General features: G+C 37.6%; 3 protein-coding genes across 3 annotated transcripts; 1 reads left to right on the top strand and 2 right to left on the bottom strand.

The window, feature by feature from the left end:
• Nucleotides 1-3,450: 3,450 nt before the first annotated feature.
• On the bottom strand, nt 3,451-71,132 carry P3H2 (prolyl 3-hydroxylase 2). The gene is made up of 15 exons (XM_053461149.1): nt 70,673-71,132; nt 24,256-24,399; nt 23,008-23,197; nt 15,092-15,223; nt 14,562-14,704; nt 13,657-13,746; nt 11,540-11,580; nt 10,849-10,943; nt 10,159-10,286; nt 8,848-8,943; nt 8,379-8,529; nt 8,026-8,143; nt 6,604-6,679; nt 4,873-5,013; nt 3,451-4,034 (listed from the first exon to the last, which is right to left on the bottom strand). The coding sequence occupies exons 1-15, from the start codon at nt 71,081-71,083 to the stop codon at nt 3,933-3,935; spliced, it is 2,058 nt and encodes a 685-aa protein (XP_053317124.1). The 5' UTR covers nt 71,084-71,132; the 3' UTR covers nt 3,451-3,932.
• Nucleotides 71,133-95,844: 24,712 nt separating this feature from the next.
• Nucleotides 95,845-105,685, bottom strand: CLDN1 (claudin 1). The gene is made up of 4 exons (XM_053461157.1): nt 105,399-105,685; nt 98,365-98,529; nt 97,693-97,777; nt 95,845-97,318 (listed from the first exon to the last, which is right to left on the bottom strand). Exons 1-4 carry the CDS (start codon nt 105,619-105,621, stop codon nt 97,156-97,158), a joined length of 636 nt encoding a protein of 211 aa, XP_053317132.1. The 5' UTR covers nt 105,622-105,685; the 3' UTR covers nt 95,845-97,155.
• An 18,778-nt stretch (nt 105,686-124,463) lies between these two features.
• On the top strand, nt 124,464-135,988 carry CLDN16 (claudin 16). The gene is made up of 5 exons (XM_053461156.1): nt 124,464-124,674; nt 130,930-131,032; nt 132,189-132,353; nt 133,406-133,594; nt 135,147-135,988. Exons 1-5 carry the CDS (start codon nt 124,561-124,563, stop codon nt 135,278-135,280), a joined length of 705 nt encoding a protein of 234 aa, XP_053317131.1. The 5' UTR covers nt 124,464-124,560; the 3' UTR covers nt 135,281-135,988.
• The last annotated feature ends 4,932 nt before the right edge of the window (nt 135,989-140,920 follow it).

Below are 140,920 nucleotides of genomic sequence, written 5' to 3' on the forward strand. Positions count from 1 at the left end.
TGCCCCTCCACTTCTCCATAATGTCTAAGAGGAGGGTGCTTGCAATCACATTTCCCATGATTGATATGTTTTGATAACTGATGAAAGATGATGTACTTCCTGGACCCATGCTGACAGCCGTCCAGGAAGTACACAGCTTTCCTGTAATTACTTTCGATTTTTCGTAAATCAAGATGAACGATTTCAAAACACATCATAACAATTTCTTCCAGGTGTGATTTGTAAAGAAGGGACAACACCTTCCTTATTGTGACAACAACATAAACACATAGAAAACAGGATTTACTATTCTGACAGCTTTATGGTATGAAACTGTGTATAAAAACACAGTCCCTAGTTTTAAATCTCGGCCCCAGTATCTAAGTTAGTTTCCAAAAAATACCACATTCAATATTTTTCCAGATTTTTTTTTTCTGAGATTTTAACAATGTATAAAAGCAAGAGACTGTATGAGATATGGTGCTAACAAACTGTTTATGGAAATTTCTATTTACATTTAGGTGTCCTGAGTGCAAATAGTGTGTGACATATACATAGTGATGTATTTATTGCCATACTTACAGGAAATCATATCTAAATTTTAGTCGCATTTAACAGTGTGTGTTCTGTACTGAGAGGGGTGTAGATCAGCTGAACAGCCTCCCATCAGAAGTGGTAGAGGTTAATACAGTGGGGGCATTTAAACATGAATGGGTTAGGCATAAAGCTATCCTGAATCTAAGCCAAGATCAAACACTGATTAAGGTCTGGGTCCTTTATAGAAGGAAAATCGGGCAGACTAGATGGGCCGAATGGTTCTTATGCAGTCATATTCTATGATTCTATAAACCGAATAAACTACTTTTTTACATGTAATTGTGTGTAATCACGGCCATGCAGTAATAAACAGAAAGTGTGGCTCATACCTTCATAATCCCTTTAATGCGATGCTATTACAACAAATGGTTCATGATATAGTAGTATATAGCGTATGAACCAAATCCACACCGCACCATTACATGGTACTGCCAGGATAATGGAAACAAATGAGACCAGAGTGGGCAAATAAGAGATCGACAAGAGAACACAAATATTAAGATTTCTTTTATTAACTTTGTAAAAGACAACACATTTTTCAGATCTGTCAGAGCTGCTTTATATACAATGCATATATCATATGCCTTAAATATATCACAGATGTATAAGCCCAATCTTACATGCACTTATTTAATGGTTATGGGGCTGCTGTGTCATTTTAATGAATTTGCTGGTATAAAATCGAGCCACACAACCAATATAAATAAAAATTCTGGTCATTTTATCTCAATACCTGACTTTATGAAAGTTACGAGTGTGGATGAGCTGAGCACAAAATGTGTAACAGCTGCTGTAAAACAGGGAAGAGCGTGAAGTTGTGTTCACATTTGTATATCTATTAAACTCTCAGCATCTCACAGATTAATTAAATGTTATATGAAAAGTTACAATATTGTAGAGGGGTTTCAAGCAATGACTCTTCCCTTGGTGACAGATACTGTATACTGTAAAGCTTTTCCAGAAAAACTAGTTTTGAATGTTTATTTACTCTCATGATTGCTTAAGAACAGTTTATAGATATGTTACCGTTTGTGTTGGTGATTGAAAACTCTCAAGGGTGACCTTAGCAGGACAGAGGACCTTCATTTCCATTAAACGCATGCAGTTCCTCCAGAGCCACTGGGTCTAAGAATTAAAATGCGAGCGAGCTTTGAGTGACCACCTGCAAGAGGATTTTTTTGCTATTGATCACAAAGTGGAAAGTTCTTGGAAAACGCATGTTTTTACTTGTGTTTAGTGTGTGATAGGAAGGTAATGCGTTTCTCTCATTCCGTTATCACTTGAAGGATAAAGGGCCCATGCCAAGTGAATACAGAGTGCTAAGCCCTCTAAACAACACTCAGAGCAACACTGCAAATAATCCAGTGTGACCAGAGAGTGGGATCTGGACTGAGAACATTTTCCCGTTTCTCTCATTCTTGCGTACAACATCTCCAGTCATCTGCTAATCTCGGCTGGCGTGTTTAGGAAATGCTCGGTCAACGACAGCAGGCGAGCCATATAGCAGCTACCTCCAATATTGTCTGATAATTACAAATGTAAATATTGGGTGCGTAATGAAAACCAGTGTATATGACCTGACATACATCTGAAAAGGAATTCAAAAATAAAAGTTGCTTTCCTGGAAAAGGACTCGATTCAATACTGCTGAGAGCATGAGAATTTTGATTCTAGCATCTAGTCAATCACCAAATACATTGTTTCAGGGTTCACTCAAGGTGGGGAGATTGTAAATATAGCGATTGCATTTCTTTAAGGTGTGGTAATTGTATTCTCAGGCTGAACAAGTCAGGCAGGAAGGAGATTAGGTTTTATTAGCACAACTTTGTCTCGTCCAATGTGAACATCTGCTCTTTGAGTCGTTTTATAACCAAAATGATTTATATGAAATTTTTTTAATCTCCAAATGGACTTTTTTTTTTTAAACAAAGGCTGAGTAAAACAACAAAACCTGAGAATCAATAAAGAAATGCATTCATGAAGGGGACATTAAACTAAAGCGTAGTTCTAAAACAAATATCCTGAGATTTGCGTTGAATGAAGATGGTAAATACAAGAAGGCATTGAGATGGACAACGTGGAAATGGGAGGACATGCAAGGAGATGCTTCATACATGATGATTTATAGGGCCACAAAAAGATTGGGCATAGATATGTCATATGTCTGAGGCATTAGGCATAGTAGATGTTTAAATTCATAGAAATCAAAGACCACATGAATGCTTGGGGAGGTTTGGGGCGAATCGAAAGGGCAGCAAGAAGCTAGTGAGTGGGGGGATTTTCTAAAGGGGCGAGAATGAAGTGATAGAGCCTAAGAATGAATTGAAGAGCAGGAACGTGCATTTGCAGCAAGGGCAGGTAAACAAAGTGGTCTTGCACTGTCCAAAATAATTATTGCAGTACTCAGCACCTGAGAAATGCAATTCACTAAGAACTTTAGTTTTAACTTAACTCAGCAGGCTATACATAATACACAGTGAGAGGAATACAGAATATAGTCACAAGCACTGGATTCTGTGACATCACTGGACATACTATCAAAAAAGCCAGTACACGGAGAGCCAGAACAGTAAAAATCATTTACACAAGTGAATTGTCAGTCATCACTAGTGTGAAAGAAGGAGCGCCCTGTGGATGGGTGAGAGGATCAGAGAGGATCATTAATGGAGTCCCTTGAGTCTAAGAGATCTGGATTGTGAGAGGTCTAAGATTTTTGGTGATAACGTTGTAACACATTAGTGTGTGTCTGCTAAACTTTTCAGCGGTATCAGGATGCATTCCCTATGTAAGTTTGTTTTTTAGAAATAACTTAATAAATGGCAGTGAGCAAATAAAGAAAAATAGGGGAGTAGGGGTTGGGGATGGTTTGGAACTAAGCAGAATGGCTGCCAGCACATACTTTGGAACAGTAAATGCAGGGCACCACAAATAAATACTTGTATACAATTTTATAGAACATGATGGTTATGTATAAAATGTGATTTTGGTGCAAAGTGGTCCTGAGTAGGCTATCCTTTCACTGCAATCGTGATAAGGCTTTTCAAACTTTGCAACCACATTACCTTTAATTAGAAAAACAATGTCTAGATTATATAAAATAAACCAATTTGCCTTTTGGTTAATAATCCCTTTACTTTACAGTAAGTGCTAAAGAACAGTCCTATACTCCACGGTATTTGTTTACCTCTCAGACAGTAAACAAACGCTAAGAATAAAACTCACACGCTTTAGAAGAGAAACATTCAGTATTTTAAGCACATTGTTTTCCATTTAAATTACAATTAATGCTTTGTACAAAAATAAAACTGTCTAATAAGATTATTAATAATTAATAAATACTTTGTTAAATAGCCCTGTTATAGTTCATCTCTTGGGTTGATATTCAAATCTTCGCTTAATCCTCCACCCTGACTTTCCTGGTCCAGCGCTCTTATAACTTCATCTGCCTGTAGCCGCTCCTGAAATTATAGGGGAAAAAAAGTACTCAGCCGGCATTCCACCATTATTACTAGTTATTTAGTATTTGCCGCAACCCAGAGGTAGGGAATACCAATAATTGTTCTAGTTTTTTCAAGCTTGAACACAGTAGTGTGACAAAACAAAACAAAAACACAACTTTGCATTATTAGTTTAAATTAAAAGAACTGAGATTTAAGGTTAAAATGTGACTATAGAGTCTTTTAGGCCCAAAACAGTAATAGTAATGGATAGACTGTGAAAATACATATACACACTCGCGCATTCATGCTTGCCCTTGCACAAACATCTGGCTTACACTAACCACAGCATTCACACACTTACATGCCCCTAGACATACTTTCCCTACTATACAAACACGTTTCAAACACATACTCTCTCTCTTCCTTTTCTCACAATGTCTCCCCTATTACAGTATCTTTCCTCTTTCTCTCCCCATCTTCTCTTTTATTCTCTCCTTTCTCATGATCTCTTCTCTTTCTCTCATTTTTTGGCTTCCCTTTATCACCTCTCCTTTCTCCTTATCTCTCTTTTTGTTTTCATCAGTCCGTCACAGACACCAAGAGGGTGGTGAGAGATAAGAAATCTAAACCATACCCAGTACAGTATAGGAAATGTTTAAATAAAATAGGAAATTGTGATTACAAATGAGATTCCAATAGAAGGAACAGAAAAAGACTTAATTTTGCTGCCCTCTGCTGGTGATTTTGTATATGTCTTATCGCTGCCCATCCAGGCTCCTAGGCTTCATCTTACTCTTTTCCATCGCTGCCTTTGTTCTCGGCCACTGGCTGAATAAGAGAAGGGATGGCGACTCACCAGTTCACGGTTCATTGGATCTAATGTGAACCACAGAGCAACAGCACATCTCTGTCCTCTGGTCACAGCTTTTACCCCATGGGGATTCTCTCCTCCAGAAGAAAAACCAACCAGACGACCACACCTAGGTTTTATGGAAGCCTGTAACAGAAACCCAAGATGGCAGATGTCAAACAGGCAGTGTCTTTGTAACAAGTACACATGTATATTTCACATATTACTGACCAGTACATGTTCGGTGCTGCGCTGGGGTATTTGGTACATATAACTGAATAAGTGATTCCCTTCTGTGAGGTTTTAAATCCTACCTACAGCATGCCAGCACTTTATATGAGCGGGTTTCAATATATGAAATGTATATGTGTCCATTCAAAAATGGTTATATACCCTATGGTTCAAATACATTCTAACACAATAAAATACGCCTACATTAGTATAGGTAAGAATCTCAGCAGTAAAGCAAAATATAACAAAAAAAGGGAAAGTGTCAATATTGCATGTTTCTGCTCACCATAAGGCATTTATTTACAAAAATCTAAGTATACTGGAAAGTTATGATTTCTACTCCTCCGTGCCTTAATTAAAAAGATGAATGGTCATACCTGGCAAGTTTGCCTTTGTGGAAGGGCTTGGTTGGCCCCGCATAATGCATACTTAAAACAGTACATTGATTTTTTTAAATAAACTGCACTGATAAGACCAAGTGATTAAGGATTAAATTCGACTGAATAAGCCGCTTGCACGTGTCATTGATTTGTTTATCTTGCACTAATGACAACTAACAAGATATAAGTGGAACTCTGGCTCATATAGTTCTTACCCTATGTTGTGCTCAATGCTATATACGCAGTGCTAACATGCAAATGAAGTAACAGTTTAATAGGCATGAACAAAATAGCATGATGTGTGTCCTTTTAGTTCCATGTCTCTACCTAGAATTCTTAAAGTGCAATGGAAACTTAAGAGCAGAGTGTTTCTCCCCATGCTGTCCATACTGATATAAGTATTTGGTTTTTTGCTGGCTGTGCTCTGTATGGTGGTGGGCTTTTTTACTATTTTTAATATTACCGGGACTTAGAATATTTGAAATAAACAATAATCTTCTGGCCACTAGAGGGAGCAAGTCAAATATTTATAGTATGGGTTTTAATAACTCAGGGTGTAAAAAGCACGTACAGCTGATAAGTGGACATGGTTTTAAATAGCTTGTAAATGTTACAAAGAACGTTTACGACTTTAATAGAAGTAACAGTTAATGAGGCACTTAAACATTTTTAGAAAGCATGTTGTCTGCTGACACTGTCTGCTCAAGACAGAAAGTCATGTCTACCTGTAAGTCTGTGCTAGATGAGAACACAGGAGGCACTTAATAAAGATGTTGCAGGTAATAAGAACAACATTTGCAATTTGGACATATGTAAAAACTAAATGATCAAGCTTTACACATCTGGCACAGCTGCAATATCACAACATCTGACATCATTTTTTTAGTTGCAAACAGGCAAATGATTATATTTGGGATGCAACACTTTTTATGGTGAGGTCATGCGAGTTTTCATTTGTATTCTCATATTCCCCAAAAGTGTTATAGCTATAATATTTATACATTGTTGCCATTTGTGTCAAGGCTATCATATACATCGCCCTCAATGAGTCTTCAAAAGTATGCTGCATTTCAATGGATGGATATGGACATACAGTGTATATATAGTGCTATTGACATGAACTCACAGTGACGGTTTTGGCATCCATTTCAGTAAACACAAATTCTCCTCCGTCAAAATCTCCATTTAGATACAGGAGAGCGCTGCAGAGATACATGGAGAAATTGTTATTCGGAGGGAAGCGCAGACGCAACAATAACAGACTTTCAAATACTTTCGTCTACACAGATAATGAACATGGATTAACCAGGTTACATTTTTTGTATATGATGTTTATTTTCTTTTTTTAATAGATCCTTAATTTTTGCGGCTATGGAATAGCCCCGGAAACTCGCTAAGATATAGAAACTTCTCAAACACTCAAAGCTGTCTAATATTAATGATAGATACTCTCACTTCCAATATAATTACAAGATGTTTTCTGTAAGATTAATACATGGAAAAATCACCTCTGCTATTACCTCCAAACTAGCTAAAATGATGGGTGGTGTCAGACAGAAAGGAAGGGCAGGGAATATCTGGCTCCTTGCAATAGACACGCTGACATCTGATGTTTATACAAGAAGATAAGGATAGATAAGAGAACTTGGAAGATGATTTTTGCCATGTTTCAGTACAAATTACTACCATATATAAGGCATTTCCAGCTGTCTGTCAATGCGCAGCAACATCTTGAAATAGTTTCTCTTACAACAGACAGAAGTCTTAGAACAAGGCACTTTCCATTGTTTTTAAGTGGCAGCTTCTTGTGCAGTGCTAATGATACCTTTGGAATATAAACATAATGTATGCTGAAGCCTACCTGTTACCTCTCTGTGTATAGTCTGGAATGTAGCTGTAACAGGTCTCCATAGACGCTTAAGACTACATGTGATGTCTGCGCATTTAGACTGGCACCCAATTTGAATGTCTCCATGTATAGTATGTTTGCAAGTACAGGCTCAATTTTACCTATAATCTCCACATGTATAGTCTGGAGCCTAGCTGTAAACTATGTACGGTATATATACAAATTGCAAAACACCTATACACTTTGTTTGAACAGTATATGAAGGAGCCTGTCTGTAAACTGATTTATTTATAGGTTGGGGTCTAACTGTAAAATCTGTATGTATCTGGAACCTACCTGTAATCTCTGAATGTATAGGCTGGAACCTACTTGTAAACTCTGTATGTATAGGCTGGAACCTACCTGTAATCTCTGAATGTATAGGCTGGAACCTACCTGTAATCTCTGAATGTATAGACTGGAACCTACTTGTAAACTCTGTAGGTATAGGCTGGAACCTACCTGTAATCTCTGAATGTATAGACTGGAACCTACCTGTAATCACTGAATGTATAGGCTGGAACCTACCTGTAATCTCTGAATGTATAGGCTGGAACCTACCTGTAATCTCTGTATGTATAGACTGGAACCTACCTGTAATCACTGAATGTATAGGCTGGAACCTACCTGTAATCTCTGAATGAATAGGCTGGAACCTACCTGTAATCTCTGAATGTGTAGGCTGGAGCCTCCTTCCAACATTCATTGGCCTCTGGATCCAGTAAACAGTTGTCAGCATGAATTGGGTGACTCAGGTCATTTCTGTTATCCTGTTGACCTACATTTTGAAGACAAAATCCACCTTGGCATCAATTCATATTAGACTGTGACTAGCTAGTCCATAACTCATTGAATGTATGCATTTTACTGACTATGATAATATGGAGAATATTCTATAGGTAATAGAATCCAGCAGTGCATTAAAAATCAAATTATAGGGTATATGTATTCACATCGTAGTATGAAGCAGAATGGAACGCTTAGAGATAATACTAGAATATTGTTGTACTCACCCTGTAGAGCTGTCCTGCAAACCAGATGCGTGTAGGAGAAAAAAAGTGTTGTATTGAGCATGAAATATGACTGCACAATACTTCTGGCTTTTTCACTGACATCATAAAACAAGCGGGCACTCTTCATTGGTACATGGCCTTCATACCCAAGCTTTCAGGAGAAGAGAAAAAAAGACTAAGGGCAGGTTCTTACTACATGGTTTCGACCATATGTATATATGAAGGACATCATAATGTGGCTACTGCTAGGATAAAACCCCCAAAACTCACTGGAAGTGGTTAACCAGTAATAATGGACAGATCAGAAAGATTTCATCCACGCAGACGTGTCCCACTGACTCACTGTAGGTGGCAGGGTTTAGTTACACTGTATTTTGTTTTTGGTTAGATTATGAAGAATGTAGGTCTTTGTGTGAATTGGCGCGGTATAACACCATCAGAATCCCCCACTCCAGCATACCATCCATACCTGTAATGCCTTTAGAACTGTGGCCCCTTGAAACTTCTCATTTGGAGTATGGGGAGAGGTTTTCCCTCGGTATCCATCACCAGCTATTGTTATGATCTGATAAAATAATCTGGTTTAGCAGAATGACAAAGCCAACAAGATGCTATATCCACAAATTATGAAATGCAAGTGAATGACTTGTGTTTACAGGGGAACAGTTACTTTCATGATCTCTAGCATAACTATTTACCCAGATTAAGAAACCTGCTTTAAGTCAATTTAGTTATTTTGGAGATACACGATTTAAACACAAAGAACTATTACAGTTTAAGGGAACACATCTAGCAAAAAGGCAGAAAAGGTTGTATTGTTTAATCAATTTCTCTTTTCCTCAGTCCACCCCTGCAAAATCTGCCTAAAGCAATCAATAAAAATCAATAGGGGGTTCTTAATCATACAGATCCTGACAACAGGAAGTCAGATACTTCATCTCTTGGTATGATTTATTTACTTACTAAAATGTAAAATGAAGGATTTGGGGAAAAACATTAAAATGTGGGTTTTATTGATAATACTTGTGTGAGCGTTGTACATTCTAATTATTAGAAACACATGACTCCACAGAAAGGACTACACATGGCAAGTAAAGCCAGGATAATACTTAAGTCTCCCAGTAGAGACCATCTTGTATGAAATGTAATCATTTTTCAACTATTCCTTGTCACAGGAAGTTTAAAATCGTGTTTGTCTCAGATAACTAATAGCACCTGCCGAAAGTTGGTGTGACAGAATGCAATGTTTAGGCTCCTTATCACCAAAAAAGGTCAATTTCTGTGCCTCAGAGTCACTTTAGCCCTACAGATGAAATAGCTGAGACACCTTCTATTACATAACATGCAATGTCAAAAGTACTTAATTTACCAAATCCCATATTTACACAAAATACCAGGTTAACAAATAATTTGGATATCCTCTTAAAACGGCAACAACTTGTTGGTTCATAAGGTCTACAGAGTTCCTTAACAGGAAACAGAGAGGAAGATCATATATGGAACATGGAAACCAATAGAATATTAGCATGAAGAGACTTGCACAGACTATTCCACTAAAACTATGTTTCTACACAGAATTCCTGGAAATCCTAAAGTCAAAGCTTAAACCCTCAGCCAGGAATCTTTCAGTATACTAAAGAAGTGGAATGTTCTATCATGTTGATTAATAAGAATGTATCGAGATGTCCTTGAGCTTTGTGCTTTCCACTTTGAGGATTAAAACGGTATACCGCCTCACTAATGGATGTTCAGTCATGGTGTGACTTTATGTGATACATACATTGGCAAGTTTTTGCAGCTCTCTGCACTCCTCATCAGATATAACGTTGTCCAGCTGTACCCTCTGTGTGCCATTCAGGTGTGCAGAGTTATAGACAAGTTTAACGTCTGGATAAATCAGAGGACCTCCTGAAGAGGACAGACAACAACATTTACATTTAATAAGTGTCATTTTATACAGGCCTATATGTAGAGGACAACCAACATGCAAGATATACATTAAATTGGAAAAAAACAATTTAGGACTGCTGAATGATGGTATACCCACATTAAATCAAACATGGTAGTTAAAGCAGCAACAGGAAACCTAGGGGGGATTGTAACAATGTCAATATTGCCAACTTGTCTCACATAAAGTTTGTGTGTAAAGTTATAGATCTGGCAACAACAGTACCCACCCATACAAGCTTTTATCATCTTAATGTTTACAAAGATTAAAAAATCTGTCCACATGAATATAACAAATAAGTATATTAAATACAATACTAATCCAGGTAACAGTTCAATACATGAAGCCGTTACTATATAAATCGCTGGCCAGTGCTTCATTTGGTTGTGACCACTAGATGGCAACAAAGGAAAAAACACGACAAAATTACAAAGATATAGGAAAACTGATTTATTTATACCCCATAATTATTTTGGTACACATCTAAATTTCTTAGCAACTCCTAACAATTTGGAATCTTACCCTCTCTTAGCTCTCGGTCAATTTTCTGAACAGCCTTCTTTCCAGATAAGAGTCCAGTGACACCTGTCAGTTCATCATTCGCCACAGGGGGAACACTGTAACACCAAAACAAGGATTAAAATAATCTATGACACGTAATATTATATCTATAACAGTAAGAAGACATAACCAGAAATTTCTGATAAGACCCTTGTTTTTGACTGGTGTGAATTGGTTTCATGACTTTACTAATTGTATATGACGGTGTAGTAATGTAATGTACCAGGTTTACAACTGGATTCTTCAGTATTTGGGCAAATCATCCAGGAAAACCCTATTTGGACTATTCAGTTTGCAATTTGCCAATGGTTTAGGACAGTAATCAATGTTTTCATCCCATGTGAATTGTTTGTACAGGGCTCTTGGTACAAGAACTTGGTTTTCAGACCACACCAATATTTGTACTATAGCAGCCTTAAGACATGTTCCTTAGATGGTACATGTTTATTCTGCATAGCTAACATACACCAGCATAACTTCTACCTGCCTATAACTAGTCTGTGATGATATAATAAAGTATTAAAAGTAAAGACCCCATGAGTGGCCCGGATACATCGATGACATTTTAGGCCACCAATATAATCAGATAGGCTCTCAAGAGCAAACTGAAAATGTATTGTTGTGCACCGGTAACTTTCACCCTTGTGCATACCTGTTTTCATCTTGCCGATCTCCGCCAGTAACCCAGAACTCCTGTAACAAGATAACAAAATTACATTTCTCCTGGTTCACAGCAACTTTATTGCTTTTCCCCTTCAGTGCATTTCATAAATCAAACACTACAATCTCATTAACTGCTTGCAGGTATTGACCTCTGAATATTTTTTTTTTTTTTTTTACAGATTATGCATTCAGAGGAACTTGAGTAGAACAAAATGCTTAATCTATGTTTCATGTAAATAAACAAAAAAAGCACAAGCTTGAAAGAATCTTAATGTTTGTTCTTCAGATCAGTGTAAAACAAATGATGTCCGAATAGTATAAGCATATGGAACAACTTAATTACACATTCCCATTAACACAATGCAACCCCCCAGTGCAATAGGGTTAGACATGTCTTAAAGGAGATATTAATTATCTATGGTGAAACGTACTTATTTTATAGCAATTCTTTATAAAATGAAAGAATAATCGCATTGTCTCTGCACGTGCAGACATTTAGCCTGATATAATATTTAAAATAATTTCAGTATGCCTCTTCCTTGGTTAAAAAACAGATTGATCCCTTTTTTTATTGGCTGGGATTATGTCAGTCAACCAACACACTAAACGAGACGTCTGAGGTCATTAACATGGTTTAAAATCGTTTTAAAAGATTACAATGACTCCTCCTAAGGAAGAAGTGCCTGAACAGAGCCCTGTAGGTACGCAGTACAAACTCAGTATTTTATTGTTAAGATTTGGTAATTCTTTACCCTCTCTGACTCTGCAAGACCCATGTTGGCCTCATGTATTTTAAGACACAAATACCACACTGGAAGTTTAGCAACCATCTATTATCGATCATCTTCAAAGTAATGTTTCTTACTTTATGTATGGCTTCCGATAAGCCAAATCTTACCTAAACATGTTTATCTGCCACAATGAACGAGAATAGTTTCAAACTAAATGGCGAATGGCACAGAATTTAAACAAGCAAGTGATAGGCATAAATCGATCATGAAACTAAGACAAAATCAAGGACTGATTGATGTTTGAGTTTTTACATCAGAAAAAATGGGCAGACTGGATGGGCTGAATGATTCTTATCCGCCATCAATCAAGTTCTAAGTTTCTATGATTATGCGTAAAAGCCATCCTCTACATTGTATATAAAATACATTTTATGTCATAAGTAATTTCTACGCTAGAGACAACATTGCATATGTGTATATATATATATATATATATATATATATTTGGATAAAAAGTGAAAAAAACACCCAGCTAAATAAGCCTCTACACTTCTTATGTATGTAGGATTTGTAGGTGCTATATAAAGGAGAGGTGTCACAGGGGCAGTAAGTGTGCCTGTTCATTCTCCTTGAATAGGCACATGGAAGTATTTTCATTAGTTACTCAGAATTATGTGTTATGCCAGCGGAAGCAGTCAAGAAACTTAGGTTTATCACAGCTGGTTCTGCTCTGCTGATCAAATAACATTTAGAATAGAACTATTGAGTGAAATCATGCATTGGTGTGGAGAGGCCTCTCTCACCAAAGTTCTTTTATGGAAGAAAGCACTTCACTGCACTGCAGGATTTTATTTTGTGGAAGAACCTCGTGTTATTATATTTAGTCTTAAAATTCTTCCATATTCGGTATCAGGTGAGTCATGATATCACATTCTCTAAGAATTTGGCTTTTTGTACATTACATTTTTGCTTTAAGACAATGGGTTTGAACTTGTTGAAATAGTGGTACACATAATTTTAGGCTGGAGACCAGATGCTATCAATGTAATAATATAACATCATACAGTATATGAGATTCGCTGTCATTCATTCATTCATTCATTCATTCATGTGCAACAAATGTTTAAGAGGGCAAATCTTGTTCCCAAAGATTTGCTTTCATCCCCTAACTCCGTCTAGATTGTAAGCTTGTTTGAGCAAGGCCCTCTTGTTTCTGTAAATGAAAATTGTAATGTTATTATTATTAATGTATTATTTGCTATGTCCCGTTTACCCTTTGTACAGCACTGTAGAATATGATGATGCTTTGTAAATCACTAAATAATAATAAAAAAATATAACACACAGAAAGACTAAGAAAACATTGAATACATACCGGTTCATCATATGAAAACCCCAAGCCAGCAGCTGCGGCTTGAATGATTTCAGACTCAAAAATATGATGTTTAACAAACTGAGCAGCTTCCTGGAGATAAAAAATGGAAAAAGACACTGTCAAGAACTGTCATAGCGACAAGATACAAATACTGCAATAGACATTTAAATGTCAAACATTTATTACTCCTTTTCATCTTAGTTTTTCTAACATGTGGTTGGAAAATCTCCAGATTTAGAATAAATCTGTAACAGAGTTATACATGTACTCACCGTGAAGAACTGCTTTGATTTGTTACAAACCAAATATTGTACAGTCTTAGGAGTCTTTAATATTCTTCAATGAAAATAGTTTTTTCATGCATAAAATGCATATACAGGCATAGGTTAAAGTCCAATTGAGTCTTTTTCTACGCGTTTCGCCCTTAGGCTTCTTCAGGAAATCAATTGGTACAGGTCTCTGTGTGTGTCGGCAAAATCAGCAATCTGTGTGTGTGTGTGTGTCAGCAAAATCAGCAATCTGACAGAAAAAAAAACTATTTTCATTGAAGAATATTAAAGCCTCTTTACAGTCCATGTTGATGGGTTGGATTTGCCTCTTTCACTTGTGAGTGCAATATATCACTTAATCACTAATATTGGAAGTACAATCTACACTATATTGTGTTGTTTTTATTTTATTTTTTCCTATATATGTTCCTGCGCCCCATACATTCCTGGTTTGTTTGCATTCTAACACTTTGAGGAAGAGTGTTGTTTGGGTAGCTGCGGTCCAATAAGGGAAGTATTATTATAATTTTGTTTTTTATTTGCACCTTACCTGAGTGACACGTGATTTTGGTTTTTTCGGTTCATGATACAGTCTTAGGAGATCCAGCATTGCTTGTTATCCATACTAATACTCACTTTTCTAGGTTTAATATCCTCTGGACGCACATGCTCAGGTAACAGGCTTTCATAAAAGCTCACATTTTCAGACACATCCGTGTCCCCAGGATGGAAAAGCAGATAGGACTTGGCACATTCCAAGGCTTTTATGATATCACCAACTACAAAGAGATACAAAGTGAATGAAACCTGTTAGAAATAACCATATAACCTATATCTCCAGGGTTATGGGAGACCAGAGTACGTCAGCCTATGTCTTACTGGCTTTTACTTTTGCATAGAGAAAATAGTACAATAGGAGAAGACTTTGGGCCATGAACATTTTGGATCTGGTATCACACACTGTAAAACCTCTTATATAATCCACACGTTTAGAGCACAAATATATGTATTACCGGTATATATATATGTGTATAGAACCGTATTTTTTAAAAAATACAAAAATCAAAAGGGAATTTAGGAAAATCATACACGTTAAATAACTGAAAATATTATCCACAGAAATGTGCGATATGTATAAAGTTATAGAAGTTATATAAAGTTATCACCTCTGTAGTAGCTGAATTGCAGGAAGTCATAATGCAACGGAAGAAAATTCTCAATAGGTGATAAGCGCCCAGGGCGTGTGGCAAGCTCCCGCACACACTCATGCTCACACGCTAGTATCTGGATGTAGTGATCTGAATTTGGAAAACAAACACTACTTTATAACACAAACAACATACCCTTTTTATGTAACATCGCTGTTATGTGAACAAACAGGTATGTTATCCATGCGTGTCTCATCATACCCAGGTACGTGCAACCAGCAATAAATTATCTTACTTCACATCAAGAGATACAATCAGACAGAAAGGTAAGTTTCGGTTTGAACTTCAGATTGTTTTTATAACTGTTCTTACAAATAATACATATATTAATCTGGACAGTTTAACATATAACAATGACGTGACATTCAAACATGAGTCTGTGTAGCACAAACGTTGCTAGACTGCAATTAAAAGGTTGTTCGCAAAGTTATTTCCAGATGTTAATTTCTATGTTTGTTAAAAATCACAGGTACAGCTGGCCTGGAGCCATGAAAGGGGAATAATAAATCAGCTAAAGAGATGAGAGCTCTGTAGAAAATGTATAATGTTCCATCTGGAACACATCATTGTTATCAGTGCCATGTGTCACAAAGATACACATTACACATGTATGCCAAAATATGATTAGAAGCATTACAAAATACGATTATGTCACACAAACTGTGTAATCACACATACACGATACCCTGTCAAAAAACAATAATCATGATATATATGTAATACATATATTATGTACATGATTTGTACCATCTATACAGAATGGTCCCTGAGATTCCCATCTCTGCCTTGAAATATTCCCCAAGGGTGGCTAGAATTCTCAGGTGTTCATGCAATGAATCACTAAACATTTTCTGTTAGTATTCTTTGAGGTTTGGTCGCTGAGCAACAACCTGGATACAAAGAGTAAGCCTGATAATATTTTTGTATAAAAAGAACCACTCTTGAACAACGTGATCAGACTGAGAGGAACGAGTGCTTGTCTCCCTCCTTCTAAAAGAAATAGGAATGGCCACAGACTTCAAGGTGGGGATATAACGGAATAACAACATGGATGCAAATGGCTGGAAAGAAAATTGTAATGATGTAAGAATAATTGGACAATTAATGTAGGAATCGGAGCATTGTAAGCAATTGCTTTATTGGCTGGTTAAGATATATTACATTTGCTTTGATAAAAAGGATCATGTGGGAGTAAAAAAAACAAAAAGAAGAAGACAGAAACAAGAATAACCTAAACTAAGTGCCAAATCCTGGGCTTTCCTCACAGTGCTTCATTGTAATGGGAATCATATAAGATCGAGCTAAACTAGGCAAATGTGGACATAGACAGTATAAAAAAAAACACAAGAACCAGGTCACAGCTGAAATGTGTTGCCCATCCGTCTGGCACAAATACTTTATCTTTTAACACGACACATTTGGCATATCCTATTACCGTAATGTGTAACTTCCTACATCTATCCAGGAGATTATTTTTACAGTCGTAGATGAAGTAAGCTGCCAGATATAACCTTTCAAAGCATGCTGTTCCAATTCATGCGACCACAGGCAGCAGCTGAACAGACACCCTTATGCCATTAGTTTGTGCTGAATGTTAATAGAACTAAAAAAATCAATATGTCAAGAGTTAAGTCATATATTGTGAGTCATTATGTCAATTACAAACAACCCCCCCCCAACAATTTTATTGTTGAGAGAAAACAGATGCGCTGGAAACACTGATCATAAAATACATCATTTCTGTGGAGTAAACAAAATGGGCATGGAAGATCTGATTGATCTGCTAATATAAAAAGTTGGTTAATAGAATGATATGTGTGGTATAATTATTTTTAAAAAAAGCCAAATAATATATATAGTGGATTATTAATTCTGAATATAGTTCTTAGTGCCAGATGGTGTAGTCCAGTGTGTTAACTCTCAGACCTGTATGTCCTCGGCATTTATGGATCATTGCAGGGTTTAATCATGCTCTACAATGAAGAATTAAAACCATACTAGTAATTCCTTGCAATTCCCCATTTAGCTACACTGACTTCTATAAGGAAGAATAGTGATCAGATTGTTCCAACAATGAATTCTTTAAATGCAATTTCTATGAAGTCTATTTTAGAGAGTAGAAATGCTTTATTGGCTGGTTAAGATATATTACATTTGCTTTGATGAAAAAGATCATGTGGGAGTAAAAAAAAAAAAAAAAGAAGAAGACAGAAACAAGAATAACCTAAACTAAGTGCCAAATCCTGGGCTTTCCTCACAGTACTTCATTTTAATAGGAATCATATAAGATTGAGCTAAACTAGGCAAATGTGGATAGAGACAGTATAAAAAACACAAGATTGAACATTTCATTGTTGGGAGGTCCATGTACCAATCACTAAACCAATTAGTTTGCTTGGACTTCAACTTAAAGTAGTCAACCGATTAATTGTTTTGCCTGCATCTCCTTTAGGCCATGGAAGTTAAAATAAACTGTACATACAATACATATTCTACTAAATGACAAAGTAAAACTGCATTTGAGAATCCTTTGATCCCGAAGTTTATCAAGTGCATCTGTGTATAAATAAAGGTATGATGACAAGTCTCTGCGAGTGACCTATTGGCAGACACTTTGCAGCTGGGAAGATACTAACAAACCAGCATGCCCATCATATCTACGTCTCTGCAGCACGCAGAATACTACTAAAGTATAAATAAGACTTGAAGAAGGAAAGCATATGCCTGTTACTTGATTGTATTTTCAAAAACGAAGCTTTTTGGCTAGAATGCAAGCCTTACTGTGGTCATATAATCAAGCTTCCAGAGAAAAGGATATAGAACATCTGTGGGAAATCGTATACAAGACTAACAACTGTTGTCTGCACCACAAAATATGTCCATAACATTCTGACTGGTTGTAATCATGTGCAAGAAGCAATTTTCTGTTATTGAGTCTAAGGAAATGAGTTATCTGTTTGCTTGGATAGTTTATGGCTATTGTGGAATGTTTTCACTTGGTAGGGTGTTTTAGGCTTTCACCCTTAACTAAAAACTTTTACATTTGGTGGTTTCCATTCCTAGATCTCAGTCAATATTAATGTAATATGAAATATAATTAAATATGTTAAATTACATTTATTTATAGGAATTTCTATGGTAGTGAGGACATGATCTTTTTTTCCAGGATGCAAGTTAAGGGTAGATTGTATGCTTTTCCGAATAGGTAGGTTCATAGTAAGCTTTTAACATTAGAGTAAGTGGGAGAGAGTCTGACAGAATGGGAAAAGCCATTCCAAGAAACAGGTACAGCTTGAGTAAAATCATAGATACACAATCTGGAAGAGGAGATAATGATAAAAGAGAGACATGGGAAGAACAGCGAGGTAGATAAGAAGTCTACTTGTAGTATGGGTAGAGATGCAGGGGCTGCAGTGTTGTTAAAGGCTTTGTAGGTCAGGAGTTTAAATGTAATTCTGGAGGGTATGAGAAGCCAATAGAGGTCCAAGATGGGATTGCATTAAGACAAGAGTTAGAAGAGAGGGTGAGGGGTCAGTATAAAAAAAAGTAAACTAGTGCATTCTCAGGGTAGAAATGGTACTGAAATCCAATAGAACAGAGGATGAGATGTGGCTAGGGGAGGGTAGAAGGTCAGAACCAAGCCTTGATGCATACTAACAGAGAGTGGTGGGAGAGAGGAACAAATGATAGAGAATCGATGAAAGTATAGTCAGAACGGTAGGACTTTACCCATGAGAGATCCATGTCACAGATGCCATGAGAATAAAGGGCTTTCAAAAGGGGTGGTCAAAAGTGTCAAAGGCAGCAGAGTGGTCCAATAGGAAAAGTGTTTTAGCGCTGAGATCATTAGTAATTTTGGTGAGGGTTGTCTTAATAGATTGTTGTGCGAAGGAACTGGATTGTAAAGGGTGATGTAAAGGGTTAGAGGAAGGAAAGTTCTCTATGATAAAGTACTGCATTCTTTTACACATTGCTGTACAATTAAACACATCCTCTTACTCGTTTTTCCAATGAAGTCTGTTTTCTGTCTTCAGCAAACTAATCCTAAATAAACATTAAGTACTTGCTAACCTGAAAGCATGTAATGCTTACTTGTCCCCTGGTGTGATGTTCTACAGCTTGGATATTTAGCTTTCTACCATTCTTCCTACTGATACCACAACATTTTTAACTGAAAAGCCAGCTTTTATCAGAATAGTTGGTAGATTTTCACTTTATTACCAATAAGGGTATTTTAATAAATTTGTGGGGCTTTAACTCATTCATTGTGTGGGAGTGCTGCTGGTGGAAATTTTAGCATTCAGTCCAGCCCGCAACAACCCCCACAACATCATTTTTGCTGTTGAGAGTGAGATTTCCAACACTAACTAATAGCTACCCAGAGCAAAAAGCCAAGATGGCGTTGCTAAGCTCACATAATATTTCTGGGTTACATCCAATGTAAATGTAAGAAGTTGAATGACTTTCTTAATATGCTAACATACACATACAACCAATATCTGCAAGTGAAGAATGCACAGTAAATTTTGTTGTAAATACCTTATTATGCGTTCTTTACCTGTGAAGGAGGACGAGAGCGAAAGTGAGAGAGAAAGGCTGTATGGGACATTAAACTGTCTCTTTTATAACTGACTGACTTTCCCTTTGATCAAGTATTAAGGTTATTAAGCTATCAAAATTAGTTTTTTTGTCCACAAACGCAAGATGCACAAATATTTCAGAAAACATTCAACAGATACATAGACCCAAACTATTACAAGCTATGCCAAATATCCGCCAGCTGGGCTGTGACGGCTGTATTCTTATACTCTATTTAAGCATAATTTACCTTATGGGAATAACTGTTTTGCTTAGTAGTGTGTGGGCTTCATACCAAGTCTAATGCTCCAGTGACATACAACACAAAAAAGGGTAAGCTACACGGAGAAAGAAATTAGTACGGATTCCCATTAGCGTAATGAGATAACTTTCAGGCTTTTTGTTATAGCTCTCTCTGGAACCTTTATTATTTTTAAAGAGCTTTTACACGTTAATGCCAATGGAAATAAGTCATCCAAACAAAGAATCCATACAAATGAATTTACTATATTTGGCCCCGAGACAAGAAAATAATTTTCATAGTACTCAGTTACCATAGCACTGGAGTTATACAGATCCAAACACTTTTTTTAGTTTAATGAATAAAGTAATTGTGAAACTTGGCAGGTTTCAGAAAAACAAATTCTTTTCACGGGATGAGGTCACCTCAAATGGTTACTCCCACTTGGAATCCCTCTTTTCTCATTTAGATTTATAAGTCCCAGAATGGTCTTTTTTGGCATGTCAAAAACAGTTTAAAATCTTCCATTAATTTACCACTTTTGACAGAAACACCTCTCCGAGTCATTAATACTAGAATTTGAATGGTAACTGCAGACTCAAGTAACTACCTCTGAAAGAGAAGTTGATGGTCAATTATATACCAAGTGTATCAGGCACAGTACACCATGGACAGGCAATCTGAAATTCCCTTTAATTCAGAGAATAAGTTATATTTTTTATATCAGGTTGCCCTAATGTGACTATTTCTGGGTTGCTGTGGATCACCAAGAGGTAATTCTCAATGGTTGGTGACCTCTACCTTGATCTTCAGTGAGGTCTTAAACCACAGCAGGACTCCAGCTGCCAAAAAACTGACCTGCTCAAGTGTACATTTGTGAAAGTTTCTTCTTTGTTTATTCATGGCAAAATTACTTGGCAAATCTTTATTTCAGTTTCTGCTCTCCATAGAGGGAATTGCTTTTTCGTTGCCTGATATAATAACATCATATTCTTTCAATTAGTCATGTTACTGACTCCAAGTACTACTACCAAACACTTAACTTCCAGAATGCACATTCCATGAACCTGCAAAGCTTTCTCCCAGAAGGCTCCTTCAGGGAGTTGTAAGAGGTAACTTTCTCATTGTATAACAAAAAACTTTTAAACTTTTAATTGTTGAGTGTCCAAAATCTCCAATAATGCAGTTTCAATACTGTCCTTTGCTTTAGGGGTTATATTCTATAATGGGTTATTAATAGAAAAAAGAAAACAGTATCTTGTAAGGTAACAGTACTGTAAGGATGGTCAAACTGGGTTATCCAGATGGAGGCCAGGTCTGGGAATGAAGAAACAACCAAGCTGTTCGATGATGACATATATATGGTAAGACCCCCACGCACAGAAAACTCCCATTGACTCATCAGACCACCGAGGAGGAGGGGAGCTGCAGTTCCTTAAGCATATTAACTCCTTTGGGACCAGGGCTTTTTCATAACTTAAGTACCAGAGTTTTTTGGCATTTTTACCATATGTTCCCCTTTTCCATATATATATGATAAACCCACACAAATTATACAGCATTTTTTCCAAGCGAAGAAGGCCCTTTTTTAAAAATAATAGAAATGCATTAAACATAATAGTTATTTGTGATAGTAGCTAACAAAACCTATACTAAGATTCTTTGTAAAACAGGAGGAAAACGGCAATGCTGGCTTCTGCCGACAGGGGAGAGTCCAGGCTGCCGTAACAAAGTAAGGACGTACTTATTTTCTAATGGGCATTAGAGTGCTTTAATAGGCATTCTTCTTTATAAAAGGCTGTCCCTTTTTAAATGACAGTTTTGCAGATAAGCCTATTGAGGTGATACACGTACCTAGTGATATGCTCAAAGGAGCCCATAGCTTCTGGTATTTTTATCAGCCATTTGTAGCCTAATGTAGGAGGAATGTCAACGCATGTCCCTTGTGCCTGGTACATTCAAGGCAAGGGTTGCTGTTTTTCGACAGGAGACTATATACTTATAGACTCTATATAATATCACAAAGTAGACAGACAGAAAGAAGTTGTTTTTTTGACAGGTGAAGAATAATGTTAATAGCCACGCAAACCTATAGCTTTTACAATTTACATCACTTTATCAAATAGATGCATATAACCATCAGGGCCTCCACTGGGGTAGGCCATCTAATTACATGTGTAGCCGCAGCAGCCAATGCACCTGCATTGGTGGCCGCATCCACATGTATAATTAGATGGCCGGTCTTGAGGGTGGCCAGGGCCAGCAATGCAGCTGCAGGGGGCAAAAGAGAACCGTGTGGGCTGATGCACAGATTTCCTACTCAAACTCCTACAGCGCATCTGCCACGCAAAGCAAGACCGCGTTGCGGATTGCCAGAGGATGAGAACGAGGGTGTGAGGTGGGAAGAGAAATATGCTGAATTGTATGAATTACTGAAAATAATTGTGAAATACTGCATGAATATGCTCATGCATCTCACACACGTCACCCTCCCTCAGGAGAGCTACACATTTATTTGCACTATTTATTACATACTGTGAAAGTAATTTTTCTGTTTTAAATAAATTTGTTTTCAGTACTTTATTAAAATAAATTTGAAAATGGTTAATTTCATACTTTGATAGTTCAGGGAAAGATTTCTTTTAAAGATGGCTAAACACTTACTTAAAGGACCATAGTTTTATAGGTGCTGTGAAAAATAAATTGGGCAGCTCTTATGGAATATCAAGCTCCATCCATTTTAACCAGTTACTGCTTTCCATGCATTTTTGCATTTTGTTCCATCTATTCTATTTCATAAAAGAGGTCTTCATTCCCATGAGTGGGTCTTATCTGCCATCAAATTCAATATTTCTATGTTTCATAACACTAACATTAAAGAATAAGATGCCAGATCTGCTAAGGTTTACTTGATTAACATACTAGAGTGCAAATAACGTTTGTGTTTCAAGTGGTAGTGCACATTGAAACACAAATGAAATTCAGTAGACATCGTCTTATACACCCTTGTCCAAAGATGTTAAAAGTTATACAAATTAACTGTAACCAAACTAACCTGCAATGGCTTCATAGAGAGTAGCGCTATATTTCACATGTTCATATTCATCAAACTTGTGAGGACCCAGACACATTGCTCTGCACTCAACATCGGCCCTGTAATACCCTTGGAGTGCATCCTCTAAGCGATGGATCGCCAGCTCATACTGCTCTGCATCGTACAGCTTCACCCCCGCATGGTAATCCTCCTAGGAACAGAACATAGAAAAACATGTTAACATAAGTAAAGAGGGCAGCCATCTTGGTTTCATCAATACAAAGTATCATACAAAGAAAGTTTTTTTTTTTTTAAATAACAGTAAAAACTTGAGATACCCCTCTGATGTAATTTGGTAAACAAAAATGATGGTCAGTTTACATACGGTGTGAAAAAGGTCACTCTACAAAAAAGAAAAAAGAAAAGAATAATAAAAATGCAGGCAAATGGGGCAAACGTCCAAAGGTGGTGGTCAGTTTAATGTGTAAAGAGTGTAAAAGCCGAGCATGCAGCAGCATGTATGCTATTTATTGGCTGCAGAGTTGACACAATTCACCCCCCAACATATACGCATACATATTGCAAATTCTAGAGTTCAGTCTATTTAGGGTGGCATTAAAGACAGTGGCCCACTAGTTATTTTCTGTGGATATCCAAGGCACATTTCTAAGAAATTGGTATCCAACCTACTGTTTTTAGAGGCCTTTCGTTGCAATGTCATTCTGGGATTTGCTCATTCTGTCATAATAGGCTGAGTGAAGGAGTGAATGGTTACACAAAACTATAGTTTTGGTATATATTTTTAATCACTTCGTTACAAAGTACATATTTTTTTCAGGGAAGATAATGTGCCAAAAGAACATGCTTCAATTGTTTGTTTTTTCCATTTAATTTGCAAATGTGATTTCAATAGGAAATGTAACTTCCATCTGTTAGACCATTTGCACATATTGTGTTTACAGGCAATGAGCAGTAAAATGTATTATATTGCATCAAAGAGCAGAGTCAGCTAGGTTCTTGACAATATTATGCTTCACTTCACTGCTTAGCTCAGTCTGAGAGAATGCTAATATGCTTTAGTAGCTGAGAAATCATATTCCTTCTGTGAGGTTCTGGCTCATGACACCATTGACACGGAAATAGCCACTTGTATGACATCAAAAGCTTATGAATTACTGGAAATAGATTTTCAGTTTGATAAATAATATTCCTTCAGCTGGTGTCCTTACTGGTATCACTTTAATGGTATCAACCTGTCTGTACTCTCACCATATGAATGAGGCGCTCCCTATCCACCAAATGGACATCTGAATTCTTGTGGTAGTCCTCTAGATTCTGCTGCATTTCCATGTGCTCAGGATTGGCCATGAAGAATGTATGGGCAGCTTCTGCAGCTTTATCCAACTGGTTTAACTGCAAGACAAATGTAGGTTCAGCAAAGTGTTTAACAAAGTGTTTAACATGGACAACAACTTCAAAATGATTTCATTATTATCATCTTCCTTCTCCTCATCTTCATGATATATAGCTATTTAAGCATACCGGCGATAGAATAATGGCTATTGCTTTGATCAGCTTAATGTTGGCATTGCCATGGCGCAGCATATTGAATGATGCTGTCAAAACTTGAAAAAGACCTCATTGTGATGTTGAAACGTTGTTTTTTTTGTCTCAATAAATCTGCCTGACGCTAGAACTCTTGAGTGCCTGGAGCCTTTATTTACCTGCTGTCAAAATGAAGACATAAATACAAAAGATTTTGTGATATCACACATGATAAACACCTGAAAATGTCTACACGAGAGCTTGCAGTTGAGAAGGACATAGAAAATAACAGGTTTGAAGATACAATCGAAAAATATATAACTAACAGAACAACATCAAGTAACAACAGAAGACACACAACTGAAAGATAAGCACAATTAAGCAGACCTTCGGTAGTGTGTTACAGAATGTTTGTTGCTAATAAAGGGTCAGTGTGAGCATGGTAACAGTTGTTGATGGTAGTCTAGGTAGTATTGGCCACATGTTGAACCAGGCCATCCATCATCTATATATCACAAAATCAGCCATTTTAGCTGTGTCTACACCAAAAACTATTGTTAAGAGTATGGATTATTATATGATTATAAACATTTGAAGGCCCACAAAGTGAAAACAAATTAGACAGTATTATACTATAAAGAATGGAAAATATTAGAACTTTCTTTAAGGGCCACAGCCTAGTTGGGTTTATATCCGAATAATAGGACTATGCTATCTACGAATTAAAGCAGCAATTTACATAGTTTCAGACATTAGCCTAGTTTGTTATCTTAAGAATATAATGAACATTGTAGCCGGTTAAATAAGTAGATTAACCTATTTTTACATTGACATTTAAGTGTACACAGTTAATTGTATTCCACATAAATCAGTATCCCTGGGTATTAAGAATACAATAACATTTTTAAAGCTGTTTTTTTATAGAATTCCAAAAGGTGAAATACAAGGGTTACAAGTCTGGGAATTACATCACCATCCCACAATGGTTTTCTTGTTTGTGGGTGACGTTGCTTAGAAATCAAATTTTCCCCTTGAGCACTAAATGCCATTGCTATGAATGCCTCTGTATTGCTCTGTGTTCCCTGCTGAATGTGGCTATTTTACTACGTTTGTGACATTTTTAAAAGGATGGCTTCAGGGGCAAAATATTCTTCATACCTTCACGGAAAGGCTTCCTCTCCTAACATAAATGCCTGGGTCAAAGCTAAACTATCAATTGTGGCTACTTCTGCGACAATAAATCAACATACGTTAAAATGTAAAAAATGCATTTATGATTATCAACATGGTGGGGAACTGTCATGGCTTATCTCTCTGCCTGCAGACATGAGGATTGTTTAGACCTGTTTTATTGGTTAAAAGCTGTATGATGTCATGCCATACCTGTGAAATGAAGACAGCAGACCTGTATGTACTAAAAGTCATAAGGCTTTAAAATGTACATCTGTGTTCACAGGGCCATGGGGATACATTTTTGTTTATAGTGTACACAAGGAAGAATATGACCAACTACTCCCACAGGCAGGGGACTTTTCTATAAAAGAATGCCATATGTCCCTTAAACCCTTAATCACGGCATATATTTATAAAGCTATCATAATTGCTAAATACACAGTAAGTATGCATATGGAAGCAGTATAGGTTTCCTAAGTAAATATGTCTGCACCCGACATGATGTCACCCTAGCTACTCACATCATATTTTACATACGCTGTTGGAAAGTTTAGAGTAATTTAAACTCAATAGAGCCGGCATCTCATTTCATTCGGTTCATATGCTTTCTCTGATGCTCATATGTTTATATTAAATGCATGCATTCACTTTAAATGAAAAAAAATTAACCACAGCTCCTTCTTACATATGAGACAGATACCATTATGCCACATCCAGGGTTTGGAATCTATGACTGCTACAACGGGAATTGTGAAGGGTCTGTGACAAACATAAAGCATGTTTAGAGTAAACTACTTATACGGGATAACTACACATTTTAGAAAATGTTTTAAATAAACATTTTCACACTCATTATATTAAACTCTTCCAAAACTATAGGTATTATGCTAATGTGCAGAATGATACAACGTACCTTTGGACATATTTTTCATTCAAAACAAACTAAGAGAACATTGTATTTAAAAAAAAAAAAATACATTACCCCCTTAATGACAAAGCCTGTACATGTACGGGCTCAAAATTTATTGTTTTCAATGGGTTTAGGGACCGCCCATTGTCCTTAAGGGGTTAAAAACAGAACTGAACATGTTTGGGAACACCCTTATGGATATTTTCTACCTAAGGTCTATAAAATAGTTATCTAATTATAAAGCTAATTATGAAGGGTGTTGCTAAGAGAAGCATCTACATTTAACAATATCCCTTGGGCTATTATGTTAAATAGGCTTTTCTCAATAGCTAATACATCGTGCGCTCCGGTTTACGTTATGCATGGCTTAAATAAAAATACGTAGTTTAAAATGTTTATACTGTTCTGTCAAAGTGGTGGACAACTTGAGGCCTCGAGGGATGAAAACATGCCAGGAATTCTGTGTGTCGATGATTGCGCTCAAACAGGGATATCCAAAAATTGTGGCCTGTTAGAGGCTCTTGAGGCCTGGGGTGACCTGCATCACCGTGATAGAGCATTATTTAAAAACATCTTTAAAACGATGAATTTGTATTAAAACTATCCACAATGGGTTTGCTTCAGTGACCTGTCTAAACTTTAACTGAGGTGAAAAGTGAGTGGTTTATGATTCAATGACATGTCTGAAATCAAATTCTCAGGGGTAAAACTGATAACAGCCACTACAAAAATGCTACAATGGAGACTAATGGAAATATCTGCTCTTAAAAGCAGCCTTTGGTCTCGTTTTACAGTCAGGATAGCCATATGCCTAGCCCATGCAAGCTTAAATTCCCTCTCTTTATTAACTTCTACAATTATGTATGTTATCCTCGCAGATACGGTATATCTGATCTTATTATAGTTTTTAAACAGAGAAAATTATGTTGTGTGTGTACTGTCTGGAATGCGAAGATTGAGATAGGAGATGAGATGACAAACAGAAGGTTGTCTTCATTAGTGTGGATAAAGCCCCCCGAGCTATGCCCTACAAACACAGACAGGTTCCAGGGCACGCACACCTATCTGTCCAGTTTGATGAACAACTATTCAGTAGGAGGATGAAAGACAGACCTGTTACAGATATGTTTTCAAAAGAATACAAACACATTACTTCAAATCACAAACATTACGGCCAAAATGTAAGGAGTTATATTTAATAATAATAATTTTATTATTATTATTATGTCCTTTATGGTATAAAGAAGTGAAACTTGTTCTGACACGCTCAATACAGGGGGAAGAACTGACTTTTCTCAAAGACTTTGGAAATTAAGCCTAACACTAAAAGCTCAGCCACAAGAAAGGGTAGGAATGCAGAGAGTTAGACATGGCAGAAAGAGAAGGCTAGCATTTGCTAACCATTTACAAGACTCCATGTAATAGGAATAGAATTAGCGGGATAGAATAGAATAACATGTGGGTATCTGCACCGCGTGACCATGGCTTAACAGAGATGGTATAGTATAGCAAGTATACTCCCAAGAACTTGCTTATGGATGGGGTAAGAAAGAAATGTCTTGTATTAAAAAAGTATTGGCATTAGTCTTTAGAATTATAGCTTTGAAAAAAAAGGTTAAAATATACACGTTTGAGAGACATCTTCCACCTCAGTGTTTATGCTCTACTCTCCTCATTAATATTTATTAGTCTTTTTCCTGCACTTTAATCCCTGGTATGCTTTTGATACATTGATGCTTGCATAGCTGTAGACAACAGCTTGTGAAATATGGGATACATAATATTGACTATAGTTTCTGAAACGTTTTATTTGCGGTACACAAATGGTATGTTCCCCTCTGTTTCATTTCAAATACAAGTATCTTCACACACACATATAAAGCACCCCATGGGCCAACAAACCACACATAGGAAACACTGATATAGGAAGCCAATTCACAGATGTTAATACCTTGGTTTTTGTACCATGTTGACAGATGACCTACTTTTATAGAAATTGACATTGGCAGTACATGAAATGTTGCTGTTTTTGTACTACGTAGATAAAATTCAACATAGTTAACTACCATCAATATCAACTTGAATGCGGGCCTTATATATATATGCTGTTGGATTCCAGAAAAAATATAAATATTTTCCCCGGTAAACACTGAGTAACACTCTTGACGTGTGTATAAAGTCCTCTGATGTCTTATAAATGCTAAGTGTGACAGCTGCTTACGGAAAAATGTGCCTCAAGTAGTACCTGATTAAAATCAAGGGAGCACGGACAGGATAGGGAAAAATGTATCTTCAAAGCCGGGAGTTAAGCAAACTGCTAAAATTTGATGTGCCCCTGTCTTGATTGACTTAGCCCATGTGCTAAAATAGCATGTTGAAAGACTTATTGATCAGAAGAAAATAAAGATGAATGGAGGGGTGGATAATACAGACATGCTTTCATTCCTCCTGTTGCTACAGAAGGTTGTTGTCAGTTCTGAGGCTGACATATTCACAGAGCATAACTAAGTCTGTTAACACAAGTTCATATGAAGCAAAGCACCACCCATAGGTCAAGGCATTTTAGTTGTACACCACAAACAAATTGTACATTATACAGCACTACCAGGAATTGATGTGAATGTCTTTAGAATGTATGCTGAAAACATGTGGCTGGGAGAGTAATATATATGACAGGAATTAGTGGTTTTGAAGTCTCCATGAAGGACATTGATATAGGTCAAATCTGTTCACATTAGATGACAATATTCAGTTGAGTGATGGATATAAGGCCATGGCAGCTGAATGATTGAGGGTTCGCCACTACTGTCAGGTATGGCTCAAGTAAATTCAAACACCAACAGTAGGTCTAAAACTTACTGACTAGTAAAAGATTCTATGTTAGACTATGTATCAGTGTCCAGTGCACATTAAAATAGAGTTGGTGAATCCGATAGTATCTTCTCTCTTTGAGATCACATTTTCCTAGTAAACATACCAACATAGATAAGATGCAAACCATTCTGTCCATTTGGTCTGCCCATTTTCTTGACGTCATTGTCTCATCTTAGATTTAGGATGGCATATACCGTACTTTAAATCTATTGAAAAGTGTGTCATTTCTTCCTAACAGGAGATGTTGTGAAACATTGGGAATGTGGTGTAGCTGAATGTGGTTGCTATTTAACTATGTAATCCAGTAAAAATGTAAAGTCTTCACGTAGATGGAATAAAAAGGTTGTGAAAAATCTACCAATAACCGCATAGATAAATATTTTTTTATACCAATTGTTTTACTGTTACCCAGAGGGCTAGAGCTGGGGACTGTTGTTGTCTGTTAAATTCTTAGACAATTATTTTTACAAAGCCAATTAAGGAACCACTGTCATGATTTCTGCAATGCCCTGCTGTTTTGAGTAAACCTGGTGTTTTGCAAGGCTTTTGCAACAATATTAAAGGCAATAATTATATACAGTACATGTACAGTGGAGATTTGTTTAGGGTCTTGGAAAACAGAGGGTGTATAGAAGATGACTGACTTCCACTTTGGAATGTATTTTCTGGCATTAGGATTATAAACCTGCAAAGTGCTGGTAGCCAGAAACAACTTAGAACTTGGAATGAAATCTGACATTAAACTGTACTACTGCCCCCCAGGCCCAGTAATGGAAAATGAGAGTCGTTTAGAGGGAACTGGTGAGGAAACAGAGGCATAGTATCAATTACTCACCAGAACAAGTCCCTGGACTAAAACCATAGGTCTGTGGACACAATACTGAGAAAAATCCACATCATTCTTCTGCCATGATGCTATAAGGCTAATGAAAAAGACAGCTGTATATCTGAATACCCATTGCACAGTATTATTGTGTGATTCAATTAGGATTTCTTATATGTATCAATAGAGCTTAAATGGATGCAACCGCCACCAATCCCAAGACCACTATAGCTCTGCAATCACTGCAGCTTAATTTACTGGTGATTTAGCGAAAGGGTACATAAGATATGTGTGTTGGGTTGTCCTTGTATAAAACTACTTCGTATCAAGAAATAAAACAGACAGTAACATAGCATAATATTCTAACCACTGCCTTGGAGCATTAATTGCTTGCGGGAAAGAGAAATAGCTTCTTGATTATATGAAGGAGGTTCCTGGAGCTCCAGCACACTATAGACATCTCAAAGCTAAACCTGGTAGCCCAAGAGGATTGTATGTAACAACATATGGGGAAAGCATACATGAGCACACATTGCACGAACCATAACCATATGCACATGTGTTTTGTTTCAGGATAAAGTTAAATCTTGCTTATTATGCTAAATCATTAACACTAATTTATCACCCATACGTCATTCACTTCCTACTTCTCTGCGTCCAATTACTCAGAAGGGTCTAAAGATGTATGAACATAAAACTCCAGTTGACATACGTTTGAAATATTCTGCCTATAATTTTTGCTATTTCTCTTGGAAATGCTGCTTATATTGCACAGAAACAGGACCACTAATCTTGAAAACATGGACAAGACTGTGCTTTTAAAATAATTACATATTTGATTAAAAACTGTGACATTTAGACAAATCTGTTATGATTATGTTGTATAGAAAATAGGAATATACAAAAATAGAATATTGATGCAAACTAATAAATATTGAAACAACAGTGTTCAATGGTCAGGACAGTGTCAATGACCTGAAGGTCAGGAGAAAGGGGTCCAGTTCATGTAGGACAGTTTTTATGGATAAGGTCAGGAATGTAGTGGGGGAGCAGGACTGCAATGGACTTTTTATGTTATGATACTTTAACAGTTTTGTACAAATGGTGAGAAATATTGTGCTTAATTTGGTCATTAGACCCCATGAAAAGAGTTCTATCATAGATTGCTTATCAGGCTGCTAATGTTCCAAGCAGTGTCCTATCTTTAATTGGATAGAAAAGTAGAATTGACAGGATGGAAGATGGTCAAGGCACGTGATTTATAAGTGAGGTGTCTTGCTCATTACTGAAACGTAACTACTGTTCTCTGTCTCCTGTCTAATAGAGTCAGGAGAGCTCAGCAGGATGCCTGGCAGTTCACATCTGGTCATAACTGCAGGAACTGTCATGATGTAAACTAGAAATTATGTCAGAGCATAGCTGAAGGGTCTTTCCATTTGGATCTGCAACAACGAAAGCAAATATGTAACACTGCAAATAGTTGTATCAATGAGAGTAAGAGGACAAGGCAAAAGGCATGTTTTTTAATGTTTTGCTTTTCATGCCAGAGACTATAGATTCATGTAAATAGAGCATATCAGTAAAGAGCTCCTTTCCATATAGGGTTCTCAAGAAAAAATAGCAATGGTGGTTTCTGCTGCTTACCCGCTATTCTAAGACTATAATATATATTTTCAGGATATTTTGTAACTGCTAACTTCTTTATGAAGCATGACAGTAGAAAAATAGGGAGGAGACAGACAATAATAAAAACAGATATTATGAAAGTTGAAGAAATTGTCATCTATGCAGCTTTTGTTATCAGCATATTCATTTATCAAAACTGCCTTAAGGCTTGTGCCCTATTTTACCCTACAGATTTACACCTGATATTGGTGAAAAAATTGGGGCAAACTAAGTGCTCAAATTCTTTCTATTCCTTTCCTAACCTTTACAAATCATGTGACAACCATACAGCTTCCAATGAATGGGAGCAGAAATGTAACAAATGTAACACATGCAGATATTAGGCAAACAATTTAATGGGGAGAAGTAATCATACAAATTCGTAGAACATAAACATAATTTGGTTGCCCCATGGTGTACACACAGAGGGGATTCCAACACATACACATCACTTGTATTTAATCTGTTAAATTAACACCATCAAATATCTGTATATCACTGCTATAAAATATATTCTTTTTATGGGTAGAGATCTTTTACCCAGAGGTTCAACAGGGAGGTGGGTTGCATGGGACAAAATGCAGCTCTAGAAATGGGACTTGGGGCCTGGTGTATGTTTTCTCTGTAACCTCTCTAAATATCTCTGAATACTCTTAATAAAGAGCATATTTCAGTCCCAACAATTTATCGTGTATGTGACAACCGGCAGTACAACATGGTTGTTACAACAACTAATAGGCCACTACATAGAATCTTCTAGTATAGGATACTAAAGGAACATATCTCCCTATATCTTACACAATTTTGTGGTGTACTCATGATGCATAACCAAAAACAAGGGTGGCCATGGTTGTCATAGGGTCTATTCACCACCCAACATAACATCTACTCTATTACAAGAAACAAGGAAGACATACTGTACCGTGTCATTGAGAGGGAAAGCAAAAAGTAATTGCTCAATTTATGTATATTTAGGGCTTCATCCCAATTAAAATATTGTACAAAGCATATTTTCCCAGGACCTTCAAATCTCTGCGAGTAACATCAATAAGGACTCTTAGCTGGTCAAAAAGTTAATGAAAAGGCTCTAAATTTTAAAATCTGGCAGCAATACAGTAAAAGGTCTTTGTGATTTTCCAAATGAATTTTCCACTCATTGCAAATTATTTAAATCAATTATATTCTGTGGGACTATGTCATATTTATTTGTAGTGTGGCTTTGATTTGCTCCAAGAGATGGATGGCATACTCACAGAGAGACAGAGCTCAGAGATAATGCATAGAAAAGAGATGTTTAACTGTATTTAACATGATCACAAAATCAAATCAGTGCTGGCATGTTCACTTTGAATAATACAAAGTCTAATAAAACAGGTCTAATACATTTAATATAAAAACAAAACATTGAATAATTGAATGATTTGAAAATGGACATTTTAGAAAAATCACGGTCAAGTGCTCCAGAAACTCCTCATAAATCTATAGATGGTCCTATATTGGGGTTTTCCAACTGAGGTCCAACAGATCTTACCCTCTAGATTGTAAGTTTGCAAGCGGGACCTTCTTTACCTAATATATATGTCTTAGTCTGTCAATTCCAGTATTGTATTTTCCCTTTGAATTTATCTAACGCAAGAAGCATTGCATAAATTGTTGGTGCAATATACAATGGCAAGAAAAAATAAGAGAACCTTTTGGATTTACCAGAGTTTATGTATAAATGTGTCTTAGAATATGATACAATCTTCATCTAAGTTACAAAAACAAACACAATCTGTTTAATTGCACCTCCCCCAACACATTAATAAGGTTTTGGTAGCAGTATGAACCGCTTTGTGTGCCCACTATGTAGGAGGTGAGAGTAGGTTCTGACCCTATTGAGAGTGTGCCTTGACGTGGCGGGTGAGCTTAATTATGTTTTGGCCAATTCATATAACCAAAACCTCTCATTTATATTATGTTTATATATTTGTTGCCAACTTTATTAGGGTAAGAAGCGCAGACAGTATTTTGTTTTTTGTATACATTGTACAGCCAACACACTGTATTTGCAGCATGCTCACACTGTTTGGTAGGCCTCACATTATACATTTGTATTATTTGAGCCTGAGACTAGCTTAGCGCACCGACATTTTTTCTTTTCCCTGTTTAACCAATAACACACAAATTATTTGCTATTTGCAGGAAGCATCTGCTGAGGAAAACCGTACCTTACAAAAAACCAATCTCCAAAGACCAACAATCAAGAGTTGTTGATTTGCATAAAGCTGGAAAAGCCTACAAAGTAATCTCAAAGATTTTACCTATTCGTCAGTCCATAGTTATGAAAATTTAGTACTGTGGCTACTCTCCCTAGAAGTAGGTGCCCAGCCAAGATGACTCCAAGGGTACAAAGAATTCAGAATGCTCAATGAGGTACACAGAAGAACGCTAGATCAACATCTTAAGGCTAGAAGGAATATTTGGAACTGGTTAACATCTCTGTTCATGAGTCTACTATATGCAAAACATTGAACATCCATGGAGTCACGGCTTCTGCTCTCCAATTTAATATCGCTGTTCTCCTAAAGTTTGCCAAAGAGCACCTTGACACTGTTTTGTGGACTAAAGGTTGAATTGTTCGGGAAAGGTGTAAAAAGGCCACCATCCCGACATCCTGGGAATATGGCTGAGCTTAAGCAGTTCTGCATGGAAGAATGGTCTAAAATTCCTCCTAAACGTTGTACAGGTCTGATCTGAAGTTACTGGAAGTACCTGTTTGAGGTTATTGCCGCCAAATCCAAGAGCTCCCTTACTTTTCTCACCAGCACTGTGAATGTTAATGGGTGTGTTAATCGGGGCCTGTGCATTTAGCGGGCATCCAAGGCTTTCATACTTAAATGAAGTCTCATGTCTGCACGAAATTGTGCAAAACCCCCAATGCAGGGGGCTCAGTGATGATTTACGCAGACTGCCTCTGATAAACCTTTTTTTTTTTTAAATGAATTTACTTTTTTTTCTCCACATGACACATTATGTCACCATAAACAGTTTAAAAGCCACTCTTTTTATGATGACATGGTACGTCCTCAAGGGACGGAAGGTGTTAACGTTGAAAGAAAAATATTGGTTTCTCCACGGGAGTTCCCCTTTGAGAAGGAAAGCCTCTTGTTTTAATATAACGAAGTAGGCCATAATTTTTGTGCCTGTGATCCTTTGAGTGACAGCACAATTTAACACATTGCTTTGTGGTGTTTGTCTATGTATGCTCAAAACCTTGAAACCTACTGGGCAGACATCTTAGCGGCCCACTGACCGCAGACTCTCGAGAATCAGTAGAGCAAATGGATTAACACGCTCTGCGGTGGCTGTACTTCTGTTTACACTGATCTCATCACAATGCTATTTTACTGAGGTTTCTCTGTCTGTCTCCAGCAGCCAGAGGAAGAGAATTCACAAATATTATGGAAAAATCTGAGGAAAATTAACAACACAAAGATGGGCAGGAATGGTTTCCAAAAACTGTCAGTACAAATATAATTGAATGCTGCTACGAAAAGTTCATTGGACAGATTCAAATATCCACTATGCTTAAGCAGCTGCAAATACTTCATTTCACATAATAGATGAACTCAATTGGTGGTATTCTATATTTTCCAGGATATAAAAATTACCCTCTGTGAAGTTATTTTAATAATTTTATTGTAGCATAACAGAAGATCATGAAAATATACAGAAAACAACAATTATAATGGGGAGTGCCGCTTCTCCAGATCACAGCTGAGAATCTGAGCGCTACAGGAGCAGCGATGAGGCAAGCCCCACTCCCTGCCCCCACTTCCCCTCCTATCACCTTCAATGTTGGGACCACCCACTGATGTCAGCAGGCCGCCCACAGATGTCATTAGACCCACCTACCCACATCCCGAAGAGTGCTCCAGAAAGCTGGGATGTTCCCAGGTATGACAATAAGAAACCAATAATGTTAGAATTTGCATCAATTACAAGAACATTGATTGGTACTTTAGTAAATCAGCACTCCATAGTTCCATGATACTTTACGACAGAGGATAAATAACAAGTGGGGCAGGAGGGAAATTGTCCCTTGGGCTTCTCTGATGAAATTATTTTTAGTCCAATGCTTGGTGCTTAATAATGTGTTCTACTTGCAATCTCACATAAAGCCATATTCCTGTGTTTTTATGCATCCCTGTTTATTAACCCCTTAAGGACAATAGGGGTTATTACTCGTAGTATATTGTGGGACAATGGCTATTTTAACATTTTTCGGTGTTCCTGTTTAGCTGTGATTTTCTTCTTTCTCATTTCGTGCTCCCACACATATTATATATTGTTTTTTTCAGGACAAACAGGGCTTTCTTTAGATACCATTGATTTTATCATATCATCTAATTTACTATAAAAAAAATGATAAAATATGGGGATTTTTTGTTAAAAAATTACTTTTTCTCACTTTTTAAACAAAAAACTTTTACTCATCTGCAAAAACGAATGAAAAAACCTGCTAAATAGATTCTACTATTTGTCCTGAGTTTAGAAATACCCAATGTTTTTATGTTTTTTTGCTTTTTTCTGCACGTTATGGGGCAATAAGTACAGGTAGCGTTTTGCTATTTCAAAACGTTTTTTTCCAAATCTAGTAATTCTTCCCCCCATGTGCCATTTCGGGTATCTTTGAAGCCGGCCAATGCAATTTACCCCATCAAGTCATATATTTTTAAAAACTAGACACCCCAAGGTATTTTACATGCTGGTAATTTAACCCTTTCCATGCACTAATTTTACCACCAGCCTTTGTGAAACTTTATGGTAGTACATTTTTTTGTATTTTTTTCACACACGTTGTACTTCAGGTATAAATTTATCGCTCCTGGTATATGTCCCTGTCAAACAACACCCCAATATGTGTTCAGTAACATCTCCCGAGCGCAGTGATACCCCACATGCATGGGTTTGTTGGGTTATTTGGGAGGTAAAAGGCCGCCTTTGTGAGGTGTGTATTTTTTGGCCATTTAGACATCTGATCCTACTGCCCCCATGTCCCATATTTGGGACACCTTTGAACCCGGCCAATTCAATTTATCCCATCCACTCATTTTTTAATACGAGACACCCTATGGGCATTTGTAATGCCAATATTTTAACTCTTTCCATGCTGGAATTTTTGTAAAGATAAAGAATTTTAGGACTTGCTTATTAATTTTTTTTTTTTTTTTGGGTGACAGTGTGGATTTTTATATGTTACCATATTATTTTTATTTTTTTTAAAAAAAAATTTAAATTTTTTTTTTTTAATTTTTTTTTAATTTTTTTTTTTTTTTTTTTTTACTAATCACTCATTAGTGAGCTGGGCTCCATTGACCTTGCATGGTTGGATGCAGTACCTGCATTCAACCTGCAGGAGGAGCTCGAGAGTTCTCAAGAGGGTCTGGATAGACCCTCTGTGAACTCATATCTATTGTTGATGCCATCCTGTGAATGACGGCAACGTCATTCACAGGATGGCACTTGTGGTTGCTCCTCGGAGCAATCACAAGGTGATCGGGGTAGGGGGGTAGTGTTACTGACATGCCGCGATATCGAGGCATGTCAGTAACACCGTTTATGCTTAGGAAGCGATTCAGATCGCTTCCTAAGCTGTTTTAGCCGGACGCCGCCCGGGGAGGGCTGCCAAGGGCTGCCCTCCCCGGATCCACGGTCAGCCTCACTTGGGAGGCTTCCGTGGATGCTGCAAAGCCGCGGCAATGCAGCTATTTAACGGCAGCCCGTACATGTACGGGCATTGTCGTTATCTCGTTGCACGGCAACCCCGTACATGTACGTGGATTGTCGTTAAGGGGTTAAGGTGGTACTACGGTTACGTTGTGTACCAGCTTTTGGCTGCCCTTTCACTTGGAACTACCCTCCAGAGCTTAATGTTGCCAGCCCTCTGCTGCTTTATAAGAATGATGTACTTAGTTGTGCAACCACCATCTTCTGCTGGCTTCAATGATTTTGGTGGGGATTGCCTGACTGGACTAAAAACCTACCTCATCATCCCTTATTGTACCATGAAAAGGCTTTTCCTGATACAGTAAGGCCTTTCTTGCCACGTTTTGACACTCCACTTTCTTAAAAAAGAAAAAATGGTTCAGCACTCAACTCCCAGGAAGCTGTTTGGAGTGCTGGGATTCTTTTCTGTGTTTGTACACTCCACTTTCTTAAGTCATTCTCATGCATTCTTTGCAAGGTATGACGTTTATGTACAAAGTGAAATTCTTATGTAAATTGAAGTTACTAACTGCACTATTTCTAATCATAATTATAAAATGTACTTGTGGCAATACCAAGAGGAAAAAGGAAGAATTGTTTAAAATGTATTTTACTCTTAAATGCTTCAGTCGTGTTTTATCATCCTTGTAAGGATCTAACAGGGTTGGATTAGGATTTCAAAAAGGCCTTGTCAAGTTTTGTTGATGGAACATGTTTCTTGTCAAAACTGACAAAAGGGAATGAAATTCAGAGGAAGCCTTTACTTAACCACATTTAGCAATATACTGTGCTGACCCATTGTTCCATCAGGGATTATAGTGAAAAATACAAAGGAAATCATTTTTTTCATGCACAATGTTACTGGAAACCATTGAGGCCTTCATTTTAAAACCACTATGAGGCCTTTAATACTACAATGTTACAGAAATTCGAGATTTATTTTTTCAAGTGGTTTGCTTAACAATGCATTAACATACGATGACGTAGCTTTTTTGTGACCCCCTCCACCAGGATACAATTAAACATAGGGTGATATAAGGACACGGGATTTCCTCCCATGGTATTCCCAGAACCATCTGGGAAGCATTTTCTCTTCTTCCATCATTCCATAAACACCAAGGTACAATTTATACAGCGCTGACAAAATATATCAAATACTGGCAGATTTTTCTCTCCTTTTTATGATCCTTCAGCTCTTAGAATTTGTAAATCCTCAAAGAACTATGTGCCAAATTGGCAGGAATAGACACACTTGGAGACAAGCTATTGCAATGGAAAACAAAAGGATGGAGAGAGAGAATATCCTGTCTTTTACATTTCTGAAGTGAGATCATCCCTGTGGATGATGTCTCTTCACCTTGGATCATTAATGGTCCTAATTTAGTGTATTTTCTGTTGTTTGGAATACTTAGTATCCATCTTGGTTTAATTTGAAGTAAGGCTTGATGTTCTCTGGAATATGTCCTCCTGACTCCACATTTGTACAGCCTGTTAAATATTATAATAGAAATGAATTAAATCCAATATTTTAAACAAGCTTAAGCAGATATGTGTGTATTTTTTTCTAATACCTGGCTATACTCAAAGTCTAAAATGTATTAATTAAAAAAATTACCTTGCACAGATCTCAGGATGCTGGTAGGGGAATAAATATGAACCATATTATATAAGGACTTTGCTCTGTAAGGTGTAAAGGTAGTAAAGTACTTTCACTAAAACTGAAGAATATTCTCACATTTAGGAGAAGCCGCAGCTCCAGAGCTGCAGCACAGCGTCCTATTCTGTACACTTCTATACACTGGAAGTTGACTGGAGCTGACTGGTGATGAGTATATCACTTGCCAGTAGATGTGCCCAGTCAAATAACAAAAAAACAAAAAACATTTCCTGCGAGCCAAATATTGGGGAGGTGGGCAAAGGGTAAAATGCATATAGGGTGATTCTGCCAAATCCCTCTATGCATTTGCAAGAGGACCACACAGCTATCATAAAATATAGAGTGCCCCTTTAACAACGCTTAGGATTCAACCTGTGGGTTCCGGTGACACATGACAACCAACTATTACCATATTTATCTAGAGATAAACCAAAATAAAATCTTTAACATTGTAGGAATCATATCACCTTCTGTTGACCTCAGATATTCAATCCAAGATAAACAACTGCATGGTGAAAAGCAAAATGATCTCTTAGAACAATTTTATTGTAAACAAGTACCAACTTTCTTGGAATTCCAAGTATCCAAATAACTCAGAATGAGTTGAAGCGCTTTGTGTAAACAAAGATAACCTTTTTTCTGTAGGGGTGCTTTATGGTGCCCTATTAGCTTCCATTATCACGTACTGCATTAGAACACCATCATAAGCATCATAGGTACTCACATCTTGAAATCAGTTCTTATTAGTAATCTAATGAGTTAAGAGATTTAAGGGTAGGTTCTACAGACAAAAAGCGAATGTGAAATTAATGTCTCATTAGTTATCCGTTATAAAAGGCCAACTTGGAAATGCAAGTATTAGTAAATCCCTCTTATAGCAAAGCTAAACCACTTTATTGGATATAACCTACTTCACCAATTTCAATTCTTTCAAAAAGTCTATGATTTTCCCATGAGGCTCATAATACCCAAATAATTGTAAATTCAAGATTGCTTGTGAAACTCTTATATAAAACTCCAGAAATAGGCACATGCTCTGCTTAAAAATATGTATTTCTAGTCTATATCGAAACAACTGCTTATGACTTAACTGGCATAACCTCTTAACAGGCGACCCCAAAGCCAAGTCAATTGTCACTGAATTCCATGTGACCTCATATGAAGAGATTTGTATCCTAATGGCTGCTTTCCACATACAAGGACAGGGCAACAGTGTTTAACTCTCTTTTACTATTTGCCAAAAAAGTAGTTTGGACTAAAACACTGGATTCTTTCTGCCGTTCTGTCAGACTCCCTGGCAAGGAACCTTAAACTAGAAGAATTTTATGTATAAAAAAGTCCACTACTCTCTGACCTTAGCAGGTCTGTACTGAGCCAAAAAGAATGAAAACATTTTAGAAGCACCCTAAATGTTCACACACGTTCAAAAACATATAACTTGCATGGATATTTTCTTTAAATAAGAATGTCACAAGAATACTGCATCCAGAAGACTTCTATTTTACAAACTAACAAGACTGGTTTAACTAAACTAAAAATAAAAAAAAATGTCAAAACAATACCTGAGGTCTACCAAGGAATAGAGTGCTTGTGAAATGTACTATTTGTTGATCAACTCATAGTTGTCAGTAATGGATTCTGAATTGATTTACGTGGAGAATTGGCTCAGGAACTTTGCCAAATCACATGACATTTTTAAGCATTACATTCCCATCATAAGACTTTTTATACTATTTCCAAACAGGGGTTAAGATTTAGCCAACTCAGCATTTTACAGAATAACTGCTATAGCTACTATACTATTTCCTATAGAGTAACTACTATAGTACTATCTGCCTTTCATTCAAAACATTGTAGGAAGAGAAAATATGCAATACAAACATATACAAGCTTCTTGGTGACCTGCACGGAAAACACACACACACACAGTGAACTAGTAACACAAGAACTGCAGGGAGTTGAGAAAAGAATCACACTAAGCGATGGGGCATCTGGCTGATAGGGTTCAAAGCCTGATTTAGGCATCTTTTCCTTATACCAATCTTTACAAATTATTTATTAACCATGATATCAAAATTATCAAGAAAATATTATTATTACGTTTTGATTCCATGGTACTGTAAAATAGGCAGACATTGCATCGCAGAACAATTAGGACTTCTAAAAACAAAAAAGGCCCCTGCTCAAAAAAGCTTGAAATCTAGAAGACTGCAATGAATGACATAGAAAAAATAAGTATGGAAAAACACAGGAATTTTAATAGCAACATGTTTTTTTTTTGTTGTTTTTTACCAGCACCATATTAATAGCTCAAATGGGGTTCCCTGCATTTTCAAACAACTTGCTTAATGTTAAATGAGATCACCAGGCTGAAATTCTACACTTGTGGTTACTGGCAGGGGAAAGGTTAAGAAAGCAGAGGAATCCTCTGTGGGCAGAGTCATGGAAAAAGTGATGACTGTCTGTGCATCTGGCTGGTCTTGTCACACGTACACATGCCCCCCTAATCTATTATGGAGAAAGAGACCCTGTAATTCTCTGGAGAACAGAAGTAGTCCGAATAACACATATGCTTCCTGTTCACTAAAATAGTATCTGGAATATAAATTATAGGCAATAAATATTCCAAGACAACAAGGAATTATGAAACTCTGAAACAGTCAATTTAAAAGAATGACCAGAAAACAGCCAGGTTGTGGCCATGCTGACAAAAGCACTTCACACATTTTAAATTACATTTTGTTTATAGAGCGCACGCAGTAAAAATGTAAGAAAAAAAACTATAAAAATAAAAAAAACTGAGCTACTTTTAGGTATATGGTACTTCTCTTTACTTGGTGGAGATGGGTGGGAGTTCAAAGATTCAGACAGTACTAAAACTATGCTTTAGAGTTTGCAGTACACTTTTTTTTTTTTTTTTACCAGGATTCTCTTTAGTTGTACTGTATTCTATAAAAGTTAATACAGATCTGGCTTGGGTTCTGTATTTTCTTTTTATTCTGATGAAGTTATAGTATCTCTGCCACTAGACAGATCTTACCAGATGAAAGATGAGATCTTTTCAAGTGGCCCCATAAGTCAACAAACTATACAATATATGGACAAAAGTATTGGGACATACCTCTTAATTATTGAAATGAGGGTTTGGGCTAGGCCCATTGAAGGAAAATCTGAATGCTTCAGCATACCAAGACATTTTGGACAATGGTATGCGTCCAACTTTTAGTGAACAGTTTGGGGAAGGCCATTTCCTGTTCCAGCATGACTGTGCCCAAGTGCACAAAGTTGGGGTGACATAACAAGTATTGTTGTCAATGTTTTTGCCAGTTGAACTCTTCCTGTATCACGTGTCTTTTGATATGTTAACGAGGACACACCTACAGTGATCTCACAAGCAATTCAATATGCTTGTTGAATGCAAAATCTTAGTTTAGTCTCTCTCTGCCCACCATCCTGCATGGATGGAGCAATCTGTGGTGTGCTGGGTTATGTTGGGCCTTTTGGCTGCAGGTTAGTCTTTGTGTTTTTGTTTCTTATTAAATATCTGTTAAAGTAGATGAACCTTTGTGATATATTTTTATATTTGGTTTAACACCACAAAAGCAAGGTCCATTAAGACATGGTCGGATGAGTTTGATGTGGAAGAACTTGACTGGCTGCGCAGAGCCCTGACCTCATCCCCATCGAAGACCTTTGGGATGAACTGGAACGGAGATTGCGAGCCAGGCCTTTTTGTCCAAAATCAGTGCCTGGCCTCACAAACACTCTACTAGATGAATGGGCAAACATTCCCACATAAACCTTTTTTCCCAGAAGAGTGGAAACTGCAACTATATATTAATATCTATGTATTTAGAATGTGATGTCATAGAAGTCACTGTTAGTGTAATGGTCAGGTGTCCCGATACTTTTGTCCATATATTATCAACAAATAAAGTCTCTATTTCCTATCAAGAAAAATACATATGGCTTCTTTCTACATAGTAAAAATAAATATAAAAAAAAAAAATATTTTCAGAAAAGGTGACACCTCTTCCTGCCCCGACAAAACAGCTACGGTCTATTAAGTTATTTTCTGCATCAACTCTTACAAGTGAAAGGAATTACTATTTGCAGTCTGCAGCTACGTAACTCCCCTTGCGAGGATAAAGCAATCATATGTTCCAGCTGTAAGGATTATATACAAGAACATCACAAGCCTCACTAAAACTTTGCTTTCATTGCCTGATGATGGAAGAAGCCCACACAAATAATCAGCAATGTCCGTTTGGGAAGTGCATGGAAAATCCTGAAAAAGCCAAAGTGTCCAGTACTGAGAATGTGTCAAGCCGGTATTCAAATTATGAAATAGGGGGCTGTTATGCAAATCCCTTAGGGCATCCTTGATTACGTGCATTCCTTCACATAATGCATGTCCTGTTAACATATATTAAAGGGCCATTCCAATGCAGCCTCTGTCAAGCCAAGGCAGTGGAAAGAAACCCCTGGAAAATCTGACTACATGGTGTAAAAGTACAAATGACAGTTTGCGGAGGAGTGTACAAGACGAAGAGCAGTAGAGGACCATTCAATACAAAATAACAGACATCTTTAAACCATTAAGCCCTGTAAAGCTTACAGAACTGGTTGTATATTACATACATGATCCCAAAGCCTGCTGGTTATTTATAGATACATTATTTAAGCAGAATACTTAGTTTCCTTGGCTATCCTATTGTAGGGCTGCCAAGCAGCTGCCTGGGGTGGTGGTGGTGGGGTGCCAGCAGTCACTATAGAAAGTGTCCCTGATCTGTAAAAGTCGATCTGGTAACTGGCAGGTGTGTAATGGAAGCCTCCACAATGTGATGGGGGCAAGCACAAGCGATGTAGGGAAAAGGCCTATGGGGAGACAAAGGGGCTTCTTACCTGGTGTGCTATTTGCCAAGGACCAGCCCCGTCCCAGAGACTATTCTAACCTCAGCAATTTATGCTATCCTTTAATTATGATTAATAAAAGCTCAAGAAAAAGAAAACCTTGCACAGGAGATGGCAATACAAAGTAATATCACTTGTCTGCATCTCTACCCATTATGTGCACATCAGTTCATTTGATAACTGAGTGGTCCTTTTAAATGTTCATGTTTTCTGTTTTGCAAATGCGCTGGCTCAGGAATGCTGCATGCAGGGGTAAGGAGCAAATCCCCCCCACATAAATTTGCACCTTACTCTTGAATGCAGCATTTGTGAACACATCTTCTTCACAGCATTTAGCTGGGGGGTGAGGAAAGGTGCAAATGTATATGGGGGGATTCACACCCATGTGCACATGCGTGGAATGTACTACAATTGATTTTAATAGAAGCACTTTCTTGTTATTGACTGACTGCTTCAAGCAGCCAATCAGTGGCAACAAATGTCAGACCACAGAGGAGGACAGCAGTTGCTGCGCACAACATCAACCTCCAGGTCAAGTAGGTACTGTACTTTTTTATTTTCAATTTAGAATAATATTAAAGTACTTTAGTGTGCATTCTTCTGTAGTGGGGCTGTGAGGGACATTTCATTTACTGTATTACACTGCCCCCCCCCATAACTGGATGAAATGTTGTTACTATTTATTCCCATATGGAAATAAAATGGTAACATTTTAAATATTTTATTTCTTATGAGAAATGGTAACTACACGAGATATTGGGTGAGGAATTTTCCCTTTCATTTATTTATTTGCAGCTCTGCTTGCACACTGGGAAGGCATGTAGAGGATAAACAATCTGTACAAATGTTGAACACTAATTATGTGACACATTCCCTTTAACAGATGTGAATACAGAATCATAAAAAGCGACGGATCAACTGCATTTACAGACTGACTAATGAAAATTTAGATACGCTCAGTGCAGACAAATTTTCTTTATTATTAAATTACAGGTCTATTTTGGTGAATGCCGGTTTTACAGGATGAACACGTTTTCAGTGTTTTGTGGCACTACACTACTTAGCTTCTCGGCTCCTAGACAGATAAGTCCCAGCTCTGCCCTTTAAAGTGGATCCAATGAAATTGTATAAGGTCTGGAGCTGGATTTATATCTCCTGCTCTTGAACATATTTCCAAGTAATTAAATCCCCCATCACTTCCTGCAGAGTTTCAGCAAACCGCTTCAAGAGGACAACAGCCCTAGACTATAACCCAGAAATTGGCTTAAACAGCTGGCGGCAGCCTTACTCTGACACAGTGTGTGAAATTACTCAAACCATTCAAACACAAATGTCGTCAGCTTCCTCCATGACATGGTGCCTTTAACCATCCATATTAATGCTAAAGAGAGATGTTTCCATGTATGTAAAGGTTAATGATGAGAGTAGATTTCTGGAGGAAGTGACCTCACAGTTTCTGATTTTATTATTTCTAGCCCCTGGATCGAGTCTCCAGAACATCACTTGCAGTAACTAAGCCGTAGGGAAGGGACCTTCTCAGAGGAGAAACTTGCCACCCATTGAGTTTCATTCTCAATAACAAAGTCACATGTTCTCCATGAGTTTCAAAGGACATCTAGGACATCTGGTTGCTATAAGAGGATTCCTCGTCATACAATTATACTCGTTAGTAAGTTCAACTCATTGAATCTCCTTCGTACTTTATTACTGAACTTATACACCAGAAAGGATACATTAGGTGGCATTTGACTTTTACAGGCTAATGAAATGATTTTAGTACTATGACAGCATACTGCCTTATCAATTGAAACACGCTTCTTATTACCTAATGAATGAAAAGCCATGAATTTAAACACAATGAACTTTAACCAAGCATCTGTATTGAATAGTTTATTATGGGATTAAACATGTACAATTAAAACTGCAGGATTTTACGGTCTACGTCAAAAATTATTATTTTTAATTTATATAGCACCAACAGTTTACGTAGCGCTTCTTACAATACATATATTTAAGGGTAACGAGGAGACTAGATACATTAGTTAAAGAGGACCCTGCTAGAACTATTGCTGCTTTACATTTACTCTGGAACAAATTGAACTTTCCAAAAAGAGCACATTCTGCACATTTACAGAACCACAAATGTTTTATATCTGTTAATATTTATAACATCAAGCTTATCCCTTAATTATTTTTTTTTCCTAATGCATGTCTCAATTAGCAGCAGAGCGTTATATTAACCACAATGAGCACAGTCTTGGAAAAAGGATTTTGTTAGGAAAGTTAGGTGGATGTCTGCATGCACAGACTAAAATGTAACAAAATAATCCCGGGAAGAGGTCATAATTAGGAAGATAACAATACCTACACTATAGTTTATATATAACACAATAAAGTTAAAAAGGGGTAGAACCAACCAAGTGAGTTTTCTGTTATTTGTAATATTTAGTTGGAATTTTTTGATTTTATCTTTAATCTGCTTCTCGCATATTTGTACTTGATATATAAAAACTAGTAGCAGAATTGAATGTATTGTTTTAACCACCTGCAGAGAGAAAATTCAGTATGTCTCTCCAGGTGGCAACAGGGAAACAATATTTTTTAGTACTAAAAAGTTTCAAATGCGATGGATTCTGGTATCGATTATAAAGTGCGAAACCGGTTAAATAACAGCCCTATTTCAAACACTAAAGCATGATTACTTTATGGATGCGTTTGGCCTCTTATTATATGGCGTACATAAATGCTTTCTATATTTTATTTTCTACATAAAAAGGCACCATTGTGATTTACATACACTATTTTTTAGTGGAATATGTATTTTTAAACATTATTCCTATTTTTACAGCTCATGTTTATGCAAGAGTGCAGGGTGCCATTGCCCAATAGGCCAAACTAGTATGAAGAGTTCAGGCCACTATCTGGTGCTTTTCTCTGCGCGTTATACTTTATTTTGGACAGACCTGAATAGTGTGCATTGAGTATACGGTCTGCCAAATGTACTATGAGTAACTACACCTATCTATTGCCTATACCCTTCTAAAGAGGAATAACAATTAGGTCAACACTCTACTTTGGTGCAGCTGTTGAAATTGTGCTATTTTTTCTTGGTGGGGATTATTTTTTGCCCATATGCCCAGGTACTGATCAGGGATTATATAGTGAATGGTGAGTTGTAGATAAATTGAGGTGAATCAGGTTCCCATCTTCAATATGTATCATCAACGGCTTACCGTTTTAGGTTTCTGCTGCAAGAGTGGCCCCTTATAATGCATAGCCAAACAAATAAGATTCAATAGCTTCACCAAACCTAAAAAAAGCTCCCACTGTATTTATTGGTCACTGATTTTCAGTCCCGAAGCTATAGAAAGAGACACATACTGATGACAAACTTCAGATTAAACAGTACATACATGCCAGAATCTATAGCCTGAGATTTATTTTTATTCTAATGTTAACTATATGGGAGACCTTACCATGTCAATAAAATATTTACCTAGCAATATAAAACTGTCCCTCCAGTTTTAATCCTACACATGAAATGAAGACTCCTCTAGGAAGCTATGATTAGTTATGCCGGTGGTTCTTCATCACTTGGGTTTCAGTTTTGTAGAGAGAATAGGATACACAATTTCTATTGCATTGAGATGCCTTCTGGACACTGCTCAGCTACGAAATGTATCTGACTTTAGCATTAACAACGACAGCAGGACATTAAATTACAGTGACATACGACTCAGATAATGCCAGAAATTTTAAGGAAAGTATAAAATTCATATAAAATCTCTTTTTTATTTTCTCCAGTAGAGTATACCTTGCCAGCTGGCCAGCTTCACTGAAGTTTAAGGTACACATTATAACAGTTCATACAGGTAGCATATTTACCTCTGCAGCCGCTGTACCCACGTTGGAGCTCTGGGGTATGATCTTATATCTCTGTGCTTTGTGTCTTAAGGGTACACAGCTCCATTTATTGCGCCTTACGCAGTCTTGCCTTGTGTTGGCGAGATTAGAGATCTCCCTTGTAACCAGCAAACTAAGTAGCAGGGCACATGGGGTCTGATTGCGTAGTCAGCTTAGGCCAGAATACATTGCTGGTTTACACATTACGACGATGCTAAACATCAGAAGAGTAAGCATTAGCAAGAGAGCCTGACTAATAAGGGATACATGTTCAAAAGCCTTTGTGCACGAATCAATCAACATGGCTCACCAACAAAGCAAACTAATTGAATAAGACAATGGCTGACAAGAAAATGAAAAGGTCAAACCACAACAGAGAACCCCTATATGTACAAACTAGTCGGGCTGCCATTGATAGCCAAGTATTATTATTACTGTATTGGATATGTGCTAATTCATCACAAATGTATAATTTGATAAATACATTATTCATTTAATAATTGAATGTTTCAATCCCATGTAGCTCAACAGGATTGAAATATAAACCAGAACCTACAGTATATTTACACTCTGGGTGTATATTTGGACACAACATTGCCTAATATTCTGTAGGTCCACCAAAACAGCCCTGAACCTTCAAGGCATGTAGCTCTGAAGGTGTGCTGTGGTATCTGCACCAAGACGTTAGTAGCAGATCCTTTAAGTCCTGTAAGTTGGAAGGTGGGGCCTCCATGGATGCATCCTGGTGCCATGTGCTCTCCACATGATTCATCAGACCAGGCCACCTTCTTCCATTGCTCCGTCGTCCAGTTCTCACGTGCCCATTGTAGGCACCTTTGGCAGTGGACAGGGGTCAGCATGGGCACTCTGACTGGTTTGCAGCCATGCAGCCCCATAAGCAACAAACTGCTATGCAATGTGTGTTCTGACACCTTTTTACCACACGGGCCGGCGGTCGGCCCCCACGTGCATCAGTAAGCCTTGGCCACCCTCGACCCTGTCGCTGGTTCACCGCTTTTCCTTCCTTGACCACTGCAGACTGAGAACACCCAACAAGAGCTGCAGCTTTGGAGATGCTCTGACCCAGTCGTCTAGCCATCACAATTTGGCCCTTGTCAATGTCGCTCAAATCCTTATGCTTGCCGATTTTTCATGTTTTTAACACATCAACTTTGAGGACGAAATGTTCGCTTGCTGACTAATATATCCCACCCACTGACAGGTGCCATGATAACAAGATTATAAGTGTTATTCACCTCACCTGTCAGTGGTCCTAATCTTATGGCTGATCGGTGTATATATACACACACACATATTTATATATATATTTCCCCTGGAAACAGCATATTCAATCAAATTTAAATTGTCCCACAGCAAGACACTGGTGGCTCTCCACACACTACTCTACAACTGCTATGCTGTGAAACCTTTCCCTGAACCATCGATTATCCTGGATGATAAGCATTGTACGCTCGCTGCAGACATGTTATTTATCGGCCAGTTTTATTGTGCCAGTTTTGTACCAGTCCAAATTGCTATGTTATATACTACTTGTTATGTCCTGAGTGAGGAATATAATAGCACAGTAACATAACAGTAATAAATGCACAACAATAGTTTAACATGACTGTTACTTTACTATTATACTTTACGTATATAGCGCCAACAATTCATGCAGCGCTTCTTACAATACATATATTCAAGGAACATGACAAAAATACAACTGACTGACTAAGGCAAACTGATACATGCGGTAGAGAGGCCCCTTCTTGAAAGTTCCTTTAAGGATCAGAAAGCAATAGAAGACCTTGCACATAAAGTGTGAGGGGTGGGTAGAAATAACATTAATCGTCAATTACAACCTTACTTTGTACAATTTAGTGTTACAGCATCCATCCCGTTTGTGGTTGTTTTAGGACTGTGAGTGATAAAGAATAGCCCGCTGCACTTAATTGCTGATTCCTTTAAAGATCCCTTTGCCTGGGACTTACACAATGTCTACCACTCATTAAGAACCAACTTTTTTTTTTTTTTAGATTTGGCCTTATTAAATATTCAAGAATAATATATGAAGTTAGTATAACTCACATATAATCTGTTTACAACAAAACAGTCTCTGGCTTCCGAGGAATCAGAAGTCTGGGGACATTATTTTGTAATTGCTTGTTCAAACACTAAAACATTTTCCCAGAAAAGCAATTATTCAAGAAAGATATGCACACAAAAGCAGATGCAGGGCATCAGCGTGTGATACATCAAGCACTGAACCCACTCCATCAAAACACTGTAATCAGAATGTGCAAATGACTTGGACGGGAACTATAATAAATGCCCCTCTGTGAATATACACAGCAATCAGAATTAATTAACAAATAACAAACGTCCCACATTATGTACGTTTGCTTGTAAATTTTACTAAAAGCAATAGAAACAGATAAATTAAGCAGGACTACGGCTTACACGGTAAACCTTTTAGCGGATAATTTATACGACTTAAGTGCTAACACAAAATGTTGAGTGCTGTGCTTTATTGTCCTTAAGCGAGATATGCTGTAATCTTGCAATAGCCCTGTTACCTCAGATGACCCATATCATTCTGGGCAAAACTGGTAACACTGCTCCATTCTTCATGCCTGCAAGACATCCAAACACGAAAAAAAAGGTGATGCCAAGATTCCACCTCAGTAGTGGTTTCATGAGTGCCTCTGAAGTATGACTATAAACAGGGTTCAAAGTGAACATAAAAACATTATTGTGCTATAAAGACACAGCAGGGCCCACTCCAACTATTTTAAGAGCAAAATAGCATATTGATGAGTATTAAGGGAGTATTTATGGAGACATATACTAAAATCTACTTTTTCTCAGCACAGCTTATCGCTCCTTAGCAAATATATCCAATAGTGATTATTTATGTTAAAAGGGTTTTGTCACCATACAGCTTTCAGCATCATTAAATGCATGTATTAAGTGTATGTCTTGTTATGTTGTCTGTGGAGGAACCTGGTTGTTAATTAGTTTGTATTAAGGTGATGTTCCGTTTGCTCCATTGCCATGCATTCCTAATCGCACTCCCTGTGATCAGCATGTAGGGGGCTCGTCAGAGATCCCAGGGGCATCTGGATAGACCCTCTGGGAGCTAATTTACTCTGGTCGTCGTTTCTGGTGGTGCCAGCAGATAATGCCAACATGGGAGTATTTGCACTAAGCTAACAGGAAAGATCCCAGACGACTCATCTCCCATATTGTAAAAATCATAAGATGTATTATGTCCTAATGGTGATCTGGACCATTTTCTATAGGCATAATAATATGTCCTAATATCTTTAAAGGGTTAATGTTCTATAGTTGTTTGATTTTTAGCCCCTTCACTTTCAAAAGTTGAGAGTCAATCCTCATTCAGCAAGAGACAAATAAGTTAACAGTACACAGGGGCAACTTAGAGTAACTAATTGTTTTTTTTTACATGATCTTTACTTGAAGAACCTTCAGGGCAAGAAAGCAAGTATATCCATGCACGCCATCCCTCCATTGGCCCCATAAATACAAAGAAGAAATACAAATCTACCATAAACAATTTCACCACCCACACAGTACCACGTTAACAACCAAGCCCCAGCAGGAAATATAATGAGTGTTAGTAAAAGAGCCCTTGGCCCTCTGAACATATCTATGCAAGCCTAAACAGAGCAGCCACATTAGTGGCCAGTGTTCTAGCACCTGCTCTGTGGGGGCTCCAGCAGCTCTGTGGCTTGGCTACCTTGTGGTGCTCGCCTGGGCTTGGCACAGGGTTTGAGCTGAGCGTGCGGCAGTACATGACTCTCCGGCACTGTGTTTATACATGGCCTAACTTGCAAGCCATCGGCGTGACCATACAGAATTGTCATCACCAGGCAGCTGTAGTTATAATGATTCACATATAATTTGTTTTTGCACAATATCTACACCCAGTTGCCAGAACATTTTCTTTTCAAAATCAAATGCAAGAAAAACGAATACGACATTTTCGGTTTCTCCCATCACGTGGACATGTGGTTGTTTTCATTCTTCACTAATGTGTGTATTTGTACTTTGGGCTCTTTTCAGTTCTGAAAGGTACAAAGAAATATGTGGCACAACCAAGTGCCAAATATGCGCGTAGCTCTTGAACCATTTAATACTTGTGCATCTGGATTAGCTTTAAGACAGAACAACGTAGGGCTGTCTGTAACTGATGTCTAGAGATCAAGGGAGATTCAGATTTCACAATATCACTAACAAATCAGGGCTTTTAGGTCTCGGTTCAGAGTGAAAAATCCATTTTGTAACATAATTGTTCCAGTTCTACATTGGTAAATATTGCTCTTTATCTGTATTATGCCCCAAACAAATATTATACTGCTAACAAAGAATAAACTGCTGACACAGCTGTGACTATCAAAGCATACCCCTTGGGTTAAACTCTACACCAGAGACCAGTATAGTTATCCTCAATTGTGTTTTTATTGGATAGATGCCACCCTGAAGTACATGCGACAAATTAGATAATTTTTTTTTAAATGGATCCAATAATTTCACAATTATTAGAATATTTAATAAACCATTATAATAGAGCTTAGAGAAAGAAAAAAAAAATAACAGCATAGTCTTAACATGGAGTTGCTTCTTCATACATGTTACTTCCCATTACGGAGAACCTTTGGTGAAATCTGGCATTAACGGAAGTCACTGAAGACAAATGGTCTAATATTTTTTTTGAAGTGAAGTTCTCTACATTAAACGAAACATTTCCTGATAAGTGGGATAATATGGCTCATTGCATATGATAAAATAGAGTACAGAAAAGACATGTTCATTTAAAAGCCTGGAACCTTCAATCTTCTAGATATGTAGGTGTTTGTCTTACAATGTTACTGTAGATATCTTGTAGGAACAAAATAACTGAATAATCTTGAAAATACAATCTTGTGGATTGGAGTCATTTTTTTCAGGGCACTATACGACATCATGAAATCAGTCACACATGAACAAAATTACCACCCATTACTTGCTGGCATTAGACCCAGTGCTTATACAGAACCATGGCTATTCAGGGAGGTTTTCAGAGAGCGTACCAGCTGTGCTGCAGTCACCCCGACTCCAGATGGGCATGACCACCTTTAAGGAAACAGCTTAAAAATGATTTTAAAAAAAACAATTTCTAGTAAAAGGTGACTTATAAACTTACGATAAAGAGAAATGTAAAATATTACTCTCCAAAAATCACATGCAATGTAATCTCCAGCCTCATAAATTGCACTGTTAGTAGAAAAGCTTCATTATTCTATATTATTATTTTACTGCCATTTTTTACTACAGTCGTTGGCTTGATGAAAACTTAAATCTTTTAAATGTCAGCTTCAAAGTGATTTGTCACAAAGCAATCTAACTCATTTTTATCACACACCCAACTATTCGAAATATTATTATTCTTACCCGATAATGTATTTCATTAAACCAATTTTCCTTGGTTTCAGAGTAAGTTAGTGTGTAAAAGAAAAAGCTAAAATTTCTAAAATGACCAAAACCATTTGTAAAATCCAAACATCTGATGCACTGTGAGGTCAGCTTCATGTATCTTACATTCTTCTTTTTCCCATCACTGATGGATCAAGATTCCACTGGGCAGGACACATTATCAACCATTTTACTGCTAAGGGTATACAACAAATGTGTATATGTCACTTAATGACGTGTGTTCTTTTTAATTGGTAATCGCAGTGATTACATCACTCTGGTCAGCTCTCATTAGTTTCTGTGGGGCTGCTCGGAACTCATAGTCCCCAGGTCAGGGGCCAAGACATTGGCCTTAGTTGGCCTGTTGATATTTTCCTACAATTAGCAATATAATGCTAATTTCCTTCAAAAAGTCATCTCTAAACATTTCTCTTGTGGGAGAATATGGTATTTAATGCTATTACAACACTTTAATGTAAGGCTTCATTTCTTTAATTTCAAGTAACATCTACCCATCCTAAACTTTGACACATAGTTTCACATAGCGGAAAGTACAATGTTTTTTTTTCACACATCTAACATAATCCAGATGCAGCCTTGTTGTTGGATGGAATACAAGAAGGCAGCGGCAAGATAACTCTTAAGTAATAAATGGATTGCCACTAGGGTTTTAAAGAAAAACATCAGGCCAATGGCAAAGGAACACACATTACAAGCTACTTTTTAGAAAGTCTGCACAAAACTCAAACTGAAAACATCCAACACAGAATCCTAACACGTATGCTGGAACAACGTTATTGTTTTTGTAATTCAGAAAATGAGACTTTCCCCATAGCTGTCAAAAATGGGTATCCCACTTAATGTTTTAGGTTTAATCACATATGTTTTTCATTAAGTTCTCTCCAGGGTTATTGGTTCCTACGTGTGCGTGTGTTTACTTAGGCGGTTGTTCTGTTTTTCATCTTCACATTCATAGGCTGATATCGGTTCATTAAGTTTTCGCGTTGCTACTGCTTAAGAATGTTCTTTTAAATTCCTATCCTTTAAAGAATCTGGTTATAGCAACACATGGATTCATGCTGTGGCCAATGGAGAGTCTAGACTTCATACGTCATTAGACAAAAACTGGAGCATTTCTTGCATAGAGCCCTGCATACAAAGGAATCATTACAGATAGATATCTGCAGAACATTTTCTTCAATAAATATGGAGCAATGATTTCAGTCTATAGTTGCAGTGTTCCCGTTGTTAAACAACCCTGTTGCAAGATTACAGTTAAATTAAAAAAAACATTTCTGCACAGTCTGCATATTGTATCTACAGACTGGACACTTCAGACAGCACTTGATAGCATATGATAGCTTTGTGGTCATCTAATCTAGTTTCCTTCCTAAAATGACTATGCCACCTAACCAACACGGTTATCCTCAATGGCAAAATATTAATTCTTTATACTATACATTAACCTTGTGTAACTTGACCAATGACAATTCAAACAAACACTTGTTTTTACATTTTTGGTCCAGTTGTTTTCGGACAACGAATTACGTCTCCTGGCCCTTCAGTTCAGACGATGCTCTCTCAATCACGTTCTCTTACGCTATTGTTAGTTCTCTCTCATGCTGTCTCTAAATGCCTCCCTATCTTCTCCGCTGACTTCTATCCTGTCCCGGTCTACTTGCCTTGCAAGTTTTGCTTCTTCTCTTGCATCTTATTTCTTCATCTGCTTACTGTGGACAACTTGACACGGCCTCCCAGTGAAGTCCCAGTGAACTTCCGCAAAAAGGACAGAGCCTTCGGGCACACCCTCTCCACTGACTGGCAGAAGGGGGGAGAATAATGTGCAGAAAGAGAGCTGCAGAAACGCTTCTCTTTCTAAACAAATTTTCCTTTATTATATTAGTTAAATCAATATTTGGTGTGACTACTCTTTGCCTTCAAAACAGCATCGATTCTTCTAGGTACATTTTTTTAAGGAAGGTTGGATTTATGCAGTATCGCTTGCTCCTATCTCTTCTTTCCCAGACAGACTCAATGATGTTGAGATCAGGGCTCTGTGGGGGCCATAATATGACTTCCAGGACTCCGTCTTCTTTTTTACACTTAAGATAGTTCTTAATGACTTTGGTTGTATGTTTGGGGTTGTTGTCATGCTGCAGAATACATTTGGAACCAGATGCCTCCCTTACAGTATTGCATGATGTATAAGTATATGCTTGTACTTTAAAGCATTAATGATACCACTAATTCTGACCAAACCCCCAACACCAGTTGCAGAAATGCAGGCCCAAACTTGCAAGGAACCTCCACCATGCTTCACCATTGCCTGCATACACTCATTCTGGTACCTCTCCAGCCCTTCAGTGAAGAAAAATATGATGCTGAAGCTCTTCATCTCTACACCTGTGCATGCTTCAGTCTTTCTTGGTGGGGCAATGGCTCGTTGCCCTCCCTAGATGTGCCCATGATGCTGTTCATATATTTGTAATGCCATGTTGCATTTTATCCCTCTGCTCAACTATAAACAGAAAGTGTAACACAAAAATCTAGCTAAAACAAGCTATAAATAACCTTGTTAGCATTTGTCTGGGAACTATTTTGTTATTCTCAAAGATGCTTAATCATTTTCTCATGCCACATTAAATCATACTTACATTTAATAATTTGGGAAGATATTCCTCATATATAGACAATGGGCTTTATTCACTAAAGGAAGAGTTGACAGGAGGGTTTGCACGCGAGTTGTGTTTTAACTCATTGATTTCACTGTACATTATGAAGGGTGAAACCCAGCGGGCTTCTGCTGCAGGAAAAGATTGGTTTACCCTATGCAATGACATTCTCCTCATCCATTACATTTTACATTATACAGGGCAAGATAAGACTTTTTTTTGCAAAGACATAAAGAATAGTTAATTGAAGGAGATGAAACCATAACTCTCCATTTAGTGAATAAACCTCGATGAATGTTTTTTAAATCAGCCATTATACTAACCCCACAATCTAGAAATGTCCACAGCAGTTGCTATGCATCTGTTTAGTGAGTGCCTCAACCTTTGGGTACTGCGTAGCTGTCGTAATTTAGCAGGGCAGTCCAGACAAATAGACTTTAGTGAGCCAGCAGCTTTGCATAAAAAGGAGATGGTGCATTCTGTTTCCCATTATTTAATAATGCTGACAATATAAACTCCGATCTTCCTCCCTCTTAGATCACATACCTGTTTTCCACAATGTCAATACTGCAATCATCTCTTTCCCGCATGCTTTCTGCCTTAGTGTCATACTCGACTACTCATTCACCCAGACTTTCCCAGATTTCCTCCTTCCTAACATAAGATGCAAGTAAGTTTTCTGTTCATGTATTGAGTACTATAACTCTTAGCTGGTCTCCCTCTTACCAATGCTGCCCTAACACATCTTCCCTCATTTGTTTTCACTGGTTGCCTCTAAACTTCAGGATTCAGTTTATAATCCTGACTCTCACCTTCAATGCTCTTCATAACGGTTCCCCTAACTATGTCTCTTCTCACCAGATATACTCCTAACTGGTCCTTCCACTCATCAGATGATCTTCGTCTGTCCTTCGCTTCAATTTCTACCTCTCACGTACATACACAAGACTTTTCTAGGGCTGCTTACATTCTTGGGAATGCCCACCATAGCTTATCTGGATCTCTATTTGCCTCTGGTCCATCAAATAAATCCATCAAGACCCACTTCTTCGGGAAAGCCAGTTGACAGGTTCACTCAACCTCCCTTGTCCTCCCTTTTCCTAGGCTCATTAATGCTGCCGGTCTGTACTTATGCCTAGCAACACAACTTCTTCTAGATTGTTAGACTGTTAGAACAGGGCCATCCTTACATTTTGTGTCTGGATGTCCACTATTGCCCTGTTTACTCACTGTACATCGCTGCATAACATGATGGCACTATATAGATCAATAATAATATCATGGATGTTAATGATGTCTCAGTATTGCTCTTGTACCATAGGCAGTCTTGGGTGTGACATCACATCACACTGGACATCACACTGGATTGTAACAATGTTACAAACTTAAAAGTGGTTTTGCAGTACTGTTCACACAAACATCTCAATTCTGGCACTGATCAGTTCAACACTTTATGTAATTTACTTTAAATCATATCATTTTTCAGTAAAAAAGGGGCTAATGAAATGGGGCAGTCAGGGAGTGGGCACATTATGTTAAACACTGGCTACAATATTCGCAATTGAATCAATAAAAATCTGAAATAAAATAAATAAAATGTACTTATGAACATAAATCATTTAGCAAGGATTTGGCATCACCGGCACAGAACATAATGGCACTGCTGAGATTAAGAGGATAACTCTGCAGGAGACAGATGACAAAGTGCCCAAGATCGTGCCAGGTAAATTAGCAAATTATTCTCCATTATTCGGTCTTCCTAAATAAAAAAATGACATGTTTTTTTTTAATGTCCAGAATTTATGTTGGCGCTGCTGTTTCTATTGCTAATTACATGTGAATGATTTCTAATTAAACTGCTATTGAGCAACTATAACCCAACCATCTGGCAGAAACAAAGCAAAATGCATTTCTCTAAACAAGATTGTGCAATCCAACAGTTGTTATGCATTTTGAACTCATTATATTTCTTGGAAACTGTTTATTTTTTTCCATCCTAAACCCATCATATATAATTGTACTGGGAACCCACCAGCTGCTACAGATGTCTGCACTTCTTCACCTGCAGTAAAAGGTTTATGGTCAAATGCAAATGCTTGCCAGCATGAGGCTTTGCTCCAATGGCTAAGGAATTCAAATAACATTATATATGGCCTAATATGGTGGATCTTCTAATCCACATTCCTGTTTCATGTTTAGCAGGCTAAATGGCATGGATTGCAATAGGTTTCAATTAACGAACCCTTATCTCCAAATATGACCCTCTTTGTTCTGCCACAATTTCTTTTCAATCGTTATCACTTCTTCCTAGTGGCGTATTTAACTTTGATGCTGGCCTAGGCCTAAGGCAGGGCAGCGCCTCCTGGCGTCCCGTCTCATTTCTACTGGGAGTCAGGATATTACAACATATCCTGGTGCTCTGCTTTTAAAGAAGGCGTAGCACAGAAGGAATCTATGGTAGACTGTGCCAACTCATCACAGCCGTCCATAGTGTTAGTGGGGGGGATCAGTGGTATCCCTTTTAACTGGTCCATTGAGTAGTGGCATTACAAAGAGCCTGATTGTTCAATCAGGTTGATCAGGCTCAGTGTTATGCGGCAGACGGGCAGTAATCCCCCTGGACCAGCCGCCATAAGCTTGGACTAGAACATGCCACTGCTTCTTTCCACTTCCTATTTAGGATTTTACCTAAAGCGTTGCTATTCCCATTGCTATAATTGCATTCATTATTTCCAGAAACCAACTGTTCTCCCTACCTGTAAAATCTCCATGCCACTGACCCTCACTACAACCAAATTGTTCTCACCCCAACAGCCCCTCTCCTTCTGTCATCATCCCCCATCAACTCCCTAATAGATTGTAAGCTTACGAGAACAGTGCCCTCTGCTCCTTCTGTACCTGCATATCCTAACATACGTTAATGTTATTGTCAATTTAGCATTTTGTTAATTTTAATGGTATTGTTAATAACCCTTATGGCAATAGCCTTATAGAATCTACTGGTACTCGTAACCCGTGTATAAACTACCTCCTGCAACAACAATAAACTAAGGTACATTCTTTGCAGCACTTGCTGACATATTACCATGACTTGTTTATCAAAGTCATAATACGCGATCTAAAGAAATCCATGAATATCTCTAAGCTGTGGTACTTAACGGCTTTGCTTTCCTTTTGGGTTAGTGGGTTCAAATGTGTAGTGTTTTTAAAGCATACATCATCTCGAATATGCTTATACTTTGTAAACAAATGAGATAAGTCCCCAGGGGACATGACTTTTAGTTTCCTCCAATATGATTCATCATGAACATTTGTCAAACAAACATTTGAGATAAGGCCAGTCTTTTAGTCCATGTGCGCTTCCTGTACAGCTCGAAGCATGGGAAAGAAGAACTGTTGCTACTTCTTTGGAAGTATGTCAAGTCCTCCAAAGTCCTCCATACTTTCAAAGTATGTCAAGTATTGCGCAATGAACTTTATTTGCAAGTAATTCCATTAGATCAGAAATGAAACTTTGTCAAACATACATTTAACCATATGTTAATGAATATCGATAGTATGATACAAAATGTATAAGCATGAGTTTTTGTTATTCTGTTTGATTTGATTCATTAGTATTTTCACAAAATTAATACACTTTTAGTAATAAAGTAATATGCTTGTGAATAACAAAACTATTGTAAGGGAGCTTATTTGGAAGGAAATGTAAGCATATACAAACATATTTAGAATATGTATTAGACCTATGCATTTGGATCTGTACAAATTGCAAGGAATGCCCGAAAACGAGGAGGTACCCCCCTGTTTACCAATTAGGTTTGAACTTAATTTGGCTTTTCAAAATAATTTTAACCAGCTTAAAAATTCTAACAGTGGTTCCAAATATCACAACACATTTTTTTAATGCACTGTTAGCACGAAAATGCAACAAGATGAGCCGAATGGTTCTAATGTACTAGTCAAATCCCAATTTGGGATTCCCAATTAGATTTTTGTCTGTGCTTTTAGCTGTATCAGGAGCGAGTTATGCATCACAGATCTTTCTCATGGGCATCTACAGCTACCCCAATAAGAAAGTTAACTTTTGAAACAGCAAGTCAACCAGACATGGCATCTTTTTCTAGACAATCGGATGTTAGGCTATGCTATGGTTCAACAGATAAGCAACGGACCGTTATAAATGAAGGAGCTACTATTACTTTCAGACTGTGCGTAGGTCACTAATAGTGACTTTGGGCTACCTTATTGCACTGTGAACTATTTTTTGGATTGTCTCCTATATGGTGGTTGCCTAAAAAAAACCCTGAATATTCTGCATTGAAATTTAACTGGAGGTTTTTAAGACGCAGCACTTGGTTGCTTTATTTCCTATTAATTGACTATTTAACCTTTTGATGCCAATACTTGGAATGAAACATAAAAAAGAAGCCACTATACTACGCTAAATACTCCTCTGATTTTGTAGTGACATGGACTTATTTACTACCGCACTTTCACAACTATTTTCATAGGAGTTTATGGATTCTTTGGGAATTGCTTACTCATGAGTATGGTTTTAATGTGCAGACTTCATTTTCATCTAAATAGTTTAGACAGGTCACTGAATTGAGTCGTCAGTGAGCGCATGATATGCCAGCAGGAAGTAAGCCTATGAAGAAGTTGGTTTACTACATAAGAAAAGGGTAGGAGTTAACCATATGCCATGAACAATCAGTGATTGATTTAAGATGGGTGATGCATGAACAATAAAGCTTCTCCTTGTATCCAATATTACATTCTCTTCATCACCCTTGTGGCCTTATGTATCTTATTTTCCATTCAGCTCAGTTCTCGTCTTCTCTGAGGCATTCATATAAAAAGCTGGGTTTTGAGAGTATAACAAAGAAGGGGTTAGTTTGTTTCCAACATGCTTGCTTAGGTAGCTGACAGTCCAAGCAATTACAAAAAAAAGTTAAGTGTTGGCTGGTCTTTTAACCAACTTAACTGAATGCAGCTCTGTGTTCCTTGTTCAGTAGGGCTTTGGTAGATTATGTCAAGGTTTGTGTAGGGTACATATAACAACCTTTAGAACAGGACAGGACCTGGGCAATCATATCAGTGGTAGAGCTAATAATAATAATAATACAAATTATAATAATTGTTGTAAGTAAGTGTCCACCTTGCAATGTTGGCCTAGTAAGCTTTGGTCACAACCACCAAGCCTAAAATAGACTTTCAAAGAAAGTACAATTATGCAGGTTACCTAAATATCATGCTTTTGCCTTTAAAAGGATATGAATTTCAATAATAGAACAAATATACTGATTACAGTAAAATGTGCAGCTATTTACAAACGAGTTAAAATTATTCAACATGGTAATTTGTACCATAAATAGAACAAAAAAAAAAATCAGTAAAATGTGACATGAAAAAATGACAGAATATACTGTCGGTGCCACACAGAGGTTACCCTGCCATGGTGGGCTGGTTTGCGGATGGAAAATACCTCGAACTTGGTTTCATGGTAATGTGCAAGCTAGTGCTGGCTGGTATGTAAGGAAGTCAAAACGATGCTTTTGGAGTGATCTCAAATTTTTTTTATGTGTTACATTAATGAAAGAACATAGACACCAAAGTAATTAGTTCACAAGCTGCTTCATGAAAAATGGCTTATAACCAACAAGCAGAACACTTACTAAATGTTCTTCATCCTCTGCTGACTAATGTTTTAGAGGTTTACTAACTTGGCATTTAGTCTGCAATACATGTTGCTACAAATCACATTTGTATTCTACTTTCAGTGGTCTGCTGTTGTAATTTCCAAACATGGATTTTTTTTCTGCTCTTAAATGTTTACTTTTCCATTACCTTTCAATAGACATTGTGATGTATACTAAGCTTTGTATGCTTTACTTGATGCGTACTATAAAATGAGTAAGGGGGCACAAGCTTTAGGCCAGGTATCATTGGATCCATGGGAACTTCATAGGGTGGGCTACCTGGAGCTCTCACTCTTCTGGGGGAGTGACTAGCCAAGCACAGGACAGGGCTAGCCTCAGGCAGCCTTAAATGGGCTCAGAGTGAGAGATGAAGTGGACATGGCTAAATGCCAGATAAAGAAATGTGTAACTTTATAGTAGATGAGAATCATGTAGTCTACCAACTTTCCCAACATCAAACCTCAATCAGTTAATATTCTTGTCTTAGATTCGGGATAGTCCATTCCCATCCCATGCACATTTCAGTTCGTTAAGTATTTTAGCCTCCACTGCTTCTGCTGTGATGCTGTTCCAGTTATCTTCCACCCTCTCTGTAAACTCAAACATCCCGGCATCATATTTAAACCTCTGACCCTTCATTTTTAAAATCCCCCCCTTTGAAGAAAACTTTCCTCCTTAGCATTGTTAAGAATCTTTATGTATTTATGTATTTAAATGTTTCCATCACATCCCCTCTTTCTCTCCAGTCTAGACCCACTATATGGCAAGTAGTGGGCTGCACATACACACAGCGGAAATAATGGAAATTCACAATGAGCTCTTTTTAGTGCCTTCTCACAAACACCTGCTAAAATGGACAGCATATTATAATACCCCTGGACAAGTTTATATAAAATTCGGACACATACGTAGCAGCCAATGTTTTTATAAAGGAAAAGGTACCAGGGCAACCAAGTAATAAACCTGGGATGACCCTGCTGGAAAAAGTAAAACAAACAAACAAAAAAAACACACAATGCCCTTCAACATCTGTGTTTTCTCATGCCCTGGTTGAGGAAGGAACACAAAATTATTCACTGGTGATAAAATGCTTCTAAAAGTCTTCACAGCTCAGAGGGCAATTTTATACATATCTCTTGCAGCCATCTTCTAGTACATAGTTCAGCAGGCTGTTTTAACTTTATGATGAAAACACAACACACATTTCTGATTATGGTAGCAGGACCACAGTGTTTTGCATCAAAACACTGATCAACAAAATCAGCCCTAGGATCAAACAGTGCTTGACCTACTTGCGCCCCAGAGGGGGAACATAAAGCAACATTAGGCAAGAATGGGCAAACCCGACTTTCATTTTTTTCCCCTTCCAAATTGGCATAGTATGAAGGTGCGTGCTTAATAGGACAAGCAGGGCGGGCAATCCCCGAACATGTTTAAGCAGCATTCCTGAGCTATGTGTACCTACTGAATTCTGTCATTTCCAAATTACTTCTCCTAAAGAGTGCCAGCTACGTGAACAGACACAACAGAAAATGCTTGTCTCCACTGAGACAATCCTTTCTTATAAGTCATGCTGCTTTGTTTTTTATAGGAATCAGTATCTGCAAGTATACTCTTATCAGTCCATGCATCAGTATGCTTTGTCTATAGGTAATGGGGGAAATAGTCACGGCTGTCTTTAAAGGGTCCCCGGAATACATTAACAACACATGTTTAATAATATAGTTGATATTTCATAATGTTTTAAAGAGGTAGCCATCGGTACTGTTTAATGTAGGCAAATTTGGCTCCCTGTTCTGTGGCAGAGGGGCTGCCCCCCCAACCTGCCTGTCTAGGACAGAAATATACCACTGCCTATAAGAACCATGAATATACTAGTTTCTACACTGCACAATGGGCCAGTTAAAATGGGACATCACTGATCTTCCCAACTGGCCCACTAACCCTAAGGAGGACTATGCAAAGTCGGTACAGTCCTCTGGAGTTGACTTCTGCCCAGCACCTCTCATCCTAAAGGCGAATGTGATGTGATATCTTGGCTCTCAGCAGTAAGGATCATCATCTGGTGGCACTACCCTGGGTTAGGCATTGGTCAGTGCCAAAGGTAAATACAGCCCTACTTAAACCAGAAATGTGAAGCATCAAGTAAGAAGTTTGGATTCCATGTCCTAAACACAGGATATGCACACAGAAGAATTACAGTATTCATTATAAATATATCAAAAAGAGATATCCAACAGCACACACTTAAAAATAGAAACACGGGTCATTAAATAAACCGAGGTGAGAGAAACATCTACAGACATTCATTACGGGGGAGCAGAATCAAAGAGGTTATCTGTCTTAATGCCAAGTAAAATTCCTACAACCCACCAATTGGTAACTATTTTGTGAAAAATAAATCAAGTGGTCAGGCAATTTAGGGACTGCATATTTCTATTTAATGTGGGATTAAATATGTTCCTTCCAAGCAAGTAACACCTTCATGCCCAGGTTAAACCCCACTCTGCTCTATGGCATTCTGGGATATGATACATTTTATTACTGGTGTACACAAATTATGTTCCAGTATTATGTTGTTGGCAGATTTGCATGCAATAAATCAGCCAACAACAGTTTTTTTGTGATTAATCTGGACTTTTGAATAGAACTGGACTACAAGGTTTTTGTGTCTGCATTTCATTAAAAGCTATTTGTCATTTAACACATTTCTGTCATCACTTTGTTTACCGAGTACAAATTTCACATCCAGTACCTACATTTCTTTTCTCACAAGCTTTTATTGGCTTGTTCAGAGCACAGGCAGGACTTGGACAAACTTATAGCACATTTCATCTAAGGCCTGATTAATGTTTTACAGTACTTAATAAAAAACGGATTGCACGACATATGAAATATTAAAGCACATTTTTATTCCATTTAAAAATATTTCTTATAGACAACCAAAATAAACATACAGATCCAAATAATGTTTCCAATATTTTAAAAGTTCTATAACTTAAATTAACAGAATTTAACAGTCCCACACAAAACACTCTTGTTATTTTGCCATTTCAGCTTCCTGTCCTTCCTTGTCTGCACGGCTGCATTAATAAGTGGGCAAAGTAAACATATGCCCCGGGCTGACCAGCAGCCCACCAGACCTGGCCCTTACATAGGCTCATGGGACCCAGCCAGCACTTGGAATCATGGAGGAAGAGAGGATTTGATTGGAGGAACAGGGAGAGAGTGTGCCCAGAGGCTCCGCCCTTTTGCCAAAGTTCACCGGGAGACCAAAATAATAAATACAGGTTCGTTGAGAAAGAGAAATGTTTCTGCACGTCTCTTTCTCCACAAATGTATTCCAGCCTCTTGTTACACAACGGTCAGACCTACCCTTTGTGAACAATTCTGGACCGGCCCAGGGGCAGCCTGCCACTGTGTGCCAGTTTTTTTTTTTGCATGACTCTTTTATTTGGCATGTCCAATATGGCACTTTTCAAACCTATACCTTAATTTAAGTGGTTCTGTTGTCCATGTCAACTAATCCTGCGGAGGATGCCTCTTTGACACCCAAATCCTTCTTTTTAAAAGAATGCTAATCACAACACGTAAGACCAACATTTGAGTCTAAATGGAAAGTCAGTGTGAATTCCATAAAAGTCTTTATACCGTAGTACATTTTTTGAAAAACATCTACTACTTGAGAACATTTTGGAAGCTTTCCAAGTACATGTAGAAAAAACAGAACTCGAATTATGACTTTTGCTTTTTATAAAACAGTGCAGCTGGCATGCTAAATTCAGTCAAGCAGTGAATCTGTCATTTACCAGATTGGAACCCACAGCAAAGCAAACTAGTCGACAGCCACCATGTCTTTGTCCGCAGATATAAATAACTCCAGCAGCATCCTCACTTGTCTAGTTAAACATCACACTTTGCTCTCACTTGTTCTACCTACTCTTTGAACTCAGTCCCTTGTGGTTTTTCTATATTTTCATTATGGCTTCAAAACTCCCAGCAGTGACCCAACCTCCGCAGCTGGGAAATGACACAGTAGAGACTATACAGTACAAGATACACAGGCATGATGCAAAAATAACAAGTAGGTGTTGTGGTTTACAGACTGCAGGGTAATCTCAGGATGTCTCTGTCCAGATGCAAGGTCGACTGATGTTGTTTATTATAATGCACAGATGACAAAGGGATTCAACAAAGATGGGGGAAAATAGAATAATAACATCTAGGGACACTAAACAATGTATTGGGAGATGGTCTGATAGGGATGGTGGCAGAATGAAACCAATAACAGCAATATAAGGAGAATATTAGACCACGATTAATGCTTTTGTAAAGGGCAACTAAAAAAAAAAGTGAGTGGCAACCCATATGGAAATTGATGTGAATTGATGGTATCACTAGAATTCTTATCTTTCTTTTGTTCAATGTATGTGAACAGCATCAATAGTGCGAGATTTTGGATAAAGAGCAACCCTGGTACAAAGTGATAAAAAATGTGTTATTAGGAACCAAAGATACCTTCCTGATTATTGTGTTAGGTATAAGTTCTCCAATGTACCCTACAGAAAATTAATCTACTAAAACCTTTTTAAAAAGCTACACTGAATATGTGTATCAATATGAGATCAGGTTAAAAACAAAACCAAAAGAAATTATGTATTGAAGGTAAAGAGGAGCTGGGTTCCTTCATTCTGATGGTGTGGTTTTAAACTGACAGTATTTTATCATGGGAAGTAGTTTTTTAGGTTAAAGTACTTACAAAGTTCTTTAATTTGCATTCATCATTGTTAAGGCTGTTTGGAGCAGTGGGCTGTTCCTTTAAATAGCTGAATTAAAATTTGCTACTGCTGAATAGTATATATCATAGTTATGCCTCTAAAAGCAAACAGCTGAACAAATAAAGGCTGGAAGACTGGAAAAGATACATATGAAGCTTTTTCATACCGAGTTACTATAGGATTATGCCTGCAACACAGGCATTAAGTCAGCAAAGGTTACAGTACCCCCTTTGGAGAAAGAAGCACTTCTTCTTTCCCGGATACCTCTCTTTTAGAGTTTTCATGCAAAAGTGAGGTGTTGTATTCTACATTGACACCGAAAGGGTTAAAATACAAAATAGTGATTTTCCCAAGGTCATCCAGCACCACAGCTTCTGCACAGCTGTCTCTTATTCACATACATTCCAGTGATTAGTGATTTGTGTGTGTGCGATACTCAAGATACATGGCATTCATAAGACTGACAGGCATGGTCTAAGGGTCTAAGGAGCTTCCATAGAACCAGACTGGCCTCTGTAATATCTGGAAAATGCAATTATGTGGGCATTGCTGGAACCCAACTCCCATCCCTCTGTCTTCTTTCTTCGTCTGCTGCTCCAAGAAGTCTTCTTTCTTCTGCTTCTCCGTGGACAACTGGACATGGCCGTTCTGTGGCCTGAGGCTCTGTGCTTTTGCGGCAATTCACCAGAAGGCCATGTACAGTTGTCTACGGAGACCCAGGCAAACAATGGAGACTTTCTGAATCGTTGGATGAAGAAAGAAGATGCGCAGCACTGACTCAGGAGAGAGTCAACCTCTGGAACAGGGTAATGGGATTGATGGTCCACCAAATGCTTGCAGCTGTCCAGTCCTAAATTACACCAATTTCACAACAATATATCCTTTTTAAAACATACAGACACTGTTTTGTTAAATGATACACATATTTATGTTATACATATTGTACTATAAATATTAACATATTTTTTTGGTTTCACAGATGTGTTCCAAAACAACAAACGGTAGTTATTAGTGTATTCCATAATACAGTACCCCAAAAAGGTGTGTATACGCTTCGAAACACAAGCATCAGCAGGATATTGGGCTATGCAACACCGAAGGGGTCAAATATTATTAAGCATGAAAATAATAAGTCCCGTTTATGTGCACCCATCTGAACTGAAGAGAAAATGATTTGCCAAAAGCATAAAACATGAAAAATGTGTAATATTTGGAAAAACAAATCTCAAACCTTTTCACAAAAAAAAGGTATTTTCCACATTGGTTTATGGCATTTTTTAGATTCCACTATCCAGCCTCCAGTGGCATTCATTACACTAGGCCCACATGCACAGCTTAAAAAGAAAAATAAAAGGTTACTAAATGTGCTGGTCTTTTTTTAGGCTACATTGTTTTCGTAATGCAATTTGTATATTTGTACAGACTGATGGAAGCGTGCTAAGAATTTTACATTCTGTATAAAAGTGGTGAAACAAAGCCCTGTAGAGGGGTCGTTTTTCAGTGTACCACTTGGGATAAAGCTACCCAAATTGGAAAAACAGAAAATGCAGGAGTTTGATTTAAGGTCCTATGGCCACCCCTGACTTCATACATACATCTAGAAGCTACGACATCACAGAAGACGCATGTTCTGTGTAGGCAGCCTCCTTCATGCAAGCAGAAAAAAGCTTTGCCGTGTTGTGGAAAGGTGGCACAAGTGGTTGCCTAAGGATTATCACATCAGATTCACTAATATCCACTGGGGCTTAAGTCAGCAGCAAAATCATTTGGCCTGATTGGATTTATTCAGAGATAGAAAATACATATTAGACGTGTGTATTCGGATTTGTACAAATTTCAAATTTGACAATTTTATCAATTCATATAAATATCCAAAAACGGGGAGGGACCCCCAACAAAACAAAAATTTTTGTTTGAATTTTGTAGTTTTTTTTCCACTCACGCTCATTTATTCTCTCAGGCTCTTTCACATTCTCACTCACGTTCTATTACACTCCCATTCACTCTCTCTCCAAATGTCTCCCTACCTTCTCAGCTGACCTCTTCTGTGTTCCTGACTCATCTTCTTTCTTCATCCAACAATCCAAAAAGTCTCCATTCTTCACCCACATGTCCGTAGACAACTGTACATGGCCTTTCAGTGAACTTCCGCAAAAGGACAGAACCTCAGGGCACACAACGGCCATGTCCAGCTGTCCACAGAGAAGCAGAAGAAAGAAGACTCTTTGGAGCAGCAGGTGAAGAAAGAAGACAAGACAGAGGAATAACAAGATGCAATAGAAGAGGCAGAGCTGTGCAGCAAGTAGACAGGGACACAGAAGTCATTGGCAGAGAAGGCAGGGAGACTGTTGCCCAAAAAAGAACAGACAGAAAACTAAACGAAAAATTAATTCAAATCGTATTTGTCCCATTTGCACAAGTTTGATACATATCATATACAAGGCCTGTTGCAATGCAAACCAGAACACAAATATCAAGGGTTCCACCAAATATGTACAAGTATAACATGTGTAGAGTCAATAATATTAAAAATAGTATATATCTTAGACACCAAAACATACATATGAAAGTACTGTACTGTTGCAGGACCATCATACAACAAATATAGCACAGGGAAGCACAAGTTAGTTCCAGCGTGTAAAACTGTGGTGTTATCACAGGAATGACACCTGGGGGATGGACAAAAAGTCTAAATGGTCCAGGGGATCAGGTGAGGCTGTCAAGGAGCAGTCTTTCAGCAAGCTGAGAATCAACCTGCAAGTCTATTAACTAAGGGGAGGGTTGACAGAAAAGTTTGCAAAAAGTTTTGTTTAGGCTTAGCTAGCAACCTGCTCCCTACTCAGGATTTTAATTTCCTGAAAACATTCAACCTGAATGAATCCTAAGATTATGATTACAGTCATGATAGCTGTTGACTAAAGTATATTATTACAACAGAATAGCTCTTGACCAATAGGGAAAAAGCATAGACTATATGTTGAGTATTTTTTTTTTTACTTATTTACCCATTGTACAGCGCTGTGGAATATGATGGCACTATACAAGACAATACATAATAATGCTTACATTTACATTTCAGTAAAGTAACATTTAACTTAATAAATACTTTTCCTTAGTTTAATTCTTAAGTCCCTTATTAGGCAGGATGCTAAATTAAAATGACAGTTGCTAGTGTTACATGAGAGCACAATTACTGTTCTACAAAAGCAATCCAGATATGAAGAATGATTGGTTAAGTACAAATGGAACTACGGATAACCCAAGGAGTAATGCTGCAGAATTTTAAATTTAACCCTTTAAATTTAACCCTTTAACCCTTTAAATTTAACCCTTTCATTATGTGGAATGAATGACCAATGACACTTTTTTACATAAAGAAACAAACTTTAAGAAGTCCACTACAACTATTGTTACATACATGTGTATCCACAAAGTATTATGATGTTTGTTTCCAAACACAAGTACAGTTGATGCATAACTAATAGCAAGAAGTGACCTTAATGAACTAGTTTATTAGTTGACCCATATTACCGCTACTGCTTCCTACCACTTTAAAAATGTTGGTACGCTTTAGGCACATTAAGTACCTTCAATGAATGAAGAACAAAAATATAATAATGGCATGCAAAAAGATGGGTATTCCGGGGTGGGGAACAAAAAGTGGTGTGTCTTTTATGAAATAATTTAGGGAATAAAGGGTTAAAGCTTTCAACCACAGCTCCCTGCCAGCAGATGCACATCCTCCTCACCTGCATCTTATTGTAATAGAGAGTATACGTTATGCGAGTTACAGCAGCCAGTTGTGTAATAGGCTCGGCGCTGACCACACAAAGGAGTCCAGCCTCACCTTGAAGTACGCCCTCTGTAGGAAGTTGTAGGGAACTCTCCTGTAGAATTCACTCTTGATGTCCTCGCTGACCCTGTGTCTGGACACTGCCCCCAGTATGCTCTCCTCACACCGGTTCACACAAGCCGCTCTGGCCAGCATGGCACTGAAAAAGCTCACATCCCAATCTCTGGGCTGCAGCTCCACAGGATACTTGTCCCTGCAGTCCAACCTGCATGTGATCTTAGTTTGCCTCAGCGTAGTGTAGCTGCTGATAGCGTTTTCCATAAAGTCCACCACTTTCTGGTAGTCGTTCCTGTAATACGCTTCTATCCCACTGTCATACATCAGGTCATAAGGCTCCACACCCCGCTGACTGCTGGAGGGCAGCAGGGGCAACAGGAACAGGACACACAGCCCCTTCCAGATCATGGCTCAGCTCTGATCCCACTCCCACAGTAGTAAAAGGGTCCTGTGCTTCTCCGCTTCTCCTCTGAGCACCATGTGCAGCTCTGACTCACCGAGTCTCCGGCAGCCGGCAGATCTTAAAGGCGTACGCACGAATTTTAGGAGGAGTCCACAATAACAGCAGCTGGGGCAGCACTATTGGAGTAGTCCAGCAGGGGGGCATTTACACCTATCCTGCAGGCTACACAGCCATAAGCAGGGGATGGAGATGGATATATATATATCTACAGTATAAATATACCCACTCATAATGTTATCCTACTATACTGGTCAAAGTGTATGCATTTATATATATAAACTCTTTCAAAAGAATGAATCCTATCTGATAAAAAGTAACATTTATTAAGAAGCAACTAAAATAGAGATCAATAAACGTTAATCACGTGAAACCTCCATCGCTAGTGGTTGCTTATTAGTCCTATAACCTCAGGTGCGGAATCCAGTCCAACAGTCCTGTATAACGGCTCTGGTGTGTCTATTGACTTTGTATATCGTATTGACGACGAATAAAAAATCTCACTAAATCGAAGATAATTAACCCTTCGTGCATTTCACTGTTGTTATCACTACGGTATCATCAGGAGATTTCTATGGAGAAATCTGCATACTTATAGTTGTATCTCGCAATACTGGTCAAGGTATACTTTATATACTGTACTCGCATATATATTCCAGTATGAAATCTGCTGGTGCTATATAAATCAATTAAATGCAATATAATATCTTTCAGTATTTTAGCTATCTGAAATATACTACTATTATTATTATTGTTAGATTTTTTTTTTAATATAGTGGCATCAATTTACACAGAGCTTCTTCCAATACATATATTCATGGGACATGATGAGACTAAGAGAAACCGGTGAATTAGGTAAAGAGGCCCCTGCTCACAAGTTTACAATCTAGAGGATGAGCTCCATCATCACTGGTACTCATGCTGTTTGAAATCAGGAAAGATCTGATTAAAAATATATAATACATTTATTATAATAACACAACAGAAAACTGCTTGATATTGAAAAATGAAATACAGCTAAAAAAAAAGACAGAACATATTTTATTGATTCAGTTAAATGTTATAACTCACTGTACTTTAATGTGCAGGTAAACTTTAAAAATTAAATTCAAATGAAGCCAGTTATTTTTTTCAGTGGCTCCAAAGTTTTGAGGCAAGGGGCAAAGAAGGCACAGACGAGTTGTTTGAGGGCAATGATGGCACAGGCCAGCTATGAAGTTGGGGGCCCAGGACAATTTTTGCACCGGAGCCCTGTGGTTTCTAGTTACACCCTTGCTTGTGTGCCATCTCCACAAGCCAGGTTGAGGTCTGGCTCGGTTACACACCATCTTGCCCATCACAACTGCTTAGGGCTAGTCATTTTTTTTGCTGACCAGAGAAACAGCAAGAATGCTTTTGCATTAAAACACATTATGTCAACCTTTCAGGGAAGAATTCAAGTTTTTGGCCCCAGAATATTGCAGTTGTGTACCCTTAATCTAGTACATGAACCCTTCAAATTCATCTTTGATTGTGATATATTTGAGAAACATATTAGTTACAAGGCACATAATATTCAAATGTGGATACATATATTTAATAATAGCTCCAGACATTACGTGCAGCCACAGCTGGTTAAAAAACACCTTAAACTCTTATTTACATCACACATATTACAAAGTAGATCTGTACATATGGGAATGTAATAGTGGATGGGTTCTTCGGACTAATGAAAGAAATTGTTGTAAACATGCATCAGATAGATGAATGTTTATTCTGGAATGGGATAGTTTTTCCTTTGCAGATGAAATGACCAAACAAATTAGGATGACCAAAATAGTGCTTCAGTTGAAATGTACAGTAACCCTTTCATCCACAGACAGAGTTTAATAGTATAATCCTGGTGTAAGTAGCCAAGTATTGGCTTATGTTAATAATAAGTAGACTTGTGCATTCGTATTCAGGAGAACATGAATACAAACACGAATGTTGCATTTTCATTTTTCAAGCTTAATAACGAAAAAATGAATATGGCGGCTGATAAGCCTAGACAAAGACGAAGGGGGTTAATATGGGAATCCACAAGGGAGAAAAAGCTAATAGTGTGAGAAAAATAAATCCCTAAGCGGAAAACCCAGCTTTGGCGCCAGGATTTAAAGGTCTGTAAGAGTGACTCTTGGTCGCCGGCAGTGGGCTCGTCTGGCATCAACCATTCATTCTTTAATGTGAAATGAATGCAGCAATGCCAACGCTGCTGCTAACTGTTACAGTGTTATACATTAGTACTTTTTACTAAATTAGTAAATTTAAATTTTGGAGAGAAAAAAAGCTATCAACACTTCTTTCCAATCAATATTGGGGTTTCTTCATTGACTTGATCTTGGAGAAGCATCTTCATTTCTCAACTTGGAATTATAAGATTTTTTTAGTAAACATTTCAAAATGAGTTAGCAAACATCTTGTATTCCACATGGGGTTTGAAAGGAGATGAGGTGTATTAGGAAGCCAGGAGGCATAAATGCTAGCTTTTAATTTTGAAAGTGACCTGCTAAATATCCTTTAATATGGGCATATTACGTGAGTGCTCTTTCTGTTTTCCATTAGGTACAGTTATCTCATTAATTGCCAAGTCCGGGTTGTTGGCAGAAACCGAAGAGAATCCCAAATCATGGTTTAGATGCAGTTAATTTGGCTTGTGAAAGGAAAATATTCAGCTGTCTGCAAACATAAATAAACGAAGAGCATGTGCCAATAAAAGCTTCTGCAAACATTCCTCTGAACATCAAGAATGGGATGTCTTCTGTCCAAATATCTGCTCTTTCTACACAAATCAAAGTATGTGCAAGTATTTTTTTATATTTTTTTTATACAAATTTGGGGCTATTAAACGAATAATTAAACAATGCCAATAGTTCATTAAAGTGACACTCCTGTGTAACATACAGCCCCACCAATGTATAATGCATAGAGTACTTACCCCTTAAAAACCAGGGCTTTTTTTTAACGATACAGGACCATAGCATTTTTTGTGTTTATGCTATGTCTTTCTTTAACCCTCTTTCTCTCTTTCTCATTTGGTGAACCCACACAAATTATTTTTTTTGGGACATGTAGGGCTTTTTTAAACCATATTCAACAGGAGAAGGGGAGAGAACAGAGTACTTACAAGCATTTAACTGTATCTGTGTGATTGGCTGTACATTAGACCAATTTTAACCGGTAACTAGGTACATCATTGGTCCTCTGTCTTTTCATGATGATTCGTCGCTGGTCGCAAACGGGTGAACTAAGTAAAAAAAAAACAATTTCTTTATAAAAATGATACCTCCTCCATTATCAAAATTTCTCATGGTTGCTTGGATCAATTGGAGGGAATTTTTAGGTACCCTGGATTTCTATTGCTGCAACTGGATGGCGGTAAGTAAAGTATACATGATGAACCCTTTTTTTGGCTGAACAAATCTCATGCAAGCCAAGATTCTAAGGGTTAGGGAAATTAAGTGAAAAAGAGAATCCAGATAAATCCCTCCTTGTATTTCCCAGATAAAAAAGAAGTATTGTTAATGTGACACTCAGCTATCAGAATGCACATTTAAAGGGGTGAATTAATAGAAATGAAAGGCTTGTTGCCCAGAAGCTCCCAAAGAACCAATTACATAACTTGAGAAGGCTATAGATCTGCTGTGGATTTTGTTGTGTTACTTCCCAGGATGTGGACATCCAGACTGCTCAGACCATCAAACACTTTCCCTAGCTATTCATACCTGCTCCTATTCTCCTTTAAGTTTTCCAGACCTTCTCTGATCTATAGATTTTGTCTTCAGGTTCTACATCTGTACAGTGGACAGTCATCCAGTCAGTGCACCACACCACTGCCAAGACCAGACCTGGTGAGAAGTTCTGCCAAAAACCCAATGAATTGTAGCCAACAAAGAAGAGACCAATCACAATCACTGTTTCCAATGTCACAGCGACCTTGATTCCAAAACAAAATCTTTGTTTTGACACTGCTGATTCTTCAACAAACATTTTAGTGGGAAAGGGTCACTGTGCTATTTGAACTAACCTTCTTCAGGGTTAAGTTTCCTGTGCTAGGCATTGGTTCCCTATGAACCACCTTGGGTACTGGAGTTATGCTTGTGGACCTCACCTATAACGGGCCCATGTTTGGTTTTACTGTAACACTCCATTGTATGATAGGGCTTATTCATTTTATTAGCTTATCTTTTTTATAATGACATTTTTATCAGAGCATAGCCTATCTAATGCTTTCAACTTGTCTTTAGACAAATTCTTGGAATATGTATCTGTGCCGAATTTAGACATTCAATGTCAATACGTTTTAATTTTACAAATAGTTCTACTGCTGGGGATTCTGAAAATGGACGGGTATATGGACTCGGAGTCCTAAGCCCTGTATAGATGCCTTCTCTTTTCTCTTGTTCATCAATCAAAAAATCTAAATTGCTGATACATTCTTATTCCTGCATGTGTAGCCCTCTTTGTTTTGACTTTTTTTTCTTTCTGTTTATTGTAAAAATTTTCTGAATTGATATCTTTAATCCAGGCAAATTTGCCTTTAAGTGGTAAATAATAATGCTTTGATTGTAAATTAAAAGAAGACAGATTGAACCTGTTTTTCCTATTCCTTTTCAAGCTCCTCTAATGCCACTACTTTTTTTTTTTTTCTTTATGTGATAACCTTAAATGTGATGATTCTTTCTGATTGATACTGTCTAAAAAGATACATTTTTCTTTAGAATACTTCTTTGATGTTTGCGTGGAGGGGGATTAGAATGGACTGTGTCTGATTGTGATGGATTGATTTCTTCTATATTTGACATTTGTAACACTCATGTAACTATTTGGTGATATATTCTTTCTCCTACCATGTAAATGAGTGAAAATATTATCCAAAGAAAAGTCACAGTCACATCTCTAAGGAATTTTTGGTGTTTTTGTTATATCAACTTCCTTTTAAAATATTTCTAATCTAGTGTGAATTTATGAGAATATAAATGTTATTTCACATCAAGTACATTTTGTTTTTTTACAATCTATAATCAGATTCAGCAATTGTGTAGAGCAATTTATTAATATCCCATTACAATTTGATTAAAAATTGGTATCATCAGTGTAGGTATCTTCAATGTTTCTGGTCATTTTCAAAAACAGAAATTTCCCATATTTTCATAAATTATTTCAACAATTTGAATATATATATATATATATATATATATATACATATATATATATATATATATATATATATATATATATATACATATATATATATATATATATGTCCAAGGAGATACACTAGGGGTTAACCCCCCAAAAATAAAGACTAATACTGTGTGATCTCTTTAAAAATTAACTTTTTGTCTATATTTCTAAACCAACCATAATAATACAATCCAAAACACCATCCCCAGATAAACATACCCTGGAATTACAACCTATATATAGGGAAAGAGAGATCTAAATAAGTGAACAAACAAACCCAATATATTCCATATAAATAGCTCCCGGACTCTTATGTCATAGGACTCTCTATCCGTGGTTCTGTATGACAAGAAAGCAAGGGGGAGAGTCACTAGTCTCTTTATGTGGGGATGGCATTTTTAATTGCATTCATTAAAACGGTCATTTTAGCAATATGGATAAAAAATAGTAGCCTTTCATTATTGAAACGTTATAATTCCTTTAAGTAGGCAGATTTCAAGATTGAGGTACAGGATATTGATGTACACTTTTATTACCATGTAGACAAAAAAGATGTAAGATTCATGCAACCCATCAGGTTCCTTAATGTAGGGCAGTTATGGCTGTCACATAGTGGAAGACTGCCACCTCATGACAGTTATGGGTAAATATGGATGCATAACTATAAAAAGCAGGATAACTGCATTGTAAACAATGAATGAATGTAAAGTGATCTGGGCAACTTCAGAAACGCACCAGTAGAACATTTACTCTTTACTCATAAAAATCTAAAAGAAACAATTATGGTAATCATGTGAGACTCAAAACTATGAAGCAAGACAATGAATATTCCACTATATTCCAAGATCTTGGCTGAGACCATCCCCCAGTGAAATAACATGTTTTTTATATCACATCCAAGCCACAGACATGCTATATAAATAACTAAATATTACACTAAAAATAAATTAAAACCAGAGAGTTAAAGGTTCAGATAAAATATTAAGAAATTATTTCTTCACTGAGAGGGTGGAATAGCCATGCGGAGGTTTACATGTACATGGGCTATGCTGAATAAGACATGGGCAAGGGGTCCATATACAGGTCTATTTATTAATTTATGTGAGGCTAAGGCCTTATGCTGATGGTAGAATTAATGATATACATTAGCCTGGAAACAGTTCTAAAGTTATGATATTTAACTATATAATGGGACCAAATTCTTGTTGTCCCAAGGGATACAGTGTCTAGGGGATACAGGCAGTCTTACCCAATGATCTAACTATATCACTGAGACTTTGGACCCTCCTATGGCACCACAAAAAAAGCTTAATCTGGGCACTTTGCATAAAGTTGGAGAGGTTGCACCTAAATGTTAATATAGTATAGTAGGTTGAAAAAAGACTTCCGTCCATCAAGTTCAACCTTTCACACATACCCACTTCTAAAGTTCTAAAGTTGATCCAAAATAAGGCAAAAAACCCTACAATTATGCCACAACAGGGGAAACAATCCTTCTTGATTCCATAGTGGCAATCAGATTACTCCCTGGATCAACTTTTTAATACTACTGTCCTTTTAACAGTTGTAGCCCATGTTGTGTCATATTGAAATGTACTTTATAAATCAGGCCAGATGACTCTGAGATAAACTTAATCTGGGCACCATGCATAAGGTGTGAGAGGTTGCACCTAAATGTTAATATAGTATAGTATAGTAGGTTGAGAAAAGACTTCAGACCATCAAGTTCAACCTTTCACACATACCCACTTCTGAAGTTCAAAAGTTGATCCAAATAAGGCAACAAAAACCGTATTTGGGGCAATTACCAATTATGCCACAACAGGGAAAAAAATTCCTTCTTGATTCCATAGTGGTAATCAGATTACTCCCTGGATCAACTTGCTAATACTACTGTCCTTTTAACAGTTGTAGCCCATGTTGCGTCATATTGAAATGAGCTATATAAATCAGGCCAGATGACTCACAATGTATATTTGTATATTCCAGGGCTCAAGGGCAGCACACAGGCCATTGTTTTTGTTTCTGTTAGAACAAGTACTGAGAGCGAGGAAGCACTCTTGTCACATGGCTTTTTTGTTTTAAAAGACCAGTCAAAAATGCCAAATTCAAACTGTAGCCGTAACATAGTATGCCTTTACAAGCTGCAAGCTGTTACAGTATATATGTTAGCTCTTAAAGGGGACACCAACCTGTCGCAAATCAGCCACCTCTCTTCAAAGACTGGCTGTCTATATAACCAGTAACCAGCTGGACATTTAAAAACTGTCAAGTCGGTCAAATACTGACCGCTGGGCCACCCTAGTGGTCTTTGGCGCCCGAATTTAGTCTCCCTTGCTGATTCCTTATTTAAAAAGTGCAAACTGAATTTCTACACAGAGACCAGGGTATATATTCAACTTAAATACTTTAAATACAGTATGATATATATATATATATATATATATATATATATATATATATATATATATATATTTTAATAAAACAAAATTCCCTTTTAAAAACTTTTCCTTTTAACATTTTCCATATGTTATCCATCCTCAAAAACAGATTGGAAATTGCCTGTTGGCAGGTTGATTTTGAAAATGCCCCATTAAATCAAATGAATGTTACCAAGTAAGAGCGCCTAAAACTTTATAACCTGTAGTACCAAAATAAATCTATTCCAAACAAGATAAAAACACCAACCTTATGTAAAAAAAAATGGAAGTTTTACTGACTAATCCCACATGCCTTCCCCTTACCTCTAATTCTTTAAAGTTTTGCTCATGACATGACATCGTATCTCAGTGCTTCACCTCAGATGATGTCAGCTCTGAGTACAAGACACTATGGAGGCCATGTCAGCTAGGTACAGACCTCTGTAGAAGTCATATGATGCTAGATCCCAGTGATCCACTTTAATAGGATTTGAGGAGCTCTGATTAAGGCCTCTGCTGCATTTCTACAGCTTACTGGGCCAGTCAGGGAATATGCTCATGATTACCCCAACTTGCCCATGATTACCACTTCACACCAAAGCAGTGGCATGGCTCAGTGGCACAGTGTCTGCAAATCACACCTGTCCCACAAAAAAGGGATAGTTGGGCTGCATTTGCTTCAAACTCCTGTCCCTAAAATATCTGTCATAAAGGCTTTGTACTTTTCACTAAAAGCTTATGTCCAGTTTGCCACAATGACACTTGGATATATATTGAACGGCACAACCTCCATCCTTGCTGGAATTGTGTACAGGAAAATCTGCGCAGAGCATGGGCTAAATCCTCCAAAATCCAAAATATATACATACAAACACACACACACAATCTCACTGTGTGACATCCTGTATTCTGTGTGTGAGATTAGCATTATTGCTCATTGGTTGTATTAAATTGAAGAGAATAGTCGTGGCATGGGACCAACACATTCAGTATGCAGCCCCTGAACAATCAGTGCAGGCCAATTAACTACATAATCACAAAAACTTAATGCATCTTCGAGAATATAATTGAAAGGTTAATAAAAAATAGGCACTGCAAGTCAGCATTTCTGGCATGTCTCAAATCCTTAAAGAGATGTGATTAGTTTTACCACTGTGAAGAGCATATGCCAAGTAAATGGTGCTTAGCTGGAATCTTGCTGAGTCTTAGCACGCACCAGATACTTGGCTATGAAGACTCAGGGAGGAGTATCTGACTATTACACTAACTGTTAATCCAAAGCATAATGTTTAATTAGCACCTGGAACTGACAATTCACCGATATTGGAATCCTCCGAAGATATTAGTATTGGGAATAGCAATAACAAGCTAATCTACTAATGCCACATCTGTTTATGTAAGTTGATAAACATAACATCAATTGCTGTTCTGTCATTGAATTGAAGCTGTCGGAAGTCAATTTGCAAAATTTTGAAATAATTATCGTTACTGCTAATATTGTTTGTGTACTTAATTGTGTATTAGGCAGTGGTAATTTAGTTGAATATAGTTGGTGTAGTACCAGCTGTGTATAAGATAAACACAAAGTGGTTAGCAAGCAAGTGTATGCTAGCATGTTAGCAAGCAAGTGCATGCACCAAGAACATAGTTTACCTAGCCATAAAAAAAGCTGGGACTTGCTCCATGGGCAAGTCAAGGGAGACCAGATGATCCCCTCTCCGGCCATAATACCCCTGCCTGCAAACAGAGTGAGCAGAACCAATTTAAGGATGAGAGGGTAACATCAGTGTAAATCATGATGACAGTCTGAGATCAGTGGAGGTAGTGAGGAAGTAAAAGAAGCAACAAGCAAGGGTAGCCATCTCAAACCTAGAAACATCTGAGATATATGATTTATAGGTTTATGAGAAGTGATACAAATAACCAATAACAATAGGCATGCAAAGTGACCGATATATGAAAATAAAATAATGTTTGATGAGGAAATTGGAAAAGTGAATCTGCAAACATTGACCACCCCCTGAAGGTAACCAGCTTTAAAAGGTTACTATTTGATCAACGGAATCTTTACACAAAGCTTTCCCAATTATCCAATGATGAATAGAAAATGACACTTAAGAATTGGACCAAAAGCTATGCCGTGATGTCCTACTGATTGTGTAATGTTCTGGCTGTCTTCCAGAATGCAATGAATTGAATTTTTGTTATCAATGTAGACAGATATATCATTGCTTGATTAGGTCAGAGTTGGTCAGTAGAAGGGCGGTGGATTAAATGGAGTATGGAAAGACAATGGTTCACACTAAATCAATATGTCTGTTCAAAATTGGGTAACGTGAAAGTAGACCTGATCATTCACTAGTATATATAAATAAATAGATTTAAAAATATATATATATTTTGGATTATATATTACCAATGCAACTTCTATCCAATACCTCATTATGACTTGAATGGTGTATGAAAATATGACTTTTTTAACAGATCATTATAGTTTCAGCACTGTAAAGTAATGCATTTATTTTTTGTGTATCTTTTCTTACTGCAAGTCTACAGCATTTTATTTTCCCTACCCACACACAAGCAATTTCACTACTAAAGCAAACTATATGCCTTATTTTCTCAAAATACTGAAAATTCAAAGCACCGTAAATTCCAATGACAACATAATTGCCTTAATTCTTTTGACTTAGTTTTTGAAATATGACATTTCCTTGCTTTGGCCACTGATGTTAATTATGAGAAGGTTTTGTGTTTTTTATTTAGTCTTCTGTATTTCCAAAGGAAATATTTATTATGCTATGACTTAGAAGAGTGATAACACAGAAACATACTTTGGGTCACTAAATAACAGCAATCTATCATTGTGCAAAATATTTCAATAGTTAAGCACAATGGTACGTTGGAAAGTAGTAAATGTTACCTAAACAAAAATAAAATATATTTAGAAAAGAAAAAAACTGTGCACACAATGCCTGGTGCTACCTCTCACAACAGGTTATACTTACAAAAATTAAGGGGGCACACAAGAACTTTTTTTATAGCCAAAAAAGATCACTCAAACCAAAAAGATACAAACATACAACTGAAAATGTTAAAATTATAAAATAAAACAAAACAGTACAAGATATAAAAAGTAAATTACAGTTGTAAGTGGTGCTCATGGATTGTGATGAAATGTGTGAAACTTTAGTGAACGTTTTTAATAGCAAGACAGATTTGTTTGCAGTAGTGGCCAAGTAATGATCCAACAGGAACATGATTAACCCAATATACTGTAGTATGGTACATCCATTCTTCTCCCCAAGAAACCTGCCCTGCAGGACACAGATTTCATCACCCTGCCAATATTATCTCTTATTATGGTATTTAGTGTCCTGTGTTAACAAGAAACAAGCATCTAAAAAAAAGGTTTTTCTTTCTCTTTTCTATGGTCACAGAGACAGAGACATTTCCAAAAACGAAAGAGCTAACATACTTACCAAACAAATTCCTGTGGAAAATACTTAGAAAGGAACATTAACTGCATTCTGAGTGCATTTAAAATCTGGCAAGTGATGGGCCCTGATATCGTATTAAAACGAATATGCAGACTCCGGTCTGACTGGGTCTCACCAGGCATAATGAGATCTATCAGAAGTGTATGTTGTGGTAATGAAGCTGGTATGTATAATATTTATAGTACCTCCATCGGACTTTGTGAATGAAGTACAGTCTTGTAACAGGAAATTGTTCGGCCATTTTTAGCCAGCAATCCTGTTTATTTTGGAATAATGCGTTAAGGTTGTTACTGTGCTAAAGAAGGGGCAGCTTTAACACCTAAATTGACAAAGTTTTATAGCATTAAAGTGGTAATGCTCTGCTTAAAGGGGAGCTACCACCATTTTGAAAATATTTTTTTAAAATATTGAGCTTTTTTAAGTGGTTCTGGTTTCTGCATTATATTATGTTTTCATGTAGCTGCCTAGTAGCCATGTGTATGTGTTCTAGCCTTGTTGTCTGAAACCAATCTACTCGACAAATACTCCACAATGTGCTGCCTGTGGTAAACAATAGAATGGCCTAGCCAGAGGAAGGTCTCCCTCTCCTCTTCAGCGGCTGCGGGGGTTTGGAAAGGGTCTCCCTCTCCTCCATGGCAGCTGTAACGGCTGCTGCGTGCTGGATGGAGGTCTCCCTCTCCTCTGTGGAATCGGGTAACATTCTTGTCCTGAAAAAACATGGACAATGGATGTATGGATAATGAAAGAAAAATGTTACAGCTAAACTCAAACACTACAGCCATTGTCACAAAGGGTACAACAATTGAAAATGGATCTGGTCCTTATGGGTTTAATTTATCTCTTAACCGTTAAGTCATCAGCATCCTTTGTAAGGGTTGGATGAGGGAAACAGTTTTGACTCGGTGAAGGGTCTAACTAAATATATCAAAAACAATTACGCTGACAGACAAACAAAAAACACAAGCTTTAGGCAGTTTCAATAAATTAATTTAATGAATCGAATTGCTGTAATGGCCATAGTTCCTCTGGCTACATTGGCATTAAATATTCTGTACGTCTCAGCAGTCTTATCATTGCCAAGAGCTTTCCATTATTGATTGTTAATTTAGGTATACATCCATTGAGTCATCATTCTCAATTCTTTTTGGCAAACTATAATTCATCACTGTTGTTCCAAAGACATTTGTTGAGCGTTTTTATATGCCGGCATTTGACAAGGAGCCCCTCTCCCTTTTTTGCTTATTCTAACCTAGAATACATGTTCCCGTTTATATAATCTACATATTTCCATTGTTTTTGAATAAGCCAATTAGGTGGTATTTTTTATTGCGAGTTAAATACTGACCTCTAGAGGATCTTCTTATGCACAATGTAAAAAAGCAACAAAAAATGTATCAAAGTGTCTGATTGTGAACATGATTAATTGTATTTCAAATGATGACTTTAATACATACATTATATTGTTATCTCTAACTAACATTAATATAGCGGGTTTCCATGATCATATGAATTATCTGGTCACACTAATGTCTGTTATTTTCTACCTGCAGTATGGCAATAACACTTGTTTAGAAACAATTTATGTAACCTGTTTTGTCTGCCCCCATCACTGGAATGCACAAAAGTCAATGAAGCCCCTGCCCCTGAAGAGTACCGGTATTGTTTGTTTTGTAACAGATGCTTTGTTCTGTTCTTGTCCTCTCCTCTACCTGCCTGGGCAAATGATGGTTCAAGATTGGAAATGGCTATAAAGGTTTTCCAATTCATAATTATCGTAAAATTTACGTGAAAGTTTTTTTAAAATTCACCAGGAACATCTTTACTGCTAATTCGTTCAAGGTTGAACTTGTGTGCATCCAAAAGATTGTCGATAACTTCACTTTACCATCTAATAACTCCTCCACCTCCTAGTCCTTTATCTGAGCATCCTTTCTGCTCAAACTCCTATGCCTTATTGGTACCATACAGGCTTCTAAGATAATTGTTAGATAAGAAAGAAACACACTAATGCAGTGCTTCCTTGGCACAAGGTACAAATTCTGTGGATTCCTGTGAACGGTTGGGTACCCCTTTTACCCTGACTTATAGACACTGAAAGTCACTCTCTATATTGCACAACGATTCACAATGTTCATGGACACTGACACATCTCTAGGGAAATTTGGGCAAAAGGGACAGCTCCCCCTTAAGCCTCCAACAACTATGACCAGGCCTTCTACTCTAGGGCACACAGCTTACCTCGGTGTTGCTCACACGTCTCTTTGATGGCCCAAGTGAAGGAGTAATGCAGCAGCTTCATGACCCTGCTGCATTCCTGCTTCCCTTGGGTGGTAAAAGAGAAGTTGCTTGCAGAGTGTGAAAGCAACACCGAGCTAGCTGCAGGTTAGGTAGGGGGTGCGAGAGGGAGTATGAATAAGTATGTAGGTACAGGTGTGTATGCATAAGTGTGTGATTGAATGGCTGTGGTTGTGTGTGGGGGCAAAGACAGGACAGGTAGGCTGTGACAAAGATGTCACAGACATGCTATTTGGGGAAAAAGACTGCACGTCCTATGTGTCCAATCTGGGTGCTGGGCAGATCCTGAGTACCAGGACTGGCTTTTGGGGTGTGCAACCTGTGATCTATGCTTGTAAGTAAGGGTTTTCATGCATTATTTATTTGATCCATACTTTCAATGCTGAGTTTTCTTGCGATTTTTCAGTTGATCTATACATGTAAGGCCTCATTGTGTGTAATTCAGTTGATCTGTATCTGTGATGTTATGTTTCCATGTGTTATTTATTAAATATGCAGCTGCAAATATGTGACTGCTGGCTAGGAATTGTGTGTGTGTGTGTGTGGGGGGGGGGGGGGTCAAGCAAATGATTGTCCAGGGTCCAAACCAATCAGGTCCCCTTTTCCTGATATTGGAATGCCCCAGGCTACCCCCTACACATAGTCATCCTAGTAGTGAAGTTAGATTATTGAAACCACAACTTTCCTCCACTGGTCATGGTAATACAGCTTACTGTTCAACTTGTCCTTTTCAACTGTTATCAAGTCCTTTTAAACTACATCCAATCATCAAACTCAACTGGTTGAGCTGAATCAAACTGCTTTGATCAGCAATCTGAATCTGTTCAACTGGGGGCCAAACTCCATTTAGTGAATAAACCCCATTGAGTCTCATCACAGTCAGTGTTTCATCCCACCAAGGGCTGATATAATTTAATTTTAAAGGTTTTCATTTTACGTATATACATATACACATCCAGGGTATATATCTTTACATTTTCAAATTTAGCCCCACTCATATTCTCGCAGGGATTTGCTTAGCTCTCGTCTGCCATAATTCTAAAATGAATTACACCCTAAAGCTCTAAAATTAATAAAGAATTTGTTCCACTGGGCTTTTTTCTGTAGCCCTCTCTATACATAAACCGCTGCATATTTAACTAGCACTAGTAGTCATCATAAAACACAGTGTTTCAAAAACTCTTCTTGTCATATCCATTTTGATTTAAAACTCTAATTTTATTTCAGTCTACTCGATGAAAAGTACAGGTCCTTATTAGACTGCCACAGGAGTCTTAAAGGTAGGTGGTACCATTCCACTAATGAAATACTGCCTGCTGTGGAAATGACAAGAACTTTTCAAGCTTTGCTATAACAAAAATAGTAAGTGCTATCAGTGGGGTGCTAGATATTACATGATAACCTGAAATGGCAAGCTCCAGGTTATTGCCTTCAATAAAATCTGCCTTAACTCCCAACACAAATGTATTTTCCACGGACTTCCCATCAAACCTTCATGGCATTAATTTGCGTACTAGAACCTGTGCCTTAAAATAATTATGCTCAATTCTAAAAATACTAATCAACAGCCTTGATTATTCAAAAAGATTATAAACAGCTTTAAGAAGCTGAACATATAAGAAGGTGCGCTGTTATCATTTAACCATTAGGTGGCGCCATTGGAGTAATTTATTTGTGGAATGAATTGTTTAGATTATTTGCTAAATTTCTATTACTTTTTCAAAGCTTATTAGCAATTTAAAATATAACACCAATTTATTCATACAAATTATTACCTCTAGGTTATGATTTATATGCAGTCACACTTTAGAGTAACGTGTATGTATGATTTTATTGTTTTAACAATGCTTAATTCATTTGTATTCACTTAATTAACATACCTAAAAGTAATAGTTTGTGACAGTGGGGTTTCTTCTGGTTTGTAAGCATATACTTGCTTAATCTGGTAAAAGTTAATTGCTTCTGCTCTGGTGGGACTTTTGTTTGATCTCAACTACATTAATGGACAGTCCAGCCATCATATTCACTTTAATGCATAGTTCCATGCATAATTCCATAGTTCCATGCATAGTTCCATGTACCCCTAGCAAAGACGTGGGGGGTTCTAAAGGATATCACAAGTTTCCCCCTTACTCACTCTCAGCTATTAGCCACGCAAGAGATGTGCAAAGTCGGAACACATCTCTTTCCTACCATTAATTGGTGCCAAATGTTGCAACATACACTAGGCTTCTGAGGCACCTCTGGGCCTGCAACTTCTCCCTAAGATAACTATTAAATGAATGCATATGAAAGTACTTACAAAGTACTTTCATAGGCATTCATTGTTCAGAGGGCTATCTAACGCCCATATTTATTTCTATATGGATTTTTATTTGGTTGTGGTGTTAAGTAAATGTGTTTTGTTTGCAAAGAATGCATGGAAACAACTAGGTATCATGCCTGTATTCTAGAAATTAAACAATGCTTCATAATTATGAAGAGAATAGAAAACAGAAGTACCAAAGTCAATGAAATTTAAACTTCAGATATCAAAAGCACAGATGAGAAAATTGCTTCATGATCCAATGATCAATATTCCGCTAAAGAAAATGATATAGATGCACATCTCATTATTTTGAGCTGCTTTTTTTAATATACCGTGCCTCTGATATGGACCGTGGTGAATATTCACAAAGGGCTAGCAAAGCTGTTTTGCACAAGGCAGGCTATTCAAGCTCAAGGGAAATTACTTGGTTGCCTGAAGTTCTTAAATACACTAAAAGACTGACATCATTATTGAAACAAGTATGGATCTTTGCATGGAATCCTGCTACCCCTCGTACAAGATGGACCAGGGCATTCATGGAAGATCCAAAAATGGTGAAGGAGGTAGTTCTTAATTGAATGATGAATCAGTATGACTGAGAATTCAGTCTATTTTCACTATTTGCATCATCAGGTTGTAATCATATGCTGCGCTCATTTTTTTTTTTTGACAAATGGCACTGCCAAAGACATTGCTAATACAACTTTTGCCCTTGTATTTCCTTTCTCTCCTGCAGAGAATATGAGATATCTCATCAGCAATTTACATTGATCACTTAATGATATTTTAAATCGTTATGTGACTGTTTGTAATATTTAACTGGTGCAGATAACATAAAAGATAAAAATGGCCATAAAGTCTATTAATTGAGGTAAACACGACATACAGCAGTACATTATGGTATAGACCGACACAGTGGTCTGTGTGCTTCTGTTAGCCATGTGATATCATATATAGTAGCTCATAGACACAGGTAAGGTTGGGTGTGTACATTAATTACTTTGAGTTTTCCAAAGAATATGAAAAAGTAATATCTTAAGGATTCCAATATAACATAAACATTATGTTAGAAATTAGTGTGTAATCCTTATCTCCCTTCTATAGACCCCTATTTTCATATTTTACAAGATGGCCGCATCAGACATTTCTCAGCATGGAACATCAGTAAGTAAGTAGGGATCCTATGTCCTATAAATATATAACCATCATACCCTATGTCCTTTTGGGTCTTTTGCAATCAGATTACTCTTTTTTCTCTTCCTGTCCCTAGACAGGACCTTATTGTATTTAGGTAAGTATTTTTTTCTTGGGGTAACCGGTAAATCATTATACTGGACAGAACAAGAACCCATTTTCCCACGTAGTTGAAAAGAGGGTCATGGGAGGCCTCAGCCACATAGCTAGCAAAGTGTGCAATTAAAGTCTCAATATTTTTACAGAAAGAATGTTGTTTCAATAGAAATTGCAGAAGGAAATTATTTTATTACTTTATTATTGTTTTATATGTTTAGAAATTGTCCAAATGTTTGTTATTTGCCTGTACACTGAAAACAGCATGCAACGTTTCTGGCAGTGAAGAGCATTAAGGTGCATTGCCCAAAGACTACAAAATAAAGTATGAAGAGTGGACTAGAGGATTCGGGAAACTAGTAGCCCTTATAAACCAGACACAGGGATGGATTTTTCAAACCTATTATGCTCCTTTTGTGCCTCTGGTCGCAATTGAGTCCGTTCTCTCACAGCTTCACAAGCATTCAGCTTTAACCTGTACCCACACATGACCTGCCCTCAGAGATCACATATGTGGGGCTCTTCGTGAGACTCCCTTAACATGTTACTGGGGATTTGGTTCCTGTGGTGGGCTCGTCCTGTTAAGGGGCTTATTTTCAAACTTTTTTTGTGTGATCTGAAGACCTGATTTGCAGCCTGAGCAAGGTAAACGAAGCCCGGGTCAAGTGAATGAAACTTGGGTAAGTTATCTAGCTCTTCATGCTTTGTACAGTTTCTGTTTCTTTTTCTTCTACTCTTTTAAATCGTACACAGCATGAATGAGTAGGAAAAAAAAATAAAACACAAATGTTGGTTCCAATAATTCAGCTGCTAGAATAACCTTTCATTTATTTTCATTAGTAGAAAAACTTCAGTTTTGTGATTATTATAAATATTTTTAATAAGTCGGTTTCCCCTTAAAATGACTTTGGAATAAATCTGCAGATGGCTTAAAGGCCCTTTGAACACGTACAGTTGTCAAGAATAGTTTGTCTTCTTGTTGTAAAATGCAACACCCGTGTTCCACCTTGAAACTAATAACCACTTCAAAGCAAATAATAGAGCCTGACATTTCCTTTATGCTGCAAAGCAAAGTCACTATATCCTCTTTTTAATGGCCGTTTCATAATGCCGTTCCTGCTCTGTATATTGTAACAATGTCATCTGAGCCCATGGTGTCTGAACAGTGAAAAGCTGGTCATTTTAGAGAGAAAAAAAACAATATATACAATCGTATAATCCAAATGGAGGCGGGAAGGGTCAGAGGGTAGAAAAAGCATCTCACCAAGTAAATGTTGCAGCACTTTATTTAGATGCTAAAGTGAAACTTGTATACATGAGTGCACAAAAACTATGGTAGCGCTATTCTGCTATGGTGACAAGCATGAGATTGTATTTTAGGAGCGGTCTTCCTTGCCCAGATTCCACCAACTTCAGGCCCACTACTGCCTACCTCCTGCCCACCCTATACCCACTAAAGACTAATTGGGGCTCGTCCAACCCCTATTCCTCTGGAATGAAGCAAACCTGCGAGGTAACCAACCCTGACAAGTTCTCGAGTAACAGGTCCTATTAATCACAAAGTAAGCAAAGAGTGACCAAGGCCAATCACCAGTCCACCTACCAGAGCTGCCCTGTAGGCCTGGACACCTAGTGGGGATACCTGGAATGTCCTTATAAATCTATGCTTCCTATATAAATGTATGTTTTATGATTTATCTCTGTGTAAACTTTGTTTAGAAATGTGGAATAGTTTAAAAAAAGAAAATTGTGTCAGGTTTCATTTCTGGTCTTGTATTTTCTTTAGTTTATTTTTATTTTGTTTTACTGACTGGAATTCCTGGACTGAGCATGAGTGTCAATATAAATTATCTTTTTGTGTTATATTTGTGTTAAGAAAACCGTGCTTTAGGATTTTCCCCGGGATCCGGTTCTTATTAAAAAGCCCATTCTGTGACAATATGTCATTATGATTTATTTTTATGTATTGCTTTATTGATTTATATATTTTTATTGTTAGCATGGTATCCTTCCCCATGATGCTTTTATAATATCATGGGTCCGGTTTCCCACATAATATTTAATTCAGCCCGTTATAAATGTGTGTGCGTTGACTTGATGGTTTATTACTGAAATATTGCAAACTGTACAGAAAATCTGATTTGTTCTGAGATATCATATCTGTCCTCGCTGTTTTTCTTCCAGAGACCATAATATTTTAGCACAGCACACACATCAAAGTATTTCTTGGGAGACGGGTTCCTTAGTTCATTGGATTTTTATTTTGAATTTGAAGGTCAGGTGTTTTGAAACTTCACCCCACGTTCTTATTTTTATTCTCTGTTTTCCTTCAGCTCAACGAAAACAGGATTCGAGGAGTGGCTTCAGAGAGGACTTACTATCTGGAGTCTAGCATCTGTTTATTCTGACCTGACTCTCACCCTAATGAAAGATGCAGGCTGGAGTCCAGAAATACTGCTGTGTCTGGAACGTCTCTCCGTATTCACATATTCCCCAATGACAAATTCCAGCATTAGATTAAGACAGGTGGTCAAGAGAATACAACAGAAGCAAGCCACCCATTCTGACCTTCCAACAGTAGGAACACTTTGTTCTGTTTAGCAAACAATAAAACAATTACGAGTGCAATTTTGGGATTTGATCTGTTTGGAGATTGTAAAACACTGAAAATACTTCAGCTTTGTTAAAGCATTAAAATATAATTAAAGTACATTAAATGTTAAACACATACAGATGCATACACATTTACCGTTGTTATATATCCTGACATTAATGCAACCTTAAATAAACAAAAATGGTATGCATGCGTGAAATTTGCTTATTAAATTGAAGCAGATAACATTTGCCTAGCTACCATACCAGGGAAAGTTCTAAAATTCGGCTTTAACCCTTTAATAGTCCATCACAAAGTTCTGTTGAACTGACTTGGCCATGGCTGTAACCAAATTATACTAAGAAGTGTCCTTTAGTCGTAAAGTACTCAAGATATTTTGTATTAAGTCTCCTGTATACAAGCATGAGTTTTGATTGCGACCACAATTGGGCTGCCCATATAATATTAAATAAGAGTATAATAGAAAGGAGTCCAAAATGTTTGATTCCTGCGAATCTGCCCATTTACTTCGAGACTGGGAGAAAACGCTTAGACCCAGAGGCTTGTCTTAAAATTTCCAAGGTACATGAATATGGTAGTAAACTGAAGCTAACAGCTTAGCAAAATATCTGGGGTGAATCCTTATGCAGTTAATTGATAATATGACTAGTAAAGACCTAAACGGGTAGCTGATCTGAGATCGAGATACATACCTTACATGGCGTCAGTAACTAAGGTTACATTTTATAGGAATGATGTTCGGGCATCAACAGGGCTAACATCAAACACTGGGAGGTGAGCCCTGTACAATATAGGTTAGTTCCCAAATCCCATAAAGTTCATTTAAAAGGTACTATAGTAGCTGTAAATCACAAATGATGTAATTAGCGGATTAAACAAAAGATGGGAAACACGAAAAGTGCCACCGCTAAAAAAGCACTCCAAGGAATTCTAAAAAAAAATCATTAAATATTTATCAATTCTAACCCCTTCCCAAATAAAGAACATACAATAACAGCAAGCAAAAAAAAAAAATAGTCAATGCCTCCAAATAAATACAAAAAAAAGTAATGTGTATGAAACAAAATGATAAATAAATCCCTTAAATAAATGAATAATTTAACCTACACCAGGGATTGATTTATATTGCACATCATTACAAAAGCTAATTCAATAACTTGTTTAAGAATGTCTCATGGCTTGTAATGATTTCTGTGTTTAAATATACACAAAAGGGTTAGCGCCATATGTTTTTTACATTTTCTTTAATCCACTAAATTCTTTAATTTGAAAAGCATAACTTGCCAGAAGTTGCACCGTAGTGGTGAGAATGAGAACTCTCATTCTTCCAAGCCAGCCCATGCTAAACAAAATACTAGCTTTGAATCATGTGACATCAGTCACGATTACATATAACTCCCCATTGTACAGTGTGATGGTATTTGCCATCGCTATTTAGAGATACTAAATAATACCCCTATGCTAAGGATTCAAAAGCCCCCACCTAACCCAAAAAAACACCCAAACAGATTATCTGAGATAAAGTTCCTAGCCTTGCGTTGTCCTGACATGCTTTCTGCAAAACGCCAGACATTCAGATTTTGCAATACATACACAAGTTGTAGAATCCACAATTATATGTCAAAGTTATGTGCCAGAAATAAACATGGCTTCAACACACAAAAAAATTTAATTTGCTGTTTAATAATTTAACATTACTGAAGGTAACAATTTTATGCACATAGTAAACAGTTATTTAAACTTACCACTTACTGTGAACAAGGCCCTATTGAATATACAGGTAACATTTCCAGTAAGACTCAGATGTATGTAATGACCTAAAACATTTTGCAGTCAGGACAATTAATGTTCAAAGACGATTATACAATATATGTTTTGAGATAAAAGCAATGAATATATAAATATATACAATTATATAATTTATTTTTTAATTTTTTTATATATGAGCTCAGAATTATTGTGGCTTTAGTAAAAATCTGTACAATGCAGTTTATAAAGGGTTTTTTTTTTTTTTTACTTTTCCACTCATCTGCCAGCCTCTCAGTAAAGTAAAACTTTCTTACATTATATCACATTCTAGTAAGTTTCTAGTTTTAATTCTCACAAAGTAATGCCTCTGTAATGTACTTTACACCTAGCGAATAAGTAATTTTGTACTTTATGTATATTTATTACTATGTTCATTACAGATGGAGCTCATTGATCATTTTTGTTTAGGGGCCCTTAATACCTAAAGTCACTCCTGAGTGCTTGATGTCCCAAAATCTGATCTTTGTACTGTACCAGAGGGAACGTTTGTAATATATTATTCATCATCTATTCCTGCTAATCATGTGTCGTGTTTGATCAAGGTACTAGTCAGTACCAAATAAGACAGGATCAGGATAAACAAGAACTTTCAAATGTCTCCTCTTCATTACTTGTGCTGTTAGCAAAGGAAGCATACCGCTTATCTTTTTGTTTGCTTTAAATAGGTCAAATCTCTCATTAGAACACCCCATCAATAACATCATTATTTCTATGTTAATTGCAAAAGACTGCAAAACCTTTAAATATGCCACCGCCATTAAAATTACATTTTCAGATTTTATCTTGCCTCCTGACTTTGGTGATTAACCTCATGTTGATTTATTAGGCAGTTTTTCTAAAAGGACATTGCATATATCATTTCACGATGATGTGTAATCTGTGAAAAAAAGTAATAAGGATCTAAAATACAATACATAATATTAACCCCAAAATAGTTGTAACAATCTTTATATCGGTGTGGGAAACCGATTTAATGGTTAGAATGTAGAGTTTGACATTTTATCTGATTAACTTAACCCAAGAGTAGAAAGGAGACTCGGAACAAGGTTAAACTTGGAAAAACACAGAATCTTCTGTTTTATATCATGGATAGGTACCTGTAGTTAAGAATCCCCCTACTTCTCACATCCCTTTTTTGTCTCTGCTATATTAATCTAAAAACATATCAAGCAGACACAGGTCCAATGTTGCTAGGGGTTGTTTATCGCTTCAAGACCGGGAACAAATTATTCTGCTCAAAGTAATTATGTAAAGTGCTAAATCTGCAATTTACTTGAACTTTAGCCTCAATGGCTTTGCGAAAAAGAATTATTATAGATCAGTGATCTTCGACACATAGTTTGTGAGCTATTGTTTGCTCCCTGGTTACAGACTTGGCTGTCATTAACGCTGCCCATAAGTGGCAGCTATCCTTTACATACGCTTACCCCACAGGCAGAGAACAGCTGTCCAGTGGACCTCCATCCCACCAGCAGCCACCAGCGTCTGGAGTTAGAAGCCTCTGCAACTGCTGGTACAGACCTCTCCACTAACAAGTCCTCCCCAATATCTGCTGATGCAGAGCAACCGGAAATTATATCAAATCAGGAAGGAGGAAGCTCTAGTGCTGAGATCTGTGCTGGAGATGGGTTGGGGCATATGTATGAGTACAACTGTGACAGCAGCTGGATACCTCTTTATATATATAAGGAGAACGTGATATATTTATCTAGTTTAGTACAGCTACATGTTTGGCTGGTGGTGGTATCTGAATCTATTGTAGCCATGTCTGGAGGAGAGAGTTGGCGTATGTATCTATTTAGCACAGCTGACCCTCAGGAAGAAATACAGATAAAAATAAACCCAAAGCATACATCAATCAATTGAAATCCTTAAATGATTTTTTTTTCACCCAATACATTCATATAGTAAGTAAACTAAAAGGTTATTAATCATTAAATCCTGGCTTTATAATAGTATGGTTTGTCCAGGTAATCTGTGATGGTATAGAAATGTAATGCCAAAACATAAGGCCCTGATTATTTTCACTGAGGACATATATAAACCTAGCAATCGCATGACGTTGATGGTCTTCAATATGTCAGCTGCAAAGCCGAAAGAACACTACTCCATTTAAGATCCAAGCCGAGGGGTGCAACCGTGTCAGTGAACCTGCATACAAACATTGCACACCTATGCCACAGAATAAGGACATCTTCTTGAGGCCTTATAGGAAACCGGGACATGTACAAGATACACTGGCTCCCTTAACATAGGAACATAGGCTTTGTCTATCTAATCTCTTCATTTTTCCTGCTATAAAAACTAAAACCTTAAACAGTGCTTAATCTCAATTTATGCTTATCCCATGCACTGCATTAAAGTACTTCTACACGGAAGACGTTTCACTTGTGTTACTTGTGCTACTAACACTCTAGTTTTAGATCATGAGCTCTTGTTTTAGTTAAATTATTGTATTGGAATGTTACTATCACATATCTTCTCTCTTTCTCCTACAAGAAACACATATTGAGCTCCCTTACTACTTCCTGATCATTTTGTTTTAATGGAAACCATTATCCCCCTTCTAAACTCTATCCAGAATGTCAATATCATTCTGGACATGGAGTCTCCAGAACTCTACACAGTACTCCAGGTAAGGTATGACCAGAGGTCTGTAAAGTACAGGTATAACCCGCTTTAAGGACATTCACTTTAAGGACACTTGCAAGTAAGGACATAGTTGCAGCACAACCATTCCCCTGTTTTGCGTACACTCGCCTCGTGAGAACGGACACACAACAGCATGACATCAGTTCTCCTCTTTCGCGTCTTTCGCATGTCTTTTGAGCATTGCATGTTTTGTGGTGGAAATGACGATTGCAGTACATGCATTGATAAGTGAAAAGGTTAGTGCTTTTTCGTTTTACATACATGCTATGGATCCCATTGAGTACGTTAATGTGGGGTATTCCTGTAGTATATCCACATCCCTCTTTCTGCTAGTAACATGTCTAGATATACTTTTGCGTTTTTCTGCATTTAAAGCATTACCTGTCTCATGCCTCTGAAGGAAGGAATTCATGTATGCACATAGACATCTTGATTTCTCAGTGGATCAACAAGCTTTAACAAATCTTGTCCTTATAACCTGTTATATGCCTTTATATTGGTTTTCCCATACATTATCTGCAACTATTTTCATTCTTCCACACCAGCCCATGACCGATAGGAGACAGAGCACTATGGTTATAAATACTGTCATGCTCAAAGTAGGCCAAACAGGTGATGTTTGTAAAAATCTCATTTATTGAAAAAGATTACATCTAAAAAATATCCATAAAAACCTGTTCGATACAGAGTGACAAGGTACAGTGAGCTAAAACGACTCTGCACATTAAATTCATTCCTTTTCTTCTCTGCTATAGAAAAAAAAAAGGTTGGAACTGACAAAATTTCACGATAAACCCAAGCAAAATAGACAATTTTACAATGCACTAAATATTTCAGTTTACACTGCACTTAAATGAAAGATAAAGTATGATTGTCTTTTCCTTAATATAAAACTTGTATATGGTACTTTGTTAGAGTAGTAATATTTTTTATTAAAATATTAGCTCTCAATTTGTTTACATCATTAGGTAGAGTGGATTCATCTTTTAGCCACATATTTCCAGGAATTTTTTTTTTTACATTTATTTAAAAACTAAAATTGATAGGAATGGACAAAATGCCTATATTATAGAGATTATAGGTATAGATAATTTGGTTAATCTCGGTTACCATTTTTAAACCCCAAAAAATATTTATTATTGGCTTCTTTTTTTTCAACCTGGTACTCTTGTCACAACGGCTCCATATGGTAAGTGATTTCGTGTCCTAGAGTTAAAATCACAACAATGGAGATTTACAAGTGGCCGTTATGTTGTGTCTGGCTAACCATTTAAAGTGTCTGCCAGCTTTGCTAACATTTATACTGTAAAACGTTATGAGGCAATTTGTCAATACTTTACAGCTAGCAAAACACTTTGTTTTAAACATAAGACATGCACAGCTTGTAAATCATACATTTTTTGTTACCGAACAATGTGATGCCATCACGGCTTGGAAATCTTTTCATTTTAATATTTTTTCTCATTAGTAAAGTCTAACTAAAGGGTGTAAATAATAATCGTCTGTAGGCCTATTGTTTGTAAACCGAGTCCCAGAGTTTGATGTAATAGGAATTTAGAGCAATATATCAATACTGGGATGCATCTGTATTTAATACACTTCTCACACAGTATATGTGGAAGTTCTTTCTTGGTGCGCACACAGATAAACACACATATATTCCCTTTCCCAATTACAAATAGTTCCTATAAATGTTTATTGTTGAAATTAGATTTTTGTTCAAGACCAGCTATTTAAACGAATCACTGCCTTTGATTTCCTCTAATATTAGAGGCCACTTGTGTTGTCACTATAAAAGGTCAAACCAATTCATTGTGTTGTGGGCATCTATGCAGTATAGGGGGTAATGGGGTACAGAGCCCATTGTCATAGTGGCAAGCGGCTAAGAGTCTTGAGTGGCAGTGATTTTCCTCAATATTCTTCCTCGTTACACATAGTCTTTTCCTGCAGAGGGTGCATTCTTGTTATAGCTTCTGGGTGGTGGGTAGGATACCTCTTTCTTAGGACAAGAGCAGCACAACAGGGCACCACCGATGATTGCCAAAGCAGCAGCAGCCCACCCAATAAACAGAGATGGACCAAACTCATACCTGGAGGAAAAAAAAGAAGAAACTTAGCTCCATTAGGTATACAAGTTCTTCTCAGTACCAGTATCTTGGACACATTGCTTTGGTGCAAATGCCCTAATGTAAATTCAGAGCCTTGCTTGTAGCAAGGGGAATTGGATAAAAAGAACTCAATCACGGACTACACTCACAGTATCATATATTACACAAAAGAGCATAATTTGTGGGCCTTATCTAAAACCTCCATATTTCTATAATTTGATATGAGAAGATTGATATCCAAGCCCAGTCTGAGAATTGTATGTAAGATAGTTTTGCATAGGAATAAAGAATATACACAAATTATTATTTCATTTTTGCAAAAACCTGTGGTTAGGAAAAATTGGACTAGAACTTACTTGGCATTGGTGGGAGTTATTATACTGTAAAAGTCTTGGGCAATTCTGTGTCCATACCAGGCTGTTGCTATCAGCACACAAAGACCTAGAACAGAAATTCCGTCACATAATAAGACACAGACACTACAAGGAGAGAATAGAAATGGAAATGCAAACTGGCTTCATGTGTAAATCCTCCTGAGCAAGCCATTTCTAAATACAACCCTAGAATATAATATGTCTCAGTAATGTATCACCATTCCTTTTAATGTAAATATGCTTATCCTGCTGAATAACTTAATCATATCATGTTTTCCCACATTCATATTTTCCCAGACGCCATTGAGTTCTAGCAGAAATCATTTGACAAGAGGAGGAAGTTTGAAGGTTTGATAGTTTGAAGGGTTTTGTTGCCATTGCTGTAGAAAAGATCTTTTTTATTGTATGTATTTTAATGCTTTTAAACAAATAATAAAACAGTAGCTCAGACTTAGTTGTTCTGCCTAACATGATTTACAGCTCAGTCATAGCATTATCTATGTGAAACTGTACTTAATTAACATAACCAAGAGGTAAAATGAAGTGCCTTTGCGTAGACGGGCAAACCTAAGGTCTCTTTATTTTTTAGGTCTAAGAAATAAACCTGTAAACTGACGCTCTGAAGGTTTCTGCATTATTAGGGTTTGTACTTACCAGCAATAATGAAGATGATTCCACCCACTACTGCAACTTTAGCCTTTTTCACTTCATCATCTTGAAGGCACGTCAGGCATTTCATCCCCACTGCAGCAATGCACACTGCGAAGAACCCCGCGAGGATCCCACAAACCATCAATGCTCGAGTGGCCTGCAAAGTTCCTGTCAATATAGAGAGGAGATGTTAGGAAAGGCCCTTATCGTATTTGTACATTGTATACATGAACTTAAATTGTAGCATTACTTAATTGTGCTTCCTTGTGCTTCAATTGAAATCAAAGGTAGTTCAACTTGTTAAATGCCTTAACCCTTCCCAGACATAGGTCTTTAATCAAGTAAAATTTTCTTCAGTCATAATTTTGCCAGAAAGGCTTGAATATCATGTGACACAAAAGACGTGAAAAAAAGCTTCTTAAACTTTTCTGTCTTATTTTTTTGTATGTGGTTAAACCTTCCGAGGACTAGAGATTGCAATTGATGTTTTATCTAACATTAAATACATTTGATGTGTTTTAAATATTAAAAAATTACTTAATTTAATCGTCAAACTTCATTACATGGTTTTATTTAGTATACTGCACCATAAAATGTAGGAGTCAAGAAATTTGCATTTCTGCTCTAACATTAATGGATCCATTTTGCTGATTGCAAGCCATGAATACTGTGAATAAATCGGGTATAGGAAGTTTGCTGAATGCCCCCCGGTGATAAAATGATATAATAGTCCCAATATAACAGAGGACATCTTTCCTGATGAATTATTCTATATTTTGATTTTATGAATATCTAAACTCCCATTCAGATGTACAAATTGCTGTGACTTTTTATATTTAAATGCAAATGATATCTGATTGATAATACAGGAAAGAAAATCAGTTTTTATAAGCGACCAACACCCAGTATATATAACCTGAAACGTGTTGAAAGACAACTCTCAACTATTAACTTTTTTTTTAAAAAAATAAAAGAAGTAGAATATGCCAATATCTGGTAGCTGAACTATGTATAGATCAAATGTTGTTGTTTACATTGTTACAAAATGCTTGTGGTTTTCTGAAAAGTAGGGAAAAATATAAATGCTATCCAACAGTAAAATATGTTATGTCCAAAACAGTATGGTATGAAATGAAAAAACGTGTCTTTTGACTAAAGTCACTAAAGACTGCCAGCTCAGCATACAGTTCAAGTTCCCACAACTACAGTCGACTTGACTGCTGAATTGCAGCAAACGGCTATTATCAACTTGTCTAGGCACTGGAAACTGATTTGTCAGCCAATCTTAAATGGTTCCAACCTACAAAATTATAGGACCCAGAGCGCAATAAAACTCTATTGGACTCCATAACACGCCAACCAGCTTGTCAGAACGCAACAGGAGATTCATAATGTCCAGCTCGACACCAACACCACTTTTGGTCCATAGTTGTGTTGCTGGACAAGTTGTTTTATTGCTATTCTTGTGAATAAATAAAGGGCCAGATATTGTGTATTGTGTTAAGTTTCGGAATAAAGTCCACTGAGTATGGCTGTAGTAATACCGTACTTTTCTTTGTGAATATGCGCATGTATGTATTTAGTTTGGCAGCAGTGCTATTATTTTAGCAGCCGAGGATTGAGTCTTGCTGGTGTTTGTTATGTTTCTACTTATCTGGAGAAAAGTGACCATGTAATAACATAATTGAAATCCTCCTTGTTTTAATACTTGCCAAATGTTTGCTTGAAAAGTAGCAACATGTTTAACATGTGAGCAAGTCTGAACCAGAAAATGTTTTCTTTGTAAGTTCATCCAAAATGCTTAAAGCCAGAGCGCTTTGCACTGTATGAATAGACTTACCCTTTCTTCAAATCTGGTATGTTTTTGAGACAAAAAAATGCATTTTCAGCTCTTCCAGTGTAATTACATACCATGTCTGTCAGACTTATTGAAATGCAAAACTGCCTTGATCTCATAGAACAAAGAAAATAAAAACATCCCACATTCTATAGAATGTCCTGTAGTTACCATCGTGGAAATCATGAGTGTTTGACAATGTTGTCTTGGCAAAACTAATTTCTCAAAGGTAGACAGGGTAGTAGATATATGGAATTTCCTCCCAGCAATAGCTAACCCTCATTTTTTTATTTAAAAGGGATTTAGCAAGGCTTTAACAAAATGCAACAGGGAAGTTAGTTTCAAAGGAGGAGGGATGTTAGATCAAAAAGCCATGATCTAAAACTAGAGGACGAGAGACTTAGATGTAAGGTAAGGTTATTTCTACTTTACTGAGAGCACGGTAGATAAGTGGTGCAGCCTCCCAGGAGACGTGGTAGCGGTTAATAGAGTGAGGGAATTTAAATATGCAAAGGATACGCATATGACCATCCTAAATCTAAGATGTGACTTTGAGGTTTGAGTCTTTACAGCAAGGAAGACAGGTAGACTAGATTGGCTAAATGGTTCCTGAACCCAACTGCATTTGGCAAACCAACAGAAATGACTGTGAGAGCGTGTATAGGAGTGTGCACACACATGCACATTTACCCACTGCACCTCCCTTATGGACCTTTCTGAAGGCTATATAAAGTGAAATAAACTAATATTACGGTTAGGATTTACTTGGATCTATTGTTGCTGAACATTTTTCTGAATAAAGAGTCATTTAGTCCATGTTCTTGAATCAAAGACTACACCTTGGGGACTGCCTTCCTATTCCATATCCCATATTCAGAAGACACATTTACATTATCGGAAATGCCCCAACACTCTTATTATCTACAGCATACAGACAGACACTTATTCTTCTTGTCATACTTTTTGTACCAAGGATGGTTTGGGGTTTAAGGCCTGTAGGCCACAATCATTTTGATTTGTATCACATAAGTCATTTTTTCTACACTTGGCATATAATGATAACCTGCCTGTGCTTTCAGGACTATGTTTTACCATGCCTGAAGTAGTTAATAAAGCGAGAAGAAATTCAAAGTGGATTGCTTTGAAGCCGTTGTCTTACTTTTAGGGAGGAGAGGTAAGCATTTACAGAAAATATGTAGCGCTGCCGTTTGTGTTGACAAGTAATATCTTGTCTGCAATTCACATTGCAGTTATAAGATTAGACATGTTCTGCATTGTCCACATTCTCACCTACATGAGTAGGCTGGCTGAAAGACCTTTTATCAATTTAAGAGACTTTTACTACACACGTACATTTTCTATGGAAACAGCAGAGAATAGATATGTTTGTTTTACATACAGTAAAATGCAGAACAATGTGTCCTGCAACAGACAGTGGAGTCTAGATTTTCCACAATTAGATTGAAAAAATAAAAATTCCATATATATATAATGGGGGGTATGGAGCTAGGGATGCTCCAAAAATATGGTTGACAAAACCTCACTAAGTTTCTGTCCATTTCGTTCATTGTTGGCACTATACACATGGTCTTCTTAACTGATTGCGTCATACAAATGTTTGAATATACATCTGATTGCGCATTTGTTAAATTAAGCAAATATGGACAAAAACATAGACACAGGGTCATAATATTGGCCCCTGCAGCCCCACTCCTTTATGCTGCTTGGTGATATGTGATTACTTATTACAAGACATGCTCAAGGTAATTATCTGCCATAACTTCCCAAGATGGGCCACCTAGAGCTCTCCCTCTTAGGTGTTAGTAGCTTCAAATGGAGGTGGGGCTAGTCATGTATGAGGGGGAGCTAGCCATGTTTAGGGGCTGGGCTAACAGCACGGCTAGTACCATGCTGCTTTACATTTGCTGAGAGTGGCAGGGGAATTGGGCAGGGAGTAGGCATGGCCAAACACTTCTCCCTTGTCTGGAGAAAGATGAAACGAACCTGGAGAGCCGGTGAAGCACTAGGTCAAACTCAGAGAGGTTTGTTTATTTCTACCATAAAGAATTCACTTACTTGTATTAATATGTTCTGAAACACAACTATTTAGATCTAAACCAGGGTAAATACATAAATGGCGTATTCTAGACTAAGCCTAGGCCAGCATGTTTGGGAAGGAAGCGATCCCTCTACCACGTAACAAGGGAGCCAATGTCCCTTGGGGAAAATTTGGGGGGATTCATTTATGCTACAAGACAAGTTGAAAGAGATACAATACTACCTAGAATAACTAATGGCCAAGTAGGACAACAGTGACCCTCAACATGTGTGCTCAAAAGCTCCCTTACAGCACATCCTTTCATTTTTTTTCATTTCACAAATAAGCAGTAAGACTTTTTTCTGTGACGCAACTTTCAATATTTCACTTGAACCTGCCAGAAGGGAGTTTAGTATTTTGTATACTATTTTATCTCACAGAGACTAGCATACATTTGTAAATCACTCTGGTCGCCGAATGTGTTCTTAATCATCAGACCATCCAAAGACAATATTCCCACAGGATGCATATATTTTCCTTTCTGCAAAGAACAACACATTACCCAGGTTTGTTATAAACTCCACCTCGGTCTAGCTATTAGTTTCATATGTAATTGTAATGTGCTTTCGAGCGTATGAATTTAATACATTTGCAACTGCTTCACTGGTTTCATTTCTTGATGAAAATACATCTGTTAAAATTTGGTCCTACTAAGACTTCAAAATGCTTATCATGAGTATAGTTTTTCTAGACTCTACGTAACTGAAAACGACAGTGCTTACGAGCATGGGTTAGACTATCCTGGGTGTATGTTCTCCTAAATATACAACTAACTCTTTCCCTTTTGTTGTGACCTAAATGTCTAGGTTTCATTAGTTGCCTACATGTGGCTTGTTTTGTGGCCTTCATGTTTTGAGAACCTTGAGAAGAGGCCTCTGAGGCCCTGAAAGCTTTTGACGTTATATCTGTTACTACGTTGGTCCAATAAAAGGTATCAACTTCAAATAAATAATCCATTTCTGTTTGGTCTAAAATTGCTGTCTCCATTTTTCATGTCAGGAACCTTAATAGGAAACACCAGGGCCCAATAAATGCATATGAAAGTATTTGGAAAACACTTTCAACGTATACATTCAACCTATAAAAATATTATTAACCCTAGGTAGCTGCAGCTCCCTGCCCCCTATGTGGTCTGATGTTTCATGCCACTGCCAATCATTGTCAAGAAAGAGCTCCCATGAAATTCAATTACGCACACAGGCAACCCCGCCCTACATGTTCTGCAGACTTGGTGAACACGCATGTATAGGGAAAGGGGAATGCATATGGAGGGATTCTGTAAATGCATCTGCAAGGTGTTTACAACAACAAATGCCTCCGCTATCACAGGCATTGACGTGTGTATGATGGCAGGAGTGTCCCTTTAAATAGGAGGTCCATGTTAAGGAGGCAGTTATCCTTATATTTCCACTTAACTAGTGGTGCTTAATTGAAAATACACCAGGGAACATGACAAAATCTCCTGTGTATGTGCATGCGTGAGTGTGCACTAGGGTTCCCTCTTTTTGCACACGTGAGTGGGCTATCAGTGACTGCAGAGGGAAGAGACAAGAAAGAGAGAAAGAAAAGGGAAAATGTGAGAGAATAATGATGAGAATAAACGAGAGATCAAAACCTGCTCACAGTTTTATTGCTACAGACTCCATCTTCTTACCACAGAATCTGAACTGACAAGGCTACGGGTCAATCCACAGTTTACAAATCTCCAGCACATGTACACCCTGATACTGTAGCTCAATCTACCTCAGCTTCATTTAGTTGCCCAAAGGCTGCCCAGTCTGCCCATTATGGAATTTTGACTCGCATGACCACCAGCTCAGTATTACCCTGGGTCATAAAGTCCTGGACCTGGGATATACCTCTTTATTCCTGGATTGTCCAGGTGGTGGAATCAGGTGAAAGTTGCCGACCAAATTTAGTCAAATGGCCAAAGCAGTATAATGGCCAAAAGAATAGCGAGCTCACACACCTAAAGCAAAACAATAAATAAAACAATAAAAGTCCCCCACAAGGAGCAAAAAACTGATACTTGTACAGTGTACATTTCCATAGTTCATATAACTCTAGGCATCCTGGGTGTTATATGTTAAATAATGCAGGAAAAAACATTATGTCAAACTTTTTGTAATCAAAGCTACTTGGGGGACAATAGCTTCCCCACCCCTTTCCAACCTGTAGTGTAACTGTCTAAAATAATTCAAGACATCAATTACAGTAATAGTTAATGATGCACAGAACAAAAATATACAAAAATAGGGGAGCACTCAACCTAAAGAGCATAAACATTAAGATTCCCTAGAACAATAATGACCAGTATGTACACAAAACAAAGCGAGAATTCAGTGCATACCCAGCGAATACCAAACTAATTAAAAAAAATTAGGGCTCGTCAAGCTTGGGGTACTCTGACCTAGTGGCGATCTAAGCAATATATGGCCGTATAGTGTGGCAGAATCCCTAATGTTTATGCCATAGATAGGTGTTTTATGAATGGTATTCGCTGAATTCTTGATTTTTTTGAATAGTTAATTTTGTCATTTATTATAAATGTGTCAATGTCAAGAACGCAAGAAGTATATCATAAATTTCTGTGCCTTGTAAAGTGTATCCTTTTTAATAGCCATCTAATCATTTAGAATCTAGAATGTTGCTTGTTTCATGTGCATCCTGTAGTACTTACTTACGTGTATTGTCTAAGTTCTTCAAAGCGAGTTTACAAAGCCTACGTACACAACATTTCCTGATACCGTTACTGGAGCAGAAACGAGACTAATGAGGTGAGAGTGCTGAGTTATTTTATTTCTCTATCACAGTCAGAGTGACAGGGATAGATTTACTAATACATGAAAAGTGCTCTTAGGAGTTAAAGTAACTTTTTATTTTGTATACAAAAATAATACTAACTTCACCAGTTTTTGTACGGGCATGGTTTCCCCATATTTTGTTATGATGTCTTCCTTTATCACCTCTGTAATATCCCGGGAAGCTACCTTTTTGCCCATATACGAATATATTTGGTCTGTTTTAGTTAGTTCACCAGCAGTATACATTGTGTATTTCTCTTGTAGCCACTGTGAAGAATACAAAGAAAAATGTACTTACTGTCCAACTGCAGCAGCGAGTCATAGGTCTTGCACTGCATCTGTCCAGTGCTCTGCATGACACACGACATCCAGAGGCCTTCATAGGTCGCCTGAGCAGTGATAATGGCACCTCCAGTGAAGGAGGACATTTTCCATTGAGGAATAGCAGTAGCCACTATAAACCCAACCCAACCTAGACAAGCTATGAAATATCCTAAAATTTGTAAGCCTGCGTTGGCCATCTTCTAGAATTAGTATTACTGCTTATACGCTACCTGACCTGCTGATATCTAAATAACCCCCTTTTTCAAAATGTAAAACACAAAAAAAAATATTTGTCAAATGTCGCTCTTTAGACTCTGTGGGAGAAGTAGAGCAAGCTGATCAGCAGATTGTAAGGCTAGGACCTGAATGAGAAAATCAACTTTTCTGCCTTATTTAAATTGTCTTCAAGTGTCCTCCTAGTGGCATTCTGTAGAATAACACAGGGTTAGTAGGTTGAGCACACCAATTGAAAAATTCTCATGAGAAGTCACCCTCCCACCACAGTATACGACACTACATGTTTTCTTTTTGTGTTTGCTTTGACTGCTAGTGGGTTGGTGGCTTAATTGACTCCAGCCCTGAAGCTATTGTTTTTGTCTCATCCATAATACATATTTGCAAAGCCAGGTGTTCCCCACACAGTTATAAGACAGGCATGAAAATACACAAACATACGGAACAATAAAATGGAAAAATAGATGAATCAGACACTCAGCACTTTTTATTTTTGTACACAAATATCAACCAGTTAATGTAGATTCTCCACTCCTGTTGTTTTTGTAATAACGTTTAAGTTAAGAAATATGTTTCAATATTACGTTTGCCTATAGCTGTGAACTGATTTTAGAAGACAGAAAATAGGATTTGACACTTTAGACTATATTTTCTGTTTATTTTGTTTCATAATATAGTATATACTAATACATACTAATATTGTTTATACTATAATATAGTAAGATCTATGCTAGTATTACATGCATCTATTTGGGTACTTGTATAAAGAATGTATGTGGAATTAATTGGTGTACATGAAGTCATTAAGTAACCCTGTTGTTGCCTATGCCTGGTTCTAAATTAAGGGAACATATCATCTAAATTGTTCCGGGTGTGTTGGGACCTGAATTCAGCTGAAAGTCCTTAAGAAGTTGAACACAACGTAAACGCTTGATGCACTTGAGTTGCCCTGCGTTTTTGTAACTCGTAAAAATGCAGGACCTAGTGAATTACCTCATTGTTACGCTGGAGAATTGTTTTAATTCTTCGTAAAATCTCGGAATATGTTCTTGATGCTGTTTATTAAGGACCAGTTAATAGATATGTGTCTGTAATTTAAAATAAAATCTACTTTTAGTTTATTAAGGCAAACCTGTGGAAATGAATCACATTGTATCGCTGTACCTCTTTCAAACAATTCTACAAATTCTTATCCTTCTTAGGTTTAGCCTCAAAGAGTTAGAAAATCTTAAACATTACTTTTCGGAGAGGGCAATGTAGACAATGACAGTATGTTTATAACGCCAAAATCCTTTGTACATAATAGAAAACAGCATCTAAATGTTCTGGCAAATTGTGTTGCAATTATAGTAGCTGCAGTGGAGGAGTCAATTAGAGCCATTAAATGCTAATATTACTGTGTTTAAAAATAACAGCTTTCATTTCATAAAGTGTGTTTTCTGGTTGGTGTGAAATCCGAGGCCTTAAGTCTTGAAAAGTATGAGGTAATACAAAACAGTTATCCATGTTTAGTGTTTAGTTGGGCTGCACCCATAGCCTCGAGGACAAAAATATGCTTCAAATCTGTCAATGGATACCGGAAGAATCGAGAATGGTATTACTGACAGAGCAACAGTCACATTATCCACATACCTCGGAACTTCCAGCTTCCGGCTACCTGGAGCCCTCCCTTCTTCAGGGAGACTGATGACATCGGCCAATTATGTCAGCGGGCAGGGGCAGATTATGTTTTTCAGTGGGATTATACATTTGTATACATGGAGACCTGAAGAAATGACACTTCAACAGAGTCTCCAGGCAAACTATAATCTTCATTAAGTCTACTTAAAACCACCTTTCCAAGATGACAAAATTTGAAATTTAGTCACATTATATGGCCATATTATGAGTCCACCACTACACCAAAGTACTCCAAAAAAGGTGGGTCCTAACACTAAATATTGTTGCTTACATGGAGCTACATCTCTTCATATACAGTGAAGGACCCATTTTCAATGCCCTGGCTGAGGGAAGGAGGTTCTCACCCAAGATTTGAAGGTACATGGCCCAATCCATCATCCCTTTGATGCGGTGAAGTTGTCTTGTGCCCTTAGCAGAAAAACACCCCCAAAGCATAATGTTTCCACCTCCATGTTTGACGGTGGGGATAGTGTTCTTGGGGTCATATGCAGCATTCCTCCTCCTCCACACACGGCGAGTTGAGTTGATGCCAAATTGCTGGATTTTGGTCAAATCTGATCACAACACTTTCACCCAGTTCTCCTCTGAATTATTCAGATGTTCCTTGGCAAACTTCAGACAGGCCTGTACATGTGCTTTCTTGAGCAGGGGGGCCTTGCAGATGTAGCACGATTTCAGTCCTTCACGGCATGGTGTGTTATGAATTGTTTTCTGGATTTCAGTAAGGCCTTTGACACTGTTCCACATAGAAGACTTATAAATAAACTGCAATCTCTGGGTTTAGATCCCAATGTTGTTGAATGGATTAAGGAGTGGCTGAGTGACAGAAAACAGAGGGTTTTAGTCAATGGCGTATATTCAGAACAAGGTCTTGTTACCAGTGGGATACCTCAGGGATCTGTACTTGGACCCATTCTCTTTAATATTTTCATTAGTGATATTGCAGATGGTGTTGATGGAAAGGTATGTTTATTTGCTGACGACACAAAAATTTGCAACAGGGTTGATGTTCCTGGAGGAAGAAGCCAAATGGCAAACGATCTAGGTAAGCTGGAAAAATGGTCAGAGCTGTGGCAATTGGCATTTAACGTGGATAAATGCAAAGTAATGCACCTGGGGCATAAAAACCCAAGGGCAGAGTATAGACTATTTGGTACTGTCCTAACCTCAACGTGTGAGGAAAGGGATTTAGGGGTAATTATTTCTGAGGATTTAAAGGTAGGTAGACAATGCAGTAGAGCAGCAGGTAATGCTAGCAGAATGCTTGGTTGTATAGGGAGAGGTATTAGCAGTAGGAAGAGCTCATGCCGCTGTACAGATCACTGGTGAGACCTCACTTGGAGTATTGTGTACAGTACTGGAGACCATATCTCCAGAAGGATATAGATATGTTGGAGAAAGTGCAGAGAAGGGCTACTAAAATGGTTTATGGATTACAAAATAAACCTTACCAGGACAGGTTAAAGGATCTTAACCTATATAGCCTGGAAAAAAGACGGGACAGGGGGGGATATGATAGAAACATTTAAATACTTAAAGGGAATCAACAAAGTAAAGGAAGAAAGTTTATTTAAAAGAAGAAATAAAACCGCAACAAGAGGACACAAGCATAAACTAGAGGGGCAAAGGTTTAATGGTAACATCAGAAAATATTACTTTACGGAAAGGGTAGTGGACGCATGGAATAGCCTCCCAGTGGAAGTGGTAGATGTTAATACAGTAAAGTCATTTAAGCAAGCATGGGATAGGCATAATGCAAAGCTAGATATAGGATAAGGGCAAGTACTAAAGGAGAGTACTCAGAGGTTGGGCAGACTGGATGGGCCTTCTGGCTCTTATCTGCCGTCACTTTCTATGTTTCTATGTTTCTATGTTTTCTTGAGATCATTGACAAGATCCTCCCTTGTAGTTCTGGGCTTATTCCTCACCGTTCTTATGATCATTGAAAATCCATGAGGTGAGATCTTGCAAGTTTACCCAGACCGAGGGAGATTGACAGTTATTTTGCGAATAATCGCACCAACTGTTGTCACCTTCTTACCAAGCTGCTTGGCGATGGTCTTGCGGCCAATTCCAACCTTGTGTAGGTCTACAATCTTGTCCCTGACATGGTCTTGGCCATGGTGGAGAGTTTGGAATCTGATTGATTGCTTCTGTGGACAGGTGTCTTTTATACAGGTAACAAGCTGAGATTAGGAGCACTCCCTTTAAGACAGTGCTCCTAATCTCAGCTTGTTACCTGTAAAAAAGACACCTGGGAGATAGACATCTTGCTGATTGATACTCAATTGTTACTGGCGGGTAAAAAAAAATTGGAAATGTTTTCTCAGTTTTTTGTGTTGAGCTGGTGTGTGAGAAAAAGTTGTCAGGTGACTCATGTCTACCAGTCCCAAGTAGGCTGAAGCCTTCTTGCTTTGAGTCAGGGCCGTAGGAAGGGTGAGGCGAGGGAGACACTGGGTGAGCACAGCCGCCCGATGAGCAGTTGCAGCCTCCAGAACTGGTTGGGGAGATCACGGATCTCTCTAACCAGCCCAACATTAAGGTTGCCATCCAAACGCATTGGGCACACTGTGCACTACCATCACAGCCATCACTAATACTGGAATGGAAACAAAACTATAGTACCACTGCTACCTCGCCTGATGTTAATGATTGCTGCAGCTCTCTGCCTCCTCTGTGTTAGAAAGTTTTATAAAAAAATGAGTAAATAGGTAGGAATGATGTGGGGTGGCTGAAAGTGGGGTACAAGTGGATGCTCTAAAAGAAGTGATTTAGTTATATTAAATTAAGAAGTATGCAGAATATTAAAATGTCCAGTCTGAGTTGTTTAAAACCATTGGTAAAGGTACACCCGGTAAACCAAGCAATTCTTTTTTTAAACCATCTAATCTTTCTTTTTTGTCACTTTATTATGGAGGAAAAAATTATTACTAGGTACTTATTGTGCAGACTGTGAGAAGTATTTGATGTCTCCATCCTATGTCAAACTCAGCACATTTTATCAACTCATGTCGAAATTTTATTGCATCTGTAAATGAATTTTCTCTGTGTGCGGTATTATAGCTTCGGGCCCCCAGTTAGAGGTGTAAAGACAGAAATTTGGTAGAAGGAAAGGACAATAAAAGTTATTTTAACACATAGTTTTAGCTGCAGCTAAAGTACAACTTTTATCTTGTAATGCAGCTGTAAATTATTGGAGGCTATACTTCAATTTTCAGATATTATACAGCGTTCTGTAAGCAAGTTCTTGAAACGTATTCAATGAGAATAATCATTTTAACTGTGTTCCACAACAACATATTGTATTAAATTGTACAAAAACTATATTTTTATGTATTTAGTGTCGTTACCATACTGGGGATTTAGTCAGAGACCTAGGGCCATAAGCATTCCTGGGAGCTCTCTGGGTTTCACCTGTAGTCTCCGGTGAAGCAATGCTTCATCAGGTCTCTTAGTCACTTCTCTCTTTCGCTAAATAGGGGGACATCTGTTTAGCCCTGGCCACTGTCCACCTACTTTCCTTCCTACTAAGCACTGTATGGGGCTCTTCTTGCCCCTATGCACTACTAGCCCTGCCCATAGCATAACTCGTCCCTTCTCTATGTGTGGTTAGCCTAATCGTGGCAGCCCCACCTCCTTGAAAAGCTACTCCCCTAGAAGATGGGAGAGTTCCAGGTAGCCTGCTCTGGGAAGTTCCTAGATATGGTAATAAGGAATATGATTTCCTCATGGTAGCTGTCCCATTTTTAGATCTCATCACAAATTGAACATTCCAAGGTCTGTGCCTTAATGTGTCATAGTTTACATAGTCCTGATGAAGGATTAAATCATCAGTCTAAAACATTTCTTCATTTCTTCATCAAAATGCGTCATGCATTCAGAGTACCGATAAACCATTAAGTCATCTATCTGAAACCTATATTTGAGCATCCAGAAAAAGAGGCCCTGGAATTAACTTTATTAGTAGGACAAAGTATTTGTCCATTTAAGAAGCAGTACAAGACTGGGGATGACTGGCCACCAAATGATGTACATGCGTCTACCGCCTGGTTACGAATGGTGCACCTTACTTTTTTAAGCTGATGTACCATACGGCCTTGTGCATACAGCTGGTAGCCACACATTGTAGGGCTCAATCTGCTGCTGAAGCACCCGATGTGCCAGATAGCTAATCTGAGCCTGCCTAGATACTAAGCATTTTTACAAAATATTTACTCATTTTTAATCTTTCACAATTACAGCACGGTACTCCTAAAGGATGAGTAGCACCAGGGAGAAGTCAACTATGGATGATTGTGGCAAGTGGTAAAGCACCAGGCATATCAGTGAGCTTACTTTTAACCGAGCAGTGGTGCCCGTTGGACTATTGGCTCCGTGTTCTGTGGGCAGAAGGGCTGCTGCCTCCTGGAACTGTCACCTTAAGTCTGGTTGACCTAAACCAGCATACATTACTGTCTAGGCTAATACATCTCTGTTTTCCATTACAATCTATGGAAGGATTGTTGTTCAATTCAAAATTTGTGAATATAATGTAATCTTAGCCATTATGTCTTCCATGAAACTCCAATCACATTCTCTGCTTATACAAGTTAAGACGTGACTGCTGTTTTTCATGGGTTTCATGACAACATGAAACAGTTATGCTTGTGGCTATGATTTAGAGGTGAGTCACATAGTCTCCTAGATTTTTTAACTGAATCTTAGCTAACGTTCAAATGCCACATGACCACTGAATAACAGGATGTAAGGTACAGTAACCAAATTTTAGTAATTTACTTTCTTTTTTTTTTTTTTTTTAATTTATAAACATATACAAACATTTAAAACTTGACATATAAGAGGAATACATACAAAGATAAATATAGTATAAGAAATTAAAAAATTCCCTTATTTAAGACTGATTCCACTTATATTCAAAGTAATTACAAAAAAAGAGGGAATCTCTATAGTATCCACTTATGACATATACGAAAAACAGTCATGGCGTAGTTAAGAGGGGTATGGCAAATTGTGTTAAAGAAAATCAGCTTAAAGTTAACTTAATTTACTTTCTGATCATACAAGTCAGGTTTCATTAAAGAGAGTTAATAGCACAAATACTCTCATACTAGTTTATGTTGATTTTACTAATTTAATTTATCGAAGATTACATAGGTTGTCCATATATATATATATATATATATATATCACCTGAACTAGCATGAATTATAAGAGGGTGCTGCTGAAGATATGGATTTTTTATACAGTCCAAAGGGATCAGAGCACTCACAAACTGGTTGCAAATTCACAAATGTATAGTTATCATTAAGGCTACTTAAAAATGGCGATTTAGTCACATTATAAGGACATATTATGCTGAGCCCACCACTACACTAAAGTACTCCAATATAGGTGGTCCTAACACTAAATACTGCTTATATGGAGCTAAATCTCTTTAAATATATTCCTTAAAAGGGACCAAAAGGCCTTCCTATTTTACAAATACAGAGACACTCCTGCGATTTATAGGAGTCCCTTTGGACTGTGTATAACGACTTAGTCTTCAGCAGCACCCCCTAATAATTAATGCTAGTTTAGGTTTGTGCTTCCCTTTTGGACTAGTTTGTATTTGGAGCTTTGACCAGGCTTTGGGTTTAGCACTCCTCCCCATTACAGGTGCTCCATTAATGGTGTCCAGAAAAACCTATTCCATAGCGCTGTACAATGGGTAAACCGGACATGGCAAGTAGTAGATAATATAACAATTACTTACAGAAATAGGTGAGGATTGCACTGCTCAAACAGGCTTACATCCTCTCTCTCTCTATATATAGTGGGAGTATTGGTTGTCTAGGGAAGGTATTTAGGACTTCTACTTATCATCTACCAGGTTTAACCCAAGAAACTACACAAAAGCAGGGACAGAAAATAAAAATGTGGTCTAAAATATAGTTTTGCAAGTATTGCATTGGGCTTAAAAAAAGGATGGATACTCCAAACTCCTTGTTCTAAATTAGTTTACTAACAAAATTGATAAATTTACTCTTTGTGAGATGTATTGCAAAGAACTTCTAGTAGGCTTTACACGGTGTACCTGCCATTCCATCCGACACAAAATGAGACACACTGCGATAAGCATTGCAGGTCTCAAATCTCAGCATCTCAATAGAAAGCCTTACTCATTCACATTTTTATTGTATTCTTTGTAGAATGGTTTAATCCATTTGTTTTCCTTCATGTTTTCTTTCATGTTTTATAATACTAGCACAATGGTACTGTATTTCCCTTCCATGATCTTGAGAAACCTATTGCTTCTGCTGTCATTCAGTTTCTCCTCTACAGATATTGTATAGTCTGAATAAAGAAGAAAATGAAAAAGTGTATATATGGCAGCAACCTCAATACACTATCCATAAGTGTATAAAGCAATCACAAAAAGTACAAATCAATACAGAATGTCACTCATGCGATATGTACACATATGTGTCTTCCAAAGGTGAAATTATAAAAAAGAAGATTATATTTAAATCTTATAGCAGCTTGATTCCAGTAGTGTGTGATCAGATACACATGGACAAAAACATTTACATATAGTGCAACAACATTAAAATATAGATTTCTTGGTGCCCACCCCCTGGGAGAGGAGAAAGGTCCACGATCATTGCTGGACACAGTATCAGCCAATTCTACGGCTCTTAGTAACAGACAGACCAGAGGAGCAGCGGTTAAAAATGTATAACAAGTTTTATTCCCAAAAATACAATAATCCATATCTTACATTTAAAACAAATGAAGCGATGCTCCAGAATGAAGAGCCTCAGGCTGCCAACAGCATTGTGTTCTTGCAATCTCCAGTACAGACACCGCAGGATACAGATTATCGTGAGACTTCTGGTTAATGTTTACTGCCTGGTTGGGTGTGCTGCACTATGCGTTTTGCCCAATGGGCTTCCTCAAGTGACCAACACTGATACACACCAGTAGTGTAAAACAAGTGGTTAAACAATATTAAATGGAGTTCTGTTTTGTTATAACATCTACAGAATAACATTATTTTTATTGTCAACACCCAAACCACATAAGTAGGTCATTTTCAGATGGTCCAACCACAGCTGATTCCTTTAATGACAGTGTGTGCAACTAATGTACTATTTGGGAAAAAGCAATCAGCTTTTAGTGTTCACCTTTTCTGGAGTCAAGATGAGCATGATCCATCATTAAGGATGTCTGTTGCATCAGGCTGTCACGTTATTTCTGTGATAAGTGAGCTATGTCAGAGCCTCATATAACCAACAGAGCTAAGACAGATATTCTAGTCTGCTTGATAACCCTTTATCTTGGTTGTGCTACAGTGTGTTCAAATCAGAATGCAACGTATGATTATTTTTTCCAATTGCAACACCCGCCTATATTAGTATTGGTGGTTGGATAGCCTCTTTAGGGATAACTAAATGGCAGGAAAAAAAAGGGTTTTCAGGGGGCCTGGTTTTGGCGCTCTTTCTCTGCAGACTTTATTTTAACAGAGATTGTAGGAGTACTCATGATTATGGAGAGCTTGTTCAAGGAGTTGAAGGCTGTGGCAGTGACCCATGGTAATGCCTGGCTGCCGAAGCGAATTCAAGAGTTAGTGCATGCAGCTGGCTGATGATGTGGAGCACGGACATCCAACCTACCTGTAAGGCTTGGGTCTGACTCTCTGGGGCCCTCAAGGAGCAGGTGATGACAGTTACATTCGACCAGCTGGTGGGGAAGCATAATGTTGCGTGCAGGTGGATCCCTATGGGGTGGTATTCCTCAGGTGTGTGTTTACCACTAGCCCAAGTTTGTCACCTTGACGTTATACTTCACTCACTCTTCCGCCTCTTACCTATAAGATCTTGCCTACTCCACCTCCAATATATCTCTTAACCATATGTCCTTTTCTTACACTACTAAAGCACTAATTCATTTGTGATATCGTATATGGGTTATTGCAACTCAGTACTAACTAGCTTCCCTCTCTTCTGCTTTGTGTCAAATTACAATCCTATTTGTTCTCTTCAGCCTGCCAATTATTTGAGTCCCCCTTTCATTGTTATCATTAATGTCTCCAGGGATTTACCTGTGCTGTACATATTCTATTCTTATCCATACCTCTTTCTGTCAGAAACCCCTTACTTGTTCTGATCTGTCCACCTTCGAGCTCTCTAGGTCCTTGACTTCTGCACATGACCCATGACCCAACAGTGTTGAAACCAACTCTCCTGGAAACCTGCTAATTCGTGCTTTGGTAAATAAACCCCCAGTGACACTACCAGTGCAGAGAGGTCTAGGTCATTGGAGACACAGAAGGCAGTGCTCCAGTTCCAGACCATAAGGGATGATAGCATGGAGATGCATTCTTAAGATGGTGATTTCCGAGAGCACAGATAAGTCCACATGGAACTAGGATATCATGTAGATATGCCCAAGTATTATAGATTTATAATTTCACAGTGCTGGATCTATTTTTTCTTAGTTCAAATTTAAACAAATACCCTTACTTGCATAGAGCTGAGTATTTGGGGAATGTTAAATATGTCAATCACATGTTTATTAAGATTTATTGTTAAAGGATAGACTGTATGTGGTTCATTGACAGCCAACACGGTAAGATGCCATGAATTTTGGTTTAGTGAATAACAGTTGCGATTTACTGACCCACACTTCCCTGCATTCATTTGCAACTCTGGGACACCTAATCTCCAGTCAAATGAGGACAAAGGATACTTTGGGATTTTACCCTTGGTGATTTAATATGCCATATGAATTTCATTGTGGAAATGTATTTGCATAATTGTGGTTTGTTTTTAAATTGATAAAGCAGTATTGCTCTTTTATTTAGATCACCCTATTTAGTGCTTTGACCATAACTCTAATTAAATAATTTAGCCATTACTGTTTTAAGCATCTCTGTTGAGACAAGAGTATATTGCGCAATACATTTTAATAATTATAATACTTTTGTGTATTAAAAACTTGTTAACCACTACTTCATCATTTATTTATTTACTCACATTTTGATGCTTTATAAATAATATAACAACAAAGATAAAATACTGTTAAGTATGCTGTGAAATGTTGCTGCTGTGAAATGTTGCTTCTGCGATTTTGGGTATACTTATTGCCTCTGCTTGATCTTATTTTTTTTAAAAAAAATTAGATCGTAATGTTGTATATCTGATCATTATACATTGTATATTTTAGTGCATTTCCAGTGGTTATGAGTGTAAAATGTGCTCATCAAGAGCTACTAACAAGGCCGTAATAAAAAGCCGCCCTAGAAATATTTGGACACCAGCCCCATATTTTTTTTTGTGTGGTTGAGATCATGTCCCCCAAACAGCTTGTCTGTGCTATCTTTCCCCCACCAACATGTCTGTGCCATCTTTGTTCCCAAACAGCTTGTCTCTGCCCCCAAACAGCCTGCCGGTGCCACCTCTGCCCCATAAACAGCCCATCTGTGCCACCATAGACATCAGCACGGCCCCAGTGCCGCTTGGCCAGGCCATAGGGAAATCTCCTGGTTTCCTGGTAGGCCAGTCTGGCCCTGGTTACTGACAATGAATACTCTGGTTGTTCCACAAAACTTTTCTTTTTTCTAATTCACCAAATGGAATATTAACCAGTGGGATACATTGCCTAATATGTTGGTATTGTGATTTTCCCCCAAACTGATGATATCATAAATATATACAGATACGATGCACATACATATGTGTTCTTGGTCCATATTTGGTTTGGAGTTTTTCATAATTAGTGATGAATTAGCTTTCCTTGGGGGCCCCCTCCATTACCCAGTAATCAGCTATAAAATGGTAATATGTGGGGACACAATAAAGAGATTTCCTTGGACTAGTAATTGCTTCAGTTTTGTGGGCTTTGGCTTTTCCCTTTCTCCAGAGTTTGTTAATCTGTTCTATGGAGCTATTTAGTTAAGGCCAGTGTTACCATTGTATAATTAAAATAGCTGATGTACAAAGCAGACAAGAGAGGTACTCCAGTACTTTATACTAACTAAAGAACTAAAGAAGAATGATTAGCTATAGAACTAAAATCCACAGAAATACAATCACTACACCAGAATAGAACATTACACAGAAAGAAAGGATAGTTCTGTGTTTTAAGGGGCCATAATTTAAAATAATAGGGAGCCAATCTCTAAAGCAAGCAATGGGTTTCATTATTCTCCATGAAGTTAAGTTAATTTATATGTTTTAAAAATTTATAAAATGAAGTAACGTTAGTATGTGTGTGAAACAAGCATATTTTTCTTCCCTTCTCACAAACACATAATTTTGCCCCCCCCATCTAAATATACAGGAGAAGATGCAGGGTAATCTACAAGAGGTTAAATGTCTTTGCACCAACATACACAGTTACAAAGACACTCACGCCAACACACATGCTCACTAACACACTTTTACCCTCATGCTCACACACACATAAACATTCATACCCACACACTTACACATACACACCCATGCTTATACACATTCATACATCCATAGTCTCACATTCTTACACATCCATTCTCACACACATAAACATTTAAACGCTCATACACACTTACACATACACATCCATGCTCACATACACTTACACATACACATAGAAAGTTATGGCAGATAAGAACCATTCGGCCCATCTTGTCCCCCCCAACCTCTGAATACTTACACATCCATACTCACACACACACTTACACGCCCATGCTAATGCACACTTACCTTTACACATCACACTCACACACATATACATTCACATCCGTGTTCACACACATACACATTCATGCTCTCACATACACTTACACATTTATGCTCTCACATACACTTCCTTGCTCACAGATACCTACACATACACGTCTATGCTCACACACACTTACACCGGCCTGGTCCAGGTCAGACTAGCCCTCTGTAAACAATTTTGGACAGGCCAGGGGGCAATTGTTGCACCCTCTGAAGAGTGGTATCTGGTGTGGACTTTTCTTTCTTAAGTACGCCACTGATTTATAGTAATGTAAAATCCTACAAATATTATAATCCTTATAATTTGTCCCCTGGAATAGATGTGTGATTACAAAGCCCTACATTAACAATATTTAGGTTTAGCTAAGTGTTGTAAGATCTAATGTCCAGAGACCTCCGCACAGTTTGCAGAATGGCTTTGCACTATGTAGGTAATAATAATAATACTGTTGAATAGACTCTAGCAACGTCATGCCTTTGATGAATATAAGGACCACTATAGTCAGAATAATATTGAGCAAATGATACTACTTGATCCCATAGTCATTTCAATAGTTGATCTTATTTGGTCAGTTGACATTTTAAAAAATGTATGTCAATTCATTATTAAATTGCCTACAATTCAATCAAAAGTTTTTATTAATTCGCATTATGCAGTATAGTAGGAGTTAATCATTGATATTTTCTAAAGGCATTGTTATGGCTTGTATTTTCTCAAACTGAGGCATTTTACACCAATCAGAGGGTGTGAGAGGAACAAGCAGCTTGTGTATGTAAGTTGAGCTCTTTCCCAGAGTACAATTGAGGCTGTTATTAGATCAGGGTGTCAGGACTGACATCAAAGAAGATGGCTATAAATTCCACTGTGAGATGAAGCAGTTAAAGGTGCTGTTTCAACTACTCTGCTGCATTTAATACTCACATAACTAAATGCAATTAAACTTCCTAACACTGTTAAGTGCCTTAACACATGTTTTATTTACAATTGTGTCTCATTCTTTAATTTTGCTCTGAACCCGTAATTATCATGTGACACAAAAGTAGTAACTGATAGGTTGTTGCTATAGAAACTGAGGGGGGAAAAAATAAGTTTCTGTGTTGTTTCTAAAAGCTTAAACAATGAAGTGCCAATATCAGCTAAGGTTTATTTGCATACTAGAGTGAATTTAATGTTTTCTGGAACAGCACTGCTAATAAATAATATGCAATAGTCAGGATAAATAAAGCAACATTATTATGTTACTATAAAATCAAGAAGCAACGTTTTATGTAAAAAATAAATGAATCAATAAATAAATGTGTATAACCTATGTCAAGAGACTCTCCAAACACGTTAAACTAATTTAAAAATATGTAAACAGTCTTTGTAATAAATTCTTAACATCATCTTCAAATGTTTTTTTTCCCTTTTACTTCCCAGCAGTAAAGAGGAGAGCTGAGTTGTTGATACTTGTTCCTAATGCAAGCTCACCTCTCCCACTGATGTTTCCAGTGAAGAGTCGCACCCAGCTATGAAATGCTGCTTCAGGGTGTGGAAAGCAGCAGGAACATATTTTTTGTCTGTTAATCTATATTTAAGATCACAGTTACTAAAGGAGTGTCACATCACACAGCCTTCTACACATTTACTGAAACCTTGTGCTTCCCTAAGACACATTGGGGTGAAACCTTGTGCTTCCCTAAGACACGTGTCCCTGAAACCTTGTGCTTCCCTAAGACACATGTCCCTGAAACCTTGTGCTTCCCTAAGACACGTGTCCCTGAAACCTGGTGCTTCCCTAAGACACATCGCCCTACAATGGACAGTGGTATTTCTAATAAACATGCCGTTGTCTCACTCACTAAATTGCTGACTCATTTGTTTTAAACGTAGTGATACCTGAGAGTGTGAGTAACTGTCAGCTGTTTCCTTAATGCTTAAGCATCTCTTAGACTGTCACTGGGAAAGACCGCAAAAAGTAATATAAATCCTTAACCTCTCATAGTTTAGGAAATGTTTTTTTGGTAAATCCAAACCAGCATATTTTGAAAGGGGGTGGCCCAGGAGCTCTACTTGGAGGTAAATTTGTTGAGTTGGTCCTTTACAATTTTCTTGGTACTTTATCCCCAAGTTGGCCTTAAAAGGCATTGTTTAACATCAGTCAGAATCTTCCAATCATTCTTGGGGTATTTGGATAAAGACTGATATCTATAGTACTTCAAATAAATCTGTTGACATTGGAAATAGTTGGAGGAACATTGAGCTAAAACCACCGGCAGCAGTAATGCAGTGTTACCAATCACAGCTACAATTTATATACTCTCTACCCATTACTGCAAAATGTTTTTTTTTTTTTAATTATATTTATAATCTGTTTAGCTGTATTCTACTTTGGAGGTCATTTTGATGCATGTTCCATCAATGCTATCCAGTCCAGCACTGAATCCATTTATTATTATTATTAATTACCGTATTTATCGGCGTATAACACGCACTGGCGTATAACACGCACCCCCATTTTTGAACAAAAAAACTGAACAAAAAAAACTTCATCAGAATCACTGCTATCTGGGAAACCACACACACACACACACACACACACACACACACACACACACACACACACACACACACACACACACACACACACACACACACACACACACACACACACACACACACACAGTAAGACACACTCACACTCAGACACACACTCAGACACACACACCCTAACCCCCCTTCTCAGGATCTCCCCTCTCTCTCCCTAACCCCACCCCGGTCACTTACCTTCAACTCCTGTGTTGGAAGCGTGAGGCGTTTGTCTCGGGTGCCGGCGCTTCACTGCTGAGCGCCGGCACCCGAGACAAACGCCTCACGCTTCCAACACAGGAGTTGAAGCGCTGAGGCAGGCGGCGGCTGCTGCTGCTGAGGCTGAGGCGGCGGCGGCTGAGGCAGGCGGCAGGCGGCGGCGGCTGAGGCAGGCGGCTGAGGCAGGCGGCAGGCGGCGGCCAGCAGAGGAGTCCTGGATTTCTGTCAGTCAGGGGGGCCCGAGAGTTGCCGAGCGGTCGTCTTCAGCAACCGCTCGGCACCCCTTGGGCCCCCCCTGACTGGCAGAACTCCAGGGCCCGGTCGCAGTTGCGACCCCGGTGGTTCCGCCACTGGCTCTAGGATTTATCGGCGTATAACACGCAGGTAGGTTTTCAGCTACATATTTTAGTTAAAAAAGTGCGTGTTATACGCCGATAAATACGGTATTATTATGATTATTCCACACCCAGCATTTTTATAGGCCCTATCTATACATTACAGAGATGCAAAATGCTATTCTCACAGTGAGTCATTTTACTAGGTTAATGCTGGAGTTTTATTTATAAGGGCACAGATGTGTAAAAGGTACTGGCCCTGGTATAAATGGTTTAGAAGCAGCCTGTAGCCATTACATGGAGTAAGACATGTCCATGCTTTGGTATAAACCACTTTTTTCCTAAAAGCATTGTACTATATCTTTGCTCATGTTCTCAACACACTATACAAAATATACATTGAATACTGATAGGGCACCAAAGAAGCAAATCACCCCTGAAACCATTTTTGAGTTTGTACTTGTCTTCATAGGACTGGAATCTGTGGGATAATCATTAATTCAATTAACAGCAGCTCTGGTGCCACTTACTGGTCATGTCTGGAAAACACGTGGAATTTGGTAAACATTGCATTTAATAACATTAAAGAATTAGTGACTCCCTTGTGGATTCATGCAGAAACCTGACATTTATGGGAATAGGTTATGGCCATTTTTGGAAGGAAATACTGCGGTTTTGATCATTATTTAGTAATATATTAACAAAAGGTTTATAATTTGAATAATGTTCAATGTCAGGTTAGGGTTGCATGTCCACATAAATGCGTATAAATGTTTTGTTATTACAAGATAAGCTCACTTTTTTTCAAATGATTTTTCAAAATATTTAAATAAGGTACATAAAGAATAAAGCCATAGTTTCGGCAGCGTCACATAACCTTTTTATACTGATATTCATTGAAATCCTGTCATATTCTTAGTCATATCACCTATATTCCAAGCAGAAAGCACAGCAATGACATTAACAATAGTTTATGATGCAATTTTCAAGAAAAGATTCAAGAATAGCTGTGAATCTCCTTGTCCCCTAGGACAGATCACATCTGCACCTATGCAGTTACACTGCTTGTTATAGTGTCTGTTAAGGGAACCAAGTTCCATCTTAAAGGAGATAAGTTGTCCATAAGCAGAACCATGTTGTAAGTCTGACGCCACCCAGCAGTCAACCCTACTTATGTGTCATTTAAAATGTGAACCTGTACATTTTAAACATTGTTAGATGAGTTGACAAGAGACATGTTCCTCCGTCTACTTATATTTATTATATCAAGCACCACCAGCTTTCCGAACAGCACAAATCTTATTTATCTTTATTTCATTTTCCTCTAGTCTCAAGTGTGCAGGTTGTGCTTGTTGTGACCTTCAGAATGTTTCTCTATTTTCTGCATTTTTGTTACAGTTTGCATCAGCATTACGATAAATATGATGGACAAAACCTGGGTTTGTTGGATCCCAGGAGAACTCTATCTACCGGAATGCATTGTGCCTACTGTAAAGTTTGTTGGAGGAGGCCTCATGGTCTAGTACTGTTTTTCAGGGTTTGGCCTGGGCCCCTTGGTCCCCTTGGTCCCAATACATTTGTTCTGCAAGAACTGTGGCTCCTTCATCCTTGTTATTTTGTTACTAGCATTGCTGCTACTACTACTACACAACATATTAGCATATGAGTACATGCTAAGTGTAATTAAACTTATGTCACAAAAACTTTTATAAAATAAAGTTAGAAAGGTGTATAAAGGTTTGACTTCTTATTGTCACCAGATAAGTGATTGAAAAATGAATACAGTTCCATTGTGCCTAACCTAGTTTGTTTTGGAATTGCAGCAAAGAGGCTTGGCACTCAGGGGGAAAGAAGACCCTGTTAAGCTTTGGTTACTTTCGTATGCAACTGTAAATAAACCGTAGATGTGTAGGAAGTTAGCTGACAAAGCCATTTTAATACCACTTATAGGAATCCTGCCACATGAATTATTAAATATATCCTGCCCAATTTATTTTCTCAACACTTGGATGTTTTGCTATATGACTTAAAGGGACACACCAACCATAATATGCACTATAATTCATATGATAGTTGAAAGGTTACTTTACATTTTAGCCCCTCTTGCAAATGCATGGAGGTATCCTACAAATATTTCCCCATTGCCATTTGCTTCTTACCCTGCCCCCCAGCTCCTAAGCTTGCTCACTAAAGACACCATCAGTAGTGTAACAACTGGGACCTTGTAAGGTAAGTGATTTTTACTTTTTTTGCAGGTTGAAGAATATACCACATGCCCATACTCCGTCCTGACACTGTGAAAATCATGCAGATGTAGAACTGTAGCTACCATCGTCCTCAATCAGTGTCAACCCGAAAATGGTTATTACTTTGATACAATACCCAAAGCAATTCTGAGAAATCCATCAAGGAAGTCCTAAAGCTGAACTTTGCTTGGATTTTACTTTTTCCCTATAGGTATGCTCTGGCAAACCTGTATTTTAACCAGGGCCACAATTTGTTTTACAGTAATTATGCCACTGGAACTTTCCCTTAATCAACGGTTGGAGCAGTTGGCTATATTTGTCCCTGACAATGTCTCCTAATAGGCCACTCTCTGCTTCTACTCTTGTGGTATACCACATGCCTAGCAGTCCCAGGTACCAATGACTACCGCACTGTTTCTCCACTTCTTGTGGTGCTCCGTAGGGCCGTACAGGGTAATTGTTTCTCTAATTTAGTGATACCATTTATTACAGTACTGGGCAGTACGCAGTGCTTCTTGTTTTTTGTATATTTCTGTACAGATGCATAGCAACAGGTGTAAGAGTTTTGGCAGTATATTTAGCACTGCTGTCTCTATTATACATAGTTTAAGTACTTTTCGAGTCCTTTAAATCATAATTCTCGTATCAGGTTCCTAGCACATATTATTATAATTAATGATACACAAATCAGGATTCCAGTTAAGCAGAGGGTAATTTCCCGGACCTGAGTAATTGCTTAAACTCCAGACACAGTTGAAGCAAATAGATTAAAAGTCCCCCTAAATCTTCATGGTACAAACCCTACAGGCAGGTTAATAGTCAGTAAATAATTAACAAGACTAGTGTAAATTGCCTTGCTTTTATGTATCCACCTTCTGACCCCTGACTTCACTGCCTATTGTTATAATGAGCAGTGTTCATCAATATTCTTCTGTAAAAAAGTCTACAACACAACCTGGCAGTTTTACCCAAACTCTCCGTAATCATTTGATTATTGACTTTCTTTGGGTTACAGTCTATGATACCCTCAAACTGTGCTCATTAAAGAAGGGCTTCCAGGCAGGAGTGTGAAGCCCGTTGATGTGCCTTCCTCTATGCCTGGTTCTGCATAATGAGGATTCCCCTGCAGTATGTTGGCTTTTTCTTAGCATTTCTCTCTGCTGGTTTTTTGATTGTGGCGACATGGACTGATTGTTGGATGGAAAATGCTGATGACTCCTTGGAGGTAGGACAAGCCAATCACATGGGATGAACAATACAGAAATAGTAAAATCTACATTATAATAATATTTGTAGAAATGTGAATAACAAGGTCAGCTTTGTATTTGTGTTGTGATTCCTATAATTAATTGCCATATCAAAACAATACTTGCTTTACGATTTTGAGTTTGGTTTCCAATTCCCCACTCATAGCTTTTGGTAATGTTGAGTATTTTTTAGAATGATCACGAAAAACATGGAAAATGAATAAGTGGTTCCTTCTAGCAAGGAACTTTAATACAATTTGGTTTACTTGTCTTCTTGCATTTAAATTCATTCTTCATGAGTCAAGAACTAAAACAGTTGCAAGTATCAGGTTTGTTCTTGAAAGAGTTTCATTTATTTGGGAACTTTGCTTGCAGGGACTTTTTTCTAGTTAATCACTAGTTGTAGGTGCTATCTAATGGAGCCCCATATACATTGGGTCTGTGGATATGTTTCAGACACCCTGACAGCCCTACAGTTGGATTCTTTCACCTGAGATAAATTTATCTCTGGTAAATAAATCCAAATTCTCCCATGTACTGCAATAGACAAAAACAGAGGATTCATGTTATGCCAGGAAATAGAATTTAGCCCGTAGACTAAGGCATTCTGGAAGAGCTAGGTAATTAACAATATGACAACCACATGTTTCATCTTTATGGTACGAAAACATAATATCAAAAGTAGACCGAGGGAGGTCAGAAATACAAACATGCTCACTTTGTGAAATTGCTTCAAAAACATTTTGGTTACAGCGAAGACTAAAGACTGTTGTTTTTATACATTAAAGTGAAATATGACTACATGGGGAGGAAACTACTTTATATAAATATGTTCACAGGTTAATGTTTCATTATACAGGCTGGAGATTTAAGAAAGGGAGGATTACTTCTGTAGACGGTTAATCTTTCTCTACAACAATGTCAGTAAAGTTGTTTTATTCATTAAAGTGTTGCATTTACTTATAAAGTGAGGCCAATTTTTGTTATTGAAAAATATATCCTTAAAATGGGATATTTTGTATGTTTCAATTAAGACTTAATAGTTACTTAATTAATTGACTTTGGTTGGGTGTATAATCTCATATTAATAAACATGGAATTTAAATTGAATACACTCATAATGTTTTTATTAAAAATCAGAATGTTACATGAGTAAAGAGGTTTTTTTTTTTTATAGATTAACAATTATCTATGTATTGTTCTTACTAAATTGCTATCAAACATAAGCAGAACATCTATACATCCAATGGCCAGCTTGTGATCATATAACCAATGAAGTGCCAAATAGAATATATAGAGTTTAAATTATTGTGCTAAAGAGATTAAGTATATTTATATATTATATAATGAGGTTTTGATCTATGAATGCGTTGACCAAAGTAGTAGAAATTCCCTCCTGTTATATAACTAATACTAATCACGTATACTCTTACTAAAAATGTTTACTAGCACCTCATTGCTTGCTACAGTGCTGCTGTAGCCCAGTTCCTCATATCATTGTACCATATGACAAAGCAGAAATGCACATACATAAATAATTGGGTCCTGAAAAACTGATTATGGGCTAAATTTGCAGTTTTTTGATAGTTTCTCCTGTTGTCTATGGAGTTATTGCTACTTTACATTTTACTTTATTTTCATTCACTTTACATTCACTTGTATTTTATGGGTGCTATTAGAAATAGCTAACTTACAAGATCTATGACTATATATATATATGTGATTATAACTAATGTATAATATGCATGTTAAAGACACCTAGATTTCCAGTGTCAGTCTCTGGTTAGTGATAACTGTAGAATAAGGTGGAAATCAATGGGATACTTAACAATGCAAACTACTGTAAGGGAAGACAGAAATGAGCTCTGTCAGCACATTGTAAGATGTAAAGGTAGGAATAGCCCAGCAAATGGTTATTTCTCTCATGATGGGGGCTTATAAGAAGTCTGGTTGTATATGAACACATTTCATAGTTTATTATCTGTGCACACACAAACAAGGAAAATAGCTATCAACAAAAGATAACACAAAGACCAGCTTCCCAGTTTACGTTGCTTGAGAAAAGGGTCCAATGCCTGATTTGGATCCACTGTACTTGCAGACAATATCATAGACTCAAGAGCTAAAGAAAAATAGATATGATGCTTCAATGCTAGCATTCCTTCAGCCATCTCCCTTAATGTCAATGGTACAATCATCTCACTGTCCCCCCCACACTTGCTGAATTGGTGTCTTAATATATATATATATATATATATATATATTATACTCATTCCTAAATACACACCTAACAGGTGTCTCTGTTCATCCAGTGATCTTGGTCTGTCCTCTCCTCTGATTTCTAGTTCTCATGCATTCTTGCAAGATTTCTCCAGGACTGCCCCATCCTCTGGAATCTCCTCACCTGGCCTATCTGTCTTTCCCTCTTTCCTTTGTCCCTCAAAAAATCCCATAAAATCCATTTCTGTCAGGACGCCTATGAATTTACACGTTAAAGCCATTCCTCCCTACTTCCTTTAGTTCACCATTACTAGTCTCTTCTATCTTTGGAAAATAACATATATTACTGTGGCAGGTCCATCTCTAACTGTGGTACTTTCTCCTCTTGTGTAATACACCCTAACTCAGTCTAGATTGTAAGCTTGTTTCAGCAGGGCCCACCTTAGCTCTTGTTTCTGTAAGTAAAATTAATTTGTTATATACTACTTGTTATGTCCTGTTTACCCATTGTACAATACTACGGAATATACGGAACAATACACTATACTATAAAGTCACCAATGAACAGTTATTATTTGCAGTAATTTGTTCTGTAAGCAGGTGTGCATAGATATGGGCTATAATCATTGTTACAGTGAATAAAATGTTACCAGACCCCCCCCTTCACTTGTAAAGAGTTACTGGGTCGGGATCCTGTTGGTAGGCGACTGCAGTCACAGGAGCAGAGCTATGCAGGTAGGACCTCACATCTATGTGTATCCAAGTCAGTTTACATGTATATGTGTATGTCCATATGTGGGAAATCCCATTAAATAAATGCATGGCTGCATATGAGTATACACCTATGCATAGGCCTTATGCCATTTGGGGTTCTATTTACTAAAGAGGGAGTCGTCAGGAGGGTTGATCATTTCAACTCCTTTATACCGCTATGCATTTTCAAGGTCCAACCCCACTGAGCTTGTCCTTCCAAAAAAGCCTGAATTGGGAGACTTCGAAATATTCTCCACACTGATTTAACTATGCATTATACAGGACAAGCTTAGCCTTCTACATGAGAAGCACAGTTGGGTTTGGTCTTGATAATGATAATGCATAGTGCTTGAACCATTTTATACCTTTTCCTCTCTAATTCCTATCTCAGTCATTTCACAGTATGTCTCAAAATACTTGTGTTGATTTGACTGCAAGATATGAAAAATGAAACCAGCCAGTTCCATGTTTAAATAAACCAACATCTTCCCATGTTTTCATGTTTAATGTAGCATTTAAGTATTGCTATTCCTGTTTTCTGTATTTGCCTAAGGATAAGTTCCAAGCAAAGCCAAATAATCAAACAGGGATGAAGTGAATATTTGCTTAGGCACAGTCACCTTTTCATAAACAGGAGAAAAAAGGAAATCATTTTGAAATAGTTTGCCAGATACTTTGAAAGAATCCCCTTCTGTTCAAGTCCCATCTGGATCTCTTTAAAATGTTTTTACATTTGTTATTAGAATAAGACAAAGGACCCATGGCCTTCTCAAGGAAGAAAATTAATAATTTTTGTAAGATTATTTGAAATGCTTTCAGTGACATTCAATATTCTACGCACTGGTAGGTTGGTAAGATTTAAAGATAAAAAATTTTTTCTTTAAGGTAGAACCAATTTTAAATTATTTTGTGTGAACAACCATTTATGTCATCACAATAACAAGAATTTAAAGATCTTAGTTGGGCATTAAACGTATTTCTCCATTTATATCATTCAAGATTTACAGCATAACAACATTGACATTATAGCCAACTATATATTTGAGGTTTGTTATCCCGGCCCTTTGGTTATCTGCAAAAAAAATGGAACAGAAGAAGGGGTGTAATAAATTCTTAACATGTTGTAGGCATGTACTGAAACTGCTCAAAAAAAGCATGACTAAAATTGATGGAGCATATGAGACAGCAGAGCTCTGGTATCTTCTCCTTGGAGAGCAAGTCCATCACTGTTCCGTTGTCCCCAAAATACATATATATAGAAAAGGAATGTTTAGAAAAACCCTTAAAGGGACACTACAGCCATCACATTCATTTGAATGCATATGATAGCTAAGTATCACACGATTCATAAGAATGTTCATAAGAACATTTGTTCTCCTTCCCCACCCCTCAGTTTCTTAAATTGCAGAAGATGCCAATTACATCTTTTATGCAGTAGTTTAAATGCCAGTCAGATCCAGACTGCAAGAGTTCTCAGGAGATCTAATGATATCACGATTAGCGTTAGGAATAACATAGCACTCAGTGCCATTTGGAGCATAGCAGTTTTAAATCGTCATTCCATCATCTTCAGAGTGTCCTAAAGGCAGAAAGAAGATGTAAAAGGGGTAGCAATTCTTTTTACATCTTCCGTCTTGTTTTCGGGCATTGCCAAGATGAAGGAATGGAGGTTTGAAACCCATGTGTTGCAAGTAGAACACATGAAGGTGCTTCAGGTAGCAGCCCAAAATCTTTAAATCAGAGCAAATCAGATGACACCTGCCCTCCCTGGCTTCTTGCCAGCCCTCCCTTGTTTTACCGAGCTACTGTAACTCCCATGCTTCTGATGGCACCTCTAAAAGAACGATCCTCTAAGCAATTGTCTAGTCTGGCTTAATGGGAATCTGGTCCTGAGTTTAGGATCTGCTGTATATTTAAACTCTTAATAGCTTTTAGCATTCTACAGAATTTAATTGTTATGAGAAAAACTTTACACACAAGTTTAATGAATCCCACTAAAGGCATCTTAAATTAACAACTCCTCATCACACATTCATAAGAATTATCCAACCCTGCAGAATATGATAACACTATATAAATTAATAATTATAAATAGTTATAATAATAATAAAAAAACTAAATCATGCATCATTGATATACCACATATTCCCTACATAATGGAGAAGAACACTTTCTAAGTCACTTTCCTAAGCAGCATATTAACCTTGTGTGCCATAAACAAAGGCACCTTTAGGTGTTATCTGGCATAAGTGCCTCATTAACTGGAAGTTTAGTTAATGACAGCAACTATTCTCACGGATCTGAGATTAGAGTAAGTGCCAAGACCTCCACGAACAAGCCCGAGGCATTAATGTGTGATAGAGCGGGTTTCCTTCCCAGCATAATGACCTCAGAGATTTGTTCAGTATGTCCATGCAAATAAATGACCCATTGCATTGCAGCCTTAGCCGAAAGTAGTCTGTCAAGGTTCTGTGTACAGTAGACACACTGATGTGTTATAAGCTCTAAGTGTATGAATTATCACTTTGTTTTGCTTGAATTATGTTGGTTTTCTAAGTAAACAATAGTAGCATGGCTTGGTTGATGTAATGTAAGTTTAAGTTTTTTTCATTGAGATATGAATATGCATTGGTTTTTCACATTCTTTATTCGTAATAGAAATATTCAGGGTGACACAATCTGGAGTTGGTTGCTTTGAATTCTGCACTTATTTGATAATGAAATTTATTTCTCGTGATGTTCTTTTGCAAACTTAATATTTGGTGATGACAGATGGGATAGTTAAAGGAGCAGCCACTGAATATTTAAAAATCATTTAACTTCATTTTTAAATATTTATATCCCCCTAGCCTTACTTTCCTGGCTTGGTGTTTGTATAAGGAATACTTTGTATGAAGCAGGCTTGTACCGCTGGTGTCCAGGCTGATAGGATGAATGGGGTACCACTAAATTCAGAGTGCAAGAGTGAAAACAAATACCTGGAACTCTTAGGAGACAGACACTGATCAAAAGGAAAATTAATCATTGTATGTACTTTAATGCTTATAATAGCTGAGTTGTCCCTTTTAATTTCCGAGTGATCCCCATAGCAATTGCATGGGGGAAATCTGCATAATCTCTTTATATCCATTTCCATCCATCCCTGTACCTCCCCTGCCATTTGCACGCAAGAGATATGTTTGGCTGTGATATATACTTACCGTCGGCCAGCTCTAGTACTGGCTTTTGGTTTTTAATTTTTTTCTTTTTTTCACATGCAGGTGAGTACAAAATGTCGCGGCCTTTGGTGGGAATGTGTCACCAATGTGTTTGATGGAATACGGACCTGCGATGATTATGACTCGATATATGCAGAGCACTCAAGTATGTAATACTGATCTCAAACCAAATCCTTCTGTCCCAATTTACTATAAGACTGAAGTATTGAAATTGCTATTCTGTGTGTTTCACTTTTTTTCTTTTCAACCAAAACTGTATATGTGACTTTACATACTGTAAAGCTTCAAAAAAAACCTGCATTCGTAATTATTTCTATTTACTCTATTATACTTCCATTCTATGAACCAGGTCCCAGCAGTGGTTGTTAGAGTTTTTTTTAGTTAAGCTTTCACAACTGAACAATGAGTCACTGTGTATGTATCAGTGCTACCTAATCATATTTGTGAAATCTTGGGTCCCTGTTCCACCCCATGCTCTGCCTGACTGCCTTGCCCCATGCCCACAATGTGGCCACCAGGCCTCAATCCTGGAAAAGGATCACCTGGTCTCCAAAGCCTGCAAAGGCCCTGATACTAGTAGCTAGATGCAAGGGCCAGTCCTTTGTAGCAGGCCATGGAGGATAATGACAGATTAGAGAAGCTGGGTCATCTTGCTTGCCCAGGCCCCATGCAAGCGCACTGGGGATGTACCTAATGCAAACAAAGGACAAACTACAATTGTGTCTCTTGTTAAAAAAATAACTTTGTTTTGAACGCTTAAAATACTTTATTTTTTAAAGAATTGAGTTTCTCACGCTATAAGGTGGGGAAAAATAATTTACCCCTTCTTCACACACACACACACACACACACACACACACACACACACACACACACACACACACACACACACACACACACACACACACACACACACACACACACACACACACACACACACACACACACACACACACACACACACACAGTTACTGGCTGTAATCCAACCTGTTCCTCTAAACATCATTTTGTGAGCACATTTAAAATTTAGTGTAATTTTCTAAAGTGCAATACATCACAAGGAAGGCGCAGATTGCAACAGTTGCAATTTTTTGTTATTAAAAATCGTATTCAAGCTGTCAAAAGCTTTTCTTTTGCCCTCTCAGGAGCTATTTGATTTAAAATTATTATTTAACTCCTTAATAACCAAAGGTGATGCCAAGAAGTTTACATTGTTTCCTATTTATAAATTATTGCTGCATTGAATATTATACTGGAGCTCTCATTTTGTACATTGTATCTGACCTACTTTTGTCTTGCAGTCAAATTAGTGGCCACACGAGCATTAATGATAATGGCAGATATTCTGGCTGGATTTGGGTTTATCATTCTTCTCCTGGGGCTTGACTGCGTAAAACTTCTCACAGATGACTCAAACGTCAAGTTTAAGATCTGCTTTGTTTCCGGGATTACAATGGTTATTGGAGGTAAGAGATACATCCATAGACCACCTTTCTGTCTCTCAGGAAAGCAGTAGATGGAGTAGGTTAATTTATAATAGTAATAGTAAATAGTATAATCGTAAAGATTAGCCTCAACTACGCCAGCCTAGATTGTAAGCAGTGCCCTCTTCTCCTTTTGAGTTTGTTATTGTGTGTATTTTGAATTATTTTACTGACTCTGGCACTAAATAAATGTAATGTAAGCCAGTAATGGATGACCGTATATCATGGGAGCTGCAGTTAGTGTGTACTGTAGGCCACCACAACCTCAGTCTATAACTACAATCCCCATGAAGTTCAGCCAGTGAAATTGCTGTTGAATATTGTTGTAGATGCATTCAACAAAAGTTAGTGTTTGCACTGAAGACTTATTGCACCCTTCTCCAAAGCCCCATTTACAGTTGCCAGCTACTATTCCTACTATTGCTGGCTCAACATAATGGGAGTTGCAGTCAGGAAAAGTTAATGTTATGTTGTGTAGTCTAACATTGCGAGTTATTACAAAAAAGAGGGAACCAAAATAGGTAGTTTTTCAGCAGTTGAGGGAACATGTGGCACTCAAAGTGCTGTTATTACATCTGTCGTGATGCTCAGCCAACTAACTGGATGGCTGAGAATCATGAGATCTGCATTTCACAGTAGCTGCAGTGCCAATCCATAAGGAAAATATATATATCCTTTGACAATCCAGTTGTACTTACTTTCTCATGATGCTCAACATACCAGACTGGCTAAGAGTCATGGTAGTTGGAGTATTAAATAAACCTAGCTGCAAAACATGTTTAAACTAAAACTACCTTGTGTCTGCAGCATGCAAACTGTGTCTCTGCCCAGGTGGGGGCTGTATCTGTGAAGAAGCAGCTACCAGATTGAAGGGGAGGAGACCAGATAGAAGGACATAAACTGAATAAAAATATGTTTCTCCAGAATAGCTCATTATGAATAGTGTCGTAGAATTGCTAAATTATATCCGAGACACACAATGTTTACTTTAGTGCATCTTATGTATAACTTGACTTTTGTTCTTCCCCTATTAGGTGTCCCTGGGATCATCGGGTCGGTATGGTATGCCCTTGATGTTTATGTGGAGCGATCAAATTTACTGTATAGTGTTTTCCTAGGAATCCAATATAAGTTTGGTTGGTCTTGTTGGCTTGGAATGGCTGGGTCTCTAGGATGCTTTTTATGTGGCGGTGTCCTCATATGCTGCCATTACTTTTTTGAAGGTAAATTGTATATCCATTATATAACATATAAATTTAGTTCATATAAAAAAGCCAGTCAAAGAAAGGCCTACATGGGCACATTTTCATTTTTTTTTATCCGGGGGGGGGGGGGGAGTTGATTGTTAAAGGGACAGTTATTAAGCTTTGACTTTATCAATCATTCAAGTTAATTTAGTATGATTCTGTTTGGGTTAATGGAGGGCTGCTCTTAGTCCCCTTGTCAAAAGATAACAATAACGTAAGACTTCCTAACTCTAATACCTCCCTTGTAATTGTCTTATTGTGTTGTGGGACATCCGCTGGGGGTCTGATTTGATTTATGTAGGGTTTTTTTACTTTTCTTTTTCAATGAGCTGTACAAGTAAGCCATTTATTCATTCACAGTGCAAAGTTTTGATTACTATTAACTTTTACAGTTTTAGCATTTGGTACAGGGATAGTAAAAATTAAGTATTATAATGTCTTTAAACCTGCAAATAAAATAATAATGTTATATCTATTTTGCAAATATGGTTTCCATTAATGGAATGGAAATTTTTGTAACGACATATCATTAAAGTCAATTCATGGTGCTTAACGATCGGATAAAATGCTTCGTGGTTTAAAATATAATGCAGACAAGACAATAATGTAATATTTAAAAAATGTTAGGCCTAGCGCTAAGTCTAAATAAAGCAAGAGAGGCTGTAAATTTTGAACATTTAGATAACTGAATAGTGCTATAATTACAGTACATTTAGAGAAATTAATGCTTTCACAACACTCCCTTTTCTAAGATTAATCACACAGGATGGTCTAGAGCAATAATACTAATAATAATACTAATAATAAAAAACAGATCAAATCCCCAATGATAAAGTGTAGAAAACTTTTTGGAATATGCTGTTCACAAAATACCTATGCTAGAACTGGATATGAAGCCAGCAAGCTCAAAACACTATACGCAACCGACCCTGCCACCTGAAGTGATATATGGTCTACTGAGTTTGATATGCATTAGGCACTTAAAGCGCATCCATGCATTATTCACAACATACCCGGAAAACCGTTTTCTGTCAATATTTAAGATCTAATATATTAGAGATGTAGAATCAGAAGCAGCACATAGTGGATCACAGATATTAATAGGCTGCAGTTTAATCATGGTATTTGACAGGAGGTACAGGGGATGGTAGTGTTAAAATGTTTAATCTAGGTCTTCATTTCCATATCTCTCAAATTCCTTGACTAACTATAACATTGAGATACGTGTACAGCTAAAATCATCAATCTTAGATTCACTTCATATAGACACACTGGTTGTTAATAACTATTAATCTGCTATGTTAAAGACACATCAACGAGTGGTAGTATGTACAGCATATTCTTCAAATTGAATTGACTTTTGCTAATTTTCCTAAGAACAATATGAGGTGGTAGCTATTTTGATTTGCGATTCCATGACACACACACATTTGATCTATTTAATAACATATCCATTAATTGTAGCTGGTTTTGTCTTTAAAGTCCTGGATGATCATTATAATATTGTGATGCTTGTTTCTTGTTTCAGAAAATGGATACGGGAGAAGCCATTCTTATTCCTCTAGAAAAAGCTATATACACACTGGTGATCCACTCACCAACTTTTATTCTCCTTCGAAAACAGAAACTGCTAAAATGTATGCTGTGGACACTAGAGTATAAATCCCCATCGCAAAGTGATGTTGGTCAATTGTACAATATGAATGTTACATAATAAGACATAATTTCCATGGACCAAGAGGGGCAGCTGCCCCTGGTACCACAAGATGGGGATGCACTCGAGCCACCCATTATGATGGCCTTGCGGTTCCTTTCACGTCTGAAAATTTACAGGTCATCAGCCCAGGTCACTTTGCCCAAGGAGGCAAGATCCCTCATTACAACCCTGACCTGCAGCAAGACTCCATCACCTGTGTCAGCTTCCAGAAACTGATGTGATGTCGGTGAGTGGACGGGACCTCTGACCTCGCCCCAGGCACTAAGAACCCTAGTTAATTTTTACTGTAGCTGAATTATTATGTAAAGCTTGAGGATAGCAACATGAGGGACTGAATGGTGTTGAAACTCACGGATCATTGTGTAAATAAAACGATGTGTCATTTTATTCTGATTACACGCCATTAAAGAACATAAAATATCAAGCAAAAAAAGTTTTGGTTTATTTAAGAAAATGATGCTCACTATTAATCAAATAGGTATATTAAAAGGGTCATATGACATCTGAAGATTTGCTTCACAACTTCACTTCTTCTTTCTTTTCTTTTTATTTTAAAGTATAGCTTCTCTGTTAAACTATAGAGCTAAAGGTGTAGAATTATACTGTGTTAGAAGTTGAAAAAAAGAGTATAATATATTCCAAGCTTTCCAGGCAACCTAGGCTTCTTCTTCTTCAGGTATAATATTATAATATTCCTGACACCTTGGTAGCCTATTACACTTCATTTAGCCAATAAAAGGTATGATTTTCACCAAATCTGATTTCATTTATCAGCATATCATCAATTGTCAAGTCTCTTCCTGGTTCTGGGATGTCTTCATTATTGTCACATCATATTTGATGCAAGGACACACAAACAAAGTCTCTAGCATCATAAGCACAAATATAAGCTAATTATAATAGGAAGGAGCACTTTTTCAAGGTGGATCATATTTGGGATATGGTTTGACAGGGTGTTCTGCATTTTAGAGCTACCTAGCAAAGATCAGTAGCAGTAATCACTTTGTTATCACAAGTGGAAATGTTTCTATCAGGAGGGTATATAACTTAGGAGCAATAAAAAGTACTTCCTTTTCTGAGAACAATGTAAGATTGACCTTAACACTTGAAATTTTTGCAGCATTAAGGAGTTCATAACTCCAAAGTAACAGGTATAAGGACACAATGTCATGTTAAAGTGCCTCGGCAGTAAAAACAAGGCAGTACAGACTCCATAGTATCTTATTATAAAGGCAAGGAGTCCTTCCCTCACATGATGAGTCCAAATCCAGGAAGAGACACAGCACACCCATACAAATGCAAACACTCTTTCAGTTGGCTGATGATAGAAACACCAGCTAAGAAGGCGAATCTGTGCACAAGGGCAACAAATAGTCCAAAGGAGAAGTTCAGAAGGGAAATCCAGAGACAGGGTCAGACTGAAGCAAAGGAGCAGGCAGGCAGAGTAGATTCGTAGTCGGGATCACGGCCAAAAGGTCAAAGGCAGGCAGCAGAGGTTCATATTTAAGGACACAGAGTTGTCTTCTGAATGCACATGATTAGCATTCCTCGGAAGTGACCTGTTTGGGTAACCGGATCTCTCCCTCTGGGGAATTGGCTTTTGCATGGAGGTTATAAACACATGGAGCTAGCATGGGCTATACGTGCATGGGTCAAGGCTAGCTTTACATGTGGATGGGGCTATTCCCAGGCTTCCATAAGTGTACTGAGAGTAGGTCAAGAAAGCATGTCCAAACACTGCTCCCTGTCCAGAACAGACAGTGACCCAGAGACCAGAGGATGCAGCACTTCAACGGAAGACTCTGGTACTATGCAAGAGAGATTTAAACTCTGACTCAATGTTTTTACATGAATCTCAGTGTAAAGATGGAGGATATACCGGGGGGGTCTTCCATCCTTGATGAAGGAGATTTGACTAAATGCTGCAATGACTTCCACAAGCCTTGTCACAGACACTTGGCTTATTTCTGGTGAATGGATAGACTCAGAGACACACAGTCTCAAGCTGACACCTACATATGCTGCTTCCATTTAATCAGAGCATTCCCAACTAGTGCTTTTCTCACTGGTATATCATTGGATAAATCCTAGAAAGGACTCTTTTAAATATAAAAGGCAGAAGTGGTGGTGGTTGGCATAGAAGGCAGGGAAACATTAAGAGAGCGTGAAAGAGAGTGAATGAGAATGTGTGACAGAGTGCGAGAGAGTGTAAAATTCTGAGCTTTTTGCTTTGTTTTGTGTGTGTGGGGGGGTGTTTGTAAGAATCACAGACTTTACCAAATTTCTGTAATTTTGCAATTCATATGTATCCGAATGCACGTCTCCTTTATATTTTATTTCTAAGTTTAACATGAGTACTTCTCATGTTCCTGTAATCTGGAAACCTCTTGCAGATTGGAAAACAGCACAGATTGTGACATATGTGAATATATGGCCAACGGTATCAAACATCCTTACGCAATCCAAATATTGTCACAAGACAGCAAAATGGTGCTGTATTAGTTGCGATACTGTGGCTATATGTATGGTCCCCTACAGTGGCTGTACTGCAGGTAAACCACACTTTGAAATCAGGAGCTAAGGAACACCCATGTAAAACATTGGGGACTATTTACTAAAGCGAGCGCTGTTAAGGGAGTTTGCAAAAGAGACGTGGGTTCATCTTCTTGACTTAACTTTGCATTACTACTGGAAGAGCTTTGCTAGCCTGTTATAAAGCATAGTAAAATCAGTAATATTTCTTCAAAATCTTCCCACCTATTGAATTATACATTATACGGCGCCTACTTATCAAGGAATCCTACTAACAACATAAATTTGCCACATACGGGGAAAAGGACAATGGGAGTTTCCTTTTAATAGTGAACTGTACAGCAAATTGCTCCAGATGTTCCAATAGACTAGGTTTGTTGTGGTGGGAATCAAGGGTGAGGGGTTTTAATGTTGTCTCATCCATGGATACATATGCCCCATCTACTTTTTACTGGTCATCATATGCCATTCCTTTTGGTTCATTCATTTCTTCTTCCTACATTATCTTGTTTTTAGTTAGGGGCACAGAGCTGGAGCTACACAAATGAATAACTAAAGAAATCCTTAGTTCATCCCAAGGTAACACGGGGTAAGACTGCATAGCATATGGAAGGTAATTATCACTTTATGCAAGTGTGTGAACCAGATGTGTTCTCTTGGTTACAATGGAACCCACACAAATACCCAATATTGCAATTGGTTCATATAATGAGGGCTCTAGATTGACTACTACACAGCTTGTTCTCCTTCATACCATAGTACATTATAACATGCTTTCCTGCTTCATTACCTTCACCTATCTGTTCTGTCACCCAGTGCAATTTGCACGCAGTACTATCATATCGTTTGTTTGAATCAATATTAATAGCTTCACTATCCTGATTAGTATGCATGGATTTGACTCTGGCATTTATCATTATAGTTATTGTTGACAATCTTGTATTCACAGCATAACATAAATACAGTTTCAGTGAATGAGCATGTGTGTCTTGATTGGCAAGCGGCAAAGCCTAGATGGTGCACTGCAGCAATTTTTCTTTTGTCTTAGAGCTCAGACAATGCACATCCTTCTACAGACAAAAGCGCTGACAATCTGCAAACCATGTGGCGATTTGTATACTTTATACACACAGTCCTTGTATGAAAAATAATGATAATAGTAATAATAATTTCTTTAGCTTGTAAGCTTAGGTGAGCATGGCCCTCTTTACCTTCTGGTTCTGTTGAACTGTCATTTGTATTTATAACTCCCATTGTAAAGCTTTTCAGAATAATGACCTACTTTGCCTTTGAACATGATATTCTTTTCAGCGACCTGGCTGTAACTTCTATTTCAGTAAAACTCCTCTCATTAATAATGAAGGAGATCAGTGGCCCAATAATTTTACTATGTTGTTCTAGTTGAACTAGATAATATGTCTAGTAGACACACTGCCAATTAAGTGAAGGCCATATGAAAAAGAAGAAGTAACTCATATCAGAATTTTGAGGAAAAGTTCTAAAGTTGGACCAGTCACCATGAAAAACAATGGAATGTTCCATATTTACCACTTTGTACCATAACATGATCGATTTATCGTGTTTTCTAAAACATACTGGCCAGTCCGTACTAAATTGGACAAAAAAGCTCTTTAATTAGTTCAGATAAAAGAATACCGCAACTTGGCTAGAATCTGATTCCTATGCAAGAATATTACAAACAGATGGAAACAGGGAACTCAGTTGAGCAAAAGAAAGGTGCTGTTCCATGTACTCTGAATTTAACACTAAAGGCAGCGTAAGGCTAGGTTTCCACTTGGGTTTTTGTCCTGCGTTTTTTTCTTGAGGAAAAACGCCAGGAAAAACGCCAAGAAAACTGCCACTGCATTTACCTGCGTTTTGGCGTTTTTTTCTGGCGTTTTAGCCTTTCTGTGGAAATTGCTTTTTTGACCTTAGGCAGTTTTCCAGCCTTTACACGTTAGAAGTTTCACCCAGCTAAAAGGGATTAGGATAAATGGCAAGTATCTGCCCTCTCCTGATGTCATTTACTTGGTAGAGTTCTACTTAAACACCCCCCGGCGGACCCTTTTGTCTCTTTTCTGTGGTTTGTAAGGCATGCTTTATTCCGAATGTCTGCTCCTCTAGGAAGATTGGCCCCAAATGATGGTGCAAATTGTTTGCTGTTGCTTTTGGCACGCAGGATCCAGTTGGGTTTGTTTGTTTGTAATGGCATGTTTGTTCCAAATGGTGTAAAATTCAATATGAACTTTGTTTTGTGTGAAACTGTTTGTTTCCAGCCTATTTCTCGTAGGACACATGGATACTGGGTCCATCCTCTGCATTGTAACTGTGGAAAAAAAGCCATAAAAAATGCCATAAGGCAAAACCCATGTGGCTTTTTCATGGTGTTTTTTTCTCTCCCATAGACTTCTATTGGAGAAAAACACCAAGATTTCCTTGCAAAAAACGCGAGAGTGTCAACATGCTGCCACAGAGCCCAAAAAAGCAGAAAAACGCCAAAGAGAACTGAAAAGACGCAAACAGAAAAAGGCCAAGTGGATATGGCATTGTGCGATTTCATATTGAAGAACAGCTAACAACTGGCCGCAGCGTTCCCCCCCCCCCCAAAAAAAAAAGCTGTGTGGCTGAATTGGCGTTATTATGGACGTTCTTAGCAAAAAAAAAAAACAAGTGGAAACCTAGCCTAATAGTGGCAAATTACCGTATTTGCTCGATTATAAGACGAGGTTTTTTTCAGAGCAAATGCTCTGAAAAATACCCCTCGTCTTCTAATCGGGGTTGTCTTCTAATCAGACCTCAAATAGAGGTCTGATTAGGAGACTGAGATCCAGATCCCCCGCACCGCTGCAGGGGACCTGGATCCTCCTGTCTCACCCAACCCCCCCCATCATACACACACTTACCGGTGCTTCCTGCTGTGTTGCCGGGGCAGCGGGTTGACGTCTACCTGTGCCCTGTGCGGGGAACTCTGATCTCTGACAGTCGGGGAAGGTCTATGCGACGGACGCAGACAACCCCCGCTGCTAGCCACACCTCCTTCCGGCTGCAGCAGA

The sequence above is a fragment of the Spea bombifrons genome, chromosome 3 (genome assembly GCF_027358695.1).
Source record: "Spea bombifrons isolate aSpeBom1 chromosome 3, aSpeBom1.2.pri, whole genome shotgun sequence".
NCBI classification, from domain to species: Eukaryota; Metazoa; Chordata; class Amphibia; order Anura; family Pelobatidae; genus Spea; species Spea bombifrons.

Excerpts from the sequence above, each read along its gene's own strand:
- P3H2 (XM_053461149.1), bottom strand. The coding sequence starts at position 71,083 with ATGATCTGGAAGGGGCTGTGTGTCCTGTTCCTGTTGCCCCTGCTGCCC. Across the intron at positions 13,747-14,561 it reads AGGATATTAAACCTAGAAAA|GAAGCTGCTCAGTTTGTTAA; the intron begins GTGAGTATTAGT and ends TTTTATCTCCAG. Across the intron at positions 8,944-10,158 it reads AGCTGCAAAAACTTGCCAAT|ATCATAACAATAGCTGGTGA; the intron begins GTATGTATCACA and ends TTATTTTATCAG.
- CLDN1 (XM_053461157.1), bottom strand. The coding sequence starts at position 105,621 with ATGGCCAACGCAGGCTTACAAATTTTAGGATATTTCATAGCTTGTCTA. Across the intron at positions 97,778-98,364 it reads AATCATCTTCATTATTGCTG|GTCTTTGTGTGCTGATAGCA; the intron begins GTAAGTACAAAC and ends TTTCTGTTCTAG. Across the intron at positions 97,319-97,692 it reads ATAACTCCCACCAATGCCAA|GTATGAGTTTGGTCCATCTC; the intron begins GTAAGTTCTAGT and ends TTTTTCCTCCAG.
- CLDN16 (XM_053461156.1), top strand. The coding sequence starts at position 124,561 with ATGAGGATTCCCCTGCAGTATGTTGGCTTTTTCTTAGCATTTCTCTCT. Across the intron at positions 131,033-132,188 it reads GATATATGCAGAGCACTCAA|TCAAATTAGTGGCCACACGA; the intron begins GTATGTAATACT and ends TTTGTCTTGCAG. Across the intron at positions 133,595-135,146 it reads CTGCCATTACTTTTTTGAAG|AAAATGGATACGGGAGAAGC; the intron begins GTAAATTGTATA and ends TTCTTGTTTCAG.